Below are 126,573 nucleotides of genomic sequence, written 5' to 3'. Positions count from 1 at the left end.
TACTCCACATGCTCCAGAAAGCCATAATTCTTAACACCTGCCGTATCACCCGAAAATTTATGTCATCTTCAACTTCATCGTCCACGTTTTTAATATAAACACTCCTTGACGCTTGGCTGCTGCCCACGTTTTAGGTTTAAACACCCTCGAAAGAGGAGAAACATTAAACGTTAAAAATAAATAATAATAATAACAAAATACCTTTATTTATTCCAGAAACAGAAATTGTAACCAACAAATTTAGTAAATTAAAGTAAATTAAACTATTTTAATTTGTGAACCCCCTCAGGGTAAAAACCTCCTCCAAAGAATTACATTTGGTTCTGTTTTTGGTAGAGGTCATCCAGTCACTTCCTCTTCCTGCGTAGGCCACAATCTCGTCCTGCCACCAAGCAAACGGGCGACCTCTCCTTCTAGCGCCAGACGGTTCTTTCCATTTCGTGATGTTGATAATCCAACTCAATTTCAGACTTTGAGAGAACTGTAGTTTCGTTACCTTTCGGATTTCTGTATTTCTTACTCTATCTTTAAGTTTTATGTTGAAACAGTTCCTTTGCATTATAATAATGGAATGAAATTATATAATATACTGAATACAAAATTGCACTATTCTTCCGATAGTTGAATTATAAACCAGTATTATAGCGGACACCTGTCCGCTGCAGTATAAGTCTGCAGATCTAAAGATCTCTGGTTCAAACTGCGGGACAAGTTAATGAAAAATGTATCAGGTGCTTTTCCTGAGAACTTCTCAGGATTTACTTTAACGTTTTAGTGATCACGTAAAGCCGCAACGTACCATTGAGTTCGAAAAGAGAGAGTATACGTATTTGAGTTGTACACATACTTTTACACTATTATACCCCTTAAGCTACATACATGCCATGTCACCAACATTCATTTAAATTTACCTTTATTTTTTCGTATAGCATACCTGCACCAAAACATTGGCAGAATAATAAATAGGAACAAAGAATGAATTGAAAGGTTTTGGCACTATTGAAAATGCAAGTAACCAAGTTCGCTGATCAGTAATCACTTATGCTTGGGGAACAAAACCAAGTTGTACTTGTGACTTATGAGAGGATTATACTAATATTACTATTAAATAAATGGATAATTTGAGATATATTTCCAGTTTTACATTTACGAGACTTTAATTGCTCGTATTTATCCACTTATCCTTCAAAGTTATGACAACATTGATGTCTAACAAGAAAATATTAAAGATAACTATAAATATTCCATAATTGATTTAATTTATTTCTGAGCTATCAAGTAAGGCTCCTATGATTTGAGCCAACAGAATCACCCCCGCTACTCGCCGCCTACGTCAAAGTAATAACGACATAATTAGATTCCATAAAATCTTATGTTTACGAGGGCCCTCGAGGAATTATGCGAAGGATCAAAGATTGAGTCAAGTGACACAAATGTTATCGATTCACACTTCTTGTTGATACTAAATGTGTTGCAATAAATATATTCATAGATTATTAAATAACTTTTTAATAAATCCCTGTCATAAAACACGTCTTTGGAGCTTTTTTGGGAATCTGAACCAGTTCCTCTGTTACGACTGAAACATCCTGTGAATTTCCCACAGCTGGGCTTAGGCCTCCTTTCCCTTTGAGGAGAAGATTTTGGACCTCGCTGCTCCAATGCGCGTTGGTGGATTCACAAGTGGCATAATTTCATTTAAATTAGACACATGCAGGTTTCCTCATGATGTTGTCCTTCACCGTCAATCATGAGAATTCAGTGGCGCTTGTTTGGGTTTGAACCCGCAATCATCGATTAAGAAATACGAGTTATAACCACTGGGCAAACTCACGACATGACAATAAAACGGGCTTAATCCTTTAGAAACTTTATTAATGTCTTCAATAGAAGTCTACGTTTGAAAAAGATAAGACCAGCCCCATTTAAAGACAAAAACTCGTCAGTTTAGCGCATAATTGCCACATCATTTTTGGGTACCTATTGCCGAAGTTCCGACTCGTTCTGAATTACAAGAATGGGATTAACAAAAGTCAGTTTAAGTAGAATTCGTTAAGGTAATGTTTTATATTTACATGGAATAGGACATCATTTTACGTTAAATTATTCGTAGACAATTAACCATTATTCCCTATTACTGTTAGTACATAATATTTTGAGAAATTACGTAATCTTTTTTTTGACTACACACAACCTGGCTATTTTGTTAACATCTTTTTTTTTTTACAAAATATAATTAAATCCTAAAACGAGTGATAGAGGAGTAGATGCAATAGTAGATGTATAGTAGTAAGTAATTTAGTTCTCTTGTCATGTATATTTTAGGTGAATTTACTTTTAATATTACAGAATTATTCTTCTCCTATTTCCTTCTTAGAGTTTTTGGAGAATTCAGATAAAAAGCAAATTAGAATAGCATTAGCTACGCAGAAACTTCTAACTAATAAATATAGGATAACAATTCCAGTGGCGGACTAAAAGGGGGCGAAAAGGGCGGCTTGCCCCGGTCCTCTAGTATTGGGGATCCCCAAATATATACACGTTCCGCTGATCAAAAACCTACCTACCTAAATCATTTCATCAAGATTAAAACGCTACACTTAACGACCATCTAGACTTGTTACACTTAACACTTGCTAAACTTAAGTATATATATGTATATAATCAATATAAACACTACTTTAAACTCACAAATTTAAACTGAATAAAAAGTTATAAAACTATTTTTTTTAAAAACACACCCATCATTAATTTTTTTCGGCCCGAGCCTCTGACAGGCTTACTCCGCCACTAAACACCTGTGTGGGATTTTTACCCCATATTACCCGCGTCGTTTAACGCACATCCACAGTTACACAGCTCATGGCACCGAGGCGCTCTCTTTACGGACAAGTGTCTCATGCCATAAAGCTTGACTCGAAATGTCATCAAAATGGAGATCGCAGAATATTTTAAATTAATAATAATAATTATATGAAATAGTGTAGAGGTAAAACCTTCTAGATTACATAAAATAATTATTATTATCAATATGACGTACGATGTAGAGGTTACTGCACTTGCTGTCAGACAGGTTTACCTTGCATATGACAAATATTTATATAATTGATATGGATGTTTGCCTGGTTGTATGACTGTATGTGTTTCCGGACCACGGTCGAGATATCATTGAGGTCGACCTAAGACATTCCTTAAGAAAAATATTTTTAAACCACCTATTCATGTATATTTTACCGCCAAACTGCAATACAGAATGTTTACAGGACAAAGGACCAATTTAAGTATGAACTAGGAAGGTTGACGAACAAATGGACCATTTGATGGTACTTACCACTTTCCAAATGATCATCACCGGCCCCAATGACACCGTAAGAAATTTTAATCATTGGTTACATTTTCTATTGACCTTGAGAAATCATCAACATATGGTAATAAATAGTTTCGATTTGAAGGGTGAGTGAGCCAGAGTAACTACACTAATTACACTGGCTTGTAACAACATAGTAATACAAATAATAGTTACGGTGAATACATAAGAGGCCAACCAGTGACGGGAACAGGGTCTAAGCCACCGGTGGTCAGGGCTCCAAAGAGAGGAACTTCCTCACAATACGCGCCGTGCCGAGGAGTACTGCCTTCTGCATCAGGCCCTTGACCCAGCTGTCTAACGAGAGTCTCTTAAGATGTTGGTCGAGGCTCTTGGTCATTAGGCCATTCGCTGAAACAACTATCGGCACAATAACTGCTGTATCCACATCCCACATGTCGACAACCTCGTGAGCTAAGTCAAGATATTTTATTTGTTTATCCTTCTCAGCTTTCACGAGATTCTCATCATGAGGGATGGTGATGTCAACAATTATCGTGCGGCGCTCTGACCGATCTATCACCACTATATCAGGCTTGTTGGCGACAGCAGTCCTGTCAGTGATTATAGATCGGTCCCAGTACAGTGTGATATGACCATTCTCGAGAACTGGGTCGGGCACATACTTGTAGGATAAGCCAATCAATGTTAAAAAAGTGTAATTTTGCTTCACCAAAGGAAGAGATGAGTACTTTCAGTCAATTTACAAATCTGCTGCTAGTAGGCAAGTAGGCTATTCAATTTCTGCCGCCCCTACTGTTTTTTGCAACATTTATGATTTGTGTTCTATCGTCCTCATTACATCAGTTTTTCCCCGTTATTAGTATAATTATAAACTAGGTGATATTTCTTTCAGTTACTAGAATATTTTTCCAATGGATTATACGGATTACCGACGTAATGAGTATACATATAATTATAAGTTTTTTTTTATTTTTGTAAGATAATAACAAATTTGGGCTAAATTTGCCGCCCTAGATTTAGCCTATTGGTAAATCTGCCACGGCTTTCAATCCATCCAATCCATCAGCCCATTTCCGTCCACTGCTGTACATAGGCCTCTCCAGTACAAGTTAAATTTGTAATCAATTAGTAGTACTTTTTTGTATTTAAAGTCACGACATTAATCAGAATTAGTAAGTAGGCAAGTTCAACTTTATATCAACTGTAAAGGATACATAAATAAATAAAATAAAATAATTCTTACATAATTCTTGTAATTTATAAAGTCATAATAAATTTTACAATATAACTATTCCTTAATTTTAATCATTAGTACAAATAGTTTAATTTTTACATACAATACACATTTTTCATTTAGGATTAATGTGGTCGTGTAATAAAATTAAAAGCGATGTCCATTTTTAGGTGATCGATTTTTTTGTCATTCTCATATTGAATAATTCCACGTTTTTTGACGTTGACATTTATAATTGCATATAGGTACCTACATGATATCAGAGATCGTTTGTTTTATATTATAATTGTATTGGGGCAAATTTGTAACGATTTAAATAATAAATTCGGCCTATTTATGCTTTATTTGAAAATGGAATAAAAATTATTACATTGTTCTCATGAAAATAGTATGACCAAATTCTTTTAATTTTTCCTATTTCTAAGAGCCAAGGTATTGCGACATTCAGCCGTAAAATATAATAATAATCTTCATGCATCTTCAAAGCATCAAAGCTTCAGTGTGTTAAAATATTTAAAAAAAAAATTAAATGTCAAAGCAATTCAAAATAATTATTTAAAATAAACAAAGAAAATTATAAAATATTATCATTTTATATTAATTTACTAAAAAATACACCTCAGATAAATAAAATGTAAATTAATTCTGATAATTTTAAAACATTATATGTAAAATAGGAGTTCTAATAAATATAATTACATACTTATTAATACATAATTCTTGTTAAATAATATTTATTCTACCTTAAACCGAAAATTAAGTTTTAAAATAAATACATATTACCAAATACAAAGCTAAATTATTCGTAACTTAATAAATGCCACCCAAATAGGTCATATATAATTTTAAGACAATAATATAAGTTAATGTTTGAACTTGTGATCCTCGCATTTGGTGATTTTTTTTTTCATGGGGACATTTAAATTTGTTTTAAAAATATCAATATAATTATGTAAGTAGTAATAAAATAAAATTAAAAAAGAAAGCTTTTTCCAGAAAGTCATCAAGAAACAAAAAATATTCTAAAATTAAAAAAAATGTAACATATATAGGGATCTGTCAAAAAATATGATGTTATGGCAACACTCATCACTACAATTTGGGAAGTTATTTCAGAAGTAAAATAGATATCAAATCCACGTTAGCCACTTACTCAATTTCAAGGTTAAATATTGACTCAAATTTGACGGATCCAATAAGCATAATATATGAAGTAATAAAATAGTTCTTTTGGTTTATGAAAAAAAAAAATTGATGGTCATGATAAATAGTTAAACTATAAAGGTGCATCTTTAACATAACAAGTTATTCTTAATTGTTTACAATGAAATGTTATTCAACTTGTTAAAGCGACCGCAATGTTGCCATTTTAAAAAATAAACCATTTATTTCAGTTATATCACCAATTATTTATAAATATTAGCTACTTATGTTATTCAAACACAAATATTTGATGCGTCTCACAAAACACTAATTACTTTGGAATCACAATACCTGATATAAATTTTCAATACTCACATTAAATTTCAAAATTACAACCCATATGATACATCCTTGTAGTAATAATCCTATATATCAATTCTTAAAATTAAACTATTGATTACATAGTTACAAGTCTTATTATAATAATAAACATCTTTTAAAAGTTAAAACAAGAACACCTATCTACACATACATATTTGATTTCATCAGAAATCCCTATTCATTTGTTTACCCTCTCTGTGAGTAAAATTGTTAATTCCCGTCAGTATTACAAATTGTATGTACTTAAACAAATTCTGCCAAACTCGACTCTTGCAAATAATGCATATGTTGTAAATTGCATTTCATATTTAAATATGCGAATTAAGTTCAATGTCTGTGATACAAATAGATTACATGTCTTTACAATATATTTTCTTTGAAGTGAATTTAATGTCACAACTAACATAAAGAAATAAATAGAAAAGAGGTCTTATATCTAAGATTATATTTCAAATCTTCATTCTAATATCATCCTTCATTTTACATTTTTAATTCCTCACAAAGCGCGGAAGAGCATTTTGGCATAGGGAGTTCATTCATACCCAATTGGTTCACACCAATCCAAATACAATTTATATTTAATATTATACAATTGGTTTTAATAACAAACTCAGGTGCTTAAGTTACAGACCATATAGAGGCTTATGAATGATAATTCCAAACAAATTTTAATTGTATTATTTACATTATTTATCTAAACGTTAACACTTACGTACAGAATTTATATGTCCAATTAAATAACAAATATGACAGTAACAAAGCACCAGTATATTAAAACCAATACCTTAATTGTTACATGAAGAACTCCCTGTTTTCGTGTGGTGGTCAAGTGTGTCGTAATTGTGATGTTGTCGAGTTACCAGTTGGACTTTGACAGTTTGGTACGTCAATGATCGTTATCTCTATCACTCGCAATCCTCTGAGTATAGGATCTGTTATGTGTATACCTCTAGGATTGTAGACTCTTTCGTTCTGTGTTGCTATGAATTTTGAAATTTTTCTTAAATGCTGAAATAAGATATACATACTTTTTGGTAAAAAATTTATGTATGACAACAAAAAAGATATTAAACTTACAGGCAAAAAGACAATCTAAATAAATTAAATTTAACCGCTGAGCCATAATATTATATTAAATTGAAGATATATTTATGTAATAATGACAGTTATCACCAAAAATACTAATAGTCTGTTACTTCACTAAAAGAAATTTTTACTGGAAATTATAATAACATAATAATTCAACAGTAACTTTACCTTTTCATAATGTGTTTCTGTACATATGTATATAAAATAAGCAGTGAGACAAGCAAGACAGCCTTCACAATAGGTACTACAATCGGCTGTTTCTGCCATTTCAAAGTGCTCATTCAATCTCTCCATGGTGAATTCAAACGTTTGTCGGTCTATCTGAAAATGAAAATTAAACTAATTATATATAGATATTTAGGCATAATAAAGATACATAGAAATTGTAGCTAAATTTTATGACAATTTAATTGTTAAGTTACCAACTCATTGATCAGTTTTATGGTCATACTATAGACTTAAACTAATAACTGTCTAGGCAGTGTTTCTATCCATCAATTATAAAGTTTTATTAAATTTGTACATCTTTCTCAAGATATATAAAGAAGATCTAATTGGTGTTTCATAAGATTTGCCAAATATTAACAACTTATATAAAGGGTTTATATCTCTATTTATTAGCTTTATCAAACATTATTACAAATTAAAACAACACTCTTAGAAATTTGAATTTTTTAACTATTTTAATAATAATTTATAGGTTAATGAAGGAGCAATTCGATTTTTTTGGATTGAATACTAAGTTCGATAAGAAAATTGATATCAAGGACAGTCATAAGGCGTGTTGACATTAGATAAACAATAAACTTTCACTTACTCTGTCTTCCAACTCAGGAGGGAATCTCGTTTGAAATTTAACCGCCGTGCCCTCCGAATAGTCTCTCTGTATGAAGATCTTAATACCTTGTTGAGTTGGTGTCTGTTGGCTCCCGGGCGTGTTAGGTCCGGACGGGATACGATTGTTCGCCATTACAAAGTATTTATTTCACAATTACAACAGAAACACGAAATTAACACATTCACTGATAGCACTACGAACACATTATTGAAGTGTTATTTATACGAGAAAGTAATAAAAAACGTGTGATTTAGTGAAATTAAGATTTTCGAGAACGATTGGTTCGCAATTCGATAAAAATTGACGGTGACGTATTTAGCGTCTGATTGACAGTGACAGCTACCAGTAGTCTATGAACAAACGCCATTAATCATAGAGTTTGCGTTCAAAAATTAAATAAAGCAATACATAATGTATTTCTTAATGTATGTAATTGTTATGTATATATTTTATTTTTATAATTACGATAACATTAAAAGATATTTAGTACAATGAAGATAAAAAATAATAATTAAGTAATAATGATTAAATGAATCTGATATTCATTTAATCATTATTGTGTGTTAAAAAGTATGTAACATGTACAAAATATAGTATTCATATTTCGTGAACTTTGATAGTTGATTGAAGTTAATGATTTGTAATTTATATCATATTTTCTGTTTTTTCTCTAAATTAATGTCATTGGAAAAGTATGTATCTATAATTAATATTCGTATGGCTAAAATAATAATTATTAGTTATTTATATTACGAAATCTAATGAGAAAGTAGGCCTGTTGGTAGGTGTACGTCTGTTAGTTATTTCAACAGCTGTAAATCTAGGCAAGCATTGCTGAATTCATGTGTCTAATATGCGTTATTAATTCCTCATTTCGTTCTCGGCGTTGAAGGATATTATCACGAGGAAATTGGTATAAGTAGGATGAAAATACACTATATCATATACTATTTGACGTACTTAGTATAAATGCAAGTGTGTTGTTGAGTTTACACATTTTTTTTATTAAAACAATCATCAATAAATTTAATGTACATGTTATAAGGGTTTCCGAAATGGACAAGGAATACACAATATAATATGCTATCCTCTTTTAGACGCGGAAATCATTTTTAAATATTGTTACTTCCTTCCAAAAAAATGTATAAATTTAATTAAAAAATCGTCCACATATAAACGTCTCATACGTAACGGCTTAATTGATTTACGTTCGTCAAACTATCGTCCCGCTTAATATTCAACTGTCGATCAAAGCGAAATCGGCCTAAATAGTTTGTTGTCTCGTCGCTAATCAATATCTAATTCTGAATCCTACTTTATCATTGACTTATTTGATATTTATAACAACGGATAATTGGTTATTATAAGTATGGGTATAGAACAGTAGTTATTACGTACTATCTGCGATAAGAAGGAAGAATAAATTTTGGTAATTCTTTTAGATCTACTCAATGGCAGATTTACCAATAGGCTAAGTAGGCTGGAGCATAGGGCGGCAGATTTAGAGGGGCGGCAAATTTAGCCCAAATTTTCTTTATCTTACAGTACTAAAAAATCTTATAATTACATATATGTATACACATTATGTCCGTAATCCGTATACTCGTCACTACATAATGGGTTGCAAAAATAATCTAGTAACTGACAGAAATATCACCTAGTTCAAAATCATACTAATAACGGGAAAAAGCCGATGTAATGAGGACGATAGAAAAGAAATCATAAATTTTCATTTTCAGAATAAATTGTGCTTGTGATCTAAACAAACGTATCGAATTTTAAAAGTCAGTAGGGGCGGCAAAAATCGAATAGCCTACTAGCGGCAAATTTGTAAATCCGCCAATAGTATTACACTCACTATTCTTTCATAGAAATCTGATAAATCTATATTAATATTATAAATGTGAAGGTCTCTCTATCTATCGCTCTTTCGGGAACAAACCGCTGAATGAAATTTGGTGAAATTTGGTATGAAGCAATCTTAAACTTCAAGAAAGGAGATACGCTACTTTTTTGCCTGACACATAATAATCAACACCCTAAAACGCGTGCGAAGCCACGGGCGACTATTAGTCCTCAATATTTTTTCTCTTTAAAGCCAACAAAGAAATATCAAAATAAACTTTATTCAAGTGGGCTTTTACAAGCACTTTTGAATCGTCAATTAACAATTAAGTGAAGCTACCACCGGTTCGGAAAGTAGATTCTACCGAGAAGAATCTGCAAGAAACTCAGTAGTTACTCTTTTTCAACATTTAAAATTTTTTAACTAACTTTAACGAGCAGCGATAAATTGCTATTAATTTCTGCTGGTTTAAGGAAGCCTGTTTTTTTTAAATATCTATTATAAATCAAATGCAATCTGAATATTCTTTCTTCAAGTAGGCTTAGAAAGCGCATTAGAATCGTCAGGATACAGAGTTGAGATGAGCTATTACGGGTCTGGAAAGTTAATTCTACGCCTTAATATGTATCACTTTGAATGTTACACATATCAGTTGTTAATTTTAAATGTTTATAATCTTTAAGTATCAGTCTATAAATGTCACATTCCTCGGCTCCTTCTCAGCTTTTTGAGAAGAAGGAAACCCTGTGTTATTCCCCCAATTGCTCCAATGCGGGATACACATGTGACACGTTTCAATTGAAATTACACACAAGCAGAGTTCCTCACGATGTTTTCCTTTGAAGTCGATGATGAGATGAATTACAAATACCAGTTAAATACATGATAATTCAGCTGGCGCTTGCCTGAAGTTGAACCCGCAATCATCGGTTAAGATTCACACTGTGTAGTGGCCATTTTGTGTGTTGACGTAAAATTATTAACTTAAATGTTCATTACGGTTTTACATCTATTGTAAGCGGACAAATGAATATCATAGCGGGCGATGTATAACTAAAACTTAAATCTATGCCTTTTGTTTCTACTTTGTCTGTTTTAGTAGTGATAAGGATATGTGTAGAAACATATATACCTATTTACTTATTTCGCACGTTTCATTGCTTCATATCGATGTTGTGAATAAGTAATTTTTGGGTGCCGTTAGCGGTGTTTTTCATGTTAAAATAAAAGAAAATAGATATATTACTAATTAAAATATATAAGAATACAATTATATTTTTTTTATTAAGCCAAATAGCATTTGGCAGAACTAGTTTTCGCTTAATCATAATTTTTTTTTCTCAGATACTTATTACTAAATATATGTATTGATATTTAATCGTTATTTATAATTATTACCGTCGGGTCCAGGTAACAAGTGTGGTGTGATTTCGTTAGAGGGCGCTACCTGTAGTGTTTTATAAGCTTTAAAACATTGTTAATACATATTTTAAACAACTTGTTTAATTGTCTGTAAAAATAAAGAAATATAAAACCTTCTTCAAAGATTCAGCTAAACATATATCAAAAATATTGATGAAAATATTAAAAAGTTAATTTATTTTATTTTTAATATATAATTTATCTTCTTAACAATATTAAAACTTACATTGTAACAGGCGCCAAAAAAAGCCTTCGTTTCTTAAATTACCTAATAGTAATAACTACGTCGATGCGTTTGTTTTATATCAAAACGTTAACACAATGAGCCCTTGTCAAATTCGAACCCGCTACCAACCATACCGTTAGCAGGCTATTACCTCTATATTTGCCATTATATAAAAGAAAGTGACGCCGTCCATTGCGTTCGCATTCCTTACGTAATAGAGGACACATTTCTTATTAATTAATCATTCCACACATAACTTCGAGTGAAAGATATCACTTCAAAACGGATGCTAAGTGGCGTGACGCGGGTAACAAACAGTTGACTGTCGACGGTTACTCCTGAATGATAAAATTTAAACAGCTGATTGTAGGTTTGGAATACTCCTACGAAATACGACCTCGTTTCAATACACTAGGACTATTTTTAATAATGTATTCCTGATCGTATTTTTATACTAGCGTCCCGTCCCGGCTTTGCGCGAGTGGACAATACATAAGCTTAAAAAAAAGGAAAAGAAAATTATATATTTTTGTAGCTTTTTTCTGACATGTTTAAAAAATGTCGTTCTATTTCAACTTGGTTACATAAAAACCATAATGAATTATATATCTATACCTTCCTTATGAATCCCTCTGTCTATTAATGAAAACCGCATGAAAATACGCTCAGTAGTTTCGGAGTTTTATGCGAACATACAGACAGAGGCGGCGGGGGACTATGTTTTCATAATATGTAGTGATGTATCATGTATCAATGATTTAGTTAGGCTGCACATTTCAAGGAACTCAAGAAGAGTTGAAGTCCAGAATCTGGAATAATTTTAACATACCACCATTACTTTATGAACGAATGGGAATAGTCCTATAATTATAGAAATAAATTAAGTCCTCGTCTGTATCCAGTCAGACTACCCGTGCTATTATTATCGACTATCAGAAATATTTTTACGTACAATCCTTAATAACTTTTAATGCATAGCATATTGGTGCAAACCATCATTTACCTAAACACATTGTTTTAATTAAAAATGATTTAAAACTATTGTGTATTCCTTTGCACATATAATAAATAATATACATATAAAAAAATGTAATCTATTTTGCCTACATGGCGTTTTTCCTTTTTCTACATGTTTTTTTTATCATGACTTATTAATTTCTATTTTTTTTTGGATTTTAACCTTATAGGTAAATATATGTAGGTGTAGTATGTGTAGTTATTTATATGGGTTTAACATAAGCTTACTATTAGTAAGTACGCTTAGTGTAAGCAATTCGTAACAAGTGATAATGTAGGTAACAGATGTCAATTAACGAAGTTATCGTCAACGCGTTTGGACGCCTCGATTCCTATAATGAGGCATTAAAATGGTAACAAAAACAAACACAGTCACTAAGCTTTGTAAGCAGCCATTACTAGGTTTAATGTCAAAATTTACATTAAGTTCAAGAACGCATGTATGTGTATTGTTTTCACGATAACTTTTGTTGTCTTAAATTTTCGCGATTATTACACATTTAAATAAAACTAGTTATAAAGGATTTCAATCGCGTGTATAACAGATTTTAATCGCGTATATTAATTATTTTGGACATCCCGACGTTTCGAGCATTTTACAGCGTTCGTGGTCACGGGTAGACTAAGGTGGCATTTGTCAATTTGAAGAACAAAAGAAAAGTTATTAAATAATAAAGTAAAGTGCTCGAAACGTCGGGATGTCCAAAATAATTAATATACGCGATTAAAATCTGTTATAACTAGTTTTATTTAAATGATAACTTTTTTTTTGTAATATTGGCAAAGCATCTAGATATTTGTTAAATATGTAAGCCACAGTTACAGTTTATAAGGACAAAAAATAATTTGAGTTCAACTTATATGGAAAGGTATCCAATCTTATATTGTAATTATTATTAAATTAGTATTACTCATATATAAACAAAACGTGTTTTAAAATCTATAAAGTTATGGTAAGTTTATGTAATCTATGCGGAGAAAACGTCTAGATCGAAAGCTGATTTAATCATTTATATTTCTATCGATATAGGTACGCGGACGAGCTAATGGGCCACCTGATTATAAGTGGTCCACCCATAGATAATGACGCTGTAAGAAATAGTAACTATTCTACACATCGCAAAATACGCCACAAATCCTGGCTACTAATATGTCCCTCGTGCCTGTAGTTACTCTGGCTCACTAAACCTTCAAACCGGTACACAATATTTCTGAGTACTGCTAGAGATTAGAATATCTGATTACAATGTCTATTTTCTTCGGGAATAACGAAGGTACGTTATTTATTCACGCAGTAGATCTTAATAAGTCGTCGCCCGCGATTCTCTCGTAGTTTTTGCCTAAAAAGCCTATAAAACCTGTGTCCTTCCATACTGTACAAGCTTGCTGCGTATCAAAAGTGCTTTTTTTATGGTATAGGTTGACGGACGAGCATTTAGGCCATCTGATGGAAAGTGGTCACCATCAACCATAGACAATGACCCTGTAAGAAATAGTAACTATTCCTTTCATCCTCAATGTGCCACCAACCTTGGGAACTAAGATGGTATGTTCCTTGTGCCTGTTGTTACACTGGCTCACTCGCCCTTCAAACCGGAACACAACAATACTGTGTACTGTTGTTTAGCCGTAGAATATCAGATGAGTGGGTGGTACCCACCCAGGCGGGCTTGCACAAAGTCCTACCACCAAGTAAATAAGTAAGTAAGCTAGGGTCGTGAAATCGTAACACACACATAGACAGACAAAGAGAGCGGATTTTGCATTTATAATACAACTATAAATTATTATATACCTATATGCTGTGTTTGAGTTATTTTCAAGCTGCAATGATTTTAATACTATAAAACGGTTGACAAAATGATCATCAAATTAAGCATTAAATAAGATAAAGTCGATTTTGATTGGCTATCGGCGAGCTGCACCAGTTGAAGGCTTGAAATTTAGACCTTTTTGTAATTAAGAAAGAATTTAAGAGGTACTGCATTTCTTCCCATCAACTTTTGACTGATCAGTACAAACACAAAGTGACAAAATTGGCTTAAGCTTATGAAATAAAATTTAAACTAAAATCACAGTAATATAACGTTTTGACGAAGAAATTTGTCGCCAATTTTTACAGATTATGTATCATGAAATTATGGAGTTAAAATCAGTATTTTGACTAGTGATTGAGAACTCTTTTACTACAAATTTATTGTAATTTTGAATTTCATTGTGTATATATAGTAAGTTATAAAAAAGCCTGACATAGCAATCCTAATTCGATCACATACATGTGTTTGTAATTTTAAGCAATCGTAGTCACTGGTTAAACTTCGGTGTAGTAATTGTAAAATTTTACATACTCGTGTAATTGAGAAAAAATAATACAATTAAGAGAAAAAAGATACAGTTATTAATTTCGGGATATTTACCATGTTTTTTACTTTTGTTCGGTGGAGCTCGATATTTCGATATTTCTTGTTATATGCATCATATAAACAATCTTGACGGTTCATATTTAAAAAGTCCTGCGCGACCTCATTCGTTTGAATTATGAACGAGGAATAGTATTTTACTTTCCCCTGGGAACACTTTCGCTTGCCAGGATATCATACCGCCTGACAAACACCATGACAAAAACGCAAGTGAATACATAAAATACATATTTATGTACAATATACACTGGCAGTATGACCAGTGAATAATCTCTGAATAAAATCTGGCTTACATCTCTTGTAAGACAAAAATGAAGGAAAATATTTTTTTAAATACCAGAGATATCAAATAATATCGCTGTTAGGAAAATGACAGAGATTAAGAATCAAATTAATTTTCAGGAAAATATATTTTAACAATGTACATTCTGCTGAACAAAAAAGTACCAATGTATTTAAAATTCATTTTCACACCATATTCCCTGTCTAATTGGAAGACGCCTACAGAGTAACAGTTTTCCAATACAAAGTCGCCTCCCAATTAAAATGTACCGTGGCTATACTATCGCATATGTATCGCCAATGTTAGCACCAAAGCGCATTCGGACACCACATCACGTATTAATGCTCGTATATAAACTCAGCCCTGGACTACCCTAACATACATTGTGACCGTTTAACGGACGGCAGTCAGACGCACCTGCCGTCAACAAATAAACAGTGATAAATTAAATAGTGCGAAATGTTTAAATTAATAGTGATATTGTCGATAGCGGCGTTCGCTAGTGGACAGTACTCGGCATCGAATCTCGTTAAGAACATTTACGATGAATGTTTGAGTCAATATTCGGTGGAGTGTGTGAAACCGAGGACCCTGGAATGGATTTCCCATGTAGCCAACGATGAGGAGATCAAGATCACGGATAATCTGTCAATCGTCAAGAATGCGGAAATCGAAGATGAAGCCGTCGATCCAAGGATGGCGAAGGACTCCGCTTATGCGATCGTCGACAAAGTGGATCGTTTCCTTCAGACTCACGCAGTGAGAGTGAAAGTTCCCGAAGAAATCGCCAGCAGTGCTGCCTCAGAATATGTACCAAGGTCGCTCCTCACCGACCTTCCTTCCGAACTGGATATGCCCTTGGACGGAGAAGAAGAAGTTGAGACTTTCGAAGGCAGGAAGAAGAAGATCAAGCTCCCCAAACCTTTGAGGATCAAGAGCAGTACGTTTGTAGCAATAACAATATTGAATCCTAAAAACAGCAAAGGGTGCTAATTATTTATTTGTTTTCAGAACACGGTTTCATCAAGAAGGTGCTCCTTCCTTTCCTCCTCGGCCTGAAGTTCAAGGCTTCAGTTTTGGTACCTCTAGCGCTTGCTATGATTGCCCTTAAGACATGGAAGGCTTTGACTCTTGGTCTCATCTCGCTGGTTTTGTCTGGTATGAATCTACCTAATTACGAAACATTAACTTTAAATGAAAGCTTAGAGTATTGTTAATCATTTGTTTTTTTATGTTACAGGTGCTATGGTCATCTTTAAATTCACCAAACCCAAGGTTGTGAACTACGAAGTGATCCACTACCCACAACACCACGTAGAGCACCATGTGGACCACCATGCTCCCGCCTGGGACGCGCACGGTCCTTACCAAGCGCGATCATACGAAGACGCTCACGAAATCGCCTACTCTGGACAAATATAATCTGATACCATGTTAAATAAGACGGACCTCTGACTAATTTATTTATTTAAATTATTTATTGCTAATGTAAATAAATCTTATATTTAAGTTTCAATTTTAACCAGCGTTCATTATTTTGTAACCTTTATCTTTCTTTTTAATTAGTATGCTAAGAGTGTAACAAGGACAAAATTCTTGGAACCCATTTACGTAACGGAGAAAAGTTGAAAGTTGGTAGTAAATAAATTAGAAAATTATGAGGAATGCACTTCAGATACTCCTTGAGAATATTTTAATTTGAAATCTATTTAAATAATTATATTTAATTGAATATCATCATTTATTAATTCTCACATAGAAATAAATGACAATCAACCATGAAACTAATATATTTCTAAAAAGTAAACCTTTGATACTTTTAGAAAATTTATTCTCAGGAATAATATTTTGATAATTTCTTCCTATTGGAAGTCTTAGTGGAATTAGTACTAGGTATACTTTTAATATAGTAATATTCTTACCTACATACATACCTAATACTATATGACACAGTCGAAGATATCCGGTCATTTCATTTCACTACAACGACATCCGCATTATCGAAATCAAATTCATTGTTATCTACTTTGTTCAAATTAAACACTTTCAAATTACCAAATCTTGCAGGTGTATCTTCAGTATAATCAGTAGTATTTCTTAATATATTTAAGTGTAAAGAGTTAAGCTTCTTATTGGGATGATCGACGCGTTTAATAAGATTTTCTGCATCATCATTGTCCATTTCACTGTTACCATTATTTCTAGATATGAGTGTGTCCAAAAACTGTCCAGGATTGAAAGATTCCGGTTTATTCTCTATATACAAAGGTCGGTCGATAACAGGCGTATCTGGGACATCATGAATATATTCTTCGATTGGTTTCAATTTAACTTTCGTCCCGTTTTGCTTCTTAGTACTTTCATTTGAATTGTAATTCAACTCAGGAGTTTGTTCATCCGGCTTCGGTAAAAGTATTCGATTAGAAAATGTTTTGAATACTTTAGAACGTTGCAAAGGATTCATTTTGTAAATACTCAGTAGTATATTGAAATTGTCTGTATTTGATCTCTTTTTCCTGTTTGTTGTTCCTGGTTGTGGGATCTGAAAATTGTTCATTTTATCGACTATACTTTTTTTTACTGTTTTATATAAATGTTGAATTACTAATCCAAATAAAGGATTATATTAAAATATATGAATACCGTTTTAAGATAAATAAAGGTCATAATTATAATATATAAATATCGTGCGACATGCGTGTGATGAATCTTTAATTTTTTTTGTAGAAATATTCATGCTCGTGCAAAGAATGACTTTACGGAGTTCATATTCAGTCAGATAGATGTCAATGGCTCGTAAAATTGCGTCAAATTCATAATACAAATCCATAATATGACATAAAGACCTAGTAACTAATTTTGGCACAACGTGGACTGTAATTCAGGACCTCGGGTTCTGCAGCCTTATAAGCCATTAGATCACAAGGCAGTCCGATTACAATTGTACAGTCAGAGTAAGAAAATATTCGTCAGTTTTCAAATTAATCCTTTATCAACTCTTAAGCTCTTAGTACCTTTTAAAACTAAACATCAAATCATTGCGACGCAATATGTGATTCTCGATCGGTAAAGCAGATTATCGCTCATACTGAGCACACAAAAATAGATCTTCAGGTGACGAACCTTTTCTTACCCCGACTGTGCATAAAGATTTCCACTATTAGTAATGATATGATTGTAAAAATATGAAATTTCAGCACGTTGGAGAGTGAGTAAATGCGTGTTTTTACTTATGTAATAATATGATATATAATTCTTCAAAACGCCTTATATTTTCTTATGTATACTTAACGTATATTGAATAAGTTGGAAGAAAATATCTCCTCATTTATTCGTATGGTTATTAACCAATCAGCAGTTGTACGTTGAGATAGAATAGGTCTATTCTTCTATCGAGAACTCACTTTTCATCTCACCTCGTTTCGTATCGCATTCGTGAAATTTTGAAAACCGACTTACAGTGTCACACTATTTTTGTACGCGTGACATATAATTAGGTTTAGGTATTGTACGACACAACGTAGCATCGAAAAATTCAATAAAACCGATTGCTGCCGAATTGAACAACCAATAGAAATAGCCCCCTATCGCGCCATTCGACGCTATTCGTCGCTATAGATTCTCGCGTCAGTTGAACCCGAGAAAGCAAGTGCATGTAAATCGATGTGACAAAATGACGAATATATTAGGCCATATGATAAGTTAATACGTTTGTGTAAAGATCATCTTGATATAAGAAATGAATATTGATAACTTGGGATAGCGTACTTAATTCGGATGTGATCGGTTTTACGAATTTTGCCGATGCGACATCTAAATTGCGTCGTACTATATATACATTACTATAGTCAATGTTACAATGGTTGACTTTTGTATTTTTTACTTCTGTTTTGCGACGTCGCCTTTAAAGTATTTCATTGAAGAAAATATTAAAAACTAGTAGTCACCCTCGGCTTCGGTCTCTTTTTGGAGTGTTGGTTGTCATGAGTAAAAAAGTAGCCTGTCAATTCTTGGAGTTCAAGTTTTCATACCAAATTTCATCGAATTAGATTCAGCGGTTTGGTTGTGAAAGTGCGACACACAGACAAAGTTACTTATTATTATATAAATATTGGGTCGAGATGGCCCTATGGTTAGAACGCGTGCATCTTAACCGATGATTGTGGGTTCAAACCCAGGCAAGCACCCATGATTCATGTGCTTAATTTGTCTTTATAATTCATCTCGTGCTCAGCGTTGAAGGAAAACATCGTGAGGAAACCTGCATGTGAGAAATTTCATAGAAATTCTGCCACATTGCCACGTATTCCACCAACCCGCATTGGAACAGCGTGGTGAAATATGTTCCAAACCCTCTCCTTAATGGAAGAGGAGGCCTTTAGCCCAGCAGTGGGAATTTACAGGCTGTTGTTGTTGTTGTATATTAATTAGGATAACAAATCTCTTACCCATGTTAATGATACTGTCACGAGTATGAGGCAAACTTTCATTGCGTTCTAGTTCGTCCACCGTATCGAACAATAGCATTGTACTAAGCCACCAATATTTACAAAATAGTACACTTATCAGTGAAACTACGAAGTTATGCGTATTTCCTTCCTTTTTGATTGATTTGACGTTACCTTCAAACTAGCAAACTTGGATCGAATCAGCAAATTCCTTCTCCACTACATATTATACTAAAAAGTCGTTCGACCCGACTGTCTGTCTGCATGTTCGTGATAAACAACAAAACTTTTGAACGAATTTTCATCCCGTTTTCACGAATAGATAGAGGCTTAAGGAAGGTTTAAGCATATAATTTATTTGTGTAAATAAGTTGAAATGGAACAACAATTATTAAACATGTCGGAGAAAAACAAAAAAAAAACAATATAAATAAAAGGTAAAAATATTTAAAGAAAAACTTATGTCCACAAGTGCGGAGCCGGGATGGGCCGTTAGTATTTGATATTTCCGTTACTAATAATATACAGTGGTTACCTAAAGTTGGTGCCACACACTCTTAAACCAATATAAACTTTTTTTAAATATAAACGGTGTAAGCACACTTGCAAATGGCCTACTTCAGAGTAAGTTGTCGAGGATATTGTTGGTTGATGGTTGAGATGCAAACTAAACAAATAAGAATGTTTTTAAAAATTGTGTTTGTGGTGCAAACAAAATTCCATTGATTTCAAAATTAGAACAATATTGCATCAAACAAATAACGGAAAAAACTACATTCATAAATAAGATAAATTGTTGCCAGTTCATAAGAGAATAGCCCATTTAAGAGTAATAAAAATGTATGTTTTATAAATATATAAATAGCTTCTATGATATATATATATATATATAAAATATATAAATGGCTAATTGCCAATGAAGGTTATAAAAGTAAGGTTAAGGCTAAGGCTCATTGCTCAGCAAGGTATTTGAAAGCATAGTTTAGAATCTGTAGTATATTTAAATAGTTAGTTTATTTAAAGTATTTGCACAGACAGTCTTTTTGACGGTGCGGCTTCAAGTCCCATCGTCAAGTAAGGGCAGGTACCATTCAAGTGATTAGGATCCATTAAACAGAAATTTTGCCGCCGAGCAGTAATGCTGAATATTATTTTCCGGTTTGATGTGAGAAAATACGTATAACTACATGCATAGGTCAGATTTGGAAATTGTAGACTATTTCAAAGGTCCGGGAATTCCCGAGACTTTGAAATTGACAGCTATGTATTCATCTCGATTTCGATTTCAAAATTTCGGGACTCGAGACAACTAAAATTACGTAAGGTCCTAAGACTTCGAGCCTCATTAGGCTTTGTTCACTCACCTATATAAATACAAAAAAAATACATGTCTCACAATAGTTACATATGACGTATAACGTTACCTCACCTCGAAAGTAAGGAACGTTAACATTATAGCTCTTTAGAATAAGGACTATTTGAAGGCCAAATCTATAACCGAGCTCGCTCATTGGTCAAATAAAATAGCTGTTGCACACTTCCGTTCCTTTTCAACGAACTCTGTCACTCCCTCTTAAAATATTGCAAAAACCGAGAGAAAATATGTTATACACCAAAAAGTCTTATGAACTTAAAAAATAGTACTAAATTTTGATAAGATAATTTAATAACAATAGTAATTATTAATAAACACTTAAGAACCAAATATAAATGTACGTACCTATGTATAAATCTTAGTAGTTAATGAGGAATTTAAATTCATTGGTTATGGCAACATCGGGATGTTTAAGGCGTATAAAAATGGTTAACTAAAGTTAATTGAAGTTGATTTTTTCAATCGTCAACATGAAGCCCTACAGGTAGGTGTTTTATTAATATTTTATATACTTTAAGTGAATATTCACTTCACTTTGAATATTATTATCTTTAAAAAAAAAAATATTAGTTTAAGTAATTTCCCAATTTTAGGGGGAATTTCCCAATCTTTTAAATTAAATTAAATGCTACTCGTACCGGCGAACAGTGTTTCATTCCTATTTATCTTTAGATATAATAAAATAGGATTGTCTATTTGTAAAATTAAAATAACCACCTTTTAGTAAATGCGTATGTATATATATTTATACACGGCACCATCTACAAAAATAACATTTATTACAATTTTTGTCTGTCTATCTTTCTGTTTGTTCCAGCTAATCCCTGGAATGGTCGGATCTATTTTGTCGGGACTTTCACTGGAAAATTTGTATTTCTTCTTGTTTAAAATTTAGCCTTACATTAGTTAACATCTACGAAGTATACTACTCGATTTCTGTCAAATCACTTGGTCACATACAATCGGTAGATTATCAATCTAGATTAATATTATATACGTGAAAGTATCATTGTCTGTCTGTCGTTCTATCACCACCGAACCACTGGACCGAATTTAATGAAACCATTTTTGAGTTATCACGTTTTTTAGGTTTTTTCAAAATTTGTCAAAAATGCACCTACAAAAATTTATTTAAAAAAAAGTTTCAATTAAAATCTTTTTTTTCTTTTGTTTTATAAAAGCGATTAAACACTGGACACTTGTCAATATTTAAATAATAATTATCGGTCCAAATTTAAAAATGCGAGACGGGAAACGAATTCATTTTAATATTTTTTTGATTTTTTATCCTCAAAAATGCCTCAAAAACTAAAAAAATCTTTACGAAACTTGGCCTGCAGATTATTTAAAAAAAATAACCGTTTTCTTAGCTTTCCAAAAATGTATAAAAAGAAGGAAAATATTTCAAATCAATCGAAATAAAATCACCAGAAAGGACGCTGGTGGACATTCGTATTCGAACATTAACGAATTCGTAGGTACTAAAGGTCGCTCTTTAAAATTGTCACAATATTAACTAAAAATAAAAACAAATGAAAAACACTTACTTACTTACTAAACTGACCTACTTAATACAAATTTAAAATAAAATTTAGAAACAGAAACAGTTCGATAGCTAAATTATAAAAAAGATATATTGTAATATAGCCTAAATAAAGTATTAATAAGCGAATCCGAGAAACTCTCTATAGCAGAGCACAGCACACACAACATGTTCTACAATGAATAATGTAGGATTCTATCCTAACTATTATCCACACGTATATATAATATGTAAATTAAAATGCAAACGTAAATTTAATTGTATTTTATTAACACAGCTGCATTATTTAATTGGTAAAGAATAACTGTTGAGTTTCTTGAGAATTTACCGTCGAATCAAGATTCTGGAACATAACGAACCAACCAACGATAAAAACCATTTGCAGGATCATAAATGATATATTAATTTTGATTGTTTTAGGGTAATCATTCAATTAATTTGCTACACGAAGCTTGGTTTAGCAGATAAATGGTTGCCATATGAGAAAGAACATGACCCAGCGAGGTTTACAACGACTATGACTCCATACATCGAGGGCAGCCTCATGACAGTCCCGCCGCCTTACGAGACGCCAGATTACAGAGTGGAAGAACCGGTATTCCTACCGAAAAGGCATTATTTCTATGCTGAAAAACAGAGGCCCTATCGTCTGTCACCACATTACAAGACAACAGTAAGGTGGAAATCGAAGGTACTGGTTGTCCTTTAGGTGAACCTCTCGTCTGTATCCATTAAGAATAATTAGTTCTTATTAATTAGTAAATTAATTATTGTTATCTGAAATCGATATCAATATTTATATGATTCAGTTGACCATGTGACCACATAATTCGGTTTCTGTCCCTTCGTCTTGCCCTCTTATCATAATTATAATAATTAGAAGTTACGTGGAAGGCGGCTGTTATGGTATGTAAACCGGAGGAAAGAGGAACATATTCTGGGGAAGGCCTTGAGCATGGATGTGGACGTCCGACAGAGGAGTATGGAAGGAGAAAAAATGCTGCGCCGAACCCAAATAAAATTGGGATAAAAATTAGGATGGATGCAGGATGGACGATGATATATTTGGACATATAATACTAATTATAGTATTAAGTTAAAATTGCATTGATATTATATTAATTTTAGTAAGCATATATTGAAAATTGATTTAGTTATTGGCCTACGCCCATAGACACCGCTGTAAGGAATATTAACCACTATTTACAACTTACATATTTATGTACCTTGATCACTGACACTTTGAAATAGAACACTGAAATATACACTATTGATTTAGCGCTGTAGTGATGTAATATACAATGCTGTATATACAAAATCTAATATTTTAACTATTTCAGGACATTATGAAATAGAACACTGAAATATACGTTATTGATTTAGCGCTGTAGCGATGTAATATGCAATGCTATATATACTAACTATAATATGATATTTATTTCAGGACGGTATTGATAGCGCGTCGTGCTATTGTACGACTGTATACAAGAGGTTGATTCCTCTCGCTGGCTGTGCCGTGATAACAACCCGTCACATCCTGACCACAGCCACATCAACTCATCTCATACTAAGAGATCGTTACGATTACGATTCGCTAGAGAATATTCTCGGGGCGTGGTACGATACGAACGTCGACACCTTCAATAGTTCCATGTACCTGTCTCCAGCAAGAATACATTATCATCCAAATGTACGTATGTATTTTAAGAAAGTAATCATAATTTTATATTAGTATTACAGATTTTTTCTTGTTGCTTTACTATATTTTCCATATATTATTTATCTGGAAAAACCTTACTTCCTCTCGAATCACTTTATCTATTAAAAAGAAACTGCGTCAAAATCCTTTACGTAATTTAAAAGATCTAAACATACAAAGGGAAAAACAACGGTAAGCGACTTTTATATGTAATGTAATTCGTTAGTCTCGCTAAAACTCGAGAACGGCTGGACCGATTTGACTAATTTTGGTCTCGAATTATTTATGGAAGTCCAGGGAATGTTTAAAAGGTGAGTAAATAATATTTTTTTTTTATAATATTTATTTATTCAAAACACATCACAATTGTATAGACATTGACATCTGATTACAATGCATAAAGGTAAAAGGTATATGCAAATAGAATCTACTGTCCCTGAGCTAGGTATAAACCTGTATTTCAGGCGACAGTACTCTCCTGTTACAAAAGGATTCATTTTACCAAGTTGACAAAAGTGAAATAGCGAAAAAAAGTTTACACAATATAGTATATGCCAAGCGTATCGTTAGCTTTAATTTAATAATATAATAATAATGCTCATATATAGGCCTCTGCATCTATGACAGATGATTTAAGCAGCACGAAGGCACTTGCGTTCATGACTAAAGAGACCAATGCGAGAGAGGATCCTTCGGCCACACTCCCGACAAGTGTATGCGCCCCTAGGTGGGCGGGGGTTTGAAGCCCGCTCATGACGCCTAACGCGTTTTTCCTTAAATACTTTAAAACAGGCATCGTCATGCTTTGATTGACCTTCGTGAATAAGGCGTCGCCACTTGGCACGGTCCTCGGCCAGTTCCTCCCATCCCTGCTAGGGATGTTAAACGCAACCATATCACGCTTAGCGCAATCTTTGTAAAGGAGCATAGGCCGCCCAACAGACCTTTTCGCATCCGCAACCTGTCCCAGCAGTATTTGCCTTGGCAGACGAATGTGCTCCATTCGATGCACGTGTCCCTGCTAGGCAGTTGTGCCTCGCCTAGGACAGACTCGTTTGTCACTCGATCCTTCCACGTGATGCCCAGAATGTTTCGAAGACAGCGCAAGTGAAATGTGTTCAGTCGGCGTTCTTGTTTTGCGTACGTTGTCCACGTTTCTGCTCCATACAAGAGTGTACTTAGGACACATGATTGGTAAACAAGTACTTTCGTTTTTACTGTAAGGTGTCTGTTGTCCCAAGCCCTTGAACGGAGCCTCCCGAACGTGGAGGCTGCTTTGATGATGCGGGAGTCGATCTCTGCATCAAGCGAGAGATTGCTCGACAATTGCGACCCAAGGTAGCAAAATTTGTTAACCACCTGCAAAGGTTCGCCGTTAAGCAAGATCACTGGTTGTTCTAAACATCCTTGCACTAAAATAATACGGTCTTCTTGCAATTTATGGACTTTGAAAAAAGGTGGCAAGCTCTGGCAAATTTGTCTATTGGGTTCTGGAGTTGAGCCTGGTCATGAGCAACAAAGGCAGCGTCGGCAGCGAAGAGAAGACTATCTACAAATAGGTCCTCCCTGTAGCGTTTGGACTTGAGCATTGAAATGTTGTACAGCTTACCATCAGTTCGCGTGTGTAAGTGGACGCCCTGCTGTTCATCCCAAAAAGCAACCTTCAAAAGCACCGAGAAGAATATTCCGAACAAGGTAGTGGCCAGTACACAACCTTGACGAACACCACGGCGTACGTCAAGGTTGTGTGGAACGATTGCACTATCCTTAGGAGTTTCGGGGGGCATCCAATTCTGACAAGAACCGAGTATAACCCCTCTCTGCTCACGGAGTCAAAAGCCTTATTTAGGTCTACGAATGTAACGACTAGGGGGGTATGTTGCTCCCTACACTTCTCTTGTAGCTGTCTGAGTGAAAATATCATGTCGACAGTTGACCGTTGGTACCTAAAACCACATTGTGCCTCAGGGTATACGCGATCGGCGAGCCTTTGTAGTTTACCTAAAATGGCCCTAGCAAAGGCCTTACCGACGATCCTAAGAAGAGATATTCCGCGGTAACAGTTGCAGTCGCCGCGGTCGCCTTTACCTTTATAAAGAGTGACAATGTTAGCATCTCGCATATCCTGAGGGACGTAGTTTTCTTCCCAACACTTAGCCAGGTGGTTGTGGAAGATGGGCAAGAGGCACTCAAGCTTGACGACTTCGGTGACAACATCGTCTTTACCAGGACTCTTTCCGCATTTGAGCTGCTTGACGGCCAGATAAAGTTCCTCTACGGTGGGTGCGGCGTCTAGCTCGTGCCAAGTTGCCAGTTTCGGGACAAGCTCCACTGCATCTGGCTTAATATCCTTTGGGCACGAGTAGAGCCCCTTGTAGTGTTCTATCCATCTTGCCATCTGACGAGTGCTGTCTGTTATAACAGAAACGTCGATTTCTTTGAGAGGTGCCATCTTTATTGGAGTAGGTCCAAGAGCTCTTTTGATGCCTGCGTAAACCCCGCCAATATCCCCCGCGCTTGCGCACGCTTGGATGCTTTGGCAAAGCTCCGTCCAATACGCATGCATGCATGCATTGCAAAAAAGCGCTTGCTGCGCTGGAGTGAGGCTTTTGCCTTCGTGAGATCTTCACGCGTCGCATCGCAAGGGTTGAGGCGAAAATTTAAAGCGGCTTGGCGTTTTGAGTCAATCAAGGGAAGTAAGTGCTCTTCGTTTTCTAGAAACCAGTCGTAAGATTTTATCTTTTGATACCCAAACACTTTTCCTGCAGTGTCAGTCAGAAGAGACTTCACTTTTTCCCATTCGATTTGTGCTTATGCCGTACTATCCCAAGTTGCAACTTCTTCACGGACAAGTTCCCCAAAAGATTCTACTACCTCCATGTCACGAGTCTTAAAAAGATTTATCTTTTTTCGACCTAGCGGCTTGGAAGAATGGAATCTCCTGGGGACAAGTCGAACTTTAGTAGCAACGAGACTGTGATCGGTGTCGCATTCGGCACTGTGAAACGCCCGCATGTGGAGCGTTTCCCGCAGGTTCCTCCTTCTTGACAGATCAAGGTCTAATTGGTGCTAGTGTTTAGATCGAGGATGCATCCACGAGACTTTCCGCATCATTTTGCCTTTAAAAAAGGTGTTGGTGACACACAGCTGGTGCTTTGAGCAAAACTCCAACAATCGTTGCCCGTTGTCGTTTAGCTTACCTATGCCGTGTGCACCGAGGCATTCAGGCCAGGCTGATGTGTCCTGACCGACGCGAGCATTAAAATCACCCAAAATGTGCAGTCGGTCAGTTGGATTTACCCTACGTACTGTCTCTTCGAGCTGGTCATAGAATTGGTCCTTGGTCTCTGGTTTTGAATTAAGCGTTGGTGCGTAAGCGGAAATTAGAGTGACAAAGCCGCTTTTTGTGTTTAGACGCAAGAACATAATCCGCTCGGAAACGCCTACAGGTGTCTCTATGGCGTTGATGAGTTGGTTTCGAACCGCGAAACCTACACCATGCTCTCGTGTTTCTGAGGAACTTTTGCCTTTCCAGTAGAAAGTGTAGTTAGCTTCACGCAAAGATCGTCTTCGGTTTTGGTCCCTTGTAAGGCTACAATATCAATATTAAGCCTTTTGAGCTCCACGTCGATACTGTAAGTTTTGCGTAGTTCTTGGGCGCAGTCGGGGCTTCCGTAGGTGTTCAGGAAGCTTGTCCTCATAGTTCGGACATTCTATGTCGCAAAGCGCATGTAAGCAGCGTTGTTATGGGCTTTGGGATTTTTCCTTTGAGTGGGTGGTTAATGTCACAGCGTCAACGTCCAGCTGTAAGGCTTGTGTTCCGTTCACCAGGCGGAACGAGTTAACGCTAAGGCGGATCAGTACCTTACCCTCAGATCGGGGGCTGCCCGACTTAGAAAAATGCTAGGAATATAATTAAAAGAACAACTTGGTTTTTTCATACAAATAGGTTTATTAGAGATTTATCATTGATTTTCTATGATTATCGATGTTAGACAATAAAACATTGATGTTTTAAATTGATTTTGCATAATTTAAAACATCGTTACATCTATTTCTCAAATCTACATTCAACCCAAGAACGGGTTCATCTGTGCAAACCAAATCTTCATGGTTTGTTCGGACTATTAAGTAAATATAGTTTATGTGCAGTTTGCACTAAATCGGTCGAGTGGTTCTTCATTTATCACATTTTTTTGTTACAAATTATTTCAATAAATGGCGGGTCATTTTGTGTCAATGGTCCAAAATCATTTCACTCAAAATGGAAAAACAAAAAAAATAAAAATTTTTTGGATTAAGTTTTTAAACAGCTAGCAATTAAGTCATATATTTTTTAAAGAAATTAATCGATGTTCTAACTGATTTTTGTATTATTTCACTATATACATAGCGAAGTACGTATTGGGCCGCTAGTTGCTTATAATATAATATTAGAAACTAAGATTACACGGCATACCGTTTCCAAGATTGTGTCTGGCCTTTGGGTTTACCGAATCCACCATACAAACTGGAATTTAACAATAATAAGTATTGTTGTTTGCTGGTAGAATATATTTACCTACCACGGCGACATTGTATGAAGGTCTAGATCGTTTGTCTATATTCGGCGCTAGTCCTTAAGTCATAGATTTGCTGGATAAAAAGATGTTATTATATTAAGTAAATATTTACATAGTATAAAACAAAGTCGCTTACCGCTGTCTGTCAAAACAATGCAAACGTAGACTGAGCGTAGTCTATCTATACGTATAATAAAATTGTGGTGTCTGTTTGTAATATTAAAATAGCCATTTTATTCAATGCATATACGGTGCATATAACAAAATAACATTTTTTACAATTTTTGTCTGTCTGTCTGTCTGTTTGTTCCGGTTAATCTCTGGAACGGCTGGACCGATTTTGACGGGACTTGCACTGGCAGATAACCGATGTAATAACGAGTAACTTAGGCTACAATCATTTTTTTTTTGTTATATTCAAACGTGTCAGCTAGCTATTATATTGCATCAATGCGAAGAGAGGGCGGGATGCTAGTATTTAATAAGAATTTACTTTCATAACTTTTTAATGATGTTGCATTTATTTCTAGTGGCACAAACCAGAACATGTAAATAGGTCACATCCGTTTTCGTTTACCTTCGATTTGGCGGTGTGGGCATCTACCTATAATATCTTCGGATGGTATTTAAAATCGGAGAGTACTGCAGTCTGTCGTAGAGCATCATCACATTCGTAAGTTATTCTTTAGTTGTTTGTATAATCCTACTACTATTATAAAGGCGAAAGTTTGTATGTATGGATGTTTGTTACTCTTTCACGTAAAAACTACTGAATGGATTTGAATGAAACTTTACCACAATATAGCTTATACATCAGAATAACACATAGGCTACAATTTTTGAGGTTTCTAATGTGAGGTCGTAAAAAAACACATTTTTGGCGCTTACATTGCAAACGCTGACTGAATCCTACAAGATAGATCAAAACAATGTACTACAGTATTGTACAACTTAAAAAAGTCCATGATGGTATATGTTTATCTCTATTAGGAATAACCCACAATAACCATTTTTTATCCTTTACTTTGTACGAGAAATAATGGCTTATTTACGAAGCGATTACTAGACTAGACGGGACGAAACTGAAGTCCACGCGAACGAAGTCGCGGGCAAAAGCTAGTCTATATTATAAATGTGAAATTAACTCCATTTGCCTGTCGGTCCGTCGCTTTTTCCCGACCAAACCGCTGAATCAAATTTGATGAAGTTTGGTATGAAGCCAACTTGAAATCCAATGAAGGACATTGGCTAATTTTTTCCCTGAAACATGACAAAATACCCCCTTAAACGCGAACCAAGGCGCGAGCGACAACTTGTAATTAGGCATGTAAGGCATATGTTATTTTCAGACGAGACCACGGATCTCCCGTACCGACGAATGAATTGTTCATTGTTGTCGGTTTCCAGTACATGTGGGCCTTTAAACACAAACCAATGCCTTGGTATAAATATGGAATACTTACCAGATATACCACGAATCCATGCCCTAAGGTATGTTCGATGTCGAATATAACATGACTCCCCGAAAAACTAATGCAATGTGTTCGGGTTTCATATACGTATATTTTCTTTCTTTTTTCTATTTATTTATTTATTTGAACACAAACAAGCAGAACACTAACATTTACAAGGAATAAAATGTCCTAATAATATTTATTAGTGACTACTTTTTTACAGGTGTTACATAATACCAACAAAAAATAATAACAACGATACAATTAAAAAGTTTAAAATTGAATTAATTATAAATAAAAAAAGTTATAAACAAAAAAATTTAAGTTGATTTAAATTATTTGTGTTACAATAATAATGAATAGAGGAAAATTATCAAAATTAACAAGTAAATTAAAATGTCTGAGAATTATAAAAATATTAAGTTCTACATTTTTTCATTTCTAAACTTTATTTATATGTACACCTCATAGTATTAAAACACTTCCATATTTTATCGATTATAAAACAGAAGTCAAACGGTACGCGTGAATTAATAGCAACATTTTTGTATGGAATGGTAAATTTCCCACTGCTGGGCTAAGGCCTCCTCTCTCTTTTAAGGAGAAGGTACGGAACATATTCGTACAATATACATATTTTTTATAAATGAATTTAAATTAAATCACATCGACGACCTCCGTGGTCGACCGGTTTTAATGGTTACTCCACTCTGAGGTCCCGGGTTCGATTCCAGGCCGAGTCGATGTAGAATGTTCATTAATTTTCCATGTTGTCTTAGGTCTGGGTGTTTGTGGTACCTTCGATGCTTCTGATTATCCATAACACAAGTGTTTTAGCTACTTACATTAGGATCAGAGTAATGTATGTGATGTTGTCCAATATTTATTTTTTATTATTATTATTTATTTTTTTAACTTTTTTCATGCTCTCGTTTTAACGAGGTTATATTCTCCGTTTTTGGGGGATCCTATCCAAACAAAAACGGACTACCTTGAATCACTTGATAAAAATTTCCGCACAATCCTACATGTATTCAGAATGACTGCTTTCTGTAATAAAATAAAAGTGAGTTTGTGTATGCCAAGTGCTTGTAAGCTGGAAAACAGTGAGTGAGGAATGACTCCGGTTGATGAAATGATAACAGGTATAGTTTTTACGTTTTTTACTTTCCACTGAGATTTAATTTCGATGGACAAATCAGTATACTTGGCAATTTTTTCGGTGAAAGTTGAGGCTATGTTATGAGTATTTGGTACAGCGATATCTATAAGGTAAACGGTCTCGTTTTTCTTATCATGTAACATAATGTCCGGTCTATTAAAATGTACAGTTTTATCAGTTATTACAGTCCTATCCCAATAAAGCTTAAATTCACGTGACTCGAGGATGATGTCTGGTTTGTACTTATAATAAGCAGTTTTGTCATTGACAAGTTTGTATTTGAATGCTAGGTATTGGTGAACAATTGCAGCTATTTGATCGTGTCTATGTTTATAGTCCGTCTGTGTTAATGTACTACATGCTCCTGTGATGTGCTGTATAGTTTCTGAGCTATTGTGGCAGTGTCGACAAAGGTCTGATTGTAGTGTGTGGTCTTTGATGATGTGTTTTCTATAGTTTCTGGTATGTATAATTTGATCCTGGATTGCCATCATGAAACCCTCTGTTTCAGGAAAAAGATCACCGCGTTTGAGCCACGTGTTAGACGCTATCTTGTCTACAATTGGGTTCATCAGATCGCGGCGGTGTCTTCCATGAAGTGATTTTTGTAGGCAGATATTATTTTTTTCTTGTGCGGAGAATACTGCTTCATTTTTCTGTTTTGTGTGGTCGTTTAGATTGAGAGGAGTCGTTGTTGTTTCTCATGGATTTGTTTAGTTTGATAAAAGCCTAAATATTTATAACCAGATACTTCATCTACAAGTTCTATTATTTCACCTGTTTGAAGGCGGTACGAGTTTTGTTCTATTTTTCCTTTGTTAATTGATTGTATACTACATTTATCTATGCCAAATTCCATATGAATATCTGTTGAGAAGTTTTCTGTAAGATCGGCAAGATTGTTTATTTCACTTAAACTATTTCCATATAATTTGATGTCGTCCATGTAGAGGAGGTGTGAAAGAGTGTAAGCCTCACTATTGTATGTAAGTCTGTAGCCCATATTGGAATTGTAAATAAGTGTAGATAGTGGGTTTAAAGCTAAGCAAAACCAGAGGGGGCTCAACGCATCGCCCTGGAATATTCCACGCCGGATTTCTATTATTTCTGTTTCTAAACTATGGTTGCCATTAAACATTTTAAGAATGGTTCTCCAATAAAGCATTGTATTCTTTAGAAATTCTATAATATGCGGGTGAATTTTATAATGTTCAAGTATGTATATGAGCCAGCTATGAGGTACAGAATCAAACGCTTTCTTATAGTCAATGTACATAGTGTATATATTTCTTTTTTTGGTGATTGCTTGCTTAGAAACAACTGCATCAATAGTCAGCTGTTCTTTGCAGCCTAAACTACCCTTTCTGCATCCTTTTTGCTGTTCCGCTAAGATATTTTGTGAAATCACATGACTATAAATTAATTGGCTAAGACAAGATGTAATGATCTTATATATGCTCTGGAGACAAGTTATGGGCCTATATTTAGCAGGATTTTTTAAATCAGTTCGGTCTTTGGATATCATATATGTTGACCCTAATGTGACGTAGTGAGGCATTATATGTATTTCGGGTTTTTTAATAAAGGCATTTATATGGCAAAGCAAAAACGGATGTAAATATGTAAATTTTTTGTACCAGTAGTTGTGTATTTTATCAGATCCAGTAGCTTTCCAATTATGTGTTTTGTTTATAACTTGTTTCAGAATATCAATATTAATTTCATCAAACTTCATTTCAGGTAAATCTACTAATAATTCCCTATCCCGTTTAATCCAATCGGTTTCATGGTGTGTTTTAGGATTAGACCATATGTTAGACCAAAATTGATGTAATTTTTTTGCTTCTGGCATATCTGCTACAGTTACGACATTACTATCTTGTGTATTACTGTTAAGGTTTCTATAAAATAATTTCTCATTGTTATTAAATAAGCCATTTTGTTGTTTTCTAAGAGTGGTTTCTTTATATCTACGTAAGCGATTGCAGAGAGCGGTTAGTTTTTGTTTCAGAGTATCGAGAAAGTGAGTTAGTTCTGTATTAGCATTTTCATGTCGTGAATGAATTTTGTAAGCTTCTTTAATTTTGTCTACTTCGAGTTTTATTTTCCTACTCGTATTACCGTTAATGTATTCTGTCAGTCTTCCACTTTTTATTCTAAGGGCCGCAACTTTATCCTCCAATCTTTTTTGCCATTTAGGAGTAGGCCTTGTCCTGTGTATAGGTTGGTGATCACTAATTTTACATCCATTACATATAGAAGCTGTAACGCCGCCACAATATATAGCATTTTGAATTTCACTAAAGTGGGATTCTGGTGATATATGAGCAGGGAGAACGGATAGGCTTATATATTGTACTATACTAGCAAATTTTTTGGAGGTCTTTTGTTTAGGAATACTGGGTCTAGTAGTGGGATCTAAGTTTTTATATTTATTTAAAAGTAGCAAGAACGTATCTTTAATTTGATTTTGCATATCACTAGTTAGACTAGGTAAATGTTGTAAGTTGTTGCTATGTTCAGTATCTTGTACAGTGTTATGGCTAGCAACATGTAGTAGAGTGTTTTCAGATATAATCGGTAGACTTATAGGGTTAAGAGTAAGTAAATTGTTTGGAGTTGCTGCTGTTGCTATCTGGGTATTATCTAAAGCAAAATTCTGTAATTGTGATATTTGCACAGGTGTGTTACGTTCAGAAAGATTTGTGTTATTATTGATATGACTCGCTAATTCTATTGCAATTTCATCTTTTAATTCTTGGAGCCTATCGGTGTTTATAAGTTTATTATTTATAATTATTCTACGTTGGTCCGCTACGCGTTGTTCAGATACGTGAGAAAGGTTAGGGCATTCTAAAATAAAGCATTGATGTAATAGTCGTCTGTACGCGGTTTTATTTGTTTCAACTTTAGTAATTCTGTAATAGCTTCTCATAATAAACTCATTTAAATTGTTATCCCAGAGCATTCTTTGGCTACCGCTTACGTTATTTCTGATCGGGCCAGAATGCTTTTTTAAGTAGTCACCCGCCTCTTCACGTATCATTTGAATTTGTTCAGTAGTTAATAAGTTATTTCGTACTATAGCCCGTCGCTGGCCTCCTACATGTTGCCTGCTGGCCTGCATATCCGGGAATTTTTCAGTGAATCTAGAATGAAGTTCGGGAAGGTACGATCTTGTATTAGTTTCCATGGATGTTAGAATGAAATATGTGCGTAGGATAAAGATATTCATAGCTTCTGTCCATTTCCTACGTGCACGTTTGCTAGATTTGGCGGGTGCAGACGTTTCGGCGCTTGCCTTCTGCACAACATCCGTAGCTAATAACGACGATATCGATTCAGTGGTATCGGAGTCCGAGAGACTAGCGTCGGTCGTCTGATAGTTAAGGATTCCCACCCGGAGATTCATCTTGCCCCTGGCGCCACGGGTTAACAGCCTACTATCATCGGCGTCCAGCATGGAGCTACCGGGAACTAGGGGCTTATTTAAAGGATTATTATTCATAGTTTTATTCTTTTGGACGAAGATAACTCATCATACTAGTCCAAATTTGATGAGTGCACAGTAGGCTTCCTAACTGAGCCCATGGACGCCGCCGTTGGTATACTTTATACTCTTCCGCCGCCGTCCTGTAACCGACATCCTGTGCTGATGCCAGTTGTACTATCCAAACCTTAGTAAGACGTTCACGCCTAAAAGCTTTAGATAGTTCCCCTGATGGATATACCGCCATCGATCGGTCGCCATTGCCTCGTTAGTTTATAGCAGGGTGCACCACGAGCAGGTGAGGTTGGCTTGGAGTCTATCTCCCCTAATTAGACTCCCTTACGCCCCTTGTTATTATTATTATTACATTTATATTTCATATTAATTTAATATTGGTACGATTTATCAAGGGAAGCTTGATAATTATTTATCAATTTTATGTCGACAATTCAACAAGTGACACTAGTTAAATCGAAATATATAATAGTAATATTCAGACCATATATGGTTAATTGTAGATTATCAGAGAATACAATTTACGTTGTGTAATGCATATAACCCAGTGTTGGGCATTAATCAAGCAATTGTCAATTATCTTATTAATTGACTAAAAAAGTAATTGCAATTAAATTAATTACAATTAAATTAATCGCAATTACACTTTTAATTGCACCTTGCAATTAAATTAATTTGATTAACGTATGTCAATTGCAACATACAATTAAAATAATTGCAATTAACTTTTTTAGTTGTTTTATAAAACAATTAAAACTAACAATTAACTTTGTATATCAAAATGAAATTAGTAAATATTTAGGAAAATTAAGCTATAAGTAATTAGACTTCAGACGAATAAAAATGTGGTCAAAGGCTCTAAGTATTAAGCTTATTTTTTCTAAATCTCATTTTCCACAAAAAAAAGTGTTTTTTTTTATATTATATAATAAAAAGTTGCATTGATAAATATTTCTGCAGCGTATGTATAAAACAAAAACATTTCAAGTCGTCATCTTCATTCAAGTCTTTTATTTGTTGCTATCATATTTATTTAACTACGGAAAAGATTAAATGCAATTAAAATTTGCCTAACACTGATACAATGTCATTGAATTTCAGACCGAGTGGGGCTGGTTTATTTGCTTATATGGCGATTGGGCTAGATTCGGTATAGAAGGTGGTGCTGCCCTACACAGGGCTTTCCAAGGCCGATCCTGGAGGCACGATGGATTAGTCGGCATGGGAGCCTTCAGTATGAGACTGAGGTCCATCGAATTGACCCATTATTTTACAATATTAGATAACTGGGCTGTACTTGATTTCTTGTACGAAGCTTACGAATCTAGTTTTCCGTACGCCTGGTTAGATGGGAGATTTGAGGATACGAAACACTATGCCCCAAGGGTGAAACCAGGTTACAATGTTCCAAGAATTTACAATCAGGGGACGCAAAACGACTATCTTCCTGAAATATAATGTTCTCAGGAATTTTCAGGTTTTTTTTAATATAAAATTTAACGCACAAGTTAGTTTCCTATTTAAAAAAATTGGTTAAAATGCTTTCTCAAAATGTTACATTGGACTATTCGTATATTGCATAATTTGTAAAGATTTTTGGTGAGGCGCCATTACGCAAATAATTTAACAGATATTGCATGATAAAGGATGTGTATTTCAAATAATACTAAGTATATTAAAAACCTAATAATGTCAATAAGAAACAGATACATACTATAATTGATATTCACAAAAGTGAATACTTACTTATTTCTTCTTTAAAATAAATTATGTTATGGTGTCATTTCTTACGTTTTATTTCACAAAACGATACCCTAAATTAAATTTTCCTTGGTTAATATCAATCCTTGATGTTTGATCATTACAATTTATCTTATTAATTTCACTGTGAGCCGCGTAAAAGAACCTCCTTTCAAAAACCTTAAAGTTAGAACGCAGCACAAAACCATTCCATGTCAGAAGGTTATATACGACATTGGCTAACAAAGTAAGTTAAGTTACATTGGATACACGTATCAAAATGGCATAATTAAGACGGTAAACAAATATTTCAACAGTGAAATTCAAATACATACTATAATTGATATTCACAAAAGTGAATACTTACTTCTTCTTTAAAATAAATTATGTTATGGTGTCATTTCTTACGTTTTATTTCACAAAACGATACCCCAAATTAAATTTTCCTTGGTTAATATACGTGTTCGTTCTTGTTTCTTAGGATCGTTTTACATGGTGGATTTCAGCTACGCGCTAGCGTTGAGCTATTGGTGTTGCGCTTGGACTATTTCCGGTCGTAACTCGTTTCCGTTGTAATGGATTATGAGAGGGAATAATAAGAGAGGTTTACGCGTACTATGAAATAAAAATAACACGTTTTTTTTAATTCGTTTTTATTAAAAAAAAAACTTTCATATATTACTTTATTTTTAACAATAATAAATTAAGTATTGTCCTAGTGACTGATGGCTCTAATAATATTTAACTGACTAAAGGCAATTTAATTTATTTAATTAATATAAAGAATGTTTTAATTAGTTCAACAATCAATATATATTCAAATCGCCCGCAGACAAATTAAAATTAATTCGAATAAATAGATTTATAAATAAATAATTGTCTATTAAACTATATCGTAACGAAAAATTTACAGAGATAGTAAATGCATTTTTTTCATATAATTATAATTATTACAAAAATAAATTACTACAAAATAATTAATTCATAGAACATTTAAAATACGTTATTAATTTACACAAAATATATCAACATAAGTATAAGAATTAAAGCGAAGACCTTATAAGAACATATTTCATGAAATTGTTTATTATTACTTGAGTTTAAATTACCGTAAGAAGAAACTCAAAGCGACGAGATTTGAGTTTCTCCTAGCACTGCAAAACACAAACGTGAAATGTCAGAATGTGTTATACGATATTAGCTATAATAATTATAAAATTTAATGGATACACGTATCAAAATGGCGTATCATTTTAAGTCGGTTATAACGGAAATTGAGAAACAAAGCAAAGTATTCGTAGATAATTGCATTGCTTAATTAAATGTTTGTATGTGTTTGTGTTTTTTTGGGTTGCATTGACAGGAAATAACGTATGTGTATATATATATGTAGGTATTTGGAAAGTTTCATGTCCGAAAATGCAACGCTCATAACATTTGACGACCTCCGTGGTCGAGTGGTCTGTACACCGGTTTTCATGGGTACGCCAATCCGGGGTCCCGGGTTCGATTCCCGGCCGAGTCGATGGAGATTATCATTAGTTTTCCATGTTGTCTTGAGTTTGGGTGTTAGTGGTACCGTCGTTACTTCTGATTTTCCATAACACAAGTGCTTTAGCTACTTGATATCAGAGTAATATATGTAAGGTTGTCTAATATATATTTATGTAATTTTTTGTTATCGTGTTATCAGTAGTAAATGTGATATTTAGAAAATTCCAAACTTTACTTGGTGAATAGAATTCTGTCACAAAACTAACTTTGGTGACCAGTCATATATCATATTACATATATAAACATAAAGGTGTGGTGTAACACCCGTATTATTATTATAATTATAATGTAAAGTTTTCACTATACATACCATAACATACCAAATGGTATAAATTAAACTAAGAATGACATTGCAAAAATAATATTGTTTTTTAAAATCTTGTATCAATTACAAACCTCATCTCCCTTTGAGAAGAAGGTTTTTGGAACATATTCCACCACGCTGTTCCAATGCGGGTTGGTGGAATGCACATGTGGCAGAATTTCTATGAAATTTGTCACATGCAGGTTTCCTCACGACGTTTTGCGAGATGAATTATAAAGGAACATATTAAACAACGTTATTCCAATGCGGGTCGGTGGAATATACATGTGGCAGAATTTCTATGAAATATGTCACATGCAGGTTTCCTCACGATGTTTTCCATTACCACTGAGCACGAGATGAATTATAAAGACAAATTAAGCACATGAAACAGCGGTGCTTGCCTGGGTTTGAACCCGCAATCATCGGTTAAGATGCGTTCTAACCACTGGGCCGTGTCGGCTCAATAAAATAAAAAATACAAAACCGTATGTAACAGAACGAAATAGAATCGCCTCGAGAGGGCATATCAATCCTTGATGTTTAATACATTACAAATTCTCTTATTAATTTCACTGAGAGCCGCGTAAAAGAACCTCCTTTCAAAAACCTTAAATTTAGAACGCAGCACAAAACCATTCCATGTCAGAAGGTTATATGCGACATTGGCTAAAAAAGTAAGTAAGTTACATTGGATACACGTATCAAAATGGCATAATTAAGACGGTATACAAATATTTCACCAGTGAAATTCGAAGTGAGTTCTAATCGAATAAAGCGGCTAAAAGTTCTCTTGTTATTTTAATGTATGTTTGTTTAAATGTCAATCAATTTTAATTCTATAACTTGATTGTGATGTGTGATGATTTGTAAGCGTAAAGCGCTTGATTTTAAAAGGCTTGTTTATTATTCTATGATTTTAAATGATTCTTATTTCTTTTTACTGTAATCGATGTTACACTTTGGATATATTGTGACGCAGTCTTTTGATTCTTGTCCGTCTCTCGCAGCTTGAACGTATCTGAAGTAATGCAGCGCCATTTTGCTGTCAGCGGGCGGTACTAGCTCGCTGGATTCTCTGTAAATTGAGTTTTTTATAATTTAGTATTAAATAATAATAATAGATGACTAAACGTCCACCTCAAAACGATTGATCATTTATTTATTTATTTAAGATTCACCAGTGGTAAATACATCAACTTATAAATAGTTCCAAAAGGATTAAACTACATTGATTGTGGTAGCTTCAATTAATTGTAAAATGAAGATTCAAAAATGCTTGTAAAAGCCTACTTGAATAAAGTTTATTTTGATTTTGATTTTATTTTTTTATTTTAGAAATTATCAAATTTAGTAATATACTATGTCAATATAATAAATTAATATTGGACAACATCACATACATTACTCTGATCCCAATGTAAGTAGCTAATGCACTTGTGTTATGGAAAATCAGAAGTAAAAAGAGTATATGCAAAATAGAAAAACTAATGAACTTTCTACTTCGACTCGGCCGGGAATCTAACCCGAGACCTCGTAGTGGCGTACCAGTGAAAACCGGTGTATACAATACTCGACCACGGAGGTCGTCTATGTCGACTATAATTTGTCTTAAATTAATGTTTCTACATAATTAATGTATAAACATCAATGATGTTGTAGTAAACAGATATGTTATTAACGCGCAAAAAGTGAAGACTAGAAAACGTCCTAATTGGAAGTTTGCCTTTAGTTGTTTTAATACATCATAATTACGTAGTAATACGTTTCGTGTAATTAAAACATCTAGTTATCCCTTTTACTTATTGTTTTTATCAAGCTATCCTTTTTACTTTTAACGAAATGTAAAATAAACGATCCCTGGCGCGGCACACTTTTTTCTGTTGTTTAGTATGGATATAACATATCTGCTTATTAAAAGTATCATTGATAAGCATACTTACTTGCTGAGTTCATTCGAAACTAGGTTGCTGTACGGTGCGTGTTTAAAAGGATCTCTGTATAAAGCGCATACAGCTCTTTCTCTGCACCCTGTATCTCTCGCTCCGATTGAACCAAGTATCGTGTCGACTCTCTCTAGTAAAGTTCCATAGAACTTCTCTGCCGCTATGGTATCCTGGTACAATAAATAAGATTGTTATTATACATAATATGTAAAAATTTAGAGTCGAGATGGCCCAGTGGTTAGAAAGCGTGCATCTTAACCGATGATTACGGGTTCAAACCCAGGCAAGCACCGCTGTTTCATGTGCTCAATTTGTCTTTATAATTCATCTCGTGCTCAGCGGTGAAGGAAAACATCGTGAGGAAACCTACATGTGACAAATTTCATAGAAATTCTGCCACATGTGTATTCCATCAACCCGTATTGGAACAGCGTGATGGAATATGTTCCAAACCTTCTCCTCAAGGGAGAGGAGGTCTTTAGCCCAGCAGTGGGAATTTACCGGCTGTTGTTGTCGTTGTACAAATTTATGAGGTTGTCGTAGATATTTGTTTTAAGTATTTTTTTCTTCATTCACATGTTATGATAATAATTAATGTTTCTTTTGTTTGTCAATATTAAATCCATGAAATTCAATAACATGATAATCCAACTGGCGGCCATATTTGAAGTTTACCGGTGCGTTCAGAAAGCGTTCTTATATTTAAATAAAAATATAGTCAAATCTTAGCAGGACATCGTGGTACCTTTGTCCACTGGAAGTACGTACTCTACATACTCATAACATATTCTACCGTCAAACAGCAATTCAGAATTATTGGATTCCGTTTTAAAGGGTGAGTAAGGCAGGACAACAAGCAGCACAATCTTAGTTCCCAAGGTTGGTGGCGAATTAGTGTTTTATGTTTAGTATTTGTACGGTGCTTATGCCTTTTGCCGATGGTGACCACGTATCATCAGGTGACTAAATTTTCCTTCCGTCTTCATATAGTTGGTTCCGTCTGTATATAGTATATAATAATAATAATAAAAGAGCTTTATTCAATCCACAAACATAAATTGTAACCAACAAAATTTTGCATATTAAAGTAAATTAAACTATTTTAATCTGTGGACCCCCTCAGGGTAAAAGCCTCCTCCAAAGAATTCCATTTGGTTCTGTTTTTCGCAGAGGTCATCCAGACCAGACCATACCGCGTAGGCCACAATCTCGTCCTGCCACCGAGCGAACGGTGGCATAAAGTATAGTTATACAATATGTAACTCACAGGGTCCTGTGCTGCTAGTATTTCTTGTTGCTGTCGAACCAACTCAGTTTCGGCTTTCACTCGATTACTCTCGGTTAACTTCGCCGCAGATACCCTAAGCAACTCATCCCTTACGGGGGAGGGGGGAGCTCGAGCCGCGAGAGTTGCTGCCCTTATCTGAAATAAAATTAAGTCAGTTCTTATATCCTGTTTAATTTCAAAAGTCAAATATATTCATGTGATGTACTGTTCTAGTGTTTTTAATTGTATTCATATAATCTTTACATAGTGGTAGGGTTTTGTGCTCATGAAAAATTCTTCTGTCAACCCACAGTACTCAGTATTGTTGTATTCCGGTTTGAAGTGTGAATGAGCCAGTACAGTATATAACATCTTAGTTCCCAAGGTTGGTGATGCAGTGGCGATGGAAGGAATCGTTAATAATTCTTACAGTGCCATTGTCTATGGGCTGTGGTGATCACTTACCATCATGACCAATATGCTCGTCAGCCAACCAATAGCATAAAGAATGGGTAAAATAGATCAACGTTGATAGTCGGAAAAATTATTGATTTTTCCGACTATCAATGTTGATCCGCTAACACTCTCGGCTTTTTTCTACTATTATAAACACACACACATACAAATTATACACATGATTTTTTTTGTTTTATACTCTCTAGACTTACCAAAGCTTCCTTTTCAGCATTTGTAGGATCACGTGTTGAGACTTTCTTATGTCGATAATACGGGTTCGGTGGAGGCGGTAAGGGTCCCGCGGGTCTGTAAGTAAATAACATCATATGTAAATAGATGGCGTGTATTCGTTTCACTTGATTGGTCGTTGCAGAGTACCTAATAAATAAACAACACACTCACTAAGATACTTTCGCATTTGTAATATAAGTTCATATAAGTGCAGTAGTACATAATTATAGCATGCCTTCATAATAAATATACAGGCAGCCCTCGTATAGTACGACACAAATTAGATGTAGCATCGGAAAATGCAAGGGAATGAAAATAAAACCGATTACTGCCGATTTACACAACCAATAGAAATAGCTCCCGAAAGACGAATCGCGCCATTCGACGCTATTCGTCGCTATAGATTCACGCGTCAGAGAAAGCAAGTGCATGTAAATCGACGTGTCAAATTGACGTATATATTAGGTCATACGATATTACAAGTTATTACACTTGTACAAAAACAATATTCGCATGAGAAATAAATATTGATAATTTGGGATAGCGTACTTAATTCGGATGTGATCGGTTTTTTCGAATTTTGCCGATGCTACATCTAAGTTGTGTCGTACTATACTTAAATCACGTTAGGTTCTCAAGGCAAATACAAAGTAACTATACTAGGACTTCCAGTACTACTAAATAGATGATAAATCTAAATTCCTTCGATCACACGAAAAAAAGGAACATAAATTAACTGTCCATGTTGTGTATGAACAACTGATAAAAAAAATCTTCCATTAAATTATTCACATTTCATATATTTTGTAGTAATTAATATAGTATTAACGATAACAAGGATGCCACAACAACAGCCTGTAAATTCCCACTGCTGGGCTAAAAGGCCTCCTCTCCCTTTGAGGAGAAGGTGTGGAACATATTCCACCACGCTGTTCCAATGCGGGTTGGTGGAATACACATGTGGCAGAATTTCTATGAAATTTGTCACATACAGGTTTCCTCGCGATGTTTTCCTTCACCGCTGAGCACGAGATGAATTATAAACACAAATTAAGCACATGAATCAGCGGTGCTTGCCTGGGTTTGAACCCTTAATCATCGGTTAAGATGCACGCGTTCTAACCACTGGGCCATCTTGACTCAATAAGTATGTAGCTTGGCAAATTAAAAGAGTAAGGAAATTAGTTGGTCCATTTTCACAGTAAGAAACCTACTAGATGATTGGATGAGGAAGGCATCTAAAGCTCACTAACGCTCTGGGTGCTTATTTAAAAAATATATAAAAGGGCCGAGATAATAAAATCGACCTTTAAGGCAAGGTTCTGTTTGATGTTATCATTTAGTTTCGATTTATGATGTCTTCGAAAAAATACAAGACTTTATTTTTACTCTTAAGCATATACTAAATTTATTACAATAAGATTCATTAATATCGGTGTACGATAAATAAAATTATATTTTCTAGCCAAAGAGGCAGGACATACTACAGTGCATAAATACGCAAACACGGATACAAACTATATACATGGGTGTAGGTGTGTATATAAGATTGCTTTGTGTGTTTCCAAAGACCTAGCCCTTCTTCTCTAAGATTCTCCTCTTACATTCTATATCTCTGCTGCTACTGAATTCTTAAAATAAACGTCTAAAAACTTTTGGCTCAAGGCAATTTTTAACCGTCTTTTTTGTCTTCACGTCGAAACACGTACGAATATGATTAAAGAATATTGTTGTAATATGTAAATTTGAATATTACCTTCCAGGGCTATTGGAGACGATCACTTTTTGACCTGAATTTGGTATTTGTGCATTGGGTACGTTGTTACTGCCGCTTGCTAACTCTCCGACGTTTAATGATAATCCTGTAACCATAACATAAAATTTTTATTTGTAAGATAACTCTATCAAAATATTGTTAGAATAGAATAGAAGAATAGAATAGAATAATTCTTTATTTATAACAACACACTATACATCATTTCTATACTTAGACAATACAGCTGAAGAAGTACATATTATTTAGAGGAAAAAGAACAAAAGAAAATTAATTATTTGCACAGCGGTGTGTTGTTATAAAAGTAAGATCGCTCAGCATGTGCTGATAATCTGGAATATTAATACCCCAGGTGTCAGCGCTGATTTTCAGCGATCACCTTTAGACAGTTAAGTCAGAGATCGTCAACGACAGTTTGAAATAGGTGTTCTTGAATTGATTAATCGATAAACTACCTGGAGGAAGTCCAAGACCCCACGCGTTTATATCATTTGCGTCATTCTCCTGAGGTTTAAAAGTAGCTATGGCGTTACGGTGAATATCCGATAAATATCTGTAAAGAAACGATATTATTTGTTATTTAGCTGACATTGACTTTGTAATTTTTAAATGTCGAAAAAGAGTAACTACTGATTTTTTTGGCGGTTCATCTCGGTAGAATCTACTTTCAGAACCGTTGGTAGCTTCTCATAATTGTTAATTGACAATCAAAAGTGCTTGTAAAAGCGAACTTGAATAAAGTTTATTTAGATTTAGATTCAGATTCAGATTCAGATTCAGGTTCAGATTCTGATTCTGATTCTGATTTTGATTTTGATTTTGATTTTAAATTTGATTTTATTTCACGGTTCTATTGAGTGCAGTATTAGAAACCGTCGAAATATTTTGCAGATACTCACTCGCTGCCAAGACCTGGCCCAGAAAGTTCCCAATCTTGTGGATAGTGTTCAAATGAGGCTGGTGGACCATCGGCGTGTTGTTTTATCACCGTTGCGCCATGCGAAGGTGGTCCATATACGTGAGGATGATGAGAATGTGGTACCTGTACAGCACAAGAAACAGTTTAGAAACAAACAACAGTGGTAACAAAAATCTTCCAATCTTCTTTAAGCTTCATCTAAGTTGTTTGCCAAAAATCCATCTTTATTAATATATTAGTAATAACAGCTATTGTACATGAATATGTAGGTTATTATTTAGTATATTGATTGCTTTAAGAGGTATGCACATCCTCATTAAATAAATTCAAATTAAAGAGTAATGTCATGAACTTGCCTTATGGTGGTGAGTAATCAAATGATGATGGTGATGGTATTTTGTGGTGTGATAGTTTTGATGGTACCACGAACAAAGTTTAAATATGTGACTCAAAGCCGGAAATAGGAACAAAAGGATCTTTAAAAACATCTTCTTAGCAGTGGTAACTCCGAGTAGAATGGGAAGCACGAATACTAGTTTTAACGCGATCAACTTGACCACCAATACGATCGCCAAAGCTGCCATCACTAATTTCTTCTTTATGTACTTCTCTGAAAACAATTATGAATAGTGTGATAAAAGTTTTAAGCAAAGATTTTAACCATAATTAACTTTTTAAATGTGTTCCATCTGTGTTCGAAATTCAAATCAGAATTAATGGGATTTGTTGACAGAGTCTTGGTCACATTAGGCTGAAAAAAAAAAATTATGGTCCTAGGACCACCAAAAAAAAAAAAAATAAATTTTTACTCACTGATTTTATGGAACAGTAACCTCCCCTGTCCATTGTCATTCAGATTTGGTTCTAAGTCTATGTGTACCAGCGCGCCCGTTTTGGTCAAAGCTCTCGGAGAAACCTTCAGCGTCGCTCCGTTAAACATCATCTCTGGTAACGTTAACTTCATATCATGCGTCATCAGGAATTTAATGCCTTTGTTGTATAATGCATCTGTCACTTCTTCCAAAGGTGTATCTGAAATAAAAGGGTTTGGTCTATATTGTGACTGTGTCTTCTTCTTTCTTGTGTTAAATTGCCGATGCAAGAAAGATATAGATCTGGGTTTGTATTCACTTGGCAAAATATTTTGTCAGTTTAAATCAATTAATCTTAATAAAATTTAAAAATACATTAATAATGAATTAAACTTTCTTGGAGTTCAGGTTTGCTTCATTCCAAATTTCATCAAATTCGATTCAGCGGTTTGATCGTGAAAGATAATATAGATTTTATAATTTACTTTTCATAGTAAACATTTGTTATAAAAAGTGAAAAATATATCCATAGTTAAAGACTCATTCCGATAATGTGTTCTAGAAAATTACTTTCTTCCATTGTTAACAGTGAATATTGTTCTTGACTGTAGTCCCATTACGGAAATACACTTTCTATAACAAAAATTTATAAATAACTGAGAAAATATTCCCACACATGTGCAATTTACGTGTATATGTAATTAATTGTTTCAATGTGTTATATCATAACTGTTTGAACAATTAAGTGAATACTAGTGGGTCTCCCATGAAATTTCGCGTATAGTACGACGCAACTTAGATGTAGCATCGGCAAAATTCGTAAAACCGATCACATTCGAATTAGGTACGCTATTCCAAATTATCAATATTTATTTCTCATGTGAATATTATCTTTAAACGCAATAACTTGTAATATAATATGATCTAATATATTCGTCAATTTACGTGCACTTGCTTTCTCGGGTTGAACTGACGCGAGAATCTATAGCGACGAATAGCGTCGAATGGCGCGATAGGGGATTATTTCCATTGGTTGTGTAATTCGGCAGCAATCGGTTTTATTGAATTTGCCGATGCTACATCTAAGTTGTGTCGTGCTATAATCGCGTTTATTCAAACGAATTGGTGTTATTCGATAACAGTTTCCATTAATTTTATTGACGTTTTCCTTTTTTTTGGACATCTGTAGTACCGCTCTCTAACCGGCCAGTAACTTTCCGCTCTCTAATATTAAATCTTTGTTAAATCACAATAATTTAGTGAATTGCAAATCAAGAATCCTCTTCATTTTTCTGCATATCTATGGCTAAAGCTCTTCAAATGATACCATAACCAATTTTCTACGTGCGGCTATCGATCCAGAATGACTGGGACAGTATATGTTTATATATGTATTACTTAGTATATAATATAATAGCTTGATAGGTGCACATTCATTTGTATCGTTACGAATATTTCAATCACGTTATCGTATTTAAAATGATTTAAGATCTATGCAAAAATTTCATTGTTTGAAATTCGAATTATAAGTATCCTAAAATAATAACAGAAAAAGTTTATAATACTCTTGAAAGAAGATTACTGAATGCGAAGGTTCCTTAGTCTTAGTGTCCTTGGAATTTATATAAATTGATATCTGTTTGTCTTTTGCTCTTGCATACTCAAACCACTGAAAGTAATTTGATCAATTTTGTTATGAAGCTTGTACCTTAAGGATAATGACATATACTTTTTAATACCGAATAGGTACAAAGCGACGACGACGATCATGGTATGGGCATGTAATGCGGAGGAATGAGGTATATATTGTGAGAAAAGCCTTGAGCGTGGATGTGGACGGATATAGAGGTAGAGGACGACCAAGGAAACGATGGATGGATTGTGTGAAAGACGATATGGTTAGAAAGAATGTTATTTGTGAGAAGACGTCTGACAGAGAAGTATGGAAGGAGAAGACATGCTGCGCCGACCCCAAATAATATTGGGATAAGGGCAGGAGGATGAGGTACTTAGCGACGACATAGGTTAATATTTAATGATTATCTAAAGCTAGTCTTGATATCAATATAATAATCTGTAGCTAGTGGTATTAGGGAACTTCTTTCGTTAAGGGCTTGGGGTTTATATTACAATACTCCAAAGTAAAATATGTTTTCACAAATTAATCCAACATATGCAATTTATCTTAAGGTAATTTCCTTATGATGTACGAAATGAATTATAATCAAAAGTACACTAAGTGCTGCTTAATTATTAACATCATTTTTTGAAAACTATCACGTTTTTTAATTTAAACGTCAACGTTCGCTTTTTCGAAGTTGTTTTTTTTTCATGTCATAGGTAGGCGGATTATGAAATGGACCAACTGATGGAAAGTGATCAACACTGGACTTAAATGCCTTAAAATTACCGCAATGCCATATCAAACTTATACCATATCATACTTAAACAAATTTTCTATGAATGCTATATTCTGATAATATACATGCCTTGCCTAATAAAAAGAACATGTCGTTAGGAAACCTGCATAAATCTCAGGGCCGTATTTAGGAGGTCAACCGGGGCAACTGCCCTGGGGCCTCCACATTAGTGGGGGCCACAGTTTTCAGCAAGTTAACAAATACCGAGATATAGTCAAATTATAATAATGTTATTATTTAATATTTTAAAAGTTACCGATACAAGTAAATAAATCATAACTTACTGATTGAAATAAAAAAGTAATTAATTCATGATAATATAATTATTAGGTTGTTCACGCTTCTGTTTGTCTAGGCCCCCCACTGCTTTGTGGCCCGGGGGCCTCCAGACCTTTAAATCCAGCTCTGATAAACCTGCTCCATATACATCTGAGATATAGTCTACCAGAACGAGAGTAATAGGCGCCATATATAGGTCTCCGTGCAAAACCATCTAAGCATCTTGTCTAAAACGTATCAAATATTTTACCATCAAGTAGCATTACTCGCAATTTTTGGGTTCCGGCTTAAGGGACACTATGAGCCAGTGTAACTAAAGGCACACGTACGCAGCACAATGTGGTAGAATAAACCCAAAATAAAACCTTATTACAACTAATTATGGTATAAATTGCAGCGATATCCGTAACTAGTTACTCGTTACAAAATCAGAAACATTATCCAATTCTGAATTTTATTACTTATACCATAAGAACAATAATGCAATTATCAATTAATACATTAACATGACTTTCACATAAATATTTATAAAATATTTAAATATCATATCTCAATAAATCGTTATGCAACATTGACCCTTACAGCATTTAATTGTTGAGTTCAAAATAGCAAATTAACGATGTGTGTTAAATATAAAATACTACAACTTTTTATTCAAGCATTTGTTTGAATATAATTCTCGACTATTTTTTCATTTATTTTTCTTTCTCTCCACAGTTTCACTCAGATTAAATGCTGTTTCTATTCGATGAGTAAGTAACTACGTGTCTTTTTTTTCTTATCTGGTTAACATATTTAGTTAATTAATTATTTATCAAAATGATTGCGTTCAATCTTTGCACCGTGGTCTCGTCTCCTTTAAGGTGTCAGCTTCACTCCCAATGAAAATATCCACCGATTTATAGATTTATATAACAGTGGCTTTTGGTGGGTCACACATAACCTGATTCTGATCCAGAGCTGGATACCTTTCTGTAGATATCAAATGCTTAATACTGTTTACCAAATGAGACGTCCGCGTCCTAAGAGTCATAGAGAAAATATATTTAGCCATACATCTACGTCACTAAACAGACTTTCTAATGCAAAAAGGATTACTTTAATCGAACTCAAGGCGTGGCGTCAAAATCTCTAGCTCTATAAGAAGTAGCGCGCACTAGTAACTTTTGTCACGGTGACTGTTTCGTCACTCTCGTCGAGACCATGAATATATATGGAGGTGCGCGCAAGTTACGACGTGACAATTGGGTGACATTAGTATCTGCATCTGTAGCTAGTGGTATAAGGGATCTTCTTTTATTCACGGACTTGACAAGAGTGACAAAACAGTCACCGTGACAAAAATCACCAGTGCGCGCTAGTCCTTAGATAAAACGAATTTAAATTAAAATATATGCTGATTCCATTTTCAAATTCGAGTTCACCGTAGCATTTGGAATATGTTTAGTATAGATAGTTATGTTAGCATTTGGTAATCATTTTTATTGTGCAATGATAACTGCTGTCAATGTGTATTCCTTGGCACTTACGACATTTTTGTTTTATACTCTTATGTTTACAGATAAACAATTGTTTACAAAAAGGTGAAATTTCGATGGTCATCGTAAAATGAAATCTGTATGCGGCTTTGACTATAATAGTTATAAAGGACGAAAATTATTATATTGATACGCGGTCAGTTAGTTTTCGAGCGAGATCAAAAGTGAGTTCTTAAAGAATATTGCCTTATCATTCTTCTCAGAATATGATTATTTTATCAGTATAACCAGCTGGTTATTTTGCTCTGTGTCAAATTTGTCTCAAGTCGATTTGGTTTCACGATACATAAATACAGAGTACAGATAGTATTTCGAAATGCAGAATCATTCTAAACGGCACTTGAAATGAATATTGGGCACAATGAAAAGTATTTCTGTCAAAGTGAGCACTATCGAAAACGGAAATTAGAATTATAAACAGAAGCCTTCAAAAATGTAGGTTTTTAATACCGTTATCTCAATCTCTAATGTGACCTACACGACATATTTACCAAACTATGTCTATTTTTGGTATCTGTTTATGATAAAACGTTTACAAACTGTGGGAATATAATGAAATAAAAGATGGGAGATTATTCCAAATCAAGACATTGACCTCGTTTATTTGAGATGTTATATTTGAGTGGAAAAAGCTGACTCGTTGCAATCGTGGATTGTCTGTGCTGTGCTGTCATGCACAGTTTATTGTGTGTTGTGTACTATTAGACGAAGATTCTTAAAAAGCTTCACGTTCTCAAACGAATTCAAACGTGGATTCAATGGCTTTTCTGAAAAACAATTTATGAATTTACGACAAAATTTATAAGCAAATTTACCTATTTTACCTATATTATTAAGTAAATAATTGATTGATTTACATTAATTAAATACTCAAATGGCCTAATCTATAAGAAGAGGATTAATTACATAAGTTTATAAATAATGTCATGGAAGATTATTAGCATTTAAATCTGCGGTTGTAGCTTCAATTTTAAATGGGCAGCCGCATTTCTAAGCCTCACGGATGTGACACGAATGAATGTTCTATTGTTTATGTAAATGTTTGCGGACAGACTTTCCACCCTTTTCTATATATGCATTTATAATATAATATGAACATGTTTTCTATGACAACTGACCTAGGTAGTGGACAAGGAAGTAGATTGATTGTGTCGTTGGTGTTATTGACTCCAATTTAATTGGTTCAAGTTATGGGTTGGTAAAAATAGCATGCATCACATAGTTTAAGACTCTGATGTCTCGGGACTCTGGTGTCTCGGGAGAACCGGTGTCCCTCCTCGGTCCTGTGTTTGCACATATATTTGAGTACTGTATATACTCGTGGAGGTTGACTATTTCAATAATCAACATAGTTGAAATCGATCAGGAGGATCATCATAGGTATTGGACAAGTACATTCGATTCTAGTTAAAACGACTTCTATAATTTTAATTACAAATAGGTACTATTTTTTTTACAAATAATATGTATGTATATATATATATGTATCAATTCGTATCGTATCTAGGCCAGCAATGCTTCCATTATATATTTAATCTTTTTTTCTATTTTTTATGGTATAGGTTAGCGGACGAGCATATGGGCTGTGGTAAGTAGTCACCATCATCCATAGGCAATGACGTTGTAAAGTAAAGTAAATTAAAGTAACAGCCTGTAAATTTCGCATTGCTGAGATAAGGCCTCCTTATCCATTAAGGAGAGGGTTTGGAAAATGTTCCGCCACGCTGTTCGAATGCGGGTTGGTGGAATGCACATGTGGCAGAATTTCGATGAAGGTGGATGCAGGTTAAACATAAACACAAATTAAGCATATATATATAGTGGTGCTTGCCTGGGTTTTAGCCCGCAATCATCGGTATGTATATATATGTATACGTTCTAACCACTGGGCCATCTCAACTCTACAAAATATTAACTATTCCTTACAACGTCATTGTGCCATTAACCTTGGGAACTGAGATGTTATGTCCCTTGTGCCTGTCGTTACTCTGGCTCACTCACCCTTCAAACCAGAACACAACAATACTAAGTACTGTTATTTGGCGGTAGAATAACTGATGAGTGGGTGCTACTTACCCAGACAGGCTTGCACAAAACCCTACCAACAAGTAAATTATAATTATATAGTTTTCCTTTACTTCAGTAGTTCATCGAGTATCTAATTAATGATAATTTATTATTTTCATTTTATTTGTTTAAAGTCGAATAGCAATTATGGTTAGTTTGTTAAACTAGACTTTAGACTTCACATTACAAAAAAAACCTACTGCGACATTAGTCGTAGCTTAAATTTTGCCGTACCTACTTGTAACAGCCTTTATAAATACAGCGATTTCCAAAAATAAATCAATGTTGAATAGAATTCATACATATCCGAGCGAGTATGGAAATTTTCGAAGGCCTTATATAAAAGGGAATGCTGTATATTGACAAAAAATACAATTGGCGATTATATATTATATCTTAAAAAAATTAAGAACAGCTATTTTGTAATCTGTCATACAATCATACTCTTGTTTAAATCAATCAAATGTAATAAATGTGAATATCTGGATGTTTGTCAAGCATGAATGGCTCAATGGATTCGGATGAAATTTTGGAATAGTTGTTAATGAAGTCCGTATAACCACAAAAAAGAAGAAAATATTCGGATCAAATCATGATGTATACCAAAAAATTGTTCATTTAAATATTCCTTCACAGGATTTTATCTGATAAAAGGTTGCACTAAGTTATAAACAAATGAATGGAGATTTTTTTCCAACTCTAGGATTATTCAGAGAGCGTAACACAATTTTTTTTCGTTCATAACATACTTGTGACAATGAAATAGAAAAGTTCGCTACAGAATCTAAAATGTGTCGCACATGTTCAAGCTTATAAATGATTCATGTTAATAGAATTGCTTTTCGCTTTAAGTAGACCATTGGTCGATAGGCCTTGCTGTCATTTATAAAATCATTTTCATTTTTAATTGGAGCATTGGTCGATAAGCTTCATATAATTTTTCTTCTGTTTAACTTTAATTTTGTCAGTTATGTATAATATTCGGAAAATAACATTTCTAGGTTACAAGTTGTTACTGCTAACTGTTGTTGTTGTTGTTGTTGTTATTGTATTTTGTGGAATAAACACTTTTTATGCTAAGCCTAAAATTTTGGTCACATAAAATAAAACGCAAACGAATTCGGCGTTAAGTAGATGCCTCGTGTTCATTGCAAAAAACGAATGTCATTGTGTCTCAGCTTTTGTGTTTGTTGGTTTTAAATTACCAACAAACTGCAAATATTTCACTTTTGAAACATAAAGTATACTTTCACTAAATACGCTTATATACATATTCGTAAAGGTGTTTAATTAATAAAGTAGCTACTTTATTAATTAAACACGTGGTGTTTTAACTGTTGACTGTTAAATATAAAAGTGAAGTGACTATTGAACTTACCCGGTTCCTCGTCATCTTTAATTTCATTTTCTTCATCGATTGATCGATCCTCCTTCTCCTTGCTGCCGGTGAGGTAGATTATGTTCGCTTCTTTACTATACTTATTTATATCAACGTTATTCTTCTTAAAACAAACACCACTTGCAACACTTATATCACCATTAAAATCTAATCTATCATCGAGATATGCGTAAAAGTTCTTTTGTAAGCAGCTCACTGTCGGTTTCAACGTACACTTGTTTAGAATACTGTCCCACAGAACGTTACCAGTTTTAAATGTTCCATTATGGTATACGTTTTCAGCGAAACCTCTGCCCGATATGGCTTCAATTATCTTCAATTTCTTAGGTATTTCGTTTTTGACTCTTTTAATGTCTTCGTCCGTTTCATTGTAACTACATTCAACTAATATTACATTTAAAAGTACTACTAAAATAATTATTGTTCTTGATTGTGAAAACATTGATTTAAGGTTTCGAAAAATTATTTCCCCTTTTGCATTACCATTACGATGTCTTCTTGCCATTGTCAGATCATTACTAATATAAACAGTGCCTTTTTCTCATTTAAATAACTGTTCAAAAGCACGGTGAATTACTGTATCTACTTGGGCGTAGGCTCATTAATTCCATTTTCTATGATACCTTCAGAATATTTGAAAGTATGTCAGCAGTTTGTCTCCCTTGTTAATCTCGAATCTTTTATTTTGAATGGAAATTGTTGACGTTTCACCTGAAAAGAGAAAATGAGTGTGATTATGTAGGTCTAAATTTTTGACATCGACATTGCAGACACAACAATAGAAAGAAATTCATTGCAAATTTTATGAGCGAAGCTGTCATACAGGTGCGGCATGGCTTTCTAGCTATATACATAACTTGGTTAGGAGTAAAGTTTAATTGCTAAATCTATGTTTTGTATATAACATAAGAGAAATTAATGAATACTAATCAATGAATAATCCACTCTATGTTACATTTTATTTCTGTAAAAACGGTATCGACGTTGAAAAGATGAAAATTTTAAAGGCAGCAAATACTCATTATAAACACCAAACAATAACAAAAGGGCCTTTCTCTAAAGTATCCGTCCAAGTACCTCAGGGTCCTCAGGTGACCTTAGATCTGACTCTAATCTACGGCCGACTTTAGTAATTTATATATTTTATTAATAGTTTCGTTGTAGACTTCATTCTACATAAGAAGACAGAGACGGAAGACAAGAAGACATTCTAAATAAATATAAAAAGTTATAATATCCATCTTCAATTTGTCACCGGAAGACTTACTTACGGAAGTCAATTCTTTGACTAAAGAATCTAAATTAGGTATGTACCAACGAAGCACATTCTTGTCACCATTACACGCATTCAGTAATTTGACATTCGACTATATTTAATTAAGTTATGTATATTGTTAGTGAGTTCTCAATATATGTAGGTAATACTTAAAGAAAACAATAAACTTACTTAGAAACAGGATCTTCTAATGATCAAAGTTGTCAAACAAGTTTATTGAAATGTGATTCATGAATGTAGAAAGTTAGTTTATTTATAATAGTTCTATTTTAAATTTTCTTATATTCATTAAGTCTACCATTAAAATATTATACGAAAAGTAAATGTTTTGGTTCTAGTAATATCGGCTATACATACTCATCGAATATACTAATGCATTATTTAGATTATCATGAAATGAATTTGCTTTTACTATTGCTTAAACTTAATTATACAGCTTGATAGTTTGGAATGGTGCCAAGAATGCTAGCAGCATTACCCAGTTGACACACACAATTCTGATCCTCTTTTCAAAAAACGAACCAGCCCTCCTGTCATCAGTGTAGGAAATAAGATGCTACTGCTTTAGAAGTATTCCAAATGCTTATTTATTTATCTAAGATTGTACGATTACTCGTTAAACGGGTTCACATCGAGGCATACTTTTAAGGCATACTTCTGTTTCCTACCTTAACCAGTTTTTTTTTTCTTCAATCAAAACTAAAAGTAATTAACCATTATAAATGGCTTGACAATTTATTCTTAATGCCTGGAATCATCATCTTAGCCATAAGGTTCTTTATAATTTCACTATCATACATCTTTCCTATAATCATTATTATTATCTGCATTTTATGTCCAATTCCGTTGGTGTGCCGAAATGAGTATTTGTTTTTTTTTACATGTATACCGGTGCAACAGCATTATTTATTTATGAGACAACATGAGACAACATCACATACATTACTCTGATCCCAATTTAAGTAGGTAAAGCACTTGTGTTATGGAAAATCAAAAGTAACGACAGTACCACAAACACTCAGACCCAACACAACATAGAAAACTAATGATAATCTACATTGACTCGGCACGAAATCGAAACCGGGACCTCGGAGTGGCGTACCCATGTAAATCGGTGTACACACCACACGACCACGGAGGTCGTCATGTTATGTTGATGTATTATAAATCAATATTTTTAAAGACAATACGGTAGTCGGTAAATGAGTATCCATCATAGGTGTAATCCTAAATGCGTTTTTGAAAAGTTTAGTTCCCGTTATTACACTGATTAACTCGCCCTTCATACCATTAGTAATGCTTCTGTTTAGCAGTAGATTAAGTAAAGAGTTGGTACCCATAGGCTTCCAAAAACTACAAAGCTGGCATCCCCAAAAATTTTTTAGTTAATAGCAAACGTTCTCTGCTTTTATACATGAACGATATCAGAGAAATGTCAGACATTGCTAATGCATTTCCATTTGTAGGACTAATTTGTAGTTCTGTCGCTATCATTAGCCTTACAATGGAAGATTAACTCTTCACACAATCAAGATGTCATGAACATTTAAGATTTACGATTGAAATAGTTTTAAGCTGTTATAGAATAATTAGATATAAATAAAGAGTTTTTTTTTTCGATTCTGATAGACACGGAACTACAAAACTTTTTATCGGCTAGATTAACTAGATTCAATAATTTGAATCTAGTAAATCTAGCCGCTGCTAATGCAACATCAAATTTCAAAAAAATATGAAATTACTTTAAATACGAAAGCAGATTTTAATAATAACGGGTAACAAAAACCCAATATAAATAGATATAACCTCAAAAACAGTAGCTACACCCTTAAAAAATTTAATGCTTAGTTTAATTTCCACGAATTCATTTATTATAAGAGATCTGACCAGATATCGTCATAAGCGTCAATTGAAAGGATTTAATAATTAAAGTGAAAATTAAAGATATATGCGCTAAATGCACCTAGAATTATATAATTCTTTACGCTTATTATCATGATCGACTCGAGGGAGATCGGAAGCAGAAGTATTAGCGTATAACAATGCCGACTTCCCATCTTCGGTTGTTATTTAATTGACTATTAGTAATAGCTCTGATTGTCCCGGGCCAGGATATTTTTTTATGTCTTAGGGGCAAACGAGTGAGAGACTCACCCGGTGGAAGTGATCCCCGTAAATGGACATCTGTAACACCGGTATTGCGGATGCGTTGTCGATCTTTAAGGAAAGAGTAAGCTCTTTTCTTGAAGGTTAGGAAAAACCGCTGATTGGTTCGACAGTGGTTTTGCGAGGCAGAAAATTCTTAAAATTTTTGAAATTGGAATCTTAGATTAGATAGTCATCTGCTAGACCATATAGGCAGTCAACATAAGAAGTGTACAATTATCATCCAATATGATAAATCAATCGCCACACGCCAACGAGCCGCAGAATCCGCACCAGTAAAATCCGTTACGCTTTCCAGGCGCGTGCCTTGCTGATGAATTAAATTAATTGGAAGTCGCTGTTATGTACGCAGTATTCTCCAATTTATGAACAGTCTGATATTTATTGTCAAAATGATTTCTACACTATATCATTAGAGATGCATAATGACGTTAAATAATTTAATGATCTATTGTAACGAAAGCGATATGACTAAATTAATTATTAGTTTTTAAATTATAACAAGCTACCCGCCCCGGCTTCGCACGGGTGCAATACTGATACTAAATTTAATACAGAATTTGTTTACTTCCGACATCAAATTACAGACTTCTTAAATAATCAGTGTTTCTTTACTGTATTGGACAATACATGGACATGTATTGTACACAAAAACTTTCCTCTCGAATAACTCTATCTATTAAAAAAAAAACCGCATCAAAATCCGTTGCGTAGTTTTAAACATTTAAGCATACATAGGGATATAGGGACAGAGAAAGCGACTTTTATACTATGTAGTGATGACTAATTGAATTGAAACCGATTTAATTATAACATTATTTGATATAAATATTGTTGATTTTATAACGAACGTGACAAAAGTCGTAGCGAATTACCGAAATGCGTTAAATTTTAGTAATTATCATTCGTTCTGAGTAATTTGTTAGGTCGAAGCGGTGTATTATTCAAATTGTTATTCTATAATAGACGAAAAATTAGATTTTTATGGCGTTCTTATTGCGCAATTTAATATAACTAAAAATTTTATCTATGACCTCGTCATTTATACGTATAAAATTTTAGTGTCTGTTTGTAATATTAGAAAAAGTGCTTTCTACTAAATGCGTATGTATGTATACACGTACATATACTATACTGTCTGTTTGTATTTTCTAATCTCTGGAACTAATTTTGACGGGACTTTTTGGAAGCTATATGTAATAAGGAGTAACTTATACTTATACACTATTATAATTTCTTTGGTAAATTTAACACACACGGTGGACACAGCTAGTAATAAATAAAAACTAACAAGATGTGAATTCTTAAAAGGATTTCGTGAATCATATCAACTTACTATATATGTTATATGTTAAAATTCCTTCCAATAGTATAAAACAAATAATCTTCCATTAAAGTACGTAATATTATTATTTTTTATCACTACAATTACATTGCCAATATTATTGCGCCATAGAACTTAACGTTTTTGTACATCCAGATAACGTCTATTTATCTGCTTACCGAGCTGACTTTTGGTTTCAAGAGCGCGGACATTCTAGTGAAATTACAAAACAGGCTACGACTAAATATGGAAAGGTTGGACGTTTTACGTTCACCATTATATTGCTTGTACCTTTGTACTAGATAGAGTACTATATAAGAGAATATGTGACGAAAAGTCCGTAATCGTTTATTTACTGTTATGTCAATATTTTACTAATATTTTCCTATACATTGTTGTATAGGAAAATATTAGTAAGCTTGACATATTTTTATTCTGGTCCATTTGCGACAGCTAAAATCAATAAGAAATATTCAAACATTCATTGACATAAATTAGTAGCAACCGAAGCAAATTGTGTTCTAAATTCGAATTTTAGTTAGAGTTAGAAATTTTTGATTATCGAAGGATATTTTTATGAATCATAGTTACACGAGAAATTTAAAGAAATTGGTGTATTAACGGCTGCTTCACAATATATTTATGATAATATAATGTTTATACAAAATAATACAAAAAATTATTTAATCAATGCTGATATACATACTATTAATACAAGAAATAAGAATAAACTTGTAACCCCCAGTTTCCGTTTGTATACGGTAAATAGAACGTTTTTGGGCAATGGTATACGCATATATAATAAGATACCGGAAAATATAATCAATTTACCATTCTTAAAATTTAAAAAGATTAATAAATAAATCATATTATTCATTAAAATAGTACTTTTTGGAAATAAACGCCTGGAGTTAGGCTCGGGTTCCATCATAGGACACTAACTACTGTAAATAACAGCAATGTAAATCTGTTTATTAGAAAAGAGTAACTATGCGAGTTTCTTGCCGTTTCTTCTCGCTAGAAGCTGCTTTCCGAAACTGTGGTAGTATTTAATTGTTGACGATTCAAAAACGCTTAATTGTGAAGTTTACTTGAATAAAATTGAATTGATTTGATTTGAAATGGAACTTTTATGAACGGAATAAGGTCATACGAAAAGGAAACTGGTAAAGATACGAAATTATGATTTACTTTGACAAGGATGTACATTTTGTATGACTATAGTTTTGAAATGGACTATATCCCACTAATTGTTACACGTTTACCTCTATATCGATACGAAAAAACTAGATCTATTTTGTACCAATAAGGTATACGACGGTTATGTTAAGCGTGTGACTTTAAAACAATACTTGAAACAGTAAATGATCCATAGAACCACAAAGTTAGTTTTTTCATTTTTTAATTTACAATTATCGACGTAATCTATATTCGAAATAGTGCTGAAAATTGCTTGTCTCATGAAGAACGGAAGATGGATGGTAATTAGTCCATGGCAGGTAGGGAACTAACTTTTATGTACAAGAAATATCTTTGAAAATGTCCCTAAAATAGTGAAAAATTTGAATGAACTATTAGATGTTATTTTTATACCGAATAAAGTTTTTAAGTTAAACGGTCAAGTAAAACGAAATTACAGAGAGATCTTTAAATGAATTATTATGTTAACCAAATTTATAAATCTCAATTAGAAAACGCGTAAATGTTAATTAAAAATATATACATATGGAACCGTGTCACACTGTTTAGGTGAAATTTTATATGATTCTTGTTTCTTTTTAACTATATATGAATTTAACATAAATTTACTCATTTAAAATAATATTTTCTTATCAGTATATCTCGAATTAATTATGTTTACGGTAAAAACACAAAGGTGCTACTACCATGTAACAAATTACATACGTTTTAAGAATTGTAATTTTTATGTATTCGAAATTTAATAGTTTCATTAATAAACCCATGAAATTAAATTGTGAAAAAGAATACCTGTTGATATCTATCATTCCACCAACCCGCATCGGAGCAGCGTGGTGGAATATGTTCTAAACTTTATCCTCAAAGGGAGAACAGGCCTTTTTTTAGCCCGGCGGTGGTTACAGGCTGTTGTTGTTGTTGATATCTATCTGGGTAGATTCATATGCCGCAAAGAGTTTAGGCATTGGACTTTAAGTGATTTGGGAAAGAGATTGAAAAATTGAACAAATATCGCGTCAGAAATGCCCAATAACTAAAAATAAAAATAAAATACTTGGTGATAGGGCTTAGTGCAAGCCCGTCTGGGTAGGTACCACACACTCATCAGTTACTCTACCGCCAAATAACAGTACTCAGTATTGTTGTGTTCAGGTTTGAAGGGTGAGTGAGCCAGTGTAACTACAGGCACAAGACATAACATCTTAGTTCCCAAGGTTGGTAGCACATTGACGATGTAAGGAATTGTAATATTTCTTACAGCGACATTGTCTATGGGTGAATTCGACCACTTACCATTAGGTATCCCATATTCACGTCCGCCAAACTATATCATAAAAAAAAGTTTTACTGTCCAACCCGGAGTTAGGATCTCGAGATATGGCCTTAAAACTTTTAAACAAACGAGGCATTCATATGTTTTTTATCGATGAACATTAATCATAAAAGTTATTTTAAAGACAAATAACTTTCACTAAATTATATCATTTAAATTCTGGTCAAACTCAACACGGTATGAAGGTCGTGTTTATTTAGATCTATCGATAAATTCCATTTTGAATGGAATTTCTTTGGATGACTTTGGAATTTAACTAATAAAATTCCAGAGTAAGTTATTTGAGGTCAACGTTAATGATGAGTTTAAATCCGGTTTTGTTTAAATATCAAAGTTATGTTGATTGGTTTCAAAAATCTAATCAAAAATTAAAATATACTTTATTCAAGTAATCTTTTACAAGAACTTTTGAATCGTCATTTATCAACTTTTTTTGTATTAATTGAAGCTACCACCGGTTCGGAAAGTAGATTCTAGAGAACCGGCAAGAAACTCAGCAGTAACTCTTTTTCAACATTTAAAAAAAACAGTAATGTAAGTTAATTTTATATGAATGTAATATATCGAAGTTATGTATATACGTCAAAAATAATATATTAATAAAAAGTCAGTCTTTATTTATGATATTGTATGACCTTCGCTTGGGTGAATCTGCCGTGGCATAACAAAAATGCCGTTAACTTTTGATGGCATATTAATAAGAAAAACATTCTCTGTCAATATAATATATACGCGGTTTTTTGATATATTGATTAGTTTTGAAAATAATGTTATGGTCTTATGGACTATGTATATGTTACATAGATATACACTTTTACCAAGTTTTTTGCTCATAGCTCATAATTGTGTCTAGATAACGACATTATAGATATCACGGCAGAAATATGCCAATGTGAATTTTACGTTTCTAATCGGCCATTGTTAAATCTTTCTTCGACACATCTATGTGTGATCTGTGTTTTATCAAAACAAACCTAATTCAAATTTCGAATCAATTTACGAGATAAAATTAAATTCGGAATGACAACTGGTTCGGAAAGTAAATTCTTCTTTTTCCAACAATTTAAGAAATCAAAAACACAAGCTGGTGTCCATTGACACAGTAGTGTCGAGATTAACAACTGTAGACTATGAGTGTATGAGTTGGTCAATGAAACTTTAGAGGCTGACTGTACGCACTTTCACTGGGAAAGTGTTTGAGACGTGTTTAAGCAAATTTGATTAGCACCTGTTATATGTTGACTATACACTTTTACGCGCACTGTTTTTTAGGGACTATTACTCAGTTCATTTCTAATGTAAACATCGCAATTCGGGGGTAAGGATTTCGTATGCCGTGAAGGAAAGCGGTTTGGCGCTTATGACGTTATTACCTTTGTCTGCTGGTAGACATGTGATCTACTTGGTCAGTGATCGCCTCTGCCAATTGAAATTGAAACATTACACCAACATTGGGAAGTATGACGTTTTCTATATGTTGTTACACTGACTCACTCAACCTATACAAACTAAAAGTACTAAACTGTTGAATGTATGATAAGTGATTGGTATCCCCGGACGGGATTATTTTCTTCTATATTTGTTAAATGGTTTTCTTGAAGCATAAATTATGCTTGGAATCATGTAACAGCTTGTTTGAAAAATATATTTTTCAAACACAAGCTATACTTACTCTTAGATCCAATTACAATGCTTATTATTGATAAAATATTAAGTACTTAATTTACCTTGTATTTTTTTCTATTAAATAAATTATATATTTTATTCTGCTGTCATTGACATGTAGAATTTAAGAACTATGTTTAGTATTATAACAGCAAATATTCCATAAATCTTAGAATTTTATAACATCATAAATAAATGAGAACGCAGGTGTGAAATCGTCAATAAAGTTAAAGCCACATCTGTGCAGACGAGGGATATTTAATCTCTTTGTTATAATATTTAATATATTTACAAGCATGTAGGTATAGCTGTATCGTCAACTACGGGCGGTTTTGATATTTTCTTTATACTACGGGTGAGCTGAGATGGCCCAGTGGTTAGAACGCGTGCATCTTAACCGGTGATTGCGGATTCAAGCCCAGACAAGCACCACTATATATATGTGCTTAATTTGTGTTTATAATTCATCTCGTGCTCGGCAAAAAACCTCGTAACCTGCATGTATCTAATTTCATCAAAATTCTGTCACATGTGCATTCCACCAATTGGAATAATGGAAGAGGAGGCCTTATCTCAGCAGTGGAAAATTTACAGGCTGTTACTTTACTTTACTTTATATTACGGTGGATAAAATAGATGATAATATCTATTCCATATACGAAAGGACTTAAATCCTGCCTGTTGGTTCCAATGTCTGCAACGGTACATGCGGATTTGATAGAGTATTTGTATGCTTAATTTTTGTTTATAATACATTTAGTGTTCAGCGGTGAAAAGAAACTTCTCGAGGAAACCTGTATGTGTCGATAAAATTATGTCACACGTCTTTAACCCAAATTGTAAAAGCAGTGGTGTGGGATAAATCACAAACTTTCTCCTCGAGCCTAGAGGCCTTTGGCCAACATTGGAACATTGGCGTGATAATTTGATACTAATTTTCTAAAGTAGTAAAATTATTTTCTCTATGTTGGTATTGATTTAGGATTCAATTTTATTTAAAGTAACAAGAAAAGAGACGTTGGACATCCAGTTGGAACGAAGTTATATCCGCTGTGATAACACACATGACACAACACATACATACATCTTAAATATGTATGTGTTAGAATTGGATCCTTAGTTGGCAATATTACTTCCAATATAGCGAAAATAATATTACCAATTTATAAAAGTATCGCAAATGTTTTAAGTATTAAATGATCGACGTGATGAAATAAATTAATGTTTAAGAATAATTAAATGACAATAACTAAAATTCACATTAAAATCTCGTGTGAACTAAGACAATAACTATAAAAAAGTTTAAATAATATTATATAAGAATTGTGTACGGAGGATATATCTCTTTTTATTAAATGACCATTTCTGAGACTCTTTGTCAAAAATGAAAATCAAAATAAACTTTATTCAAGTGGATTTTTAAAAGCACTTTTGAATCGTCATTATACAATTAAGTGAAGCTACCACCGGTTCGGAAAGTAGATTCTACCGTGAGGAACCGGCAAGAAACTCAGTAGTTACGCTTTTTCAACATTTACAAAATACAGTCATATTAGTTAAATACAATTATATATATATATATATATATATATATATATATATATATATATATATATATATATATATATATATATATATATATATATATATATATATATATATATAATGATTCCTGCCTAGAAGTCAACAGGTATTCATTTCATTTCCACCCTTTTTTATCATCTACAAAATCTTGTATGTACTACTACGTAAGAGCTTCCTTCCAAAAATCAGTACTACAAGGCTAAAATATTGAGTACTATCATTACAGCAGTATAAAACAAAGTCGTTTACCGCTGCCTATCCCTGATATGCTTATGCCTTTAAAATTTTGATGCGATGCCATTTGGTGCGATTTATTTAATAGATGGAGTGATTCCAGAGGAACGTTTTTGTATCAAATATACGGACAATATAGTAAAGAAACGAGAAAAATTCTGTTCCATATTTAGTATCAGCAATGCATCCGTGCGAAGCCGGGGCGAGTCGCTAGTAAGGTATAAATTGTATTTATATCATATTCGAACCCGTGAGAAGCCGAGGTGAGTTGCTACTATTTAGTACAACAAACATTTTTAAACTTACAGCAGTAGTAGAACTTGGTGACTCAGAGTTACCGTGTGATACTTTTTCACCAAACACTTTACTCGACTTTAAATTCGAAACATGGCTAAACTATGTACTTAAGGGCACAATGAATGAAAAACTCCAGTCCACTTCAACTTCACTTTTTTATTATCGCAGTATTACAGACGTCCTATCCATACTTATATATTATTTATGATTTTATTGTTTTTTTTTATGGTATAGGTTGGCGGACGAGCATATGGGCCACCTGATGGTAAGTGGTCAGTGGCCTATAGACAATGACGCTGTAAGAAATAATAACCATTCCTTACATCGTCAATGTGCCACCAACCTTGGGGACTAAGATTTTATGTCCCTTGTGCCTGTAGTTACACTGGCTCACTCACCCTTCAGACCGGAACACAAAAATACTAAGTACTGTTATTTGACGGTAGAATAACTGATGAGTGGGTGGTACCTACCCAGACGGGCTTGCACAAAGCCCTACCACCAAGTAAAAAGTAATGTTACTTTAGTTTGATTGTTTTTTTTATAGCAATCGACATTCCATTTGAAAAACAGTGCATATTTTAATGAATTAACGTCGCCCTTAATATTCCAGAATCGATTAAGAGATATAAACATCTTCGTCGATTTCTTTGCATAAATAAAATGTTTCTTTTTTTACTTTTTCATTAGTGTTTTAAATGTTTACTTGGAGAATATCCAACTAAGTTGAAGAGTAAACAAAAATTAGAAAACATATTCATAAAGTTCGCCTTTCATTTTTTGTAGCCTAATATCACATTCGTGTTTATCTTTTTTTGGTATCTGTGCTACCTTGATCGTCTTCAACGCATACAAATGAGTCAAAAGAGAAAACACTGGTACATAAATATATTATAAATGAATGTATTACATACTTAATATAGAGGTTTGGTTACTAAAAAACAAATTATAAAGAACGACGCAAATATTTGCTAATTAATGCGATTCAGTGGGAACTATTTTTATATATAGAGTGATTTAATGACAGTAAAGTCGACGTAGACGACGTAGACGTCCTATTAACGTCCCACGCATGTGCAAATGTCCTTTATCCCTTTTGAAGAGAAGGTATAGAACTTACTAAAATACAATTGACTTGAATACAATTGTTAGTGATTACAATAGTTGGATGGTAGGTAAAAACAGTAATGTATACCATCTGATGTATTAGAGAAAAAGGCACGCTGAGTTACTTTGATCAGGAATTCATTTCCGAAACGGTGGTAATGTTTTACTATCAATTATAAAGTGTAACAATTCTAAATTCAATAAAGATGTTTTCGATCTACCATAATAATTCTAGCGTCTTAAATTTCTTAATTACCGGACCAGAAATATATGGCAAATTTCTTCGTCGAATAAAACAATTATAATTCATATCAATGTATAGGCGTATCAAATCTTATAATTCAATGAAAGTTATTCAATGAAAGAAATGGAATGTTCCCAGTAGTAAACCACGTGTTGTTACATGCGCATATCTGTGTACGCTTGATCAGTCAAGATGAAAACCACACGGTCGCTCAAGTGTTTCCTAATAAACATAGAATTTAACAGTAAAAAACCGACTTCAAAAGAAACACTATTTTAAAATAAATTAATATCCATAGAAAAATAGAAAAAAAAAATTGCGTATTCTTCTACAACTTAATAATCAACATATTTTTTTACGTTTACCGTTTTTTTCTGGCTGGATAAACGCTTTACGCGCTTCCCCCATGTGATGGAAAGTGGGGTGGGGGGGGGTCACTCCACGATTTCCTGGACGCCGAGGGCACCCAGGTCCACCGAGTTTACCCACTAAAAAACCCTCTCCGTCTTTCGGCGGACGCCACGGGATCGCTAACGCATTCTACCGTGACGCCCAGACGAAATGCTACCGTGACCCACTTTAAACCTAACTCAACACACACCGATTAATAACAATGATCAAAATATTTTTTAAAGTTGTCCTAAGTAAAATGAAATGAACATTATTATGTATTAAACTACTTAAAACTCGATTCACAATTATGTAATGTAGTTACAGTTATTGCTATGTTTCGGCCTCGATTCAAAATGTTGTCGAATTGATAACCTCCTCCTTTTTTGGAGACTTCTAAAACCGACTGGTTAATAAACATTGCAATACAAAAAAGAAGCAGATTCGTTCATTACGGTCGAACTCATTCGATCAATGACGAGGCGAAAGTCATACCAACATACAAACAAAAGCTAGCACTTTTATTAGTATTAGCAAAACGAATCGCTTTCTAGTTCCAATAAAAAATACACGATTTGTAGATTGAAGGAAATGTGTAGTGAATATTCAAAGTAACACGTACAACGTACTTATCGAATGACAAAATACAATACAAAATCTGAATAGAAAATATAGCAAACCTAAGTAGAACCAACGAAAGATAAATTAAATTAAAAATAAACGGGTTTGATATTTTGTTGTTTTACGAATAGTTTTGACCCGCAGCTTTTGCGTATTAAAGGATCGAATGTTTTGGTTTCAAAAGCCTATTTCCTTCCTAGGAGTTCAAGCTTGATCAACACCAAATTTCATCAAAATCGATTCAGTGATTTAACTTTGAAAACGTAACAAACAGAAAGACTTACTTAACATTATATTATTAGTATAAGTTGTTTACAATTTTGTACATGATAAAGACAATAGGATATATCCAGTGGATTCAATCACAGGTGTTTTTATGAATTAATACTACATAAAAGTAAAAATTACAATACAAAAAAGTATTAACGTATTTTAACATCAAAGATTAATTAAGGGCATACATAGCGATGTCAATACCAATGTTAAGTACCAATTATTATTCGCAATGCGATTCGCTTTCTAGTTTCGAATAACATACGATTTGTAATTTCGGGGCGAAAATCTACGCAATACAAAATTGCGGTCGAAAACTTAATTCAAATAGGTAAAACGCTTGCTTTCTACTGTTTTTGCTTGTTACTTGTTACCAATTGATATAGGAAATTTCCTAACAGTGCTGACATTGAATGATAAATTAATTGCGTTTTATGTATAATAAACACATTATGTTAATGATTGAGAAGGCTCGAAAGTGAAGCGAAAGTATTCCAGCGAAAGTGTTAGGGATTCATTTTGTAATATTATAGTAGTGTGGAATGACCTTTATGTAAGGTTTGTGAGTATTGAGTGTCGAATCGTTTAATGTGTCATTGATATTCTGTGCAGCGTAAGGAGGTCTCATATGTTTCATAGTTTTTTTTTTATTTTTTATTAATGTGGACTAAAACTCCAACACTGTAGGTTATAGCTAATATTTTATAAAAAAAATATTTTATTTAATTTCTCCGTAGAATTTGCATAGCCATTTTTTTTAAGTATTCTTGATTCTTGGAAACACTTCTGATACGTAATGTTATACTAGAATACTTCACACAAGTCTTAACTGAATAACATAGACGACAATACGAAGAAAAACAGCCATTAAGTTTTTTAGACTAGCAATAACAGGATGCGTTGTGCTGCATTTGTATATAAACCAATTGGAACGAAGAACGGGATATGTATGCGCTGTAACAACGAATAAGAATCGTGACAATTTAAAAATATTTAAGCAGTGACCTGTCTAACGGTTCTTAACTCTATCTTAATATGTTAACCAACATCACAATAACATAAAATTATTTATCAATAAAAATGAAAGTAGTCCATCACGTTTTAGGGAAAATTCCTAACGCTCAGAATAATTTTGTATTTATACCAAGATCAGGCGTTTTGATGACGTCAGTGAACCTGACCGGTTTCATTTAAATTATGCAGACGAGTAAAAGCGACCTACTGTTCCACTATAGGTATTTATACCTTAAAATTGTTTTTAAAACATACTACATGTACCTCCTACGTGGATTACTCGTTATAGTACTCTTGTAAAGTAGCTAAAAGAATCTCGGTACGGTAAATATGGATATTAATGATTATTGAAAGAATTTATATTTAAAGACAGCCCATAAATAAGTACAGACTATATAAACAAAAACGGTGAGTTTCGTTATTATAGTAAATATATCTATTTTGCTATATAATTATTATAAAATATTTTAGAACAAAATTCGATCAATATATATTTTTTTATTATGTTATAGGAGGCAAACGAGCTGGAGGCCCATGGACATCTGCAACATCCGGGGGCTTGCAGGTGCGTTGCTGGCCTTTCGAAATATCTGGGTAGGTACCCAACGGACTTACTCATAGCCCTCACAGTCAACATACAATTCAAGTTTATATGCAACTAAAATTGTAAAAGATATTCTACCACCAATCAGTACTCATTAGTGCTGTGTTCCTGTCTAAAGGGTGAATGTCCCAGTTTAATTGCAGGCATATATACATAGCATCTTAGTTCCCAAGGTCGGTAATGCATTGGCAAATTATGGAATGTTTAGCATTTCACTCTCTGTCGGGTGACCATTTGAGATCTGGTGGCTCATTTTCTCGTCTACCTATATCATAAAAAAATAGGTTCATTATTAAAAAAAAATCAATTTATACTACCTAAAAAAAACTATCTATTATAATCAAAGCGGAAAGTGTTAAAAATGAAAACAAGAAACAAAATGAATCAAATACTTTTTTTTATATTTTAACACGTAATTAGTGTCATGTTCTCTGTAGAGATTTGTTTAATAGGACCACAGTAGTTTCATGGTTTGTTGGTATTGAAATTAGTCACGGTAGGAATTTTGGAGACTTGTCAGCAAAATAATGAGCTTAATCCATAGACTTAAAAAATATAGAATAGACGTATTATTAAATAAAATTTACGCTCGTTAAGCTGATCAAAAATCGTAGCTGTGTCGCGTCTGTTAATTCTGTTGCATGACACAAGTAATAACAATTTATTGTTAACAGTACTGCATATTTATTTTCTATGAGAGTATACACAGATTTTCCTGTTCATTCTTCCTGATTGTATATCCCGAATAGTTGCCAGCATACACATTAGGATCTCTAAATGCACAGACAAAATAAGAATACTTCACTACACTCAACAAAAAAAAGGTAATTAAAAAAAGGTTTTACATAAAAATAACTGTACAGTACAATTTATGATTGTTTGAAAAAATGTTTCATTGTAAAATTAATTGCATGTTTGCAACAATGAATGTTATATAAATTCGCACGTGAAACTGAACGCATCAACAATAAAACACAAAATGGTTTAATTAAAACATTACTTAAAGAAAGTTTAGTTCAAACACGAATACATTATGTAAAGATCTCTGTTATTGTAAATAACCGTTACACTTAATAAATGTATATTTAATAAATCATAATATATAATAAATTATACCGACTTGAAAATTAAAAACAGCTATTGAGCTAAATAATTAATAAATAAAAATTTTAACAAAAAGAAAAACCGACTTCAAACAAAACACTATTTTAAAACAAATGAATATGCACGAAAAAGTAATAAAAATAATTGCGTATTCAACATATTTTTTAGAGTCTTCCTAAGTTAAATGGAATGAAAAATATTACTCTACTTAAAAGTCGATTAACGATTATAACATGTAGTTATAATTATTGTTATATTTGGAGTCGGTGTCAGCCAATAAAACCCGACAGTATAACTATCAAAAAAGCACTACCTTTCAAACAAAAAAAAATTATCAAAATCGGTCCACCCAGTGAAAAGTTATGAGGTAACAAACATAAAAAAAAAAAATACAGACAAATTGATAACCTCCTCCTTTTGGAAGTCGGTTGACAAATATCTATGAAACTATTAGAACGATTTTAATGAAAACTTACACTGTTCTCTAAGTTGAAGTGTATCTAACTTAGATTAAAAATCATCATCTCAATACGAATTTTAGTTTTCGAGAAATCCGTGGATAAACATACACTTACGAAATTAAGCACACGAGCACTAGGTGACCTAAACGGATCATCAAACTCATATATTTAACATATCGAACTGATAACCTCATTTTTTTAGAAGTCGGTTAAAAACAATCTTCTATATCATCCCTGTACTGTATTGTTATCAGAAACGTTTTAAGGAAATTTAAACTCCTTTGGTTGGGTTGGAAGTGTCTTCAAAAATCCATAGAAGTATTTAATCCATTCTAACATATAAAGTGCAGTGATAGATAATATCTATATTCATATAATACATGCAAAAATAAGTCTGTTTGTCTGAAACCACTTAAAATACTAATATGAAAAATTTTAACCGCCTACTTTTTTTATATAATCCCTGACGACCAGTTACTAGTGAGTAAAGCCGCGGGCGAAAGCTAGTTTGTTATAAAAATTATAGCGCTAAAGCGTTTCCACACGAAGCAATCAAGCGTGAGCGTCTGTGTAATTAAGGCGATTGATAAATACTGTTATAATTATTGTTCCAAGCAGTTTTGGTAATTACATTTATGATAAATATGTCGCTTATTTAAATTTTCTAGTACTAGAGATCATTTACATGATTTCCGTTATTTATGATGTATTTATAATATAAACTTTTTTGAACAACGTGTTCTATTTTCAAATAATTGTAATACATATTATTTTGCTCATAATCACGTCATTAATACAAAAACTGTTAACAATCATATTTATGACCATACTTAGCACACGAAAGCAAATTATAGTATATAAATGATTTGAGATACACATCTATGAGAGTGAATGTAATGTTGATATGAAGCAAATTTAAATCACGCCATAAATACATTGTTTATATATAAATCTTCAGATATCTGTTTAACCGCCATCTTTGTTTACATAGCATCAATAATTTTTTTTTTATTTCGCGAATTGAAAACTAATAATTTTTTATGAATGTATACGTAAATGACAGCTAAAAAAATCCTGGTAACAATGATTATTATTCAAAAAAAGAATCTTTTAAGATTTACATAATCATATAACTTTAAGAATACAAATATTCGTCGAAGTAAAAATAATATAATTAAAAAAAAAATTATTACATTTCAAAAAAAGAACGACAAACTATTAGCAGCTATAACTTTTATTATCTGTAAATAGAAAAGTGACAGCGACAGCGCCATCTTTGTTTCATGGAAATTCCCGTTTAATCAGAAGTTTTTCCTTACAGTTAAAGACATCTACATCGCGTGTTGTTAACAGCTATGAGTGTTCGTAATATGAGCGGCCATATGAATCGAAGTTAATAACACTCGTTCAGTTAAATTATAGTTCGAAGTGGAAGTGAAAGTGCTTCGGTTCGATCTTGCACGATTGTAAAATGAAAATAAAAGTGTAGTTTTAGACATCGGACTCCTGAGCGGCGATTTCGTCATACTTTCTGCTAACTTATTTTATTGGACTACAGATTATATAAAACGCTCAAATCCTCAAATATAATATAATTATTATCGGTTAACCAGCTTACGCTTCATATTATAGAACTATATGTCCCTATGTATGCTTAGATTTTTAAAATTACGCAAAGGATTATGATGCGGTTTCTTTTAAAGGATAGAGCGATTCGAGAGGAAGGTTCTTATATATAGTACACAGATAATATAGAAAAGAAACACTGATTTTTCTAATGTAATATCGTAAATAAACATCACAGTATTAGTATTTCACCAGTGCGAAACCGGGGCGCGTCGCTAGACATCCTATAAAACAAAGTTCTCCTTCCACATCTGTGTATGTGAACGCGACATAATCAAAAAACATCTAACGGATTTTAGTACGGTTTTCAACAGTGCACTGAGTTATTACCGGTGTATAGAGTAGCTGATATTTATTAATATTATAAATGAGACATTTAACTTCAAATATCTTACGTAAATAGTAATGAATAAAACAAAATTTATTTCACAACGCTGTTATGGGATATAATTTATGAATTATAATGAGTTTAAGTTATATTTATACGTGGAAGTGTTAACAGATTTGAATAATTTGTGTATCAATAAATATAATTAAATATATTTTTTGCTGTTTCGTTAAAAATAGTAATAACTTATTATTTTATAATTAAGCCATTATTAACGTCTGCTAAACTCGAATGTTTCCTTATTTTAACTGACTTATTTACAATGTTTTTCCGGTTGTTTGGCGGGAATTTTAAGCAAAATGTAAACAATTAACTAGTCTAAAACCTTACCAAATTTTTAACTTCGCCTAATTGCAAAAAAATAGTTTTTTTTTTGTTTTATTATATGCGAGTATAAAAAAAGAATTTCTTATATATAATATATAAGAAATTATATAAGAAATTCTTTTTTATACTCGCATTATTTATAGCAAACTTCAGTATATCTTATGTCTACTACAAATTACCAAACACATCTATAACCTGAAAATTTAAATAATGTACTCCCGTTTACGCTGACAGTATATGGTAACCAATACAACTTTGTGGTTGAAATTTTGTATGGAGATGAGTCTAAAAAGGTTCTGACAAATATGTCAATAGAACAGCGATGCATTATGTTATCTGTGGTTGACTACCACAGATAATATTATGTAGTAAAATATGAAAGTATGACACACAAATACATCTCAACTGACATATGAATAGACACATATTAATATTAATATTGACGTAAAACAAGTAACTAATTAACATAGAAAATTTAAAATCGTTTTCTAAAAACAATATTGCATTCATAACATTCTTGTTTTCTGAACGACATATATTTTCTTATTTACATATATCGCACGCTAAATGTTGGAAAAGAGTACTTAGTTTATTGCCGGTTCTTCTCGGTAGAATCTACTTTCCGAACCAGTAGATATAGTTGTTAAATAAAGATTAAAAAAGTATGTACTTGACTATTTGAAAAGACTTTATTTTGATTTGATTGCTCGTAGCTAACAGCTTTTGTATGCTAAAAAAAGTATTTCTACGGCAAAACTCCTATCAGATGTGTTATTACATGTTAATATTTAAAAACCTATCTGGAAATTTAATAAAAAGTTTGTATATGATTATCGAATTTATAAACTTGAATAAGCAACTTGTCTTGCTTTATAGTTCGAGTTTTTTATCATAGTTTTAGGTCAACTTTCTATGCCAAGGTCGAAAAAATAACTGTTATATTTTAATATGTTTATTCTAATTTATTATTAAATACTCAATTAGTCACACGTTGATTCATTTTTTGTAGTATTTAATGCAATAACACTAAATTTAACTTAGTGTTATTAAATCTGTTTCTATAATAAAATTTCGCAAACATTTTTAACTTTGCAGTTTCGTAAATTCAAATCGTTTATAAAAAAATACATTGTTAAAAAAGGCATATTATTCGATACAAGATTTTATAGATGATAAAAAAGCGTGGAGTTACCTGTTGACTTCCAAGCAGGATATATTAATTTAAATAATTGTATTTAACTAACTTGACTTTGTATTTTTTAAATGTAAATAACTTTCCGAACCGGCGGTAGCTTCATTTAATTGTAAAATGACGATTCAAAAGTGTTATCAATATTTTTCTACTTAGTTTCGTTGTATTCTAATTAATCATTATGAAGTTCTTTTCTTTACTTTCTGTTGTTCTGAGATTTTCTTTTAGACAAAACTAATTTCTCAATTCTCGCTATTGTTTACGTTTTTAAATACAATGGCTGTGAAGGCGGAAATGCGCTATTGATTTGACGAAGAATCTTTGTTTAACTTTCTTGATCATTATTGATATTTTCATTTATAGCAAAAACTGACGCCATTAATCAACCGCCAGTCGTTAATCAAATGAGATGTCATTTAATTATATATTTTTTTTATTAAGTTAATATTTTTTATTGATTTGACGACCTTCGTAATCGAGTGGTGTGTACACTGGTTTTCATGGGCACACCACTCAGAGGTCCCAGTTTCGATTCCCGGCCGAGTCGATATAGATTATCATTAGTTTTCTATGTTGTCTTGGGTCTGGGTGTTTGTAGTACCGTCGTTACTTCTTATTTTCCATAACACAAGTGCTTTAGCCACTTACGTTGGGATCAGAGTAATGTATGTGATGTTGTCTCATATTTATTTTATATATTAGAGACTTGCAATCCCGAGTAATAGGCTTTAAAATTTGAAGTACACTAAAAATCTTGTGGTTCCCTACACCGGTTAACAAATATCTATAAAATACAGTAGTGTTTTGTTTTTGTTTCATCATCATCATCAGCCTGTTTTTGTCCACTGCTGGACATAGGCCTCTTCAAGTGCACGCCACCGAGGTCTTTCTTCGGCTACTCGCATCTCTCCGAGTTTTTTTTGTGTACACTTACATACTATCATTCTGCACAGTTCACTGCCTTCCTTGATGTCGCTTGACAGAAATTAAGACATCATCTTTAATCTATATAAAAGCAAACCCTGTGAAACAATGCTACTGGAGTATTGTTTTATATATTTAATGTGTACATATATGTCGGTTTCATAGGTTGACTAGCAAGTGAGATACCCAATGCCCTTAAACGTGGTACTGTTAAAAAACGATAGCCTTCATCATCTTAGGTAGATATTCAATGCGTCACCAATAAAATGAGTACCAAGAAGTAATGCCTCTAGTCCCTGTGGTAACATTGTCGGTTCCCCTTCAAACCTTAACTCAACAATGCTAAATATTGATGTTATTTAATCCACACACTCATCCTAGATACCACCGAATATTTCAGGGCACTGTCACGGTACCATGTGACAGCGATCCTGTGGTGCCCGCCGAAAAGACGGAGATGGTACCGCTGGTATTTAGTGGATATTCCGGTGTATATACTTTCCTTTAGGATACAAGCGTGTCTCACGTAACCCCTCCCCCCACTTCATACGGGGGAAACGCGTTACGCGTTTTTTCACAAAAAAAAGATACCACCGGATTTATTCGGATAGCGTTCAGGATATTCTTATCAACGAGATGAGGTTCAATTCTATCTGTAACTCTATACTCAGATTATATTTGTTTATGACGAATGAAAGAATTCTTGACCTTATTCTTTTAACGAAAATGGTATTCCACTATGAATGTCAAAAGCGTCCGGTTTGGGTGAAAGTTTGATTCACGCCCTTTTCACGTTATGTGATGTCGTATCAGTATATGACGTATAATATGACATTTCCCATTCATATTTGATGTTCTGAAGAAAAATAATATTGATTAGAAGTTTTAATATCTAATAATTATTGTATTTTATTTGTAAATGTGTAGTATAGGTTTTCCGTCTTTTCAAGTTACTTTTATGTGTTTTACAACCAATTTTAGTTCGTTATTTGAATTTTTTGTCAACGTTAGAACAAAGTCCAATCCAGCATTAACTTGCGCATTTATAATACTGTGTTAGGGTTTAATTGTATTTAAAGCTTCATCAAAAGTATAACACCTCGCCTCGTGCCTCCACTGGTGACAAGCAGGTTCGTTTGCCCAGAGGATCGGAATTGCAATTCAACGGGGAAATGCTGCTAGCATTCTTGCCACCATTCCACGCGGTTAAAATTTATACAGTAACTAGTTTTAGTTTATATTTGTATATTATTAAGCATTTAATTTTATTAATTATTATGTTAATAAAAAGTATTCGTTTGATGAAAGAGTGCTCTCATTTGTGTTTCGAATATAAACATAAATATAATATATAGTTAAAGTTTAATTGTATATCACATATAACGTTCAACGTCATAAAATAGTATATAATATATTGACGACATCCGTGGACGAGTGGTGTGTAACCCGGTTTTCATGGGTATACCACTCCGAGGTACCGGGTTCGATTCCTGGCCGAGTTGATGTTGAAATAGTCCATTACTTTTCTGTGTCGTCTTGGGTCTGGGTGTTTGTGGTCCCGTAGTTACTTCTGATTTTCCATAACACAATTGTTTTAGCTAACATGTCCATGCCATGGATAACATGTCTAATAAAATCAGAACTAAATATTACGCTTTTACGCCTAAATAACTCAGAACTACAAAAATAAATTTATATAAACGACTCACACTTCAAAACCATTTCACACACATATTGAAAATTTAGCAATGCAAAGAAATTTTCTAATCGTACACACAGTAAATTAAGCGCAATGCTGCTTAAACGGTTCGGCCCGCGACCTTGTACGCCGTATTAACAAAAAAAATATATATTGCCTAAGTTGCTCCTGACTATATCATTTATCTGCCAATTAAAAGTCCCGTCAACATCGGTCCAGCCGTTTCAGAGATTAGCCGGAACAATCCGACAGACATACAGAAAAAAAATTGTAAAAAATGTTATTTTAGTATCTGTGCCGTGTGTCCATACATATGCATTGAGTAAAAAAGGGGTGTTTTAATATTACGAAAAGACACTCTAATTTTATTATATGTATAGATAGAACTAAATACTCGCGCCTGTATCCGCTTGTAGTTCTAGGTGTTAGATTTTATATATTTTTCCCTTTATCCTTTGATAAGTCGTGTCTGGCAATAAAAAAGTTCCTTGCTTACCTTTCTCTTACCCTTATATATACAAAAATTCAAGATAATATAACAAACAAATAAATAAACTCCTTATAGTTATTAACAAAAGAATTAATATAATTAAATGCTTAAATATATAAAAATATAAACTAAAGGTTAGTGATAGATAGATAACCGAGAAAGTAAATTATTCGAACTATTAAGTTCGAATAATTTACTCTTTTAGTTATTACTTTCAACCAGCGACCTCGCACACGTACCTACGTCTATGTATATGTACATATGTACCTACATATGCACATATACATCACGGATTTCTGTATTCAAAATTAACTTTATTCAAGCACTTTTGTATCCATCATTTAACAACCATTTTAGCTATTGAAGCTACCACAGATACAAAAGTAGATTCTATAGAGAAGAACCGGCAAGAAACTCAGTCGTTACTAAATATAATTCCGCCATACAATAAACATTACTTAATTTACATAACCTAAACTTGCCTCGTCGTTAATTTAAAACAGATTTAAGAAATACAATAACATTTATGGTACTCAATGGCAAAATTACAATTTTATGGTTTAATGTACAATAAAATTGCACACAAAGACTTTATCATTAATAGCGATCTCTAAAACAACGTCGGACGTATAAAGATTGACTTACAAAATCAAAAAACACATGTTAACAATTTTACGGATTAATAGAAAATAAAAGCGCACAGTGCACATTAATAGACAATTACAAGGCCTTTATAATTAAATGGCGGCCCATCCAGGCTTTGGACGGATGGACATAAGATTTTTTTTTTAATTTTTACCTTGTATTTACATTTATTTTCAACCGACTTCCAAAAGGAGGAGGTTATCAATTCGTCTGTATTTTTTTTTTTTTTTTTTTTTTTTTATGTTTGTTACCTCATAACTTTTCACTGGGTGGACCGATTTTGATAATTTTTTTTTTGTTTGAAAGGTAGTGCTTCCCGTGGGGTCCCATTTTTTTATTTTTTTTCCGATGATGGTATCCATGTGAAAACGACATAAGTCTTAAATTTGCATTATGTATATGCGCGAAAAATAGGTGAATAACTGAAAATCACCTCAACCAATTTTGATAATTCTTTTTTTATTATAAAATATATACTTCAAGCGTAATTTGGTGAAAGTTTGGTAAGGTTCTGAGCACAGGATCCATGACAAAGTAACGGAACGGAAGGGAACGGAACAATTCTGAGGAGCACGTTAGCGATACTCGGTCGAATCTTTTTTTTATAAGTTATTTGGATATTTGATGCACCTTCCGTAATGTGGTTATGTTTATGTAATTATCATAGTCGAATATTATAATCAACTAGCAACCCACCCCGGCTTCGCACGGGTGCAATACTGATACTAAATATACTACAGAATTTGTTTATATACGACATCACATTGCAAACTTCTAAAATTATCAGTGTTTCTTTACTATATTGTTCATGTATTATATACACAAACCTTCCCCTTGAATCACACTATCTTTTAAAAAAAACCGCATCAAAATCCGTTGCGTAGATTTAAAGATATAGGGACAGAGAAAGCGACTTTGTTTTATACTATGTAGTAATGGAACTCCTATACGGCTCGCAGTTAGGGTGCGATATGGGGCACAATTTCTTACTATCTTTAATCAAATTTTGTGTATGTGATGTGATGTCATATGATGTACGAAATATAGTTGGTCTTTTTCAAAGTTTTTTTGCTGAGTTCGATTACAGCTCTTTCGAGGGATCCTTGTAGTTTACGCCACGTGACGTATTAAATCCGCATTTTCGAAAGTCTATTTTTGCTTAATCGCAAGTTTCCTTTGAAATTGTCCTCGAAGTAGTTTCTGACTCATATAAACGGAACGCTTAATCTATCCATATTAAAAAAAATAGTTAGTCAACATCAGCTTCACTTAAAATCAAAAAATAAATAAAATTTTAACAAAAAGAAAAACCGACTTCTAACAAAACACTATTTTAAAATAAATGAATATGCACGAAAAAGTAATAAAAATAATTGCGTATTCAACATATTTTTTAGAGTCTTCCTAAGTTAAATGAAATGAAAAATATTAGACTACTTAAAAGCCGATTAACGATTATATCATGTAGTTATAATTATTGTTATATTTGGAGTCGGTGTCAGCCAATAAAACCCTACAGTATATCTATCAAAAAACAATACGAGAATACTTTAACAAATATGTTTTTTACAAATTACCTTTTACACAATAATATACTGGATCAATCAAGGGGCTCGTATCGCTTCTTTCTTTTGATTGTTGGGGCAAGGGCACCGTGGCTGACACCGGCTCCAAATATACCAATAACTATAACTACATGATATAATCGTTAATCGGCTTTTAAGTAGTCTAATATTTTTCATTTCATTTAACTTAGGAAGACTCTAAAAAATATGTTGAATACGCAATTATTTTTATTACTTTTTCGTGCATATTCATTTATTTTAAAATAGTGTTTTGTTAGAAGTCGGTTTTTCTTTTTGTTAAAATTTTATTTATGTTATTTTCCGATGTGTATAACAATTATCGTTCTATTTCAAGTTATTTACACAAAAACCTTAATAAATTATATATCTCTATCTATTAGTGAAAACCGCATGAAAATCCGTTCAGTAGTTTTAGAGTTTATCGCGAACAGACAGACAGACGCGGCGGGGGACATTGCTTTACAATATGTAGTGATAATGATCTCTAAATCAACCTCGGTCATATAAAGATTACAGAATCAAAAGCCACGTGTTAATTTCAATACTAGCGGTAATCGTATCAATTTACCAGTTGTCCAGGTATGTTAGATCTGAGGTTCAATAGTTAGAAGAGCCACCGCAATACTAAGGACTCGTATAATTAGAAACACCACAGACCAAGTTATCTCGGTTACGGCTAACGCACTATTGAAACCGTATAACAAATTGGTTTCAAAATGACAGTCTTTAAGGTATATCTATATTTTATTAATATTATAAATGTGAAAGTAACTCTGTCTGTCTGTCTGTCTGTCACGACCAAACCGCTGAACCGAATTTGATGAAATTTGGTATGAAGCAAACTTTAACTCCAAGAAAGGACATGGGCTACTTTTTTATCTGACACGTGACAACCGACATCCTAAAACGCGAGCGAAGCCGCGGGCGACTACTAGTTAAAAATGTAATTCATATTGTTTAACTAGTTTTAAGTAATAATTTAGAACGTTTTAATTTGTGATTGGTGTTTAACAGTGAACTGTCTTTTTCTGTCGAATGTCTAATTGACTGTGTTGGAAAGAGACAAAACATTTTAAGCACCTATTAACAAAGTAAAGATGTAAACATTTGATAAGTTTCGTATTTTTGTCTAATGTATTACTTATTTTAAAAAATATATTTTTGAATTTCGAAGCCGTTCTCTGAAATATGAAAAAATAAAGAAAGAAATGTAAGTATTTAAGTGAAATAATGTTGTATCATCAATAAAGACATATTCATCCAGTGTCAAGTGCACAATATGTATGTATGTGCTATTATTACAACATGAAACATGTAAATTTAAATTTGTTTATTTTTCTTTCTCAGATTGGAATAAGTTGTACAGGCATTCCTCTAATAATTAAATTACTCATACATACATGTATGTATGTTAATGAAATACAATTAATTTATTATAATTATAAACCATCCGCCGCGGGTACATTAAGGTTGAAGATGAAAGAAAAAGAAAAAAGCCTTTTTTTTCTCGGCGTTTCTCTACTTTAGTATATGCATGTATTATACATATAAACCTTACTATGTAATTAATTTGTTTATTTATGAAATCCGGATTCAAATACGTTGCGTAGTGTAATAGGACCAGGCATACAAACGGAAAGCTAATTTGTTTTATACTATGTGGAGATACAGATAATATACATACTAACCGAATATCATCGCATCGCAGCATCTTCAAATTTTTATATAAAATGTTTAGCTGCCTTTTATAATTAAATTTATGAACTAATTTTAAATAATTTAACAGCAGAGATCATATCAGATCTGTTCAATTAGACCTTTATTAAAGTAACAGCAAGTATCTGTTCCATTGTATCGAATACTATTTTGAAGATAGGTTTTGGAACTTATCCAAAATAAATTGGATATAGGAGAATAGGTGGATAAGTTATTTTTCATTTGAAGGTTTCCTCGTCAAGCTTACCTCGTGCTAAGCGATTAAGAAAAATAAACGTTAAGAATCCATGATGCGCCATTACAGAAAATACATACGCAATGGGCTTTTTATTCGTCCGTAATCAACGCTTAAGATTCACTTGCTTTTTTATATAAAACGCGCCAAATGGACAAATGAGCCGCATGATAGTAAGTGGTCACCATTGCTCATAGACTAACTCTCTTGGAAATATTAACTATACCTTACGTCACACCAATACACTACCGACCTCGTGAGTTAAAATTTGATGTACCATTTGCATGCAGTTACACTGGCTCATTTAACCTTCACTACAAAATATTACAACAATATTAAGTATTACAGTTTGCTGGTAGAAAATCTGGATGTATAAAATACTGGGATTTATTATATCCAATTTTTCGTAATATAGCATTAGTAGTAGTTAGTTTAATTACATAAGTAATACTTGAACTTTAATAACATTCCGAAATAACCTTAATATTTATTATTATTAATATTTGTACCAATTATTACAGCTTGGTCGACTTAATAATGAAATAGAATAGAGAAAATTCGGCACTTCCGCGATCGGGAATGCTTTCTATTTGAATACGGCTGTGATTTCGAATGTGTTCGATCGATTGCTTTAAAATCACTTCGAAAGCAATGAAAGATTCTATAAAATGATAATTCGTTGCCCAATTTTTTTAAGAGTTCTATGCTTTTGAGTAACTAATGTCAGCTTTGCATCATCGATAACCTTATTAAGATCTTGATGCTGATAATGAGGTCACATCAAAATTACCGTAATCTAAAATCCTACAACAAAACTCCTTGGATAAATGATTAATGATAAAAAAGCACCGGCCTTATATTAACTGACTTGAGTTATATAGTTTTTGATAGATTCAAACAAACGAACAACAGTTGAAAAATCTTCTGGACACAAAAGTCTCAAAACAGCCTCGAAATATACTTCTGGGCTAAGACTTCCATTTGAGGAAAAGTTCGTATTTTAATGAATACACATGGGCAGAATCTTTGTTGAAATTTGCCTATATCTTAGGCCATTTATATTCTCGACAAAAATTCTGTACAGAAGTACAGGATAAAATAATTCTTAAATAAACAAAGTCTTCTAGAACTTGCTCTGGTCAGAAGTTGTCGAGGCAATAGAAGTCCCGGTAGCTATATAATACCCATCACTACCTTAATAACAATAGCTAAAGATAACCTATTAGTATACTTATTTCCGGTTTGAAGGGTGAGCGATATGTAACAGACTCAAGGGACGTAACTTGTAAGATCCCAAGGTGAGTCACTGGTAACTTTCTAACAGGTGGCCTAGTACATACTTTTGAAAACAAAAAAACTTAATACTGACAATCTTTTTAACGTGAAAAATGATATCCGTCAGTTATTTGATTTACTAGCCAATTTAGCCATTATGACCTACGGTAAATTGTTTGGCTCATTAGTGGAATATTGCCAATGAGTTTGTAGAACGACATCACTATATCAGCTTTTGATTTGCATACTAGGTTTGTTTTGGTATCTATGACCGTGTCGAAAATAATAGAGACCAACCGTTGGCTACTAAATACACTCACACCAGTAAAGCACACACACATACACACACACTTATATAATAAAATTAGCTCGTTGTTTTGGTTGATAATCTAGGATACTATGTAGTATGTGCAAGTGATCATGTGTTGTTCCTGAAATGTTTAGCTTATGCTGGTTTTAGAATTTAGTCTGTAACCCATCCAGGAGTCTCACATAACCCCCAGCACGGCTTGGTACTGTTACACTATAGTTAGGGTTGTCAACTATTATTAAAAAAAAAAAATTAGGCTTATTACACACAATTGGTTTTTAGCGATTATTTAAATAAAATATAGGTACGAATAAGTAATTTGACATTTCTATTGTTGACAATACTAAGTAGTATGTGATAGTCACAAAATATGTCAGCTACGCGAACTCAACAATGTCATTATCTTAGAAAATCTTATTCGCTTCTAAATATTAACAGAGCAGAAACAGTGAACGATATAATATATAAAAAAAACACACTACGTTGTAACGTATCGTTATTTACAAACACTCAACAATGAATTATATTATAAGTTAATTTAAAATAACTTTCACTATCACTGAAAAAAAAAAATTAAAAGCAACCGACTTTCATTTAATAAAAAAAAAATGTATATATAAAGTTACCTCAATCCGGCTCAATCCGGAATAATGTCGCACTGGTCAGTCACAGATAATAAAATCGTTTTCGTATACGGGTCAGTCACAACGCGACATGCACACACGTTCAACGTCGTACCACTAAGCTGTGGCTGCGGACTGTGGAGAGAAGGTACTCTTTCGCGCCTTCGAGATGTAACAGTGAAGGGAAAACGTCGATGAAATTGTCGATAGTTTGTATTTGTTGTATATTCTATTCCAATCATGACAGGAAAAAAAGTCAAATAAACAACGTTTGATGCGATACGATTGGCTGGGAGCTTGATTGATGTATGACATTTACTATGGATTTGCGAATAAAATACAAAAAAACAACAATTACGTTTTGAACTTCGACGACACTTATATCGGTATTTAGGAAGTAAAATTAAAATGCAAATATGTGGTGAAGTGCCATAGTATATAAAACTTGTTATAAAAAATGATATTTTTTTATACATCAAGATATATTAATCATAAACACTTAGTAGTGTAGCCGAGATGGCCCATCGGTTAGAACGCATGCATCTTAATTGATAATTTCGGGTTCCTCCGGGTTCCTCGGGGTCCAAACCTGGGCCAAGGCCTCCCCTCCCATTAGCCTTGGCCCAGCAGTGGGTGATTTACAGGCTGTTACTTACTACTACTACTTAGTAGTGCACAATACAGCTGAGTTTTTAGCAAATAGTTAAGTTAAGTAAGCCAGTTTGAGCCAGGAGTAAATATTTTAATGCCATTTAATTGAAAATAATATGAATTTTTACTATAATGTTAATATGTATGGGAAATGCTGATGAGTGTTCGCTGTTATAAAAAAAAATGTTTATGATTATAATTATTTCACTTATACTTAATTATAATATGAAATAATTTAACAGTCGTGTTTACACGCACGTGGTTACACATAGTTAAATTGTTGAAATTGAAATGTCAAAAGCACCACTGAAGCTTAGAACTTTAATGAACAATCATTTGAGTTGTGAACAATAAATTTGTAAGAATTTAATAAAATTGTAAAAAATATCTAAAAATATCCTTTTATTTACGTATTCATTATTGCCAACACTTAATTAGGTATTAAAAAAATCCTTATAGTGTATAGTTAAAGTAAATTAACATTTTAAAAAGCTTTTTGTGTAACTGTTCCAAGTCTAAATACTTAACAATAACAACAGTTATTAAAAAATATATATCATTCTCTGCCTCTATTATATTCTACTATCGACATGCTACTTAAACATCACTAGCAGCGCGGTTTGCCAAACCGTGTTCAAGAGCAAGGTGAAGATCTGGGTCTTTGACCGCAAATACGGGCCAATATCAACTGTATAGCTAAACGTAGATTTAGTATAACTTGACCACTGAATGGATAAATTAAAAGGGGAGTTTTTATATATAGTTGCACTGTAGGCATAGAGGCGAGTAGCCGTGACCGCTTACAAAAAGAACCTCCAATTGTAATAATTTTTTTATTATAGTATCTTTTTATTTAGGTTTTACTAAAGTTTTCTTGATGTGGAAGGGTATAAAGGTCTACCTTCTCGTTCTTTGTTCATCCTTCGTTCATCCTAGAGGACGACCAAAGAAACGATGGATAGATTGTGTGAAAGAAAATATGGGAAGAAAGAGATGACGTCTGACGGAGAAGTATGGATGGAAAGGACCCCAAATAAAATTGGGATAAGGGCAGGAAGATGATGATGATGATGACGATGATAAAGTTTTCTTGATAAGTATATACCGTCGTACACGGTAAATTGTTACCAATGTACATAGTATTAGAGCTGTCTTTATAAATACAATGTCTTAAGGTAAACATATATAACGAGGAGTTAAGCATCAACTCGTTACCAGACATGATGATATTCGATATATAAGTCTAGTCATTCACGTTCGTAATAATTTTCGATATTCCCTGAAATATCACTCTTTGGCTGTCACTTGTTCTACGTCATAATAGCGTTGCCAGTATGTACGATAAAAAAATAAATAAAACCTAATTAAATTTTTTGATGTTTCGACATATATATTATGAGAAGAAAATTAAAATCACAAAAAGCAACACTGTGACCGGATATATAAGGACGATGGTTGGCGAAAATCGCTCATCCGCTTAGCTGTCAGAATATTTGGCGATTTGCCTGTCATAGAATGAAAATATCTGTTGGCCGCCATTGAAATATTCAAAAAATATCATTTCGTAATTCTGTTTGTAATAATATATATATTTAACAGTCTCACATAAATTCCATTGTAACTTACCATGAAACTCAGAGTGAGTTTTAAACTTAAATACAACAATATTAAAGTATTGCTGTTTGGCGGACAATCCCTAATTAGTGGGTGATACTTACCCAAAGGTTTGCACAAAGCTCTACCAGTAAAAAAGCGTGGAGTTCATACTTGTTGACTTTGAGGTGGGATATATACCATACATATGTGTATAATTATATTTTACTAAAATGACTGTGTTTTTAAGTGTTGAAAGAATAACTACTGATATTTTTACCGATTCTTCTTGGTAGAATCTACAATCCGAACCGGTGATAGCTTCACTACTTGGCTTCATGACTTGAATGAAGTACATTTTTATTTTTTATTTTGAAATACACAAATAACAAGAATCGAAACTAAATACATATTATTTATTTGAAATAATATCACAAATCCTTTATGATTTTATTAAAAATTGAAGACTAATTAAACTCGGTTTATAGTACGGTGTAATTCGCTCCACCCCAACATGTTTAATATTCGCGGGCATTTTTACACAGTAGCAAAAATACTATCCACAAATTATTTTTATTAACGGTGTAATGGAATCCTGTCCTTGACATAGAAAGTAAAAGTTATCACTTTGAAGTTAAACCAAAATTTTTAATTGTGTGCGCGTTTCTTATTATTTGAACTGGCAAAATCATTTTTATTCATTGAAATCGGCTGTCATGGTATGGACATATGCGGAGGAATGAGGACCATGTTGTAAGAAAGGTCTTGAGATAGAACGGGGATGGATATAGAGGTAGAGGACGACCAAATAAACTATGGATGGATTGTGTGAAAGACGATATGGTTAGAAATAATGTTACTTGTGAGATGACGTCCGACAGAGAAGTATGGAAGGAGTAGACATGCTGCGCCGATCCCAAATAAAATTGGGATAAGGGCAGGATGATGACATGTCTACTACTACTTGGTACATCCCTGTGTTAGACAAAAAAGTAGTAAAGTAAAGTAACAGCCTGTAAATTTCCCACTGCTGGGCTAAGGCCACCTCTCCCATTAAGGAGAGGGTTTGGAACATTTATTCCACCACGCTGTTCCAATGCGGGTTGGTGGAATGCACAAGTGGCAGAGTTTCAATGAAATAAGACACATGCAAGTTTCCTTAACCGCTGTGCACGAGATGAATTATAAAAACAAATTAAGCACATAATTATATATAGTGGTGCTTGCCTGGGTTTGAACACGCAATCATCGGTTAAGATACACGCATTCTAACCACTGGACCATCTCAGCTCTATAGTGTGTTAGATATATACCTATGTTTTATACGGAACCTCCTCAAACATAATTCATACAGTAAACAACACTAATAATGCAATGAATTATTTGTTAAAGATGAAATGATCATTACTCTCGGAAGTTGCCAATATTGTCCAGTATACCTTGAATCTTCCACACTTCAATAACATAAAAGTTTGTGGTTCTTTGTACATTGGTGGTTTGTTATAACGAGAAATGCTGTACATTCACTATTGTTTCAATTGAATTATCATTTAAACTCGACGGGTTTCTACAGATTGTTGTACTTAGTTATAAACATATATCAATAAAGAAAATGATATGATATAAATATAATATATATCTTTAGAACTCTTTAGAACTCAGTAATAATGTGGCTTTCTACCAGTGATTATTTTAGAATTATAATGATTAGTTCCAATGATTACCAACCAAGAAAACAAACCGATGTTACGTCTTTAATTATTAATCATTGATGTATCAATTATATCGTAAAATAAAATTTGTATTCGTTTTGGATTTTGTATTCGCTTTTTTGCTGCACAATATTGTTCAACACGCTCCATCTGTTTTGTTTTAATTCGAGATATTAGTGGTTAAAGTGTAACATAAGTACAGGTAGTATACGATAGTATTCCTAATAATATCTTATAGTTATAATGCTTACACAATTTTGTAAGCATTTGCAATGAGTACCTACTACCTACCTAGGTATGTATTTTTTACTTCTACTACTTAAAACTTTTGGTAGTTACCCTTAGTGCAGGTACGGCATATTAGTTCTACCCACTAATTAGATATTCTACCGCCAAACAGTAATATTAAGTATTATCTTAAATTATTATCTGTTCCATTTAAAAGACTAAGTGAGAAGTACAAAGGAATGATAAATGATTAGTATTTTTTACTGCTAATATCTTATGACTATGTCTGTGCCAGTGGCCGGTGGTAACCACTTACCATTACGTGGCTAATAATCATATAAAATATTTATTTACTAAGCCAAACTATTCATAGAAATCTAAAAATAATCCAAAAATGTGACTATTTATATAGAAAATAAAATACTATTCAGTATAAGATTAACGAAAGCTATATAAATTCATTTTATAAGTGTTTCCCGCCACCTTTGAATTCATGAAAATTAAAGTAAACAAAAATCAAACAAAATTGGTCCACCCAATGAAAAGTTATGAGGTAACAAACATAAAAAATACGGTCTGTATTTTATATAAAAAAATATAGTAATTGATAACCTCCTCCTTTTTGAAGTCGGTTGAAAAATATCGAGATTTTTTATAAATGCTCGTTCGTAAATGTCATAAATTAGAATGCATCTAAATAAAAACAGCCTTGGCCAATTGTGATAGGTACCAAAATTAAAAAATAAATAAAACGTCATTCGTTTTTCAAAAAATTTTCATGCCGTGTTAACTGTGATTCGAGGAATTAACCTTTCAATGTTAATTGTACGGCTAATGATAGGAACCAGCCCATTAGCGAAGCGGTTACATTAAAAGGGGCGAAATCTTACACGTCTCTTACATCCTCTATGGTTAAGAAAGGGAGATTTTACTTATAAATTGACAATTTATCATAATCCCTAATTACTATGAAACAAAGTCGCTTACCGCTGTCTGTCCCTATGTATGCTTTAAAATGTCGTAACGGATTTTGATGCGGTTTTTTCTAATAAAGTGATTCGAGACAAGGTTTTTGTGTATAATAATACACTAGCGGCCGCCCGCGGCTTCGCCCGCGTGATTTTCGGTTTTCCAGAGAAAGTGATAATGTGAATACCGCTAGTCTCCCTATCCCTTGTTTCAGAGACATGCTGCCTTAAATCAGATAGACGCTGCGCACGTTCAGTGCTAGTTTCTCGAGCACGGGCCCGCACAGTGTACAATGTACAATGAAAGTTATGCTAGGGGCATTTTGCGTTTTAGTAATTTTATATTATCTCCGAAACTGTGTGACTAATTGATATACTGTAAATGGCAAATCTTATCTGTATGATGTTCTTGTGATACTGAAATAATTTATTGTCATAACAATTAATATATTGTTGTTTAAATAATCAACTAAACGTAAGTATGCCGAAAAAAAATGTTTTTAAAGCAATAAAAGAAGTATAAAAGATAAAATACTTATAAAAGATAGAGATATGGTACCGCGGACTTTTTTGTAGAAATAATTAAGACGAACCAGAGAGCCATACATTATTTTTAATTTTAAGCAACTGTTTAGGCAGCGCACGCAAATAATTCTGTATTATGAGGTATTTTTTTCCGACTTGCTAGACAAAAGTTGTGATAGCTCGGTTATAGAAACAATTTATAGCCTATAGTACTCAGGGATAATATAGCTTTCCGCCAGTTAAAAAAAAATTAGATTTGGATTATGAGTTCCAGAGATTAACCCCTACATACAAATTTACAAACTTACAAATTTTACCTCTTTATAATATTAGTTTAGATGTACTATATGGTAAGGAAACACTGATTGCTTATGCTTAAGGATTTTCTTATATGATGTCATAAATAAACACATTTTTGGGCTTGCGCGAATAATGGCTAAACTCTTTGAGATAAATCATAATAATGTGCACCTTAAAAAGTACAATATTTGGTACCTTATAAAGGTCTTCAAAAAGTTCGCGGTGGTATACGTCGAACTCTTAGGGATATCCCACAAAAACCATTTTATTCTTTACTTTTTATGTCATCAATGGCATTTTTTCGAAGCGATTTTACTCAATACAGCATTATCCAAGTGTGAAATTGAAATTAATATTTTCGAAGATGTTACGGATTTAAAACGCAGGGACATAGCGGCATGAGTATAATGACAAAAATATATAAGTTCTCCTTGGTAAGACGTTAATTTGTCGTGAGATGTTATTTTAACAATAACCTTTGGCTATGAAAATGTTGGAGTGCAATTAAAAAAATAAATTATATTTGCAAAATAAATATTCCGATACCGGGAATCGAACCCGAGCCTCCTGGGTGAGAGCCAGGTATCCTAGCCACTAGACCATATCGGATGATACGAGTGGTACGAAAAAATGATATTTAAATACTCCATTAACATGATTTATAATTTAAGAGAATATAATACATTAAATATTAATATTAAATTAAATGGAAAATAATAAATGAAATGCCTTATGCCATATCAATGTGTAGTGTGTACCTACTATAAATTTATAATGGTCCATATACCCATATGAAGTATATTATAAAAAATATTGTCGTCATATTAGGTTACATAAAAATAAAAAAAAAATAAAAATTCTTTATTTTCTTTAACATTACATTAGGATTTATCGTAATTCTAATAATATAACATTATACATGAAAGTAAATATTATTTGCTTGGCTGAGAGTGACATCTACATATTTCAGTGATAACTACAAGAAATAATGTAAATAGTTGATTATCTGTTGGTCTTTGTATGGGTTTGAAATAGTTTCAAGATTTGTCACGAGATGGCGCTGATCAGAAAAATTACTAATTGGTATTAAAAATATGTATATTAATTCTTATTAGATTTTCTTCGTATTAACGGTTTAAAGTTCATTTTAAAGCTTTAAAATAAAGCCTATATAAATTGAAAAATGTGAAATTGTGTTTGTAAAGCAATATATTTATATATGAATTGAAAGACAAATTAGGTTATGCAGTCTTATATCTATTGTATGTTAGCTTTCGTTTATTACACTATATTTAGTTTTATTTTTATTTTCGAACTGCACCCGACAAAGATAAAACAGACAAGCAGTTTAAAACGAAGAAATTATATAATTTATAGTGTCTTGATAGTGAAATGTAGTTCCTCTAAAAAAGCGTGATGAAATATATTATATGCAACAAAGCTTAGAAGTAAATGCGTTGTTGTTCTCCCGATCCGGTGTTGAGTTATCATAATAAAATTATTATCAGTCGAAATATCCTTGATAAAGTGTTTTAGCTTATTAATTGATATATATTCCTTAAATATCAATTGTTTACTATTTACGTTAATTTTCAAAAGGGTAATGCTGCTAGCATTTTTGCCACCATTCCACGTGGGTAATATTTATCCATAAACTATTTTAATTCATATTTGTACATATTGAAGCATTTAATGTTTTTAATTCCTACGTGAATAAAGATATTTTTTTTTATGGTATAGGTTGGCGGACGAGCATATGGGCCACCTGATGGTAAGTGGTCACCATCACCCACAGACAATGACGCTGTAAGAAATATTAACTATTCCTTACATTGTCAATGTACCACCAGCCTTGGGAACTAAGATGTTATGTCCCTTGTGCCTGTAGTTACACTGGCTCACTCACCCTTCAAACCGGATCACAACAATACTGAGTACTATTATTTGGCGGTAGAATAACTGGTGAGTGGGTGGTACCTACCCAGACTGGCTTGCACAAAATGCTACCACCAAGAAAATTTAAATTAATTGTTTACTATTTAATAAAACATCAAATTATTTCTGACTTACTATTTATTATATTATGATTTATAATAACACGATATATTGGAATAAATAATAACCTAATAAGTACATTAATTACAAATGAGTATCTATCTTAATTACAATAAATAAATAAGTATCTTTTAATAAATTAAAAATAATTCTCAGTGGCGGATTTACAAATCTGCTGCTAGTAGGCTAGCAGGCTATTCGATTTTTGCCGCCCCTACGTTTTTTTGCCACATTTATAATTTGAGTTCTATCGTCCTCATTACATCGGTTTTTTCCCGTTATTAGTGTGATTATAAACTGGGTGATATTTCAGTCAGTTACTAGATTCGTTTTCCAACCCGCTATGTAGTGACGAGTATACGGCTTACGGACGTAATGTGCATACATATAATTATAAGATTTTTTAAAAATTTCTGTAAGATAATAACAAATTTGGGCTAAATTTGCCGCCCCTCTAAATCTTCCGCCATAGGCTCCAGCCTTCTTAGCCTATTGGTAAATACGCCACTGCTAAATCTAATGACACTGCACACACAAAACCTACCACTTGTATTATAAGAATATAAACGATTTAAAGTCTGGAGCGACAATATTCTCCAATACATAAAACTTCATCAAATAATATAGTCATTCCCACGGATTATCGTCAACAGTATCGTTGACATTATCTTTCATTTTATGAAACTTTTTCCTTATCATCCTGCTCTCGATCGGACCTTCAACGATTTCACCTTTATTGAAGTCATCAACAACAATCGGTTTGACTTCAACTTCATTATTCTTCACAAAATGATTCAATTCTTTCGGTGATTTAGTTTTCATTGTATTCCTCATTGGATGGTATATATATTTGACGCCATTGATCACTTTATATTTGGGATGATTTAACTTCTGAGTTCCAATGCCTAGTACTCTTCTAGCCCAATACAAGTAGGCGTTTTGGATAATGTCAATGATACCTCTTTTCTTCCTAGACTTCGGTTTCAATTGTTCCATTTTTAAAACTTCGTCGTTGAGGTTCTTCAGTAATGATATAGGTTTATCGTTTACCTTGTTATTGTATCTGATTATGGGTTTTGCGTACGATACTATAGACTCTCCGTTATTGTTTATAAGTTTTGGATCTTCTATTATTGATCTGCTTTGCCATTGTCCGTTTGCGTCGTATCCGCCTCCGCTGTAGTCTGGTCCACCTGGATGGTTAAATTGTTCGGTTATATTTGCATTGCTGGTAAGTATTGCTGATCATACGGGTATAATAATACCTGCTGGCATCCAGGCGCCGCCACCACCGCCTGCGGCCCATCCCTTTATGAAATTTCGAAATTTATTATCTTCATAACATTTGTGTTTAAATATATCTAATACATTTTGATTATAAAAGAATTAAAAATTGTTACTGAATAATTTTTGACCGCGTCTCATATGTAAATAAAATATTGCAATGACATAATGACAAATTAAATAAATAAAATAAATATTTGTAGTCTCATTAGTTAGTGCAAATGCATTTGTATAAAATTATGTGTGTACCTGGTGCCCAATAAAACAAGTGAGAAGATTTAAAAAAAGTGGTTTTTGTGGTTAATTTATATATAGAGCTATTTGACATTAGAGGGGTGCTATACAACACCGTTGGGGAAAACGTTTTCTAGAGTGGAAAACGCGTCTCGGCAAACGTAGTGTAGGACGTCCTCAGATACGGTGGAGTGACGATATACGCAAGGCGGCAGGCAGGAGCTGGATGCGAGTAGCCGGATAAAGACCACAGTGGCATGCATTTGGAGAGGCCTATGTCCAACAGCGGACAAAAACGGACTGATGATGATGATGATGATGATGAAATTTTGACAATCACGGAAGTTCCAACGTATCTTGGATGTATACAAATCTGAAAATCTTAGCTGAAATATTCCATTGTTTTCTTTATTATGTACAAACATACCACATCACCGCTGCCCCCTGTACCTCCCTTCTTCTCCAATATCTTCATCAGTAGCATCATCTGGAATTAAGAGCGATAAGGTTGATCTCGTGATTCATCAGCAATATTAATTATCCCTAAGCTTTGACTCACCTTCGATATCATGAATGACATCATACTGAACATCATTCCTTTGAAGGACATCATACCCATCATTCCCATCATTGCTGGTACCATCTGTGATATATTTTTTTAACTTTAAATCTTAATGTAATGAAGATAGCGTTGATTTTGAATCATTTACTAATATGTGACTTATGATAAATGGAAAGATCCGAGATAAGTCAATAATATATAATATTATCAATAATCATAACATCAGCTTTCAGCCCATCAAAATCCCATCAAAATCAGTCCAGCCGTTCCAAAGATTAGCCGGAGCAAAACAAAACGGACAATGAGACAAAAATTTAAAATTGTTCTTTTGGTATATGTACCGTGTACATATGTATTTAATAAAAAAGCGGTTATTTAAATAATACAAACAGACACTTCAATCTCATCATAAGTATAGATATATATAAATTACATAATAGATAAAATATAATTAATTTATATTTTATCTATTATGTGGCAGGCTGATCTTCTAAATATTTATATTGAACTTGATTATTAATTATGATCCTTAAACGCTATGCTTATATAAAGATTTATTTACTATCATTAGTTTCATCTTCATACACATCATCGCCATCATCATCATTTTCTTTTTACCACCATCCCCTCCACCACCGTGTCCACCACCTCCACCTTTACGTCTCTTTCTTCCGACAAATTCTTCAACTGTAAAATAAAAATTTCGTCTATTGTTATATTTTCTATACCTGTTAATTTATTGGTAATTAAATCTGACTTCTTACCTTTATTTGGTACGAAGACATCCTTTCCCAAGGCACGAAATCTGATCAGATGATTGTCAAAAAAATTATCAACAGCTTTATCAATCATATATGATAACTTATCTGAATTTTGTCCTGATGAATCGTCATCATTGAATTTTTCACTAGTATTTAGTTTCACTAGAAATATAATTATACACTTAAAATCTGATTAATTGATTACAGTTTGTTTAGTATTTAAACAAAAACAAACAACAGCCTGGAAATTTCCCACTGCTGGGCTAAGGCTTCCTCTCTCTTTGAGGAGAGATCGAAGCATATTCCACCACGCTATTCTAATACGGGTTGGAGGAATACACATGTAGCAGAATTTCTATGAGATTAGACACATGCAGGTTTCCTCTCGATGTTTTCCTTCACCGAACCCGAGATGATTTATAAACACAAATTAAGCGCATGAATTCAGTAGTGCTTGCCTGGGTTTGAACCCGCAATCATCGGTTAAGATGCACGTGTTCTAACCACTGGGACATCTTGGCTTAGTATTTGATACTTACCAAACATAACGTAATCACCAATGATTGATATTTCGTTCAATTTATTTAGCTCCTTCAAGTATAGAAGTGTTTTGTTTTGCAGGCAAGTGTACGATAGATGAAAGAAGCATTCAGTGTACACGCCGTTAAACACATCAGTGGAGTTATCACTATCGACTTTTTCTGAACTATCATTGTTAACACTTCCCAATTCTTCACTAATTGTATGGAAATTATCATTATCAGTATTTTTGATAACAAACGCATCTATCAGTGTTAAATAAATAAGGTTTACAAGTATTTTATTAAAAGACATTTCTGTTAGGTGATAGGAAACAAATGAAAGACCTAGCTCTGTGTTAACGTTATTTATTTTATTCGTGTTTATAGGATTTTGGGTCGAATGTCACGGCGTTTAGGAGAAAACATGTTATTTGGTTGTTACCTCAACGAGTAAGTATCGGTGGTTAGTTTTGTGGTTGTAAGTGTAAAGAAAGCTCGAAGGCTCTGATGTGTTTTATTGCTTACGGATACGGTCCAATTTCGTTGTTTCATTGTTCTTCTGACTTAATATACGGTCTGATATTAATCGCCTAATTTGAAAATGCTTATTATAATGCTACAGATTAAAGTAGGATTTATTTTAAACGAATTTTATCCAAGGTGACGTTTAAATTTATGACAAATTATGTTTTATCCGTGTTTAAATTTACGAGTAATTATGTCAAAATTGTTTTTCCATTTATTGTATATAATTGAAAAAGAGCATAGAATATTTCTTATTCGTTCGCCTCTTCGTCCGTCGGGCTGTTTAAAGTATTTTTATCAGGAATGTTTAGAGGTATGCAGTTAGAGTTAATAACAACCAACTGCACAGAGGCTAAGAGGCTGCATTTTTTGACATCTCTAAGAGGTCCCTTGGAATCTGTGCACTCCAAATATATAGCCGTTTATGTCGCAATATATTTACAACTATATTAAGTATATTCACAGTAACATTGATCACGTTGATAAAATGAGTGATAATCATTGTATATGCACTAGAAGTAAGGATAAGCTTATAACGCCAAGTTTCCGACTCCGCAAAGTCAATAAATCTTTCTTGGGGCAAGGTATCCGTTTCTATAATAAAATTCCGCAGACATTTTTAACTTTGCCGTTTCGTAAATTCGAATCGTTTATAAAGAATACATTGGTAAAAAAGGCATATTATTCGATACAAGATTTTGTAGATGATAAAAAGCTTGGATTTAATACCTGTTGACTTCCAGGCATGATACATTACATACATATATATTTGTATTTAACTAATATGATTGTATTTTTTAAATGTTGTAAAAGAGTAACTGAGTTTCTTGCCGGTTCTTCTCGGTAAAATCTGGTGGCTTCGCTTAAATAACGATTCAAAAGTGCTTGTAAAAGCCTACTTGAATAAAGTTTATTTTGATTTTGATTTTGACTTGTAAAGGATATCAAAACCTATCGTATACTTCCGAAGTATGAATAAAATCTAAAAACCGTAAATTTGTTCTTACATTATTGTTCGTTTGTCTCTCTGTCCGTTGGTACAGAACCCTCAGTGTTCGAGTACTATTCGGTTTTCTCGACCGTTTTTTAGTGCGTGTCATTTTTGTCTTATCTTATCCTTGAGACATTTCTGAGCATTTTACTATGAATTCTATTTTTATTATCATATTGTCGACTAGATTTGCTAGACTAAATTAATTGCTAGTTCTCATAGCTAAATGTTATATTGAGCCAGTGATAGCTTTATTTTTAATGTAAAAGTACAGTAGTAAACAGTAACAGCCTGTAAATGTTCCACTGCTGGGCTAAGGCCTCCTCTCCCACTAAGGAGAAGGTTTGGAACATATTCCACCACGCTGTTCTAATGCGGGTTGGTGGATTGCGCATGTGGCAGAATTTCGATGAAATTAGACACATGCAGGTTTCCTCACGATGTTTTCCTTCACCGCCGAGCATGAGATGACTTATAAACACAATTAAGCACATATAGTGGTGCTTGCCTGGACTTGAAAACACAATCATCATTATTTTTAAAGTAATTTTGTGAAATTACTGAATTTAAAAGTGCTTGTAAAAGCCTCGTTTAAAAAATTAATTTAATTCCGTCGCTTTCTTATAAGCAGATATTTGGATAGTCCAACTCGAAGTGGCAAATTTTCACCATATACTTATAAATTTAAATCAAGATCAAGACCAATTTCGTAATTTTTAAAATGTTAAGTAAAGTGTTCTCAATTACTGGGAGTAGTTATCGTCCTCGTTGTCACTCAATTATAACCAGTTGTCACCCGCGGGTTTGCTCGTAGGGGTGTAGGGCAACCCCCTAGGGTGTTGGTTCAACAGTTTTTGATTGAAATCTATATAAAAATAATTCTGACAATATTACACTAGAAAGTAGGTACGAAATAAGATCGTTTGGAATGAAAAAGTCATTTTAGAGATTTTTGCAATTGTGACGATGTCGTTCTGGATGAGCGATGTGTTAGACAAAAAAGTAGCCTATGTCCTCTTTTGGAGTTTAAGCTTCTTACTAAATTTCATCAAAATCGTTTCATTGATTTGGCAGTGAAAGAGTGACAAACAGATAGACAGATAGAGTTACTTTCACATTTATAATATTAGTGTATACGAAGTATGAGCTTAATAAAAAAGTTTTATATACATTTTTATAACATTGTCATATGTCAACATTAAATACTATTCAACCACAAAATCTAATAAGATTTACCTCAAACACGGATCTTGTAAATAAAATCTACTCACTACACAAAAGTAATAACACAATATAGACAATTAAATAAAATATTTATTTAACAAAATAAATAAATAACTTAGTAAACTAACAATAAATATATTTGGTCGTATAAAAACAATTGTTTTAATTTATATATTAAATAATAAGTTAAAAGGCAATACGAATTATATGCAAACTCTTTACAGCATAAGACTCAATGCATATCACAGTTAGACATACCGCTTTTAAAATATGAAAAAAAGAAAATCAAAAAAAAAAGAACATAAAAAGCACAAATACATAATGTAACAATATTTTTTTTATTTATATGTCTAGATAGATTGTCAAAGCTGAAAACGCGACAAAAAAAGCCGTTGGCTACTTACTCACGCACACAAGTAAACTAGTATGGCGTTTGACGAATGACAAGCTTAGCTGTCACTCACACATCCATACATACGATGTATGCGACACTATCTAGATGTATAAATAATCGAAGGTTAAATGATACGGTGGGTAAAATATATATGTAAAGAAACCGCAAAATAAAATTTATAATAAATAAATAACCTAGATGAAATCATAGAGCCATGGCAGGACAGTAACATAGGATATGCCAATACTAAACTAAACAACTTTAACACACCACAAAACTGCAATAAATAATCAACAATAACAATTTAATACTAAAATAAATTAACAAATAAATAATACAGAGAAAAATAGTTCTTATTTAAATATCATAACGCACCATAATCCTATAACAGTTATGATAATTAGGTCGTTGTTTCATAAGGCATGTAGCTATTATAGTTATTGTTGTAATTGGTGTCATAGGCTCGTCTGTAACCGCCGTGGTGACCGTGCTCATGTTCGTGGTGTTCTTCGTGGCTGTGTGAATGGTGGTGGGACACTTCTGGCTTAGTGATGATCTCGTATGTAGTGGATTTGTGACCACCATGTCCTTTGAGTCCAACCAGTGCAGACAACAGAAGTGACATCAAAGCCGTCATCAGGGCTTTACCAGCGAGGAGTGCCAAGGCACCAAGAGCTGCTGCCGCTAAGGTACCTGTAAAATAATCATATTAGGCAAAAGAAAACATTCATTTATTTATAGTTACCTAATGCTCCATTACTTGTATTCATAGCTACGCAATACTTCTTAGTATTGCTGTATTACAGTTACTTGCCTTTCATCATTAGGGCAGCAGCTAGAAGAGCACCGCCGCCGCCCCCCTTGCCGCCACCGAAACCACCCCCGCCTCCACCTCCGCTCTTCCTAGCAGTGTTCTCCTTGTCACCCTTAGCCATATTTAAGGCTTCTTCAGACGTTTCAGCGTCGAGCAATCTATACTTCAATGAATGACCATCCAAGTAATTTTGCAAACGGTACAAGATGAATTTGTTCAATTTCTCCTCTGGTTTCCCGGGATATTGGCGAGACAGCTCCGCAGCCATTTCCTCGGGGCTGGTTACATTTGTCTGATTCTCTTTCACAATGCTCAGACCAGGGAGGAGTTGGAGCTCATCGCGAGAGCTTAGATCCTCCAAAAATGACAGCACATGGATTTTCAGACATTTCGAACTAAGACTGCTCTTGCATTCCTTGTTCAGAGATCTACCAGTCCTTTCGGAATTGGATGTGTTCCTCGGTTCATCCATCGCGACGGTCGCTTCAGTCTGATCGACGGATCCATGGAGCTGCTGGACGTAACACAAAACCACAGCTACAATAAACACTGCCACATTTTTCTTGAACATGATGGCACTTTTCACTTCACCGGTTTCAATATGAATTCACTTATAGTGGGATCCAAAACATTTCGTTCGAAGACAGCACTGAACTGATACTCGAGGTACGTTTCGAATTTATTTTATACCAGCAAGTTATCTATAAAAAGTACGCAACTGAGCTTGAAGAAATAAAAAAGAAGAAGCATGAACGCTTATTGTCGGAGGCGAAAGATACTTTCAAAAGGTAAAATGGTGCTCGATAATGGAAAAGACGAAAATTTCTCGTAGATAATTTTTATTGATTCGTAATGGGTCTCTATCCAATCATTAGATTTTGCGCAATACCCTGTATTGATGAATATTTCAAAGATATGTAATAGCAAAAACCAAAAAGTTTATATATATTTTTAGCCTTGCGTAAATAATTACATTAATAAACAAATGCTTATCCTCACCAATGAAGTAAAACATTGTTATTAAATTTTTTTTTAAGAAAATTATTATTTATTTAATATACTTATATAGTTCCCTTTTAATATTTGGATATTACTTACATTTAAAGTCAATATTTGTCTTTTTAATTAATTGAAATAATATTTAAGAATTATTAATTTACCATTATTGTTAATTCAATTAATTATTTCAGCTGGAATATTTGTTTATAAATAATAATAATTCTACTCATTATTAATATAAACTACTTAAAGACATTATTTTAAGGTGATGATAATTAACACAGAAAAATATTGAAACAGACAAATACAAAATACATGGCTGTAAAACAAAAATGACTTAACTTTCTCTACGCATTAGAGGGAAAAACGAGAAAAAAATGTAACGGAAAAATGAGGTCTCAGTGGTTTTGTTAAGGTTACCTGTGTAAATAAAAGACGATTGTTAAAATAAATTGCTTTTTTAATTAGTAGCATAATAAATAGAAAAAGTATATTGGAAATTATCACATACATTACTCGGATCCCAATGTAGGTAGCTGAAGCATTTGTGTTATGGAAAAGCAGAAGTAACCCAAGACAACATAGAAAACTAATGAATTGTTTTTATATTGACTCGGCTGGGAATCGAACCCGGGACCTCGGAGTGATGTACCCATGAAAACACTACACGGCTACTGAGGCTGCCGAAAAAATAATAGCTTCACACAGACTTTGTCATAAGCTATTCTTTAAATATTAACTACGATACTATTAATATAACAATGATAACTAATTTTATTAATGAGAAAGTCAGTTTGTTTATTTGTATGTTACGCTGAAACGTCATAACTAATTCAAGTTGACAGATTCATTGGTCTAGTGATTATATATAATCCCGACGTTCTGGGTTCAAAACCCTACGATTAGAAGTAACTTTTTCTATCGCAGTACCAACCAAGTCTGGAAGTATATCTCGTGCCACGAAAAGCATGTAAAACTAATCTGTCCTGCGCTTTCCCGAGCTTCGTAAAGCAGTTAAGTCATTAATCATGCGCATGTACTCTTTCCGTTCGTGTCAGGATACCATCTCATCTGATAATGAGTGTAAGGGAATACAGAGTGTATCTGAGTGAGTGAATAGTTTTCAGTAGATGTTTACACACATACTAGTGCACAATATGGACCTATATTGTGCACAAGTGTGCGTGTGCAAACAGCTACTGAAACCTATTCACTCACACAGGTAGTGCGTAGTTGACTCACTTGAGTTTTGCCTTCGCAAGCGAAATTGTACAGGGTAACATTACCGCCCACATAATAACTACTATCACTTAATATGATAAATAAAAGTTTTGACAAAAAGAAAAACGACAAACAAAACAATATTTTTAAACAAATAAAATTCACTAAAAATTAATAAAAATAATTGCATATTTAACTTATTTTTTAGAGTCCTCCTAGGTAAAATGAAATGAAAAATATTAAACTACTTAAAAGTCGATTTACGATTATATAACGTAGTTATAGTTATTTTTATATTTGGAGCCGGTGTCAAAAAAAATTATTGACTTGTTTTTTGTCTTAAAAAAATAATTATCAAAATCTGTCTACCCAGTGAAAAGTTATGAAGTAACAAACATAAAAAAAAAATACAGATGAATTGATAACCTCCATCTTTTTTAAGTCGGTTGAAAACTATACTGGTTAGATCAAAATAATTTGTTTTTTAAAACGTTTAAAACATTTAGTATCTCTATGTATATTTTCAGGAAAGTCGAAAGCGTTACCAATTCTTTGAAGGGATGACGGCTGGATGTCTTTTGGACGCTGATTTCACGTCGCCGTTTAAAAATAGGCTAGGCTATTATTAAAATGACTAATAAAGCTAGTTCAATACGAAGATATCTACTTCTTATTCCTCTGCATGTATTGGACTAGCATTGTGGAATACGTTCGGAAACTTCTCCTCAAAGGAAAATGCACCTTTGCCACACTGACTGTTATTTAACTTTTTTTTTTATTCTGGATGAAAAATTTATTCAGTGTTTAAGTGTACGAATTATTGAGCATTAGATTTGATATAAAGTTTCCAGAGCGACGATTAGCTTGGTGGTAGGTCTTTGTATACCCAAAAGTCTGTGGCATAGAACGCAGCATAACTACTTAGTAACGCTATTTTTTTACTGAAACGGTGAAAATTTTCGTGACAACCTCTTTACAGCTAAGATAAAGTTGGAAGAAATTCAAAATTTCTCGCACGATTCTGAAAATTCAGAAAGTAATATGCAATATAGACAGTAAGAATCACATATTATACATATATGTAGAGCTGAGATGGCCAGTGGTTGGAACGCGTTCATCTTATCCAATGATTGCAGGTTCAAACCCAGGCAAGCACCACTATTTATATACATATATGTGCTTAATTTGTGTTTATAATTCATCTCGTGCTCGGCGGTGAAGGAAAACATAGTGAGGAAACCTGCATGCTTCTAATTTAATCGAAATTCAGCCACATGTGCATTCCACCAACCCGCATTGAAACATCGTGGTGGAATATGTTCCAAACCCTCTTCTTAATGGGAGAGGAAGCCTTAGCCCAGCAGTGGGAAATTTACCAGGCTGTTATTTTACTTTACTTTACTTTTATTAGATACATTGTATAATTTAAATATCGAACAATAACTTTCTATATTTTTCGTAGGAACTTCTCTTTTAAGTGTATTTAAGAAAAAGTTAAGCTGAAACCTTAAATTAATCTAAGCATATACGTAACGACTATCGTTTTTAATATAAATGGAAAAAGAACGCATCTTCACGTTTTAAAAGTTATTTTTAATCCCGGATTCTATTGCAGACTATACATCTTTCGCTGTTCCAAATTTCATACAAATCAGTTTAGCCCTTCTGGATTTGATTAACACACTTATATTATTAATTAATAGCGACCCGCCACGGCTTCGCACGGGTGCAATACTGATACTACTTATACTACTGGTTATTTACGACATCACATTACAAACTTCTAAAATTATCAGTGTTTAATTTCTATATTGTCCATGTACACATACAAAAATTCAAGGAGAAGCCTCAAATCATACTATCTATTAAAAAAAACCGCATCAAAATCCGTTGCGTAGTTTTAAAGCTTTACGCATACATAGGGATATAGGAATAGAGAAAGTGAATTTGTTTTATACTATGTTGTGTTGTGTTGTTTATATATATTCGTATTTATAATATTAATACAATACATTGTACAGTACAGTACAGTACAGTCAGAGTAAAATAACCATAGTCAGTTTTCAAATTCATTCCTTTATCAAGTCTTAAGCTCTTAGTACCTTTTGAATCTAAACATCAAATCATTGAGACGCAATATGTCATTCTCGATCGGTAAGTAGATTATCGCTCATACTGAGCACACGAAAATCGATCTTAAGGTGACGAACCTTTTATTCCGACTTTTAACCGACTGTACTTATATATTTACCTCATTACGCAAATATCGATAGGTTTACGGACGCGTAGCCTTCTGTCAATATATATAATTAGAAAGTACAATAAAAAAATCTGCTCTTGATCTTTGCTAGCTTAGTGAATTCACGCTGAAGCATAATATGCTCTTAGAAACAAAAGAAAGGCTCTATTTAAGTTACTTTACCGCTTAATAAATTATATTTGTTTGTCAAAAAAGTTGAATAAATAAAACATATTATTCAACATAAGATTATCTAGATGGGAAAAAGAAAAATGGTGGAGATTCTACTTCTTGAACGGGCAGGATATATTATGTATATTGGATTAGATCCACTGAGGGTATTGTTGGTTCCTCTCGGTGGTATCTACACACCTAATCGTGTGTAGATACCAACGAGGTAGGTTTACGTTTCTGTTAAAGTGCTTCTATAAGCCTACTGGAATATAATATAATTTTCAAGTATTTTTACATATAAAAGCGCGCATACATTATTGATCTTTAATAATTATCAAAAAAAAAAAAAACAATAAAACAATTAAAATATTAAGTTCAAGAAGTAAAGGTCAAATATAGCCTGTAATAATTTGGAAGAAGTAAAGTAAAGAACCATTCTGTAAATTTCCCACTGCTGGGATAAGGCCTCCTCTTCTATTAAGGAGAAAGTTTGCAAATGCAAAAAGCTGTTCCAATGTGTGTTGGTGGAATGCCCATATGGCAGCAATCCGATGAAATTATATACACGTTTCGTCACGATGTTTTCCATCACCGCCGAGCACAAGATGAATTATAAATAAATTAAGCACATTTATATAGTGATGCTTGCCTGGGTTTAAACCCGCAATCATCGGTTAAGATGCACGCGTTCTAACCACTGGGCCATTTCCGCTCAATTTGATACATAGGATAAAAAAGTGATACTATAGCGTTATTCCTTGTCGATATACCATCGATAGGTAGGTAATTATTTTATTCTATGTGAAATGAAACCATTCTAGAATAATTTTTGATTGTATTGCCTTATATAGAGATGAAATTATTTTAATATGCCGTTACATTACGTGGATGAACAAACGGACAAATTTATCGTAAGTATTCATAATCGTAATGTAAGAAATAAAAAAAACTTTTCTTAATCAGTAACGAGCCCCAAGCTTTGGAAACTAAGATGTTACGTTCCGTGTGTATATATATATCCCACTGCTACTAATGCTGTAAATTTCCCACTGCTGGGCTAAGTCCTCACCTCCCTTTGGATTCACGTGTAACAAAATTTCGTTGTTATTAGACTCGTGCAGGTTTCCTCACGACGTTTTCCATCAACGCCCAGGTCAGTATGAATTATAACAAACATAAAAACAAACTATTTTGAGTTTTAGATGATTATTGTTTAGTATATGGTTAATTTATTTCGAAAAAAAAAATACAAAATAATCAAATCGTATATAACTTTATTTCTTAGTGCAAATAACAATTCAAACGAAATAAAACTATTGAAAGATACATACGTACATATATTTTATACATAGAAACATAAAATATTAAAAAATATATATATGTAGCAAGTATAAATTTATACACACAATATAATAATTATTATATTAAATATATAATTCAATATAAAAATAAGTTACATAAAATATTTATCTAGAAATACACAAATATTAAATATACATATTAATATTCAAATAAACGAAAATTATATATAATTGAACAATATAAATAGATATCACAATATAAATTTAAATATCACAATTGACAATAAATGCTATAAATATAAATAATATTTTTACATAAAATATTAAATACATGTAATAAAAACATACTAAGAAAAGTCATAAAATAAATAAACGTGTCAATTATTTTACAATATAATAAATAACAATAATAATATAAACTCACTCTCACTGATTCATTCTTAATTTGTACGATATCATTCATAAAATATAACACATAAATACATATAAAATAACAAATTTTAAATATAACACATATGTACTTCCAAATAATTAAACAGATAAAAAAATAAAAATTTCTACATACCACAGGTAAATTAAGTTATTTATAAGAGATACATTGCAAAGTATTAAAAATATATAAGCAATAAATAGTTTTCAAGCAATAACTTAAAAATAATTTAAAAAAGCTTTTCTATCGATTATCGATATCGATATCAGGCGTACGAGTCGATAAATAACTTATTTCGATTTAAATTGTAACGAAAAATAAATAACTTAATTAATTAATGATTTCGTTGTTTTTAACAATAACTATAAATGCTAAGATGATAAACATCTCTCCGTATTTGATCGAGGAACTCGTATTAGTGTGGTCTTCGAACATTAGCGTCGTCTGATCTTCAAATTCCTGCCATACCCTGAGTGTCCATAACCCCCGACGTCTTCATGGGCCGTTGAATGAGAATGGGAATGACTGTAGACCGGTTTTGATACGATTTCATATGTCGTGGACTTACCACCCCCTGATAATGATTTAAGGCCGACTATGGCTGATAGAAGGAGGGACATCAGAGCTGTCATTAGGGCTTTACCAGCCAGTAGTGCTAAGCCTCCCAAAGCTATAGATGCTAGGGTTCCTGAAACAATATAATTCAATATTTAGAAAATTGAAATCCTAAAGAAATCTGCGTAACGCAGTTAAAAGTTAAACATGTCTGGTTGGTAATTAGCATTTCAAGTTAGCATGTGATTTGTAATATATCAGATATTCCCAGTGAAAAGTAAGAAGAGCTGAAGCGCCAAAACTGTATATTTTGGGAGAGGTGTTTGATTGTAAATTTAGTATTGATCTCTTTTCCAATAAATATCGTTTTGGTTTTAGCGTTTCTTTTATATTATATATAAAAATATATCCATGTTTCCTTCAGCTATAACTTAAAAAAAATTATGACATTTTGGAAATTGTAGGTCTGGTTGACTAAAAATGTAGCATAGTCCTTCTGCGTAATGGCTCACTTAGAATGGAATTTTGAAACATTTTAAGGTTGAATTACAAATTGGAAGGACTTTGTATAAATATTATCCGTACGAATACAGCTTGTCACAAAGTAAATAAATACACATAAGACCAAATTAAGATTAAAATCGTTTTCTAAGACTAAAACGCGAAGATATCCTTTAACATTAGCAAGAGGTGTATGTAAGTTTCCTCGTAGTGAATTGCGAATTGGACTACGATATGTAATTACATAGCATAGTAGCGGTTCGTAAATATGTGTTTGGAAAAAGTTAAAAGTCAAATTGTGTGTAAAATAATTAATGAATAATTGATGCGTAGACTTGCTTGCCCAAATGTTACCAGCAACAAATTTACAAATAATAATTAACTTTTTAAACAAATAAAGCCGACTTCAAATGCGGTGAACACAAAAAGAAATCGTTCAAATCGGTTTATAATCGGCGGAGATATTGCGTAAGTATAAAAAAGTTCATCCCCAATTTTCCACCCTTGGGGGTTATTTTTTTTATTATTAAATTTAAATGGGACCACCCTTGAGGTATTACCTATACGCCGAAAAAATATTTTTTACATCCGTTTATAATTGACGGAGTTATCGCCTAACAAACATAGAAAAAAAACATACGGGTCGAATTGAGAACCTCCTCCTTTTTTTAAGTCGGTTGAAAACTCAGTATTGTTGATATGTTTAAAATCCGCCTTTTTGATATGATCTACGTGTTCCGTCCACTAAGTTGACGTTATCAGATACCAATTATATTCTACACAAGAAAAAGTATCACAATGATTAGTTTTTGAAAGTAAATCCGTATTCAATACAATCTTGATTAGGAAATTTAATTTTAGAACTTCACTGATCTTTTATCTATGTACCGGAGACGGTTTCGAACGTATCTATCTATCTATGATATCTATCATTGTTTCATTACAAATTTTCAGATTATCTTATTACTCATTAGCAACAATGTTATGACTATTATGTATTAAAAAGCGTGAAATAGTATTGCTTTCGAATTCATGCTCTCGTCGTTACTGACTATCGTTATAGCCTGCTTTTGTTATCGTCACAGGCTCTTGAGAAATGTTTATAGTATGTGGTCTTGTATTTAAAGCTGTATCATCAAGCGTGGAGCATTCATTTACATTAAGAACTTTTTCGTTACAACTGGCTACTCTTACAAATCTTGATCGCGTAGAATGCTGGCTGCATTTACCCGTTGATTCTAGATTTTAATTTTTGAATAGATTTAGATTTGAATTTCGAATATATTCGATGAGTCAATATTATAATATTGTGTGATTATTGATCTTTTTAAGGAGACGCAATTGTTGTTAATTAGACAATATGTATTAAAATTTATTTATACGACTAAATTTTCATGTGCTTACAAATTAAGCCTGGTCAGAACAATTGTTCATTCATCATCATTGGTGGTGATCTTGTGGTGTTCATGATTGGTGTTCATCTTGGTGGTGAGGGAGAGAATCGGGAAAAAATATGTGTGTTGGTTGAAAAATTGCCATGTGTATCATATGAGCTCCAATCCTTTTCATTAAAAGGAGAGGACGTCTATCAGTTATTCACTTAAACACAACAAGAGTCCCTAAGCCTTTTGCAAGCGGGTTCCAACCTAGAACTCATTGCTGGTTTTTAGACATGGCTTTGACCAGCGCAGTCCTTAATTACAATAAAAAAAAATTCGAAAATTAAGTGAAACTACATGTGACAATTAGCTATGGTTCTTACATTAATATATAATAATTCCATGAAAGCCAGCGGACACTCGTAATATCTCAGGCTAGCTATCATTCTATCTTGATCGCCGTCGATAGAAAACTTTAAACACCGGTTACAATAAAGTGTCATTTCTTCGTCATTATTCATGCTCTGATTGACTCATAAATATTATTATTTGAGAGAGATTTTTTTTTATATCAATGAATATAACGCGATGACGTTTTTAATCGGATAATTTTGTCATTAGCAATTATTATGGACTTTTCTTCGTAAGAGCGTTCTTCGTATATTTATGAGATTCTTCTAATAAAGGGTAAAGATTTTATTGGTTTTCATTTTATGTCCAAAATGCACCCTTTTTACATAGCAGTGTTGACATTTATAAAATCCTTATAATATAATAAACGCGAAAGTTTGTGAGGATCTATGTATATGCTGGTTACTCTTTCACGAAAAACTACTGAATAGATTTGGATGAAATTTTACAGTTATATAGGTTATATATCAAAATAACAAATAGACTACAATTTATAATTATGTGATGTCATTTGGTCATAATATAATACATATAAGAGTCGAGATGGCCCAGTGGTTAGAACGCGTACATCTTAACCGATGATTGCGGGTTCAAACCCAGGCAAGCACCGCTGATTCATGTGCTTAATTTGTCTTAATAATTCATCTCGTGCTCAGCGGTGAAGGAAAACATCGTGAGGAAACCTGCATGTGACAAATTTCATAGAAATTCTGCTACATGTGTATTCCACCAACACCAAAAATATGTTCCAAACCTTCTCCTTAAAGGGAGAAGAGGCCTTTAGCCCAGCAGTGGGAATTTACAGGCTGTTACTTTTTTTTTTATAATACATATAAAGCCGTCGAAGTCGGGAAGTTACTAGTCAACCATAATATTAATTCTCAATAAGGCTTTTGCTAAGATTGGCCCAAGATTTTTTATGATTATAAATACAATGTGAGCCAAATCGACTGCGACGAATGGCTTGTGACAAAAGCTCTCTCTAAATCCTTTTAACACTTGACTTTGTGGTGTGGTTATTGTAACAATTAGGTACTTCATTCTAATAGTTAATCATTTTCTTTCGTCTTACTTTGACAGTCTCCAGAAATTTCTGATCAGATATTTGACAATAATTTAGGATTTACCATCATGTCTTATAATGTGTCAAACTAGCAACGTGCCCCGGCTTCGCACGGGTACTTGATGTGTATCATTATATTATCACCAAATTACATAAAATTAATATAAATTGTCGCCAATGTGTTACTCCTATATTACTGTAAAATTACATCCAAATCTGGCTAGTAATTTTGTCGTGAAAGAGTAACATACACATACATATATATCCATCCTCACAAACTTTCGCATTTATTATACAGGACTGTTTGGAAACAAATTTATTTTGTTTCTTTGTTTAATTATTTCTAATTCTGACCAATTTTTAATATTCATCCAAACGCTGTCACGGTATATAATTTTTGACAAGCGTTGGGACATGACATGACTGTGATGTAGGTAAAGAGTCTAATTACATAGTATCGCTGTATTTTTACTTCTAGAATGTAATTATTTGCGAGACCTCTACCAGGGTTACAAGTACAGTTGACATTGTATTTTTACGCATTGACGAAATAAACATATACATATGCTTGATGAAGCTTTGAGCAAGCCAGGTATCACCACATCTCAAATTCTAGCATAAATTAGCAATACTTAATCGTTTTCCTGGTTTGAAGATTGAATCAACTAGGGTAAATACAGATGCAAGTAAGTTGCCTCCAAAGGCTTGTGGCGTATCAGTAATGATTAATATTTTTTTCACCACTCACCGTCAGGCCCATTCCATCGGGGGAGCACCCCGACAAACGATGATATATAATATAAACTTTTTTAAATTGTTTCTTTGGGCGAAAATAAAACTTTACATGAAATATATAATCGTCTCGATTTTGTCAAATGAATAAAAAAATATGGAATACAATTTCAATGATCAAATTCAATTCAAATTTAATGATTAGATGATTTTGGCTGCTTAATAATTAGATTATGTGTCTATGCTTGTGGTTGATGATAATCTTGTGCCTATTTTTTTTTGAAACAAAACTAATTTTACTGGAAGAAAAGATTACGCGAATCACGACTGGATTTGTATATAATTATAGGTTTTTAAGTCTTGTCGAATTACTATTAATATTTGTATGTTAACTTTTTTGATACATGTATCTTTATATTACTTGTAATGAAACATAAAGATTTCTTAATAATATTTTAGAACACGGTAGTAAGAAAAACAAAATAGACTTTATTGATTTGATTGAAATATATGTTGCAAAATAAACAAATATTTATTGCAACATATAAACTTATATTCAACTATTGGATCTCGATTTTTTTAATTATTTAAAATTATTTTAACGTGTAAATGATATGACAAATAAAAATCGCTGTCAATACCGAAGAACAAACATAGAGAGCTTTTATATTTAACGTCGAATTTAAAATAAATAATATACTTTTGATCCCGCGATATAAGAATTTAATAAATATTTGACATATTTGAAAAAAACTCAAATGTATGTACGTATATACATTGTTTGTGTTTAATCGCTATGTATTGAAATGTTAATAAATATGTTTGGGGTTTTAAAAACTATTAAATATTAGACTAAAGTATTGGTTAGACTTTTCTGTTTATGTATATTTTAAAAATCATAACATGTGTTATTACATGTTTGTTAACATTTAAAAATAATTTTGTTTCTAAATACAATAAAATAACATACCTTTCATCATGAGGGCAGCAGCCAACAAACCGCCCATACCGCCCTTCTTGCCACCGCCCAAACCACCTCCTTTGCCCCTGGCTTCCCCAATCAAGGCCCTAGCTTGCTCCGTTGCTCCATCATCCATCAGCCTCAACTTCACTGAGTGACTGTCCAAGTAACTTCCAAGTCTATAAAGTAAGTACTTGTCTAATCTCTCGTCCGGTTTCGAGGGCATCATCCTTGCTAATTCCGAAGCGAATTCGTCAGCCTTGCTCTCATTATCGTTGGATTCTTTCACGACACTTATTCCCGGCAATAGATTCAGCTCGTCCTTTGCACTTAATTTCTCAAGCAGCGTTATTGCTTCTATCTTCAAACACGATGCGCTGAATATGCCGCCCGAACAGTCTCTCCTCAATCCTCGTCCCGTGAATTCGGTTTGTTCAATAGTATTTTGTTCGACGCCGTCAGGATTCGGCAAAGCGACCGCCGCACCAATAATGAATAATATCAAAAGCATTTTTTTTGTTCAAGCGCGTCTGTGTTCTAACGAATGCGGCTACTATTTGATAACACTTCTGTTTCGTTCTCCTTTTATATATCTCACATACATTAATGATTAGTACGGTGTACTCTGCGACCATTATATTTTCATAGAACGTTGGCTGCAAAAAGTTCGATGGGACACACGGCAAATTCTCCGCTAATACGAGCGTGTAAGGTTTGTTTTTGCGTTTCACATGTCATTATAAGGTTTTGGTTTATTAACGTAGGCAGTCAGCGTAGTAGAGGGAACTGATATAGATGTTAAAGATATGAATTATCATTAAGAATTTTCGCTGAAATTAAAAAATAATTATTATACGTTTTGTTTAGACGTAAGCTCCGCTAAAGCTATGTCGTAAAAAATTGAATGATTCACTTTTTGTCTGCCCGAAATTGATTTGAATATGTTAAAACTGTACGCGAAATTCGACTCTTAGAGTATGATTTTTAAGTTCAATTATTTTGTTGGAATATTAAACTTAAGTCATTTTACGTCTAAATATCTATAATAATTTCGAAGTAGTCAACAGACTTAAAAACATATGTCGTTATTTACCTCTTAGTTAAATCTAAAGTTCATTTCGAATAATTGTATTCATATTGACCCTTTCGATCTGGCAAATGTATAAATTTTATTAATATTATATTATTTTTACGACCCGCCTAGGCTTCGTACGGGTTCCAAATTACATAAAATCATTATAAATTTGTAGTGTATGTGTTATTCTGATGTATAACCTATATTTGCCGTAAAATTTCAACCAAATCCGTTCAGTAGTTTTTACGTGAAAGAGTAACAAATATACATACGTCTATCCACATACTTTGGCATTTCTAATATTAGTAGGATTATAATAAACAAGTCGAAATGTTCAGCGGTTAAAACCAATGCATGGGTTCGAACCCGAGCAAGCACCATTGGTATAATTTATCTAGTGCAAAACAATTAAATATACAAATGAAAATCCCATTGGAGCAGCTTAATAGAACCAACTTAATACATTCAAAAAAGGATATTAACTCCATAGAATAATTTTAGGGAACTTTGTTGTAAGTTGGTTAGATATTTGGAATTAGAGTTACAAAATTTTGTATTACATCATATGTTACTATGGAATACGGACGCCGGTAATAGTATATTCATATACAACGAAGTATGGGATAAAAGGAATGAAAGGCCGGATATAAAAAATCTTTTAATTAGGTAATCCATTTAATAACCAAGATTTATAGACTATACACCATCATGCTAGGATCTATAGATGCAGAGAGAGCGGGTGAAAACGCACTGAGCAGCCATTATAGAAAAAAAAAACATTATTCATGTACATCGAAGCCTAGAGAAAATATTGAATTAATAAATACAGTCGTAGGTACTTTTTCCCCTTGTTTAAGGTTTAACGTACTCTCTTGAGCTGCTAATAACCCTTTTTCGATCCGCTTTCTGCTTCCAAATATTGTGACAATGTTGGTAATAATTATTATACATTTATAATGAGCTGTGCTTACTAAAATATATAAAAACGTATAAAACAAACTGGAGATGTTATGTTACAAAAAGTACTCTCAAAAACCGATAAAGCAATTAGACCGGAAAGAGTGTAAGCGCCAGATCAAGCGTTTATTTTTCTTCCGAAATATAGAACTGTTAATACTTTTTAGTCCTGATCTAATTCCATTTTTGAGAGTCAACGCATCATAATGGATATTTGATTTCCTATTAAACATTATTTAGGTTTTCTCACTGCGTATCAAAGGCTCGAAACACATATTTATTTGGAGCACATTCCAAGTTGCTAACGTCCAGGTTAGTAGATACAACTTTGGCAAAATAAAATCCAGTCCACGTAGATTTCTTCAACGCACGATATAAAATAACAAAAGAAATGAAATTCATATAAACATAGTACAATTTGTCCGGTATTGAAACCGCAATCATTTACGATGAATGAAACTAGTCCATTTGGACACATGCTTGCTACGTTTACGATTCTGTGCAGTTCATTGACTTTTTTTACACACAATTATATTTTATCTAACAGGACAGGATAACATATTTATCGAATCGATGTATGTTTATAAGGTTTAATGAATCGTTTGTAATTAGCTGATTTATATGTCATTATTTTTGAGGAGTTTTAGCTTATTAAATTAAGTATCTCATTGATTTGATATTATCTCTTATATGAGCCAGTGTGATTTTGACTTTGTCTCATTTTAAGGGTAACGAAAGGGAGATTAGTCGCTGCGCTAATGTCCATTAGTGAACACGTTTTATCAATGAAAAACTTAATGTTGCTTTAATGGATTTAGTGTGATGTAGAAATCGCTTGTTTGGATCACATTTTTTATGACAGATTGAAAAGGAAATTGCTGTCGGTTTCTAAGAGAAAAACTGTCTTTAGACATCACAACAGAACGGTACTTTCCTTTTAAGTTAGAAGGATAGGATTTATTTGTTTGTAGGATTTTGTGCAACTCGTCTTGGTAGTACTTAGGACTATAGTTTTTTTTATGCTATAACTGTAGTAACGTTATTGTGTTCCGGTTAAATTTATGCCACTGTATTTACAGGTATAAAGGGCTTATGCCTTTTATACCTGTAAATACCTGCGTTTTATTTGCGTTTCCGCCCCAAGATTGGTGGCGTTTTTCTGATGTAATGAATGGTAAATATTTCCAACAGTGTCATATTATATTGATAGGTTAGTATTGACCATCGAATACCTAGTGCGCTTCCAGGTTCGCCTACCAAATACAAATAAATGTAGTTAAAAAAATTAAACAACAACAACAACAACAGCCTGTAAATTCCCACTGCTGGGCTAAAGGCCTCCTCTCCCTTTGAGGAGAAGGTTTGGAACATATTCCACCACGCTGTTCCAATGCGGGTTGGTGGAATACACATGTGGCAGAATTTCTATGAAATTTGTCACATGCAGGTTTTCTCACGATGTTTTCCTTCACCGCTGAGCACGAGATGAATTATAAAGACAAATTAAGCACATGAATGAACCCGCAATCAAAACATTAGTGAAAAATTTGTCCTTGAAAATTGAAAGATGTATTTCTGTTGCATCGTCAATTCCACAATCTATTCTTCTATTTCTTCTTGTGAATATATAAACTGAGATTTGTTATAAAAATTTTCTCGGTGGCTATGTTTTTTGTAGGGCTTTGTGCCTTTTGGCTCATCATATATTCTTCCGTCAAACAGCAATATTACTATTGTTGTGTACCAGTTTGAAGGATGAGTTACGGTAACTGGCACAGAATCGCGATTTTTTTTAACAATTTGATATTTGAAAAAATTAATATTTCTGAAAGTACCCATTAATGTGTATTTATAGTGGTGACCACTGATTACCGGTCCACTCGCCAATTCGCCTACTCAGGTAATAGATAATAGATATATGTATATACGTCATAGATTAGTGATAATAAAAAGATATAATAAAAAGTAACAACAAAAGTAATATTAGAACTTTCCAGTCTGGGGCTTAAGTCTAATAAAATGCTCCTAAATATTTACAGAACATTTATAATAAGGAAATTTTCTCAAGACACAATGCAACGAAATACGGATTCATTCGTGCATCAAAAGTAACCTAGCGAAAATAATTGTCGGATCATTTTTGTTTCATTTCGCGCGTGTAACCAAAAATTCGTTTCGAAGTGAAATCGAGTCTGTTCAATTTATAACAATTTAATACAATATCACTTTTGACGTTTACGTGACTTATGGTTTTCAGATAAAATACCAATCCGATAGATGCTTATAAAAAAAAAGACGTGAATTTATGAAGGATAGCCCTTGAAACCTGAATCTTTACAGAAGACTAAGATTCGAAATCGAGCAAGTATAACTATATGTGTTTATTATATATCTGATCTCCAGTGATGGGGAACATTAGGACGAAATCTGTATGCGTAGGCATCGAACACATATTATATTCACCCATCCGCTTTGAGGCAGCGTGGTAGAAAAGGCTTTTTACCTCCGAGATGTACATTGTACAGGCTGTTATTTTACTTTAAAATTTAATAATTAATCAATATATAGTACGACACAACTTAGATGTCGCATCGGCAAAATTCGTAAAACCGATCACATCCGAATTGAGTACGCTCTCCCAAATTATTAGTATTTATTTCTCATGCGAATATGATCTTTGCACAAACGTAATAACTTGTAATATCATATGACCTAATATATTCGTCAATTTGATCCGTCGATTTACATCCACTTGTTTTCTCTGACGCGTGAATCTATAGCGACGAATAGCGTCGAATCGCGCCATAGGGAGCTATTTCTATTGATTGTGTAAATCGGCAGTAATCGGTTTTAATTTCATTCCATTTCATTTTCCGATGCTACATCTAATTTGTGTCCTACTATACATATTATACCATACCTACAATGTACATATTATACCATACAAACATCGGCTATCACCAGGCTACTATGTAGTTTATGTACATTCTCTAGAGACTGAGACTGAGTTGAGATGGCCCCGTGGTTAGAACGCGTGCACCACTATATGTGCTTAATTTGTGTTTATAATTCATCTCGTGCTCGGCGGTGAAGGAAAACATCGTGAGGAAATCTGCATGTGTCTAAAATCATCCGAATGCTGCCACATGTGCATTCCACCAACCCGCATTGGGACAGCGTGGTGGAATATGTTCCAAACCTTCTCCTTAATGGAAGAGGAGGTCTTATCCCAGCAGTGGTAAATTTACAGGCTGTTACTTTACTTTTACTTTACTATACCAACCATAAGAGGAGAAAAGCCAAATAAACAATGTAACGGGAAATTGAAACGATATAATTGGTTGAGAGCCGGATTAATCAATACGGATTTGCAGAAAAAAGGGAAGTAAACTCCGATGAAACTGTTATTTGATTATTGGAATTGAAAGGACAGTGGGAAAGTGGATTACAGTGTAATTGTTATATGCAAAGATATATTAGTCAAATACTAATACTGCACAATATAGCCGAGTTATTTGCAAATCGGGTGAAATACATAAATCTAAGATTCGTTTATCTGTATTCCCATTTTCATTAGAAAAGGCTATAAGTGATCATTCTTTATGGAATAATATATATTTTAAATTATCATGTTTGCTGCAGAACTATATTAGCCCCGATTCTTAAGGTGGGCTGGTTGGAACCATACATTATATACGCTATATTTGTAAATGTATGCAAATAAGCAACATAAGTTTACGTCAACTTTGCTATAATATTATGATTTGATTACAGACTCGTTATCCATTTTCATGTTTAAAACATGCTTCGTTCGCTTTTTAGGGTTTGGTTTACAGTAAAAAAAGTAAAGTAAACTTTTACTTTTTTTACTTTAATTACTTAGAGTCTAATCTCGCTTTATAGCAAAATTATATCGGAATTGATTCAGTGGTTTGGCTGTAAAAGACAAATTAAAAGGCAAACAAATCGAATATATTTTATTCAAGTAAACTTCACAATGAAGCGTTTTGGAATCGTCAATGTTGTTAAAGCAGCCTCCAACGAGAAGATATGGTAAGAAACTCGATTATTTTCTGTTTTCAAATAAACAGATTTACAATGCTGTACCTTACAACAGTGTTCAATCAGTCCTGTGATAAAAATTAACGGAAGTGCAGTCGTTTTTTTTTCAAACAACAGTAATAATTTCATGAACAATAAGAATAACTTAATTATTTTAGTCTTCATAAAATTTATTAAATTAAAATCAATAAATTTTCAAAAAATTGTGTTTATTTTCCGATCTCTTATATCACCATTGCTCAGAACAGACAGCAGGGGTTATAAGTTTATTATTACTTCTTACATTAAGAGTATGTACCTGCTTTTATGGAATATTTGTAAATTCTATATAAACATTATATTATCATAATTTTACAGTGAAGCATATTCTATTTCTTTAAAAAAATCGTGTAATAATGTCCTGAAACTAATATTGTAAATAGTTTGTACAGCTCTTTTCTGCAGAATAAATACTGCTTTAATATTTGCCGCATTACCCCATAACAATGTTCCACATGAAATAACACTGAAAATTACTAAAAAAAAACTAGTCTAGCTGTAGTTATGTCTGTGACTTTTCGAAGAGTTTTTATTGCATAACTGATACTTCTTAATTTCCTACTGGGGCATACAAATGGGTGCCTCACTGAAGTTCGGAGTAAGGGGATCTTGAAAGATCGTCGTCTCAACAAACTTAAGTTTAGTACGACATAAATTAGATGTAGCATCGGAAAATACAATGGAATGAAAATAAAACCGATTACTGCCGATTTACACAACCAATGTTAATAGCTCCCTATCGCGCCATTCGACACTATTCGTCGCTATAGATTCACGCGTCAGAGAAAGCAAGTGCATGTAAATCGACGCGTCAAATTTACGAATATATTATATAGGTCATATGATATTACAAGTTATTACGTTTGTGCAAAGATCATATTCGCATGAGAAATAAATATTGATAATTTGGGATAGCGTACCTAATTCGGATGTGATCGGTTTGACGAATTTAGCCGATGCGACATCTAAATTGTGTCGTACTATAATTATTATTGACAATAACCGCAAAATAATTTGACTGAAAATTTCACAAAAAATATAAAATATATTTAGTCTTTTTGCATTTAGGACCAAATTATTTATGTCAAACCAACCAAGAACCCTAGACAGAGCACTGCTTACAACGTCATAAATGTTTTTTACTGTAAAAGTTACTTTCGAATCTATAATATTAAGTAGTATATGTATATTTGCATATGTGTGCGCAGACAACACATGCTTACTGAAGCATAGTATTAATATTAAAATGCTATAATTTCTATACTATTCCTATCGCTAATCATGTCTCAAAATATGGCTAAACTAGTATTCTTTTTCATTTATTTTTCTGTGTGTGAGTGAGAGTAGATGTGATGTATCCCGTGTATTAATTATTCTGTGTGTTTGTAGCACAAGTTAAGACGTGAATTTATAATCAAACCAACAAATAAACAATCTCTTTTACATACCCAATATTAGTTAGGATTTATTATTAGTGCCTAAATGACTTAATCGTCAAAATACGTGATACAATCTTAAGTGAAAATTTGGGGTTTGAACACGGACCACTAAGTAACTATGAAGTAATATCCCCGTTTTGAGATCTAAGTCATCATAGCTGTTATACAGTTTTCTTTTATTTTTCTTTGTGGATTAAATTGGCCAATGTCAGGATGGAGAAAGTTCGTTTGTTTTAAATTAAGAACGATGATTAGCCATTTTTTTGTTATTATTTATCGATAAAGTTAGCAATTGAGTAATTAAAATCAAATTTAATCAGGATGTACGAATAAGTCTACATCAATGGGTAGAATAATGAAACGATTACTTGAAACTTTAAAATAGTTTTTAGTGTTGTGTCCAAACATACGCATCAGCAAATTTATATTAATATTATAAATGTGAAAATAATTGTCTGTCTATCTGTCTATCGCTCTTTCACGACAAAACCGCTGAACCGAATTTGACGTCATTTGGTATGACGCAAAATTGAACTTCGAGAAATGACATACTGAGGCTACTGTTTTGCCTAAGATATGGCAACCCTTTAAACTAGAGCGAAGCCACGGGTGACTACTAGCTGTTTTATGTGTGGCATTCCATGTATGAATGATTCAGGACAAAAAATAATAGAGAGTATGGCGAGGCATTATGTTACAAAATATTTTTATACAGAAGTGTAACATATTAGCGTCGTTAACGAAACCACGAACATTGTTTTCTTTTATTTATTGTGATATAATCACAGAAAGAATTTACAGTATTAATAAATTCTTTATTACGAAAAGTAAAAAAAACAATATGGAACTTTTTTTTTAAATCGTGATAGATCAACTATTTTTTTTTTTTTCGTACACGGACTCTGGGCAGACTCGGTGAAACTATGTTCAACAACAAATCTGAGACAATCATGCAATAAAAAAAACGTACATACATTTGTATGCAAATAAATTAGCTTAAATGAAGCAATGAAAACAACACTAAATAAATGATTTAGTAAAGAGCAAAAGTGTAATAATGAAAGATGACTAGCAAATCAGATGCGATCTTTCACACTTTCAACAAAAAAATAAAAAAAACAGCTCTCTCTAGCGGTTGACGGTGTCTTCATTTTGTTGTTTTTGTTTGGCGCGCAAACGTTGGATTTTAGTTTTCATGATTTTCTAACAGATGGCGTTGTACAGCTATTATCTGAAGTTTTGATTGGCTTGTCAATAGATGGCGCTACGAGGTTTGTTAAAAAAAAGAAAACTTTCGTTGTCTTCTGTTCGTTTTATTGTTTATTTTTATATTATTTGCTTTCTCATGTAATTTTTGTTCATTCTTATATTTTCAATTTGATACACTTTTATAGATCAACGAAACATTACGAAGTTTCACCTAAGCATATTCATTAATTTATAATAGATCTATCAATTTTAAGAATTACTTTTATTCATAATAAACAATCGTAGCATTCAAAAGTATATGTCAAGTCAAGATTTTTGTTTATTTTTCTTTCTTTCCTTTAATTTCTTTTTTTTTAATCGATACTACTCACTCTTACCTACATGTAATTAAGAAAACAATACTTTCCTTTTTTTTGAACATATCCATACAGGTACACTAGCCAGTATGTTCAGCGTAAAATATACTTAGTATCTAATTAATAACCTGCCATAATCTCATAGGGTTCAAGTAAATAGACATTAAGACCACAAAATACAAATATACCCGATATTGAAATTGTATTTTGTATCTGTCTGGATAATAATTTATGCATTATGCATAAATTTAACTTTTTTGGTCATCGACTGTATAATAATTATCACAATACCTCTTACTTTGATTGCATAACTCGAAAGAAATATTCAGTAGTGACATCAATCAATAATTATTTTAAAATCGACCTTAATACAACGGTATAAGATTGTATTTTTATTGTTCAATGTAAGTAGAATGTCGTGAGGTAAAAATGAAAGTTGTGAAAGTGACACCTGTATTCGAAATTTAAATTGTTATGTTTTGTTTCGAACTATTATTTGTTTTTATTTTCGAAAAAACGTCGCTGAGTTTATGCGGATTTAATTTTGTCAATTAACATGAAATTTTCCTTATTGAAATTTATATTCGTCTGAAAAGTCTTTTCTTTGGTTGGTATATGTTAATTAGTGTAATTTTCTTTTTTCTTCATATAATTACTGTATAAACATATAAAAACATCAAAAATGTATAGCGAATCAAAAAATATTTTTTTTTTATTATTTATACTTAATATAAAAGAGATTATTGAAATTAATTATAATTAGGGAATATAATGTTTCTATAATAATAAGGGTTTATTTAATAATTAGCACATTTTACACAATGGTACCTAGTAAGAACTTAGTAAGACTGACTGTAACTTTTTAAAACGTAATTTTAAAGTTTTTAAAAAAGGTAGAAAACAATTTCGAGTAAGTATTTATATTGATAAAATATATTTTACTATCTACGGGTCTAAAAGTATACATAAAATTGATTTATTTTTAAAAATTTCCTTTTGTCTGCTTTTTAATTAAATAAAACTGAAATAGTGTTCTAAACACAAAATTACAAAAAAATTCAAAATCGATGATTAAATTTAGAATCAGAATGCAATAAATTAAAATATGTTTGAAACTTTTTTTCGAAACATTTTTTAATTCTGTCATTCAGATTTAAAATTGTTATTATATGTATTGTTCTTCTAAAATTGAATTCCAAAATTCTTCACACACACATAAATAAGTATCTATTCTTTTTGTTATATATATACTAAAATTACATTTTTGTTAGTACGTACTACATAGAGACAGAGATATTCTCTTAATATTAAAATGATACACACATATGTACAATATTTATCCGAAGCATGTCACTAGGTTTAACATTCCATCGTATTCTAAATACATATCAACATTGTAAAATCGTTCTAAAATATCATAAGATTATCAACCTTATTACCTATGCCATACAGGTGTTATGTCTGATTATACATTGAACTATTTTCAACCTTATCACAATAAGCATACAGGCTATGAATTATATAGAAAGGTTTGTACATAACCGTGAAAGTGGCGTCGTCATGACTTCCGTTTTGAAGTTCATTGCTAATGTGTTTTGATGATGTGATGACTACTTCTAGAGATTATTCTAATTTTAAAAAATAAACTTTTAAATAAATTTGAATTCAAAAAAGGAACGTCCACATTTCCGTGTTAACTTTCATATATTTTTTGCTCGAGCCTTCTTATAATATGTACAGAATTACTTTAGTGATATAATCGTAAAAAGTCTTCTTTGAAGTTTACCGCTGTGGTCGAAACCGGCCAAGAAGGAAGACATCCTTTATATTGATAAAAAAGTAAAGTAAATAAAATAACAGCCTGTAAATTTCCCACAGCTGGGATAAATAAGTTTGGGAGTTGTAAGTTCCAATGCGGAATTTCTGTTAAATTAGACACAGGTTTCCTCACGATGTTTTCCTTCACCGCCGAACACGAGATGAATTATAAACACAAATTAAGTACATATAATTGAGTGGTGCTTGCCTGGGTTTGAATTCGCAATTATCGGTTAAGATGCTTTCTAACCACTGGGACATGACAGCTCTTCTATATTGATACATCGATGATTAAATAATCACCCTTTTAATATGTTTGAGCAAAACTCGTTTACAAGTGACATAAATATGTTATCCTTATCAATTTTGACGAAGCATTTAATAATACTGGATGTTTATTAACGGGAATTTCTCATGGAAGGATGATATGAATATTTCTTTTGGATTTTGTGTGGAAATTCGAGATTCATCATAACATGCGTCAGAAGTGTGGAAATCGGAAATTATGATTTTATTTTAGAAAGAAAACTATGGATAGGCTTACTAAAATTTTACTCGTATAATTTTAAATAGAAATAGGGTATTGGTACATAATAAAGACTAAAATGATGACAGTAATACAACTGTTATATTACTTTGTGAAAATTGAGATGTATTGAAGATGATTACGGGTTCATTCCCAAGCTCCACTCAATTTTCATTGGATGATGAAACTTGAATGTGGTTAATTTCAATGAAATTATGCCATTGGAATATGTTGCAAACTCCTTCTCAAAATGGGAGAGGCCTTATCCCAGTACATTTACAGGCTATATATTTTAACTAGAAGGTATATAGATAAAAAAGTTATTAAAGGTCATTGAACTTGATCAGCAGAACGCTTTACTAAAATATTTTCTGTATAAAAAAAATATTACAAAACATCCTTTTACTTTTGAATATATCATAAGTGCAATGACATCGCGTGCGATCACATATGGTTATGTGAAAGTCGGCTTACTACCGAGCTTAGGTTAACAGTTTTGTTATAATGTAGAGAGATGATAGGCTATATATAAAAATATATTTTGTTTCTTCTTCTCAGTGGAACATTCCAAATATTACAATTCCAAAATCATAATAAGAGCCTACTTGGAGAAAAATCATTTGAATTTGGAACAATAATTGTTCAAGAACTACTTTTTTTTTTCTTAATTCGAAACTGTCTCAGGCTTATAATTAAGTAATATGATTTAAATAAGCTGTTATATTTTTGATGATTTGTTGTTTGCTTTGAATTAAATTAATGTAATATTGCTAACAATTTTTCAGATTTATTTATAGAATTAATTCAATAAAAATTAAATGTTTTAATCACAATGTACTAGTGTCTCAGAAAGTCGTAAATAAAATAAAATGAAAACCAACCTATACGCTTAATCTAACTACTAATTATACGTTGATATATAAACTCAATATGTCGATATCAAAAATAAATGTTCTCTAAATATTAAGAAATATAACTTTATTTGTATCAAAGTATTATACTATTGCTGAAAAATATTTTGCTAAATATAAATAGAAACTTAAAACAAAAAGAAAAAAATATAGAATTATAATTTCTTAAATTACACATAAAATATTATCATACATACAATTAAACACTAGGTACTGTATGAGTGTTTTTTTAGTGTTCTTTCAAGAATAAGGAAGGAATATTACGATTATTACAGCTATATATTTTATACGGGAATATAGTCGCTCAAATATGTTTAAAATAGAATATATTCTTAATATAAATAAGGGTTTAAAAATATAATTATGTATCCTTTAATACAACCTTTTATTTCGAAGTTTTGACTTTATTGAAAATAATGGTCAGACACAATAAACAAAATCTTATTTATGCATCTACCCAAACATAGTATCGCAATTTTCAATATATTTGTATTGTCTATAACTTAGACACTGGAGTCCAAACGCAAATAATCCGAACTCGATTAAACAAAATATTGTTTTAAAACTAGTTTAATCTTGATATTATTGCAATATAATCATACATTGTCTCGTTGTCAATAGTAGTTAGTAAGTGAATACAAAAGAAGATCACAGAACATTCGATTTTACATATTACTTTTTCTTTTTGAATGTTGTAAAAAAAGGTTTTATATGTGGCAAAATAATGTTAATTAAAGTTATATTAATTTAGTTATATATATAACATAGATATTATTCAAATAAAATTCGTAGACGCGAACATGTATAAAGTATTTATTTTACTAAAACTATAATAAATAACTATTATATACTAAAACTCAATCATTCCTATCAGCACAATACATGTAACACAACCCGGCGCGCCTCGCCACTCACTTTCAACTTTCACACACTTTCACAAACGGACATCCGGTTACGAAAGCATTGACAAAATGCCACTTGGTTTCGGAGAAATCTTATGTAATCGATTTCACTTATATACATACAATTTTATATAATACATAAGCGAAAATCGAAATGCGGACCATGATCTTGTAAAATTAATTACTTGATTGGATCACGTGATTTTGATCACCTCTTATTTGTATATAATATACTGAAATTGTTGTTTTAACGCACCATATGGGCTGGGTGTATGTTTATTGTGATATGGTTATATCTATGATTTTTGTAGGTAATTTTTAGAACTTTTGTTTTGTATTATCCGTCTCACAGATTCATTCATGGCTTATATATTCAATTTAAAATTGTCTATTTGTAAATAATTTAATACAATGATATATTTTATCTCATGGAGCTTATATGTGATAATATTCAGTATTTTATAGATTTATTTTATTTAATTTATAAATAATTTAGAAAAAATAAAGTATTACTAATGATGTATTGAATTGTCAATTCTGTTTAGATATTGAAATCTATTTATCCATTTTATAAAACGATGAATAAAACATAGTTTAAATAATTTGATCAAATATATAATCTATGACTACGCTTAGGTTATTGTGATTCTATTTATTTTTTGAAAATGGAGTTCATATATTCATTAATTTAGATACCATTAGAATGGCAAAAATATGTTCTAAGATAATTGTTTAAGAAATTATTTTTTGATTCTAATATATTGAATGTAAGACTGTGTATTTGTGTGTACATATTGATGTTATGATCTGATTGTTCCAACTTGTAATAATCGTTTTCATTCCTAATAGAAGTATTACTTTCAATGATCTTACTTTAAAATCTATAGTCGATTTGAAAATAGCTAAAAAGATAACCATCAGGATTGTCATTAGTTTTAATTTTATTTTAGAAAAGTATGTGTGTGTGTTACTTGACAATATTGAATATATATCTAGAAGCAACTGTCCTACTATTTTCGTTAAATTAACGAGAAAATGATGGACTTTATAAATTGTTCGAGTGTTCTGCAGACAGTACAGACGCCACTGATTCAGCTTTACCATGTATATATAATGCTGTCATAGAAATCAACGCGAAGAATCTAATGCACACCAAACTCGAATTAAATACAAAAAAGTGGAAACTTTATAAACACCTGCTCTTCATTCTAGCTTTTCCAATACAATATCAACCACAACCAAATATATTTAAGCGACAATCATCCTTAACACCTGTTCTTTGCTTAGTAAACATGTGAAAATCGTTTAAATTAACCACGGTAGTTGTATTCTTTTGTATTGATAGTTTATCTTGTACTAGTACATAACTTCACGTAGCTACAAGCGATAATCGCATTTAACGTCCGCTCAGGTTTAAGATTTGTCGTGAAAATTCCTTGGAGTATGATTAGTCGTTATGTTCTTTTGATGGGAAAATTATCGGGGCCACTATGTTTGCTTGATCACGAGAAAGCTGAGAGAAAGGTGCGGGCCCAAATTCCAAGATGGTGAAAGAATTTTTTTTTTTTCTACGTTATGGACCATCACGCAGGTGTTTCGATTCGAGAAGAGTAAATATGTATGTGCGTTTTATGTGTTATTACACACACTCGTATAGTTTTATTTTATACTTATATATTGCTATTGTATTGAGTGTTATTATAACTTGACTAACTTCAGGGCTTTATATAAGTCTAATAGTATAGTAGGTTCATGTATTCTTTCAACAATTTTTCATCAAGCAACAATACCTAGTATTGATGTATTCCGGTTTGGGGGGTGAGTGAGCCTTTATAACTATAGGCAGGGCACAGCTAAGTTCCCAAGGTCGATGGTGCATTGGAGAATGATGACGTAAGATGACGCTGTAAGAAATATTAACTATTCCTTACATCGTTAATGTGCCACCAACCTTGGGAACCAAGATGTTATGTCCCTTGCGTCTGTAGTTACACTGGCTCACTCACCCTTCAAACCGGAACACAACAATACTGAGTACTGTTATTTGGCGGTAGAATAACTGATGAGTGGGTGGTACCTACCCAGACGGGCTTGCACAAAGCCCTACCACCAAGAATGATGAGATGTAAGAATTAATGTCCTCCAGCGTCAGTGAAAAAAACTATTCTTATGTATCTACTCCAGGTTTTGAGAAATGTCAGTAATAAACCAATCGGAGCTTCTAGAGTTGAGATGTTTGTGGTTTCGTGAATCTTGTCAGAATATTGCGGGTTCAAACCCGATGGCCTCACTACTGAATTATCAAGTCTATTTTAGTGGCTAATAAATATGACATCAAACTTATAAGCACCGATGGA

At 32.8% G+C, this 126,573-nt stretch overlaps 7 protein-coding genes and 1 non-coding gene across 8 annotated transcripts; 2 read left to right on the top strand and 6 right to left on the bottom strand.

Moving 5' to 3' along the window:
* Positions 1–4,986: 4,986 nt before the first annotated feature.
* Positions 4,987–8,347, bottom strand: LOC124539786 (golgin subfamily A member 7). The gene is made up of 3 exons (XM_047117139.1): positions 7,996–8,347; positions 7,347–7,499; positions 4,987–7,097 (listed from the first exon to the last, which is right to left on the bottom strand). The coding sequence occupies exons 1-3, from the start codon at positions 8,146–8,148 to the stop codon at positions 6,915–6,917; spliced, it is 489 nt and encodes a 162-aa protein (XP_046973095.1). The 5' UTR covers positions 8,149–8,347; the 3' UTR covers positions 4,987–6,914.
* Positions 8,348–15,594: 7,247 nt separating this feature from the next.
* On the top strand, positions 15,595–16,706 carry LOC124539789. Its single transcript, XM_047117142.1, has 3 exons — positions 15,595–16,170; positions 16,242–16,388; positions 16,471–16,706. The coding sequence occupies exons 1-3, from the start codon at positions 15,690–15,692 to the stop codon at positions 16,650–16,652; spliced, it is 810 nt and encodes a 269-aa protein (XP_046973098.1). The 5' UTR covers positions 15,595–15,689; the 3' UTR covers positions 16,653–16,706.
* Position 16,707: 1 nt separating this feature from the next.
* On the bottom strand, positions 16,708–19,749 carry LOC124539790. The gene is made up of 2 exons (XM_047117143.1): positions 19,679–19,749; positions 16,708–17,772 (listed from the first exon to the last, which is right to left on the bottom strand). Exons 1-2 carry the CDS (start codon positions 19,718–19,720, stop codon positions 17,203–17,205), a joined length of 612 nt encoding a protein of 203 aa, XP_046973099.1. The 5' UTR covers positions 19,721–19,749; the 3' UTR covers positions 16,708–17,202.
* A 1,774-nt stretch (positions 19,750–21,523) lies between these two features.
* Positions 21,524–36,436, top strand: LOC124539619. The gene is made up of 6 exons (XM_047116917.1): positions 21,524–21,537; positions 23,017–23,287; positions 24,041–24,286; positions 29,388–29,530; positions 30,207–30,348; positions 36,080–36,436. The coding sequence occupies exons 1-6, from the start codon at positions 21,524–21,526 to the stop codon at positions 36,434–36,436; spliced, it is 1,173 nt and encodes a 390-aa protein (XP_046972873.1).
* Positions 36,437–39,151: 2,715 nt separating this feature from the next.
* On the bottom strand, positions 39,152–83,756 carry LOC124539920. The gene is made up of 11 exons (XM_047117298.1): positions 83,618–83,756; positions 53,664–54,395; positions 45,983–46,201; positions 45,526–45,779; positions 45,150–45,292; positions 44,706–44,803; positions 44,233–44,338; positions 42,458–42,551; positions 41,790–41,945; positions 40,520–40,692; positions 39,152–39,654 (listed from the first exon to the last, which is right to left on the bottom strand). The coding sequence occupies exons 2-11, from the start codon at positions 54,187–54,189 to the stop codon at positions 39,507–39,509; spliced, it is 1,917 nt and encodes a 638-aa protein (XP_046973254.1). The 5' UTR covers positions 54,190–54,395; positions 83,618–83,756; the 3' UTR covers positions 39,152–39,506.
* Positions 83,757–90,128: 6,372 nt separating this feature from the next.
* On the bottom strand, positions 90,129–90,200 carry Trnae-cuc. Its single transcript has one exon. It is a non-coding gene; the product is annotated as a tRNA-Glu (tRNA).
* Positions 90,201–98,542: 8,342 nt separating this feature from the next.
* Positions 98,543–99,527, bottom strand: LOC124539617. The gene is made up of 2 exons (XM_047116913.1): positions 98,957–99,527; positions 98,543–98,835 (listed from the first exon to the last, which is right to left on the bottom strand). The coding sequence occupies exons 1-2, from the start codon at positions 99,525–99,527 to the stop codon at positions 98,543–98,545; spliced, it is 864 nt and encodes a 287-aa protein (XP_046972869.1).
* Positions 99,528–105,754: 6,227 nt separating this feature from the next.
* On the bottom strand, positions 105,755–111,433 carry LOC124539616. The gene is made up of 2 exons (XM_047116912.1): positions 110,932–111,433; positions 105,755–106,008 (listed from the first exon to the last, which is right to left on the bottom strand). Exons 1-2 carry the CDS (start codon positions 111,431–111,433, stop codon positions 105,755–105,757), a joined length of 756 nt encoding a protein of 251 aa, XP_046972868.1.
* Positions 111,434–126,573: the final 15,140 nt, after the last annotated feature.

Source organism: Vanessa cardui, chromosome 23, assembly GCF_905220365.1.
Source record: "Vanessa cardui chromosome 23, ilVanCard2.1, whole genome shotgun sequence".
Taxonomy (NCBI): domain Eukaryota; kingdom Metazoa; phylum Arthropoda; class Insecta; order Lepidoptera; family Nymphalidae; genus Vanessa; species Vanessa cardui.
This window is presented reverse-complemented; position numbering and strand designations above follow the sequence as displayed.

Coding starts and splice junctions, on each gene's coding strand:
- LOC124539786 (XM_047117139.1), bottom strand. CDS start 8,148: ATGGCGAACAATCGTATCCCGTCCGGACCTAACACGCCCGGGAGCCAA. Junction 7,500..7,995: donor CTCCTGAGTTGGAAGACAGA/GTAAGTGAAAGT, acceptor TTTCATTTTCAG/ATAGACCGACAAACGTTTGA. Junction 7,098..7,346: donor CAGAAACACATTATGAAAAG/GTAAAGTTACTG, acceptor ATCTTATTTCAG/CATTTAAGAAAAATTTCAAA.
- LOC124539789 (XM_047117142.1), top strand. CDS start 15,690: ATGTTTAAATTAATAGTGATATTGTCGATAGCGGCGTTCGCTAGTGGA. Junction 16,171..16,241: donor ACCTTTGAGGATCAAGAGCA/GTACGTTTGTAG, acceptor ATTTGTTTTCAG/AACACGGTTTCATCAAGAAG. Junction 16,389..16,470: donor CATCTCGCTGGTTTTGTCTG/GTATGAATCTAC, acceptor TTTATGTTACAG/GTGCTATGGTCATCTTTAAA.
- LOC124539790 (XM_047117143.1), bottom strand. CDS start 19,720: ATGAAAGTTTGCCTCATACTCGTGACAGTATCATTAACATGG. Junction 17,773..19,678: donor TGACAGTATCATTAACATGG/GTAAGAGATTTG, acceptor AACAATTTTCAG/ATCCCACAACCAGGAACAAC.
- LOC124539619 (XM_047116917.1), top strand. Junction 23,288..24,040: donor CAGTAAGGTGGAAATCGAAG/GTACTGGTTGTC, acceptor TATTTATTTCAG/GACGGTATTGATAGCGCGTC. Junction 30,349..36,079: donor CCACGAATCCATGCCCTAAG/GTATGTTCGATG, acceptor ATTGAATTTCAG/ACCGAGTGGGGCTGGTTTAT.
- LOC124539920 (XM_047117298.1), bottom strand. CDS start 54,189: ATGGCAAGAAGACATCGTAATGGTAATGCAAAAGGGGAAATAATTTTT. Junction 44,339..44,705: donor GGGTCTTGGACTTCCTCCAG/GTAGTTTATCGA, acceptor TTATGGTTACAG/GATTATCATTAAACGTCGGA. Junction 40,693..41,789: donor TACTAGCAGCACAGGACCCT/GTGAGTTACATA, acceptor TTATTGTACCAG/GATACCATAGCGGCAGAGAA.
- LOC124539617 (XM_047116913.1), bottom strand. CDS start 99,527: ATGTTCAAGAAAAATGTGGCAGTGTTTATTGTAGCTGTGGTTTTGTGT. Junction 98,836..98,956: donor TGCTGCCCTAATGATGAAAG/GCAAGTAACTGT, acceptor ATTATTTTACAG/GTACCTTAGCGGCAGCAGCT.
- LOC124539616 (XM_047116912.1), bottom strand. CDS start 111,433: ATGCTTTTGATATTATTCATTATTGGTGCGGCGGTCGCTTTGCCGAAT. Junction 106,009..110,931: donor TGCTGCCCTCATGATGAAAG/GTATGTTATTTT, acceptor ATATTGTTTCAG/GAACCCTAGCATCTATAGCT.